Consider the following 135000-nt stretch of genomic DNA (forward strand, 5'->3'; position numbering starts at 1 on the left):
ATCAGGGCGGTGCTGCTTTGACATATAACGTGCGCCACACACAAGACAGAAGTCGCAGCACAGGCTTCATGTCTCACCCAGTCACATTATTCTGACACCGGACCAACCAGTCCTAGCACTAACCCCATAATGCCAGACGCCAGGCGGAGCAGCCACTAGATTGCCAATTTTAAAGTCTTAGGTATGACCCGGCCGGGGTTCGAACCCACGACCTCCCGATCACGGGGCGGACGCCTTACCACTAGGCCAACCGTGCCGGTCTATGTGCGTATAAGTGTGTGTTATGTGTGTATGAGATTTGTGTCAGTCAATCTGTGTGTGTGTGTGTGTGTGTGTGTATGTGTGTGTGTGTGTGTGTGTGCGTGCGTATGTACAGTGTGTGTGTGTGTGTGTGTGTGTGTGTGTGTGGGTGTTTGTTTGTTTGTTTGCTTAACGTCCAGCCGACCACGAAGGGCCATATCAGGGCGGTGCTGCTTTGACATATAACGTGCGCCACACACAAGACAGAAGTCGCAGCACAGGCTTCATGTCTCACCCAGTCACATTATTCTGACACCGGACCAACCGGAGTGTGTGTGTGTGTGTGTGTGTGAATGTGTGTGTGCATGAGTTTGTGTGTATGTTTGTGTGTGTATGAGTGTGTATATGTGTTTGTTTGTACAGGTGTGTGTGTCCGTCTGTCTATGTGCGTATTTGTTTGTTTGTTTCCATAATTATCAGGGCGGTGCTGCTTTGAGATATAACGTGCGCCACACAAAAGGCAGAAGTCGCAGCACAGGCTTCATGTCTCACCCAGTCACATTATTCTGACACCGGACCAACCAGTCCTAGCATGCACTAACCCCATAATGCCAGCCGCCAGGCGGAGCAGTCACTAGATTGCCAATTTTAAAGTCAAACAAACAAACCCGGCCTGTGTTCTAACCCACGACCTCCCGATCACGGGGCGGACGCCTTACCACTAGGCCAACCGTGTATGTGCGTATGTGTGTGTGTATTGTGTGTATGAGATTTGTGTGAGTCAATGTGTGTGTGTGTGTCTGTGTCTGTGGGTGTGTGCGTGCGTACATGCGTGCGTATGTACATGTGCGTGTGTGTGTGTTTGTGTGGGTGTGTGTCTGTTTGTATAAGAGATAAAGAGAGAGAGAGTGGGTGGCTTGGTTTGTGTGTTTGTTTGTAAAGGTGTGTATGTCCGTCTGTCTATATGTGCGTATGGGGGTGTGTTTTGTGTGTACAGTGAAGTGTGTGTGAGAGAGTGAGTGAGTGCGTGTGAGTGAGTGTGTATGTGTGTACGTGTGTACGTGTGTAATTTGGGTGTGTGTGTGTGTGTGTGTGTGTGTTTGAGAAAGAGATAGAGAGAGAGATAGAGAGAGAGACAGAGAGAGAGACTCAGAGAGAGAGAGACTGAGAGAGACTCTGAGAGAGAGAGAGAGAGAGAGAGAGATTTGTCTTTCGCTGGGGTATGCAGTGCCTTGGCGTTGCACATCTACTTAATTGTCAGATTGTCACAGTCGACGTTATCCCAGCGAAGCTGGAGGTATCCCGTGAACGCTATACTGTAATCGATTTGAGAAATGTGCACACCGAATAATACATGATAAAGAAGGATTCGTTGTGCCCGGCTACGTGCTACAGTTGGAGATGGAAGTTCACCAAAAATGGGGACCATACTAACAAAAATACGGTGGGTAAAATAGGCGCCCCCATTTTTTCAGCAAACGCCACCCCAGGCCGCTTTGGACGGGTAGAAATTCCGTAGTTTCCAAGTCTATGGATAAAGCTCGCGTAAGAAGAATACGTCACGGTCGAAAGTCTTTGACGTCAATTAATGCATCATGACGTCATGCCTCCCTGTAGTCTTTCTCTCTCGCGCAGTGTGTGTGTTTGTGTTCATTTTGTGCACATGTGTTAGTGTTACTGTGTGTGTGTGTGTGTGTGTGTGTGTGTGTGTGTGTGTGTGTGTGTGTGTGTGTGTGTGTGTGTGGAGTGTATGTGTGTGTGTGTGTGTGTGTGTGTGCGCGCGCACGCGTGCATGAGTCTGTACTCGTATGTGTGTGGTGTGTGTGTGTGTGTGTGTGTGTGTGTGTGTGTGTGCATGCGCACGCGTGCATGAGTCTGTACTCGTGTGTGTGTAAGTGTGTGTGTGGGCATAAGTTTATGTGTATGCGTGTATGTGTGTTTGTTTGTAAAGGTGTGCATGTCCGTCTGTCCATATGTGCGTATGGGTGTGTGTTTTGTGTGTATGAAGTTTTTTGTTAGAGAGTGAGTGAGTGCGTGTGAGTGAGTGTGTGACTTGGTGTGTGTGTGTGTGTGTGTGTGTGTGTGTGTTTGAGAGAGAGAGAGAGAGAGTGTGTGTGTGTAGGTGTGAATGTGTGTGTGCATGAGTTTGTGTGTATGTTTGTGTGTGTATGAGTGTGTATGTGTTTGTTTGTAAAGGTGTGTGTGTCCGACTGTCTATGTGCGTATTTGTTTGTTTGTTTGCTCAACGCCCAGCCGACCACGAAGGGCCATATCAGGGCGGTGCTGCTTTGACATAGCCTATAGCGTGCGCCACACACAAGACAGAAGTCGCAGCACAGGCTTCATGTCTCACCCAGTCACATTATTCTGACACCGGACCAACCAGTCCTAGCACTAACCCCATAATGCCAGACGCCAGGCGGAGCAGCCACTAGATTGCCAATTTTAAAGTCTTAGGTATGACCCGGCCGGGGTTCGAACCCACGACCTCCCGATCACGGGGCGGACGCCTTACCACTAGGCCAACCGTGCCGGTCTATGTGCGTATAAGTGTGTGTTATGTGTGTATGAGATTTGTGTCAGTCAATGTGTGTGTGTGTGTGTGTGTGTGCGTGTGCGTGCGTATGTACAGTGTGTGTGTGTGTGTGTGTGTGTGTGTGTGTGTGTGGGTGTTTGTTTGTTTGTTTGCTTAACGCCCAGCCGACCACGAAGGGCCATATCAGGGCGGTGCTGCTTTGACATATAACGTGCGCCACACACAAGACAGAAGTCGCAGCACAGGCTTCATGTCTCACCCAGTCACATTATTCTGACACCGGACCAACCGGAGTGTGTGTGTGTGTGTGTGAATGTGTGTGTGCATGAGTTTGTGTGTATGTTTGTGTGTGTATGAGTGTGCATATGTGTTTGTTTGTAAAGGTGTGTGTGTCCGTCTGTCTATGTGCGTATTTGTTTGTTTGTTTCCATAGATATCAGGGCGGTGCTGCTTTGAGATATAACGTGCGCCACACAAAAGGCAGAAGTCGCAGCACAGGCTTCATGTCTCACCCAGTCACATTATTCTGACACCGGACCAACCAGTCCTAGCATGCACTAACCCCATAATGCCAGCCGCCAGGCGGAGCACCCACTAGATTGCCAATTTTAAAGTCTTAGGTATGACCCGGCCTGGGTTCTAACCCACGACCTCCCGATCACAGGGCGGACGCCTTACCACTAGGCCAACCGTGTATGTGCGTATGAGTGTGTGTATTGTGTGTATGAGATTTGTGTGAGTCAATGTGTGTGTGTGTGTGTGTGTGTGTGTGTCTGTGGGTGTGTGCGTGCGTACATGCGTGCGTATGTACATGTGTGTGTGTGTGTGTGTGTGTTTGTGTGGGTGTGTGTCTGTTTGTATAAGAGATAAAGAGAGAGAGAGAGAGAGAGAGAGAGAGAGAGAGAGAGAGAGAGAGAGAGAGAGTGGGTGGGTGTGTTTGTGCGTGTGCGTAAGTGTATGTGTGTGTGTATGTGTGTTTGTTTGTAAAAGTGTGTATGTCCGTCTGTCTATATGTGCGTATGGGGGTGTGTTTTGTGTGTACAGTGAAGTGTGTGTGAGAGAGTGAGTGAGTGCGTGTGAGTGAGTGTGTACGTGTGTAACTTGGGTGTGTGTGTGTGTTCGTGTGTGTGTGTGTTTGAGAGAGAGAGAGAGAGAGAGAGAGAGAGAGAGAGAGAGAGAGAGAGAGAGAGAGAGAGAGAGAGAGAGAGAGAGAGAGAGGTTTGTCTTTCGCTGGGGTATGCAGTGCCTTGGCGTTGCACATCTACTTAATTGTCAGATTGTCACGTCATTGCCGAAGTGTCAATCTCGACTGGAGCAGCTGCTCTGTGTGGATGTGTTGGAATTAATACCATCTGACGTTCGCAGTGCATTTCGGTTGCGTTTCAAGTTTCAAACACACACACGCACGCACACACAAGCACGCACGCACACACGCAAACAAGAGAGAGAGAGGGGGGGGGGGGGAGAAGATAGTAATAGTCGGTGAGAAGGAACAAGCGGGACAAGCAGGAGAAGAGAGGATGGAACAAAAAATGAGAAGAAAAATGAAAGAAAAAAAGGAAGTAATAGTCGGTGTGCATGTAGCGTGGTGAAGGACTGATAAAGGAATAGGATGCAGAATAACAAACGTGTACACAGACGAATCAAAAACAGAAGAAACCGGCGAAAGCTGCGAAGAATGCTTTATTGATTATGCGCAGTACCAGAGACTGAGAGTTCACTGTACAACAGTTGAGCAAAAGACACACAGGTACATGTGCACCGAGATAAAGGCAAACAGTGATTCTGTACACAGTCAATGTGTCACAGAGACAACAATGTACACATACAAATTATCTGGTTTCAATACTGGAGTTTGCCATTTATTTTTTTATCAGCATTATGTCTGAACACAAATTAACGGCCCATGAATTCACGAGCTCGCATCTATCAGTTTACACACTCACACACACACACACACACACACACACATCCACCCACACACCCTCTATCTCTCTTACCAAAACTCTCCCTCTCACACACACACATATATATACAGAACACACTCTCTCTCACACACACACACACACACACACACACTCTCTCTCTCTCTCTCACACACACACACACACACACATACACACACACATACACACACACACACACACACTGCATGCATGCACACCCCACACCTTCACTCAAGCTCGTGCTTGGATATGGAACAATTATTGCGTAAAAGCACGATACATACGTATATATAACAACACGTTTTAAACTCTCCCTATTGAATGTAATATACACACCTGGAAAGTCACACAGAATGGATACTGTATCTTTCTAGACACTCATCAACCAACAAATAATGTTGTTAATATTCATACATACGCATGAAAAAAAAATACCATGAGGATTTTCAATGCACGAGCTGTTAACGAATAACAAAAGTACAGAGATGGTGGCTGACGTATCTCTATTTAATACACATGCAAAAATGCGTGTAAAGCAGGGTCTTTCACCAATGGTCACGAGACCAGTCTTAGTACAGGCACACAGTCATGTCTGTACGCTTGACTGGCCACAAACGAATGCTTTTCTGTCATCTTCCAACCCTGTTGGCAACATGTAACATTCACGATATACATCATATAATGGTAACTTTACAAGGGACGCGAGAGAAAGCTTTCAAATAGTTTAAAAAAGAAACATTAAAACAGGAGTACTCATAAATCTAAGATGCTTTTCGGTATAAAAAAAGAAAGAAAAAAGAACAGAACAGAAATCACAAAATGATCAACATAGATAAAGTAAGTATCTGAAACACAGTAGATAAAGTAAGTATCTGAAACACAGTAGATAAAGTAAGTATCTGAAACACAGTAGATAAAGCAAGCATCTGAAACGCATCAGCTTAAAATAAGCATTGAAACCAGATAACATTGGCGTCTTCCTGCAGTCAACATAGATTCAATACCACCAACGAATAATGATGAGCCCTTCACGACAAAACAAAAACTGCCATTATGCCGTATATACATCAAACAAGTCAGATAGTTTATTCAGTCAATACCGCCCATAATGCCAATAATGCAACAAGAACAAGATTTTCAAGTCGAGCCCTACAGAACGTAGCAAGGGGAAACCCAGGAAGTATTCACACATCTACATAATTACGTTCTCCTCTTGCCCTCGAGTCTCTTCCTCAACTGAGCAAATTCATTCGCCGATAGCTATGATCTGAGCATCTAAATCACATTGACCAAAAAGACAGCGGGTAAAATATGCATCTGCAATACAACAGAGATAAAGTAAGCATCCGAAACACAGTAGATAAAGCAAGAATCTGAAACGCAACAGATTAAATAAGCATTTGTAACCAGGTAATTAGCGTCTTCCTGCAGGAGGCTACGGTCTCTTGTTTTTAGTTTTCACTTAAAAGACACAAAGTTAGACAACAGACATCTTAAAGCTTTTAGTAGAGACAACATCGACCACAGGAGTAAGAGATTGTGTTTCCCGTGACTCGACGATCGTACACACGCGTCAACATGTGCATGTAAATTGTACACACACCGACATGCTTACACTTCTTCATTACGGTGTACCCATAACAATTAGCTATTGTGTGTGTATGTTATACAATTTATGCTGATTTTGTTTCTCAAATACTTCATAGGCACTGCATTAAATTTCCTGAGATGCCCATAGATAGACAGACGTGTGGACGCGCAAACACGAACACATACACATACACACGCACGCACGGTGCGTTTTTTTGGGGTTTTTTTTTTGCTTAACGCCCAGCCGACCACGAAGGGCCATATCAGGGCGGTGCTGCTTTGACATATAACGTGCGCCACACACAAGACAGAAGTCGCAGCACAGGCTTCATGTCTCACCCAGTCACATTATTCTGACACCGGACCAACCAGTCCTAGCACTAACCCCATAATGCCAGACGCCAGATGGAGCAGCCAAAAGATTGCCAATTTTAAAGTCTTAGGTATGACCCGGTCGGGGTTCGAACCCACGACCTCCCGATCACAAGGCGGACGCCTTACCACTTGGCCAACCTTGCCGGTTTCACGGTGCGTTGGCAAGACGATTCTAAATCTTGAAGCAGAATTCACTGTAGCTATCAATCTCAATCACTTACCAAACACTGTTAGAAACAGGCATAGGAGACGTTCAGCGTGACAAACGTCTTTGCAGCAAAAAAACAACAACATAAGTAATACCGAAGGGAAGCCAGAAAACAATACAATTATCAGGTATCAGCAATAAAGTATTAAGTAACACAATAAAACAAACATCAAGACCCGATAAGTATTTTACTGAAAACAAATAGCCTCAATAACTCCCCCACAAGCTTCAACTCTTTTGAAAAGATTCGAAACAACAGACACCTGCAAATTCGTAAGATATGAATAAAGACAGCTGCCAGGTTTAAAGGTACCATCCTCCATACACGTGTAAAACCATAATGCTAGCAATGATGACAGTAGTGTCAAGGCTTTTACACGCACTCAGCGCATCCTTCTACTTGAACAGTTTATCACTTCATCATCCCATCGCTGGCACATTGGGGTTGCTTCCTCCCAGTGGAAAGCTAACAGCAACAAGAGTCGCGCTACCCAGGTGTGTGCGAGTTAAGGTTTCATCAGCCATCTGCACTGTTGGTAGAATGACCGAAGTCTTTCCCGAGCCACACAGCGGTGACACGAGGGTGGAACATGGATGCTGTCTCTGAGTCTGCAAATAAAGTTGAGCCGTGACCGCCCCGGCCTATCGCCAGTCCAGTGCTCTACGCGTGTTTTTAATCCAAACATATCATATCTATATGTTTTTGGAATCAGGAACCGACAAGGAATAAGATGAAATTGTTTTTAAATCGATTTCGGAAATTTAATTTTGATCATAATTTTTATATTTTTAATTTTCAGAGCTTGTTTTTAATCCAAATATAACATACTAGATGATTACCCGCTTCGCCGGGTACCGGCTTCGCCGGGAAGAAGTAGAGCCGAATACCAGGCTGCGCCTGGGACAAAGCCGGGTGTACGCCGGCTTCGCCGGCGCACGAAGGAAAGGAGATAAACGCGCAAAACACTGGAGACCTTCTAAAAATAGTAACGTGCAGTGACCTTCTAAAAATAGTAACGTAGTAACGGGAATATGGATTGACGCCACACGGAGGAAGGGAGATAATCGCGGCTGAAAACACTGGAGAAGATAAGGAAGAGTTACTGGTAGTAGATCCAGACCAAAAAAACACAAAATCGGTTCAGCGCGCACAGCGCTGCGCGCTGAGAGCACGTGTTGAAATATCTCATCGATGAGGTTGTGTCCGGGGTGTAGCTGAATACGGTGTCCAAATTTGAAAAAAGATCCACCGAGAACTTTGGCCGTGCATCGCGAACAGACAGACAGACACTAGTCGTATATATATATAAGACTAGATGAATACCCGCTTCGCCGGGTACCGGCTTCGCCGGGAAGAAGTAGAGCCGAATACCAGGCTGCGCCTGGGACCCGGCTTTGCCGGGTGTACGCCGGCTTTGCCAGCGCACCGCACGGAGGAAGGGAGACAAACGCGGCTGAAAACACTGGAGAAGAAAAGGAAGAGTTACTGGGAATGGATCGAGAGAAAAACCAAAATCGGTTCAGCGCTGCGCGCGAAAAACCAAAATCGGTTCAGCGCTGCGCGCTGAGAGCACGTGTTGAAATATCTCATCGATGAGGTTGTGTCCGGGGTGTAGCTGAATACGGTGTCCAAATTTGAAAAAGATCCACCGAGAACTTTGGCCGTGCATCGCGAACAGACAGACAGACAGACACTAGTCGTATATATATATAGATGTATATGTTTTTGGAATCAGAAAATGACGAAGAATAAGATGAAATTGTTTTTGGATCGTTTAATAAAAAAACTTGACTAAATGTACAAAGACCAGGAATCTGCTAGGCTGTTGATTTTTGGTCTCTGTACTAATGGAAAGGTGCTCTTGTCCAACATTAAAGCTTGAAGGAAGGTATCTATAACCGAACAAGTCATGTCATTGTCAATGGAAAAGATCCCACAAGGCCTGATAAAACTGACACCAAACAGGAAACAAAGAACAATGTATCATTACTGGCTGTGAACAGGCAACAAAACAAAGTGACATTTACAGCCGGCCTAGCTAAAAAATGCAATAAGGACGAATTGAAGTCCAATATTGTTCCTGATTGACAAAATCACAAAATTAGCTCATTTACGACACATTATGAAGACTTCATAATGCCACAGACGTTCATAACATCATTCTCATGTCCTTAAAAAAATAAAATTGTAAATATAAAAACTCAAGCAAGCACCAAGCTTGCAGATATCCGTATGACTGCACCGTGACAAAAGACAACATCTGCAACATCTTTATGCCGTCTCTCAGTCACAGCAACCACCAAGCTTGCAGATATCCGTATTACTGCATCATAATAAAGACAAGGATACAATCTGGAGCATTATGGGTCTCTCAGTCAAAGCAACTATGTACAATTTACGATTTAAACGTGATCAAGATAGCAAGGATTAGGCCAAAAAAAAAATAGGTCTGTTTACGGTAACCCGACCGACCCTATTTTTTTCGCGCGACCCTAGACTTTTTTTTGGCATTTGGGGAAAAAAAAAAAAAAAAAAAAATCTAGTTTTTTTTGCAAAATAACGTAAAAATATGGTTTTTTGGAAAAAAAAAAAAAAATCCCGACCTACCGACCCTATTTTTTTGGCCTATGTTACCGTAAACAGACCTTTTTGACTCACATGCGAAGCAAAAGTGAGTCTATGTACTCACCCGAGTCGTCCGTCCGTCCGTCCGTCCGGACGTCCGGAAAACTTTAACGTTGGATATTTCTTGGACACTATTCAGTTTATCAGTACCAAATTTGGCAAGATGGTGTATGATGACAAGGCCCCAAAAAACATACATAGCATCTTGACCTTGCTTCAAAGTCAAGGTCGCAGGGGCCATAAATGTTGCCTAAAAAACAGCTATTTTTCACATTTTTCCCATTTTCTCTGAAGTTTTTGAGATTGAATACCTCACCTATATATGATATATAGGGCAAAGTAAGCCCCACCTTTTGATACCAGTTTGGTTTACCTTGCTTCAAGGTCAAGGTCACAGGAGCTCTTCAAAGTTGGATTGTATACATATTTTGAAGTGACCTTGACCCTGAACTATGGAAGATAACTGTTTCAAACTTAAAAATTATGTGGGGCACATGTTATGCTTTCATCATGAGACACATTTGGTCACATATGATCAAGGTCAAGGTCACTTTGACCCTTATGAAATGTGACCAAAATAAGGTAGTGAACCACTAAAAGTGACCATATCTCATGGTAGAAAGAGCCAATAAGCACCATTGTACTTCCTATGTCTTGAATTAACAGCTTTATGTTGCATGACCTTGGATGACCTTGACCTTGGGTCAAGGTCACATGTATTTTGGTAGGAAAAATGTGTAAAGCATGTGAGTCGTATGGGCTTTGCCCTTCTTTTTTTTTTTGGCCTTACCTTTGCACTGGCCTCTTTATTTATCTTGATATAAGACGAATTCCAGAAATAAGACTGTCGGGTTTGGATGGGTTGTGAAAGAGTTACTACTCTTGCTTTTAGTGAGGCAAGCTTTCTTTCTTTCTTTATTTGGTGTTTAACGTCGTTTTCAACCACGAAGGTTATATCGCGACGGGGAAAGGGGGGAGATGGGATAAAGCTACTTGTCAATTGTTTCTTGTTCACAAAAGCACTAATCAAAAATTTGCTCCAGGGGCTTGCAAGGTAGTACAATATATTACCTTACTGGGAGAATGCAAGTTTCCAGTACAAAGGACTTAACATTTCTTACATACTGCTTGACTAAATTTTTTACAAACATTGACTATATTCTATACAAGAAACACTTAACAAGGGTAAAAGGAGAAACAGAATCCGTTAGTCGCCTCTTACGACATGCTGGGGAGCATCGGGTAAATTCTTCCCCCTAACCCGCGGGGGGAGGCAAGCTTTCTACACGTGCTCATTGTTCACGTGATTCAGACATACTCCTCGCTAGTGACTAGCCTATACTGTCACGTGGGAAAGTTTGACTCACTAAAAGCAAGTGTATTCACTCTTTCATAATCCAAACAACATTTTTTTGAACATCGAAGACCAATCTTTGTACTTGTTCATACAAATAAGTAGGTAACAAGCACACAGAATGCTATACCATCAATCGAATCAAAATCACAACCCATAGCTTCTCAAAACCATTCACGTTCATAACTCTTAGGCGTATATTAAAAATGTCACATTATAAACCGTTCTGTGCTCTTCTATTTCTGTCAACACATGGTGGGGGTGGGGGTGGGGGGGTTGTGGTGGGGAGGGGGCAGTTTTGATGACATCACCAAACACTTTGTGTTGTTTCTTCGTTTCTCTATTGATTCATATTTTTGGACACCATTACTCAAGGAAACATCCAAGCTGATGGTTGCCATGTAGGACTGTCCAAACGAACTAAGCCAAACTAACTCAGTTTTGATCTCGGCACTGCCACGTGACCTACTTATGTGAGGATGAAACAATACTACTCTACGACAACCTAAACCAGCAAAATGGGGATGGAAGTAAAGATTTTGTTGGGGGTTGTTGCCTTTGTGAACGCGGAATATGGTTGGAGTGGAGCGGTAGTTTGTAGGCGGTTCAGTTTGTGGAAGTACTTTACCTCCGGTAATCAAGAAGATCGCGAAAGGCCTGGTAAAGAAATAAGTCAAACAGGAAATGAGGTCAAGGGCGCTTTAACCAACCAAAAGGCTGAACAAAACGTTACCGACATTCAAAAGTTGGCACGTGGCGCGGAAACAGTGGTTGCGCTTAGCTGCCTTTGAAGAAGGTGCCTACGCGGTTAGGCTCCCAGAAGGTTATATTTAAAATAATACCTATCACCACTGGCGTGGTAACATACCAGAACTAACTTCAATTCACGGGGGTGGGGGTGGGGGGTACTGGGAAGTAAGAAGCGCACGATGCTGGAACAGTGGATCCGCTTAGTACATAATGGGCCTTGGTTACAGCCTGATGAAGACGATTGAGTCTTTAAACGCATTGGCCCTAACGGTACATTCTCCCCTATTTCCTCCTCCTTTTTGAAAGCAGTCACTAATATTATCTTGCCTATATGATGTCAGATATTAATCCCCAATTCCTCACTACAAGCCCTAGGAAGAGTCAGACCAGAATGTGACATTGCCTGATATACAACATGTAGCTTGTGCAAGCTGTCTTCGAAGCGACTCGTTAAACACACTTAAACGTACACTCCAAAGACAACTTTCTTTCACTCAACATACTGCTGAACAAAACAAAACACAAACAAATGAAAAAACACAAGCAAATAAACAATATTTTAAAAACCAGTCAACTAACACACTTAAGTCGGTCTGTTCAGAAGACACCAAGAATGTAAGTTTTGGATCAACAACAGCACTGTACACCTATCTCACCACGTCACATTCATTCCAAACAAACCACCCTTTCTGGAATTATTGATTGCACTTATGCATGACATGAACACTGTACAACGCAAAGTAAACGGTTCCATCTGTGCTGACACAAATTCCCTTGGTACAAGTCCAAGTCTACAGCGCACAGCTTCGCCAGTAAATGCGACAGCGCACGTGAACCTTGCACTGGTATTTGTGTTAGACAAGCGGCCTAGTTGCAAAGTTCAAGGTCACTAATGTCTGGCAGCAGAGGGATTCCCTTCAACTTTGTTACACTGTTCAGCATTTCTTCCACCGACTTTCTGACCAAGTGTCTTCTTTCCCTCTCTCATCCAAGAAAAAAAAGAAGAAGAAAGACAAAAAGAAAGAGAAAGAATGAAATGAATGTCAGAGAACAAAAGTAAAGAAAAAAATCAAAAGTTAGAGAAGAGAGAATGAAATTATAGTCTCTTGTCAAAAATAGGGGCACATTCCAGTTCTTTGCGTATGGCCTTTCATACAAAGAAACCGCAGGCGAGCACAGCTAATAATTAATCCCTCCCAAAAAGAACGCCACAAGCACTTTTTTCTCCTGGTATCATTTGTTCCAATAGTTTTTTCCTCGATCTCTTCTCTGCTGCTGACAGTAAGCACAATGAATTCAACGGAGTCGGTTCCATTCGTCTCATCCTTGGGTGCCGTTTCCACCAACGAAGAATGTCTCATGTATTGTTCATGTCTTTCTTGATAGAACAAGAGACTTGGAGTACACACTCTATGTGTATTATACAGTCTCTGCTAGACTTTCTGTAATTATGCATAGCACTTTTCTGTTTACCATGCTTTCAGTTCGTGTGCTCGCTCCCGTTGTTATTCATGACACTCATATATATGCTAATCATTCTTTCATGCTTTGGCTCTGTGGTTACCCAAACTAGGGCAAACTTTGTCACACACTTCGAGTTCACGCACTTCATCTCGTCTGTGTATTGGATTTCAAGCACAAAATGCACACTTTCAAAACGCGAGTCCTCAGCTGTCCCGGGCTTCCGTTCTGTTGTAGAATGTTTCATATCTCCGTTTAGTTCTGCCTTTTACTCCGTGGCAGTACGGACACTCCAATTGTCTTTAAGTTTCTCTGTACAGAGCAGTATGTACACTTTTCTGGGCACTGTCCTGTTCTTTTTGCAGGCTTTCAGAGTTTCTTTCTTCGTACAGAGAAGTACGAAACCGTGTCTATGAAGTGTTCTTTTTCGTTATTCTTGCTTCGCACACCAATGTGAAACGTGTCCCAGTCACGCTTGTTTCATAACGACAGCACCTTTCTACACATTAATCATGTGCTTGCCATGCAAGCGCAAGACCCTATCGCTATATAATGACAAGTAGACAGTGTGCAGTTCACCACTGGTTCACTTACCCTGTTGTGCTAACCTAGCGTTCACAGACTGTCTGGTCTTGGTTCTAATTCTACAAACCTCGGTGTACGTAAAGTTGCATGCTATTCTTTCTTCACGGTTTATGCAGACTGTCTGGTCTTGGTTCTTGAAATCTCGGCGGACGTTCACAGTTGTGTAGAGAACAAGCAGTCGAGGCATTGATTAGAAGCAGCACAGAATTGTGCGAGTATGAACTGGCTAAGTGGAAGGGAAAAGAAAGCACAGTGTCTCACGTGCCAGCTTTATGGCCTGTGTCGCAGGAAAGAATCTGCCATTTTAATGTCCTCGTATCGTGTAAAAGGCCATCGTATCGTGTAAAAGGCCATCGTATCGTGTAAAAGGCCATCGTATCGTGTAAAAGGCCATCGTATCTGGTTAAAGGTCATCGTCTCGTGCTCAAGTCCATTGGTGTGGTGGACTCAACAATACAGATAGAAGCATTGAATTGTTCATCTGTGACAGCAGGCCCTCTCTGAGCACCCGAACAGTCTCTGCTGCTGGCAAGAACAGGAAAACACTGACTGCTTTTTCTCTCTCTCTCTAGAACTGGGCAACTTTCAGTACTGGAGAGCAAGCGAAAAGAAATCAGATAAAATAGTAAAGCCAGCGAGAAGCGCTTTCTTACAGAGCTGCGTGTCAAACGTTGAGCTGCACGATCTCCATTTCATCGTGTTTCTCCTTATCGTGCTCTATGGCGCTGTCCGATCCTGTGTCCAAGCTTTCCGCGGTCAGCGGAGCGTTGCTGGATGTGGAGGCGATCCTGGTGGCGTGACCGTTGGCATGACCGTTGGCCTTGGACGCCCCCTCCCCTCCCCCTCCCCGGCCAGCAGCTCGCCTGATCCTGCCCTGCGTGTAGGCGCGGTGGCACATGGTGCAATTGATGACCTCGTCGAAGGCCTCAGCCAGCTCCGGGGCGAGCTTGGAGTAGATGACGGGTCGCACAGCCTTGTCCGCCATCATCAGACACAGGAGGTAGTTCCGCGCGATGTAGAGCGACTCCAGCGTGTCTCCGTCCGGCAGGTTGCCCTCGGCCTCCATCTTCTGGGCCTCCGTCTCCTTGTAGAGCACGTGCAGGTCGAGCACGCGGAAGGGCAGCTGGCAGACCACGAAGACTGACACGATCACCGTCACCAGCTTCGATATCTGCTTCTCGCGGTACGTGTAGCTGTCCTGAACACACAATACAGAATATGGAATACAGAATATGGAATACGGAATATGGAATACAGAAAACGGAATGCAGAATACATCTACACAATAAAAGCAGAACATAAAATACAGAACACAGAATACACAACACAGAACACACAACACAGAATACCGCTACACAGAACACAGAAAACACAACACCGAATACACACCACAGGACACGGAATGCACAACAAAGAACACAGAACACAAAGTACACAACACATAACACAGACATGAATACACAACACAGAGTATACAACACAGAACACGGAACATAGAAAACATAACACAGAATACACACCTTAGAACACAGAACACAGAATGCACAACAAAGAACACAGAATACAGAACACAGAGTACACAACACAGAACACGGAATACACAACACAGGGTCTACAACACAAAACACGGAATACACAACACAGAAATGAAAACACAACACAGAACACAAGAATGAATACACAGCACACAACACAAAAATAAATACACCACACAGAACACAGAACTGAATACACAACACACAACACAGAAATGAATACACAACACACCGCACAGAAATGAATACACAACACACAACACAGAAATAAATACACAACACAGAAATGAATACACAACACAGAAATGAATACACAACACAGAATACACAACACACAACATAGAATGTTTCATTGCTCGTTGTCCTCCTGAAGCTTGCCTTCATGGTGCAGATAGAAATTAAAACACATACAAACCAAAAACAGACAAACAGACAGACGGCAAGAACATAATAACAAACAGCAATCTCTCAGACGGCAAGAACATAACAAACAGCAATCTCTCAGACGGCAAGAACATAATAACAAACAGCAATCTCTCAGACAGCAAGAACATAATAACAAACAGCAATCTCTCAGACGGCAAGAACATAATAACAAACAGCAATCTCTCAGACGGCAAGAACATAATAACAAACAGCAATCTCTCAGACGGCAAGAACATAATAACAAACAGCAATCTCTCAGTACAGATTGCGGTGTGATGCGGTTTGTCATCGCACTGAATTGATACCTTATTGTTGACTCTTCTTTCCGGAAGTGACGTCTATTGTGCTACTGCCTCGAATGATACAACTCACGCAGCCGAGGCACATATAAGTCGAGTGCTGTACCAACGGCTACCGAGTCGCTGACCAACCAAATTTTTTCTATTTTGGTTTTTTTGTTACAGTGGAACCCCCCTTTTAAGACCCCTCCCCCCTCCCTTTTAAGACCCCCCTCCCTGTTAAGACACACCCCCCTCCCTTTTAAGACACACCCCCCTCAGTCTCCGTTTTCTCAGACTTTCTGTTCATAACTTATGTAAATGTACCCTCATTCTAAGACTCCCTCCTTTTTAAGACCTGATTTTCTCAGATGTTTGGAGGTCATCACACGGGCTTTCCACTGTTTCCGGTTGTTCGGAGGTGATCGTACCTGGAAGTAGCGCTTGCCCATATAGTGCGCCAGGACGTAGACAGCGATGATGAGGGCGACGGGGACGAAGCAGGACAGCGAGTGTTGCAGCCACACGTCGCGCTCCACGTCCGTGTTCTGCACGTACTGACAGAACCCGAACACCTCCTCCGTGTTGAGCAGGAAGGGGATGGCCACGGGAAGGGCGATCGCCCACAGGCCCACCGCCAGGATCAGCGTCTGGGCGGGCGTGGGTGGGTTGCGTCCCCTGCTGGTGAGGAGGATGCCGCGCAGCACGGCCAGGAAGACCAGGTGGTAGGCTGCCACGAAGCCTGAACCCACCTCCAGGTACCTGTACAGGGCACAGAAACAAAGGTAGATGTAAAGGGTGCAGAGAATCAAAGCTACCTGTGAAGAGAATTATGGGAGAAACAAAGCTACCTGTGAAGAGATGGGAGAAACAAAGCTACCTGTGAAGAGATGGGAGAAACAAAGCTACATGTACCCGTAAAGAGAACAGAGAAACAAAGCTATGCGAAAGGAGAACAGAGGAACAAAGCTACATGTACCTGTAAAGAGTACAGAGGAAGAAAGCTACATGTACCTGTAAAGAGAACAGAGAAACAAAGCTACATGTACCTGTAAAGAGTACAGAGAAACAAAGATTGTACCCGTAAAGAGTACAGAGGAAGAAAGCTACATGTACCCGTAATGAATACAGAGAAACAAAGCTACATGTACCCGTAAAGAGTACAGAGAAACAAAGCTACATGTACCCGTAAAGAGTACAGAGGAACAAAGCTACATGTACCTGTAAAGAGTACAGAGGAACAAAGCTACATGTACCCGTAAAGAGTACAGAGGAACAAAGCTACATGTACCTGTAAAGAGTACAGAGGAACAAAGCTACATGTACCCGTAAAGAGTACAGAGGAACAAAGCTACATGTACCTGTAAAGAGTACAGAGGAACAAAGCTACATGTACCCGTAAAGAGTAGAGGAACAAAGCTACATGTACCTGTAAAGAGTACAGAGAAACAAAGCTACATGTACCTGTAAAGAGTACAGAGAAACAAAGATTGTACCCGTAAAGAGTACAGAGAAACAAAGCTACATGTACCCGTAATGAATACAGAGAAACAAAGCTACATGTACCCGTAAAGAGTACAGAGAAACAAAGCTACATGTACCCGTAAAGAGTACAGAGGAACAAAGCTACATGTACCTGTAAAGAGTACAGAGAAACAAAGCTACATGTACCCGTAAAGAGTACAGAGGAACAAAGCTACATGTACCTGTAAAGAGTACAGAGGAACAAAGCTACATGTACCCGTAAAGAGTACAGAGAAACAAAGCTATGCGAAAGGAGAACAGAGGAACAAAGCTACATGTACCTGTAAAGAGTACAGAGGAAGAAAGCTACATGTACCTGTAAAGAGAACAGAGAAACAAAGCTACATGTACCTGTAAAGAGTACAGAGAAACAAAGATTGTACCCGTAAAGAGTACAGAAAAACAAAGCTACATGTACCCGTAATGAATACAGAGAAACAAAGCTACATGTACCCGTGAAGAGTACAGAGAAACAAAGCTACATGTACCCGTAAAGAGTACAGAGGAACAAAGCTACATGTACCTGTAAAGAGTACAGAGGAACAAAGCTACATGTACCCGTAAAGAGTACAGAGAAACAAAGCTATGCGAAAGGAGAACAGAGGAACAAAGCTACATGTACCTGTAAAGAGTACAGAGGAAGAAAGCTACATGTACCTGTAAAGAGAACAGAGAAACAAAGATTGTACCCGTAAAGAGTACAGAGAAACAAAGCTACATGTACCCGTAATGAATACAGAGAAACAAAGCTACATGTACCCGTAATGAATACAGAGAAACAAAGCTACATGTACCCGTAAAGAGTACAGAGAAACAAAGCTACATGTACCCGTAAAGAGTACAGAGGAACAAAGCTACATGTACCCGTAAAGAGTACAGAGAAACAAAGCTATGCGAAAAGAGAACAGAGAAACAAAGCTACATGTACCCGTAAAGAGTACAGAGGAACAAAGCTACATGTACCCGTAAAGAGTACAGAGGAACAAAGCTACATGTACCCGTAAAGAGTACAGAGAAACAAAGCTACATGTACCCGTAAAGAGTACAGAGAAACAAAGCTACATGTACCCGTAAAGAGTACAGAGAAACAAAGCTACATGTACCCGTAAAGAGTACAGAGAAACAAAGCTACATGTACCCGTAAAGAGTACAGAGGAACAAAGCTACATGTACCCGTAAAGAGTACAGAGGAACAAAGCTACATGTACCCGTAAAGAGTACAGAGAAACAAAGCTACATGTACCCGTAAAGAGTACAGAGAAACAAAGCTACATGTACCCGTAAAGAGTACAGAGAAACAAAGCTACATGTACCCGTAAAGAGTACAGAGAAACAAAGCTACATGTACCCGTAAAGAGTACAGAGGAACAAAGCTACATGTACCCGTAAAGAGTACAGAGAAACAAAGCTATGCGAAAAAAGAACAGAGGAACAAAGCTACATGTACCCGTAAAGAGTACAGAGAAACAAAGCTATGCGAAAAGAGAACAGAGAAACAAAGCTAAATGTACCTGTAAATAATACAGAGAAACAAATCTATGCAAAAAGAACAGAAAAACAAAGCTACCTGTCAAAAGAACACACAAAAACAGCATTGGTCCAATCCCCAGACACCTGCAGACAACACGGACAACCACACGGACAACCACACACACACACACACACACACACACACACGCACACACACACAACCCCCCCTCCTCCCCACACACCACAGTACTCACTTGCTAGCCTTGCACCAGGTGTTAGTGATGGGGTCTGTGGCCCAGGTAAGGTAGATGATGTGACGCGGCACGGACACACACAGACACAGCATGTCCGACACCGCCGCGCTGCCCAGCAGGATGAAGAAGTCAATCCTCAGGTTTTTGTACAGCCAAAGCGCGCGCATCATCAGCAGGTTGCCTAGCAACCCGACCAGCGCCGTCAGGCTCAGCATGATGCAGGCCACCAGTACGTCCTGCGTCATCAAGTGGACCGTAGCAGTCGTCATCGTGAATGAGGTTGAGGTCGAGGTTGGTTTTAAAGAGGTGTTCAGACGCTGACGCGTTGAGGGATGGACGTGAGTATGTGATCTCACGGAAAGGTCTTAGAGTGGTAGATGCGTCCACTTCATCACAGTTGCACCACTAGCACCACTGGCACCACCAGCACCATTCTGGTGATGATGCCAGACCTCACCTCATCCCATCAGCACCACTCGCCTTTTTCCCACACCTCAGGAGCGACACTCACAAGTTCTCTAAGTCTCTGCTCGTCTGCTTCTGATGACCATCTGAGGTGGTCAGCTTGTCAGCGTGTGGACGATCTGGCCTGAGAATAACACTGGGCTTTGAGATGACAGTGCGGGATTGGAGACACAAAGTCTACCAAAAGGGATGCAGGGGCTTGAAGGTATGTGTGATGTAGCGTCAGTGAGGTCTTGGAAGTAATCTGCAAAGACAGAGAAAAAAGAGAAGTTGTCAAAAATAGAAATAAATAACCAAGAAACTCTTTCACAGCATAAACAAGTCACGTAAGGCGAAATTACTACATTTAGTCAAGCTGTGGAACTCACAGAATGAAACTGAACGCACTGCATTTTTTCACAATGACCGTAGTCAGTAGAAGGCAGTGAAATTGACGAGCCTGTTTAGCACAGCACACTTTTCTGTACCTCTCTTTTTTTTTTCTTCTTTTTTTTTTTTTTTTTCTTCTTTTTTTTTTGCCAAGCACATTATTGTGGGGCTTTTAATGAATAACATGCATCCGTCCACTCACAATATATTTTCTTTCATCCTTCAACATTTACCACTCAAAAAGTCTATAGTATTAACAATCATGAAACAAATGAAAGGCATCTACGGATGTATAGATACATAATTGACCACACTCATTTGGAATACATTCTGACAATTCATTATAATGACATCTTTCTGTACTGATAGAGCGACAGAGAGAAAGAGAGAAAGAGAGAGAGAGAGAGAGAGAGAGAGAGAGAGAGAGAGAGAGAGAGAGAGAGAGAGAGAGAGAGAGAGAGAGAGGGAAAGAGAGAGTGAAAGGGGGGGGGGTTAGCGGGTGGAGGTAACATTTACACTTGCTTTTATTTAAAAAAAAATGTACTAAATATTTGTCTTGGAACTTTTTAATCAGAAATAAATATTTCTGATCTGCAGTTGCCTTTCCAAGATAACAAAAAGAGGCATTGAAGCCTTGGTTTTCTTATAAATACTTATGCATATTTTAGCAACCAAAATTATGCAGTTTAGTTCTTTCAACAGAGTTGCATGCATTTTTCGATTTTTAACTCCAAACATGATTTCATGCACAGTTAACTTTATCTGTTTATCCAAGTGTATCCAAATATATAATTCAATTTGTTTCCAAAACTCAAGCACCACTGGGCAAAAGAAAAACAAGTGTTCTATATAGTCAATGCTATTACTACAGTGTGAACAAATATTGTCTTCCACAACTTTCATCTTACATAACATAATATTTGTGGGGTAAATATTGTGAAGTAATTTCCATTGTAATACTCGTAGCCTTGTCTCTTTAACCGATTCAAAACTCATCATCCAATCTTTCTTGTCAATTTCATAATTAAATTTCCTCCTCCAAAATCCAATTGCACACGGTTCAACAAGTTTCATGCTTACTAATTCTTTTCTGAACTGTTGTGCGTTGTGTACTTTCTTACCACGATAAGAGGGGATATCCATCAAATCAATTTCTTCCTTTCCGTGCATCATCTTATTAATAACATTTATAACAACAGCACGAACCATGTTATATTCCAAAATTCTCTGTGGGGATTTTCCTAAAACATCACTAATGAACTGATAGGAAACAAACTCTTTTCCATGTAAAACATCATATACGCTAACAATACCCTTTCTTGCCCAATCTTCAAAATACAGTACATTTCCAGCATAAACAAAATATTGGTTATTCCATAAAAGCGGCTTAAATAAGTTATCATCAATACATACATTGTTATCAAGCCAGGTTTTCAAGACAGTTTTCCAAAATTTGAATTTGACAAGTTCACTCCCTTTTAATCTTCGAAAATCAACATTTGAATAAAAACATTCACAATTTGAGCCGTACATTGATAACACTGACTTTGGCACATATTTCCACTTATCTGTGACTTCGCGGGATGTCAGTCTGACAGCCCATTGTAATAAAAAGGAAAGCTGCATGTGTTTCAAATCAATCCTATTTAAGCCACCATTTTCTATATCACTACACAATATTATCCTCTTAACCTTTTCAGATGCTTTTTTTTATTATTTTCTTTCTTTTTCCATAAAAATATAAACAACAATCTATTTACTTCTGCTAATACACTATCAGGGATTACAAATGCCGGCATATAATAAACAAATTGGGAAATCAAAAACGTTTTAATTACAATAATTTTACCCATAATACTCAAATTTCTTTTCTCCCATGCCGAAATCAAGCACTTAACAGACGTAATTCGCTCTGTCCAACTTTCCTCAACATCAGAGGCTGATCTGTCATTACAAAAATAAATTCCCAAAATCCTTAATTTTTTCTTCCATTTAAAATTATAAAAGGTGTCTTGACAATGTTTCTGACTTTCTAACCACATGGCTTCGCATTTCGAGAAATTCAACTTTAATCCGAAAACGTAATAAAAAGAATCAAAAATCTGTACCTCTCTTCGTTTTAACATTCTGAGCGTGTTTTTAATCCAAACATATCATATCTATATGTATTTGGAATCAGGAACCAACAAGGAATAAGATAAAATAGTTTTTAAATCGATTTCGGAAATTTTATTTTAATCATATTTTTTATATTTTTAATTTTCAGAGCTTGTTTTTAATCTGAATATAACATATTTATATGTTTTTGGAATCAGAAAATGATGAAGAATAATATGAAAGTAATTTTGGATCGTTTTATAAAAGAATAATTTTAATTACAATTTTCAGATTTTTCATTAATTTTTAAGCCTCCAAGCTGAAATGCAATACCAAAGTCCGGCCTTCGTCGAATTGAGATTGCTTGGCCAAAATTTCAATAAATTTAATTGAAAAATGAGGGTGTGACAGTGCCGTCTCAACTTTTACAAAAAGCCGGATATGACGTCATCAAAGACATTATTTTATCCAAAAAGAAGGGCAAAGCCCATACGACTCACATGCTTGACCTTGACCTTTACATGACCTTGACCTTCAGGGTCAAGGTCAAATAACTAAACCTAGCAATGACATCATACACTAAGAACTGCTTTACACATTTTTCCTACCAAAATACATGTGACCTTGACCCAAGGTCAAGGTCATCCAAGGTCATGCAACACAAAGCTGTTAATTCAAGACATAGGAAGTACAATGGTGCTTATTGGCTCTTTCTACCATGAGATATGGTCACTTTTAGTGGTTCACTACCTTATTTTGGTCACATTTCATAAGGGTCAAAGTGACCTTGACCTTGATCATATGTGACCAAATGTGTCTCATGATGAAAGCATAACATGTGCCCCACATAATTTTTAAGTTTGAAACAGTTATCGTCCATAGTTCAGGGTCAAGGTCACTTCAAAATATGTATACAATCCAACTTTGAAGAGCTCCTGTGACCTTGACCTTGAAGGTAAACCAAACTGGTATCAAAAGATAGGGCTTACTTTGCCCTATATATCATATATAGGTGAGGTATTCAATCTCAAAAACTTCAGAGAAAACGGGGAAAATGTGAAAAATAGCTGGTTTTTAGGCAACATTTATGGCCCCTGCGACCTTGACCTTGAAGCAAGGTCAAGATGCTATGTATGTTTTTGGGGGCCTTGTCATCATACACCATCTTGCCAAATTTGGTACTGATAGACTGAATAGTGTCCAAGAAATATCCAACGTTAAAGTTTTCCGGACGGACGGACGGACGTCCGGACGTCCGGACGGACGGACGGACGACTCGGGTGAGTACATAGACTCACTTTTGCTTCGCATGTGAGTCAAAAATGAAAAACGTCCGGGGATATCATAACCAGGAACTCTCATGTAAAATTTCATAAATATCGGTCCAGCAGTTTACTCTAAATCGCTCTGCACACACACACACACACACACACACACACACACACACACACACACACACACACACACACACACACACACACACACACACACACACACACACACACACACCACGATCATCGTCTCGATTCCCCCTCTATGTTAAAACATTTAGTCAAAACTTGACTAAATGTAAAAAGGGGAAAAAAGAAAAAAGCAGCAAAAAAGCAAGAAAAAAACAAAACAAAACCAATACACAATACACTCCACTAGCATATCGCGGGATGTATAGAAAAACTAAACAAAACCAATACACAATACACTCCACTAGCATATCGCGGGATGTATAGAAAAACTAAACAAAACCAATACACAATACACTCCACTAGCATATCGCGGGATGTATAAAAACAAAACAAAACCAATACACAATACACTCCACTAGCATATCGCGGGATGTATAAAAAAACAAAAACACAAAAAACGTTTTGCTAATGTAGTATACTATGTCATCATGCTTTAACATCCACACAAAGACCTAATCCTTTTTTTTTTGTGCAATGATTTACTTTGGTAACACAAAGTGTTTTGCCTCTAAGAACATCCGTTCTATACAGAGCCAACCATAACACGACAAGGAACCGAGTCGCTGCAATAACAAGCCATCGACAGGTTTTAAAAGCAGTGATCGACGCACAAGGTAATGACATCCAAAGGCACTGCCGTTCGTTCTGATAAAGAAGGCAACAGCAGGCGGCATTTTAGCAAAGTTACGAAACTGCTGGACACTTGAGAATATCGCAGTGTTAGCAGAAATCTTCTGGCACAAGTGTCTCCTGGAATAGAAGTGAGGGTTGTTACTGTGGCTTTTGTCGTCATTATCAGCTTGTCTCATCCATCTCTCTCTCTCTCCCTCTCTCTCTCCCTCCCTCCCTCTCTCTCCCCCTCTCCCTCCCTCTCCCCCTCTCCCTCCCTCTCTCTCTCTCCCTCTTCCCCACCCTTCCGTTTGGATAATATTTAAGTCCTTCCCTTCAATCCAACTGTTTTTCTGTCTCGGTCTCTGTCCCCTTCTCTAAACTCTCTTCTCCCCTCGAAATGACGTCACTCCTCGTGATAAATAAAACATACCCCCGTCGACAGACTGTCATCCAATTCAGGATCCAAAGCCTCTTATGGTGACGTGAGTTTGGGAAACGCACAGATCTAACTGTGCATTACTTCCAAAATTGTGCGTTAGTTTCAAAGTAGTGCAACGCGAGTTTGTGGAACGTGCCTTGAAAATGAAGAAGATGTATAATAACGAGTTTGTGGAACGTGCCTTGAACATGAAGAAGATGATGTATAATAAAGAGTTTGTGGAACGTGCCTTGAACATGAAGAAGATGATGTATAATAAAGAGTTTGTGGAACGTGCCTTGAACATGAAGAAGATGATGTATAATAAAGAGTTTGTGGAACGTGCCTTGAACATGAAGAAGATGATGTATAATAACGAGTTTGTGGAACGTGCCTTGAACATGAAGAAGATGATGTATAATAACGAGTTTGTGGAACGTGCCTTGAACATGAAGAAGATGATAGGCCCTATGTATAATGATGAGCGCGCGTCCGCTACAGATTTCTCTCTGAACGAGATGACTGTGTCTTTTTGTCCGCCGCCCACAAAGGAATATAGGGCATCTAATTCAAGCAACAAAAAACTGACAGACCTTCCGGCGTTAGAAAACTCTCATTCGTCAAATTGCGCAATTTTTGTGTCACTGCAAGCATTTGGCCAACAGGAGCGTTGATTCAGGACGACAATATTCTTTATAATAGCACAGGCCGTCCTGTGAGAACCGTCAACGATTCAGCTCACCCTATCAATACTGGCCAGGTTTTTACGTGGCATGAGACCATCCCTCCACTTGGTCATATACCAACAATCAATCTGTAACCTGGGTGTTTTCTATGCATTGCGGGATTTTCTCTGATGAATTAATTTCGAATTTGAATTATTTCATCAAAGATAATACTCTGCACAGAGAGCAACCAGAATGTTGATTCTTGGTATGCGTCCAAGCGGATCGAGGGATGACCTTGAGCCATATATATATAAGCCTGGGCAGAGCTGAGATTGTAAGCTGTCTCACATGCCCCTAATTGCTTTGCCGTGAGGGCGTAAAACTTAAATTTCTCTCCTGAGATAGTAAGCCAAACGTGTCCATTTATGTAATGTAAGGCTTCGTGCCAAACGTAAGTGTTATTTTGTTTGTGCCACAGATCAAAATTTCAGTCTCAGGTACAGTCAAACATACAGATACCAAGTGTTTTTTTAAAATATTTTGTTTTGTTTATATATAATCTTGTTGTTTTATTGATAAAAAGGGCATGCTACAGCGTCTTCCCAAACCTACAAAAGTAAGGCAAACTGCTTTCACGGGAAGAAGTGTGCCTTTAACATCCCCACTCTCTCTCCTCTTCCCTCGATCATTAGGAAGCAGGACTGCACGACACCCAGTCCCTACCCATGTCAAGCACCCTATGTCCGAACCGTTCCATCATCTCTATCACGCGCTGGCAGCGTGCATGGGGTGGACGTGTCCCTGAGCACTACTACCTGTGTCCACACACCCTGCGGTGAATGCCTGGCGATCAATGCGGAGATCAAAGTAAACACCTTGAGGGTCGTCCCAAGAGAATGAACTGTCAACCTACATTATCTCAACTCCTCGAACGGGGAAAAAACAAATTTAATATTTTTTTATTAAAATCCTCGAACTCTTGTACGTGCGCAACACGCAGTGTTCACGGTCGAAGTGAAGGCTTCGTTTCTGTCTACTATTTTCTTAACAGACAGACAGACACACACATACACACACACACACACACACCACCTGCAATTTGATACACGACTCAATGTGAATTCAATACATGTTTGTATTATTTCAGCACACCTTGATAGCTCTGTACACCAATTGTACTAAGTCAACAATAAGACTCATACAAAAAATATCGTTTTACAAAAAACGTTCTTATTTACGAGAATTCAACACCAACGCAGAATTCTCCCTTAAAAACTTACTCAACCGCACTCGTAGGCAATAGCGATATACAGCTGGTCGTTTGAAACGGAGACTTCCAATTTCCACCGGCACCACTTTGCTCAGAAAACCAGTAACGACAAACGACTAAACCTGATTGATCCAATCAGCAATAGTCTGGCCAGTTTGCGTTGCTGGAGAAGATTGGAGAAAATTGTCGCTAAAATAATGTTGCGGCAAATGGAACGCGCGCGCGCAGGGAAAACTCGGCCGTTTCCTGCTAATCAGACATAGTGCCGAAGAGCACGCAATCAGAAGAGGTTTTCTCCGTCCAACAGGTTAGGTCAATATGTTAGAGAGGAAATTAGGACAGGTTTTAGGATACCAGAACATGTTTATCAGTGCTACTTTTAACGCAACTTCTGCCGATCTGTCTCTTTCTCACACACGAACGTACGCGCGCGCACAAACATGCGCAGTCCGCACTGACACACACACATACACACACTTTCTTACCCCCCCCCCCCTTCTCTCGTTTGCCACGATCAAATTAAAAATAAAAACCTATGATACAGACAGAGAGACAGTCAGAGAGACATACAGACTAGCGTGCAGCCTAGTTCGGAGTTGCAACTCATTACAGCTGACGGAAGACACAAAATAGGTCATTTTGCGTTGGAGTGTACGCCCCCCCCCCCCCCCTGTTTTTCTGTGTCAAGCTGTCACAAAGAATATAGTGGCTTTGACTGACTGTATAATGGTACAGTGCAGACTGGGGTCGAGGTGACATCCACGCCAACCGCATTCTTCCCTGGCAGTTATGTGTGTGTGTGAGAGTGAGTGTGTGTGTGTCTCTCTCTCTGTCAGTGTATGTTTGTGTGTGTGTGTGTGTGTGTGTCTCTCTCTCTCTCTCTCTCTCTCTCTCTCTCTCTCTCTCTCTCTCTCTCTCTCATCTTTTACACGAACAGGCAGACAGACAATCGCTATGTCATTGTTTCTTTGGAACAGACGAAAAGCGAGCACACATAATTCAGCATGTCACGTGGGCAGGTTTACCGAGAGGCAAGCAGGGTTTGATGTAACGTATGACTGATAGCTGTCGCAAAGATGAAAGATAACAAGCCTATTGTTTGCAACAGCACTAAACTGCCGGCAGCCAAAGTTCACGTACGATAACAAACAAAAGCGCAATCTGATTTCATGTCACATGCACTATTTGAACGACGCGCGGTCGTTGGCCTTAAAAACTTGGGATGGCTGAACCAAAGAGCAAACAACAAAATATAAATTTCTTGAGTCACTTTAAAAGAAAAACGCGTTACTTATCAGAGGCAGACGACATTTAGAGACAAGTGGGTGGCGTCAGAATGTAGATTACACTCTACACTCTCTGTACTCAACAGTTTCTGGTTGCTATCGCAGTCTCTCATTTTAGCAAGTTCAAGGTCTTTTCGTTTTTAAAGCTGTCGCCGTCGATTTTTTTCATAGAAAAAATATTCCATTTAATTTTATGTATTGCTGAATTACTTTTTTGAGCAATGACAGTGAGTACAGTTTCTTGTCGATCTCTATGTCCAGACGAATATGAGTGTACTTGCTAAACACGTAAAGCCTATATCATTATATATATCATATATAAAAAAATATGAAAAAAAACCAACAATCCAGATTGATGAGGTTATCTGTCGTAAAGTAGACGAGAGGACAGTTTTCAATCACAGTTGGAGACAGACAGAAACACAGAAAACACACATTCAAACAAAACAAAAACATGCATGCACGCACGCACGCACACACACACACACACACACACACACACCGTCGCACGCACGCACGCACACACACACACCTGACTTCTCCTTGTAAGGGATAGAATCAAGCAGTTATAGGGTACTGCACACGGCGGGGGGTACACAAGACAAAAAGGGTGGGAGGGAGTTGGGGGAGCGGGGTTGTTTGGATGAGTGATTAAACTCGTTCCTTACTTGATGACACCCACACAATCCAATCCTGCGCTCAACTAAACTGAAAGCCACGCCCACAGTCCAATCACTGGACAACAGGGTTTTAAAAGAAGATTGGCCGATATGATAACACACTTTTGTTGGAGGGAAGTCAACAAGTTGTTTTCAACCGTTTTAGGTCTGTGCCATTGAGTCGCGGAAGGTGGGAGGAGGTGTGGGCGTGTGCGAAGGGGGTGTAACATAGGGGGTGGGGGTGGGGGTGTAACATAGGGGGTGGGGGGTGCTGTGAGAATTGAAAACAAAATATTAACGCAGCTAAATTAGAAGCTTATTGAACTGTCGTTTACCCGTACAGTTTTATTTACATGAGTGGCTTCGCATAATTAGAAGAAGAAAAAAAGTATACCTTATGCCACATAACGGGGAAGAAATCACGTGTTAGTTGTAAGTAATCCTCCGTGAAAAGGTCACACTGGATAGAGAAGTGTTTTCATTCTACTGACTGCGTACAGAACGAAACAAAGAAGACAATTGTAGTAAGCCTTGACATCACGAACAGTGGCATCCGAGGCCTAGTGCACCTCTCACGCAGGTATGAGAAGAGCGCAACGCTTAAAACTCAGTGTGAGAAGCAGCCGACGTGAGGCAAATAAAGCAAGTGCGCTGGTGACAGGGGTGTATAAATCGCAGCACGAGGTATCGGAGTCAGTGGGACAAACTGTATGGAAAGCCGTTTGGCTCATAACCATTACACGTGTAATAAATCATAAATACACGTGTAATAAATGATTAATACACGTGTATTTATTTCTTATTGCACGTGTAATTTATCTTTTTTCTTATGCTATGGAATAGCATAATGATTAAATACACGTGTAATAAATATTTCATACACGTGTAAGAAATGATTAAATACACGTGTAATACATATTTCATGCACGTGTAAGAAATGTTTATTACGCGTGTATTTAATCATTTCGTACACGTGTATGACATTTTTATTACACGTGTATTAATCATTAATTACACGTGTATTCATTATGTATTACACGTGTACTAATCATTTTTTACACGTGTAATGGTTATGAGCCAAACGGCTTTCCATAAAACTGGGTATCCGATGGCACTCGTTATGTGGTATGAATAATGTTGCCCAGAGATAGAGATAGAGAGAGAGAGAGAGGGAGAGAGAGAAAAGAGAAAAGAGAGAGAGACAGAGAGAGAGAGAAAGAGAGAGAGAGGGGACAAAGAGAGAGAGGGACAGAGAGAGACACAGAGATTGAGAGAGACAGACAGACAGAGACACCGAGAGAGACAGATACAGAGACAGAGAGAGAGGGGGGGGGGGGAGGCTATCAAAACACTTCAACAAAAGTTTCAAAGACTTCTCTGACGAGAAAGAATACAAATCAACTCAATCTTGCACAAATTGCAATAATCAAGACACAAATAGGCCTTGGACCCGCCATCGCTGGGGTCACCCTTTCCGTGTTAAACCCACAGCAAACAAGCGATGAAGCGATAAACAGGTCGGCCACACGAGGTCACAGGACAGAAAAAGCCTCAGCGACAGCAGATGTCACCAAAAAGGCAGTAGACGTAACGAGCACGCACGACCAGTGATCACTTTCTCACGTTACACCATTATTATGATGGGCCTTCACTCTCCCAAGAAAAGAAAAAAAAATCCCGGGTAATGTTTCTCAATCACGCGTGGATGGTGTGGGGTGTGGGATAGGGTCAATGCCACCAAGTTAAAGGGATAGATAATACCTAAAAATAAAAAAGTTACTTTTTGGTCTATAGACTTCTTCTTCTTCTTCTTGGCGTTCGCAATTTTGTCTATAGACACAGGGACCCGTGAGGACAGAATGCTCTGTGCCAAAGTTGGAACTTGATTTGGTTGAAACAAGTTTATTCAGTAAATTTCATTGGAATATTGCCGCATACATGAAATATGGAACATGGAGCACAACAAGCTAGGCTTATGAGCGTACTCTTAAAAGCAAATGAAATTTGGCGGACGATTGTAATATAACAAGTTTGAAATAATGTCAACTTGATTTAATTTTACTTTGTCTTTTACTTCCCTTTGTTTATCAGAGGGATAATACGTAATATAACAGGCCCTCAGCTCGCCTCCAAAGTTATAACTTCCCTTGCTTGTGTACGTGGTGCTTGTTACCGCCAACCGAGAACAGCAGCGCCCTGAAGCGCATTCACACACTTTGATTTGACATCATACTTGTGGTGCGTTTTCGAGCGTGCGTCTAGATGAAGGTACATTGGATTCCCCAATTTCTACAGATTCTTCAATTTCGTCAGAAACAGTCCCCAAATGGTCAGATCAATAGTATCCCTTTAAAGTGAGTGAATGCGCTTCAGGGCGCTGCTTTTCAATGTTCAAGATCGATGCCCCAATTTTAAGGAAGATGCTGCACGGTACCGTTCGACACAAAAACACTAAATGTCCCGGGTGACTGGCTGACATCACTGCCTGTCCCAGTGCGGTAAATTGTGACCTACAGCACTGTCATTTTCTTTGGACGTTATATCCATTTCCTGTCGCGTTTGACTCGAACTGCACGGTAAAAAAAGTAAATTTTAAGGGGCTTATTGTCCGTCAGGTCTTAATTGCCTATATTGGACATGAATTGGTTTATACGATTCGAGTTTTACGCCCTCACGGCTTTTTGATGTTTGCGTGTTTAGGTGGTATCAGCCATCTGCACTTATGGTAGAATGACCAAGATCTTTAACGTGCCATTGTGGTGACACGGGGGTGGGAGATGGATACCGTCTCTGGGTCTGCACATAAAGTTGACCCGTGTCCGTCCCGGCCCGGATTCGAACCAGCGACCTCTCGATCACAAGTCCAGTGCTCTACCACCTGAGCTACCCGGGCCCCCCAAACTGCACGGTTCGACACGAAAACTCTTAATTGCCAATGTGACTGGGTGATAGCGGAGACATCACTGTCTGTTCCACTGCGGTAAATCGTGACCTGCAGCACTCTCATTTTCTTTGCACGTTATATCCATTTCCTGTCGCGTTTGACTCGAAATACGAAATTACTGCATCATAACTGATGGCTTACCATTGTCATTATCTTTGCAGGTTATATCCATTTCCTCTCGCGTGTGATCCGAGAAACTGAAATACAATCATAACTCATTTCCCTTGGCCGTTTTACCAGTTTCTGTCGCGGTTTCCGCCGCGTGACACGAACATCGTAATTTTCTTGTAGAGTGTTTGTCGGTGCAACATTTTGATTTGATTTTCTCCAACAGCTGTCAATTTTCTTTCCTGCATAACCTGATTTCACCAGCAAAAGCGTAATTTTCATCCGTAGCGGGATTAATATAATAACACAAGAAACGTCTGACTCGCAAATCACTTCTTTGAGTGGTTTCTCTCGTCAAATGTTGTGTAAAAGTCGTGCTCGAGGCTAGAAGAAAACGTGTTACTTATCTGTGGAGATGTCGAGGTGTTGCATCAGAATATATCTGTCGTCTTATGCATGATGGGTTGTGCTATATCTCTGTGGTTGTGCTATATATATATCTGTGGTTGTGTATCATCCGCGTACAATGTGAAGCGAGTACAGCGAGTGCTAACGTGACGCAACACTTTATGTTTTGACTTACCAATCTATACACACGGTGTCACGATATATACTGCTCAACTATGTTGTGAATACACCCACACACAGAGAGAGAGAGAGAGAGAGAGAGAGAGAGAGAGAGAGAGAGAGAGAGAGAGAGAGAGAGAGAGAGAGAGAGAGAGAGAGAGAGAGAGAGAGAGAGAGAGAGAGAGAGAGAGAGAGAGAGAGAGAGAGAGAGAGAGAGAGAGAGAGAGAGAGAGAGAGAGAGAGAGAGAGAGAGAGAGAGAGAGAGAGAGAGAGAGAGAGAGAGAGAGAGAGAGAGAGAGAGAGAGAGAGAGAGAGAGAGAGAGAGAGAGAGAGAGAGAGAGAGAGAGAGAGAGAGAGAGAGAGAGAGAGAGAGAGAGAGAGAGAGAGAGAGAGAGAGAGAGAGAGAGAGAGAGAGAGAGAGAGAGAGAGAGAGAGAGAGAGAGAGAGAGAGAGAGAGAGAGAGAGAGAGAGAGAGAGGAGAGAGAGAGAGAGAGAGAGAGAGAGAGAGAGAGAGAGAGAGAGAGAGAGAGAGAGAGAGAGAGAGGAGAGAGAGAGAGAGAGAGAGAGAGAGAGAGAGAGAGAGAGAGAGAGAGGAGAGAGAGAGAGAGAGAGAGAGAGAGAGAGAGAGAGAGAGAGAGAGAGAGAGAGAGAGAGAGAGAGAGGAGAGAGAGAGAGAGAGAGAGAGAGAGAGAGAGAGAGAGAGAGAGAGGAGAGAGAGAGAGGAGAGAGAGAGAGAGAGAGAGAGAGAGAGAGAGAGAGGAGAGAGAGAGAGAGAGAGAGAGAGAGAGAGAGAGAGAGAGAGAGAGAGAGAGAGAGAGAGAGAGAGAGAGAGAGAGAGAGAGAGAGAGAGAGAGAGAGAGAGAGAGAGAGAGAGAGAGAGAGAGAGAGAGAGAGAGAGAGAGAGAGAGAGAGAGAGAGAGAGAGAGAGAGAGAGAGAGAGAGAGGAGAGAGAGAGAGAGAGAGAGAGAGAGAGAGAGAGAGAGAGACTGAAACTGAAACTGAACTTTATTACCAAAGGATAGAGGTTTTAGGCAAAGCCTAATCTTACAACCTGTCCCTTATACAAACACTTAATACAGACGCACATAATATAGATAGTAAAATTGACAAGGTTATTGTTACTTACAGACGTACATAATGTAAATAGGAATAAGAAAAGGGTTATGGTTTTGTATACACATTCAAAAATGGGAAAAACAATATAGTTTGGAAATTGCAGCATAGTTGCAATAATGCATTGCATATAAACATCCAAAACAACTAATAACAAAAGGGAGAAAACAAATGTGGGGAGGAATTGTCCCAATCATTCGCATGTATATCATTATCAATACATACACATAAAGAACAAATCAAAATACAAACATAACTTGACTAAATGTAAAAAGCACTAAAATATCAGACATGAAGTGTTCTATTTACCCATTAAGCGGGAATGAAACTGGCGCCTAAACGTTTTCACAGAAGAGGCATTTCGGAGGGGTAGGGGTATGGAATTCCATAGAGACGCTCCTGAGAAGGCTAAACTTGACTTATACAAGTCTAGACGAGGGATGGGGGGAATCAGGTTCTGGGACCCATATCTTTTGTGGCATGTCTGAAATGTGATTTTAAATATCCAGGAACATTATTGTTAATTACTTTGTACATGAAGACAGCCTTGTTTAGCGTCAACTGATCTTTCAAGGGAAGGAAATTAAGGAGCTTTAATTTATCATCTGTTGGCTTAATTGACTCATGCAGAATTAGTTTTGCAGCACGGCGATGAAGAGAATTGAGTCGTTTGAGATGAACATCACTGCAGTTATCCCAAAGTGTTGAAGCAAAGTTGATATGGGGCATTATGTGAGCGTAATAAAACAACTTGAGTGCTTCCACATCGGCATAATGTCTTAATTTAGACAATAAGTACAAATTTGTAGATATTAATTAATAGAGAGAAAGAGAGAGAGAGAGAGAGAGAGAGAGAGAGAGAGAGAGAGAGACAGAGAGAGAGAGAGAGAGAGAGAGTCCCTTCGTGTACACTACATTGGGGTGTGCACGTTAAAGATCCCACGATTGACAAAAGGGTCTTTCCTGGCAAAAATTGTATAGGCATAAATAAAAATGTCCAACAAAATACCCGTGTGACTTGGAATAATAGGCCGTGAAAAGTAGGATATGCGCCGAAATGGCTGCGATCTGCTGGCCGATGTGAATGCGTGATGTATTGTGTAAAAAAATTCCATCTCACACGGCATAAATAAATCCCTGCGCCTTGAATATGTGCGCGATATAAATTGCATAAAATAGAAATAAAAAATAAAAATAAAAAATAAATCCCTGCGCTTAGAACTGTACCCACGGAATACGCGCGATATAAGCCTCATATTGATTGATTGATTGATTGATTGATTAAACCCCCTACAATGATGACAGTGCAATGCACACGGAAGTGTTGAAAATAGCATGAAGCATCACGTGACCTCGTGCACAGCACGTGCGGTCTGTCACAGCTGACACCGACCTTGTCCAACGTCGACCTTCACCGACACCGACCTCAGTTCTGAGTCTAAGTATCTATTACCGCCTCCGTCCAATAATATTATTTTACTACATATCATAACGCCTCTGTACAAAAATACACCTCATTTCAAATAATAATGATGATGTCAAAACAAAACGAGCTCATAAATTAAACGTTCTATAAATTACTTACCATACTTTTTATTTTTTATTCTGAACTTTGGAATGTTAGCAGTCTGTCTGTTTAAAAAAAAATTCTATTAATGATGATGACGATGACTAAGACACATCCGCTAAACCAGCTGAAAGGTTGACCTTACACGGGTCACCAACCAGACACAAAGACCGGCACGGTTGGCCTAGTAGTAAGGCGTCCGCCCCGTGATCGGGAGGTCGTGGGTTCGAACCCCGGCCGGGTCATACCTAAGACTTTAAAATTGGCAATCTAGTGGCTGCTCCGCCTGGCGTCTGGCATTATGGGGTTAGTGCTAGGACTGGTTGGTCCGGTGTCAGAATAATGTGACTGGGTGAGACATGAAGCCTGTGCTGCGACTTCTGTCTTGTGTGTGGCGCACGTTATATGTCAAAGCAGCACCGCCCTGATATGGCCCTTCGTGGTCGGCTGGGCGTTAAGCAAACAAACAAACAAACAAACAAAAGACACAATCCACTGCTAAAGTAATGCATGTATCTCAACCAAAAAGCGATGTGTTTCGGTTGAAATAATAGCGCTATGATACATTTGATTAAGATTCCCATTCAAAGTGATCTGGTGGTTAGCGCCGCACAGTGACAGCTAGCTTTCCCGACGACAAGCAATCCGAGGTCACTCTCTCATCTGTGAGGATTAGCCCCTGGCCTGTTCTCAGTAAACAGCTTTAGACATACACTTTGAGCATAACAGCTAAAAGCGGTAGCGTGTTTACTTTTAACGAGGTCACTAACCGAACTGAGGCGGACATGTTTGTTGCGTCTCACACATAGATGACTTCGCTGGTTTACATACAATCCCCAGTAGACCCTCCCAGCTCACAGACCATCCGATAAAGGGTATGATACACCATTCAACTTTGTCGCATTCAACTCGCTGTGTGCATCACACGTACACCGCATTGTCGCACGCAAGTTTCATCGGCACATTTGTTTGTTTGTTTGTTTATTTGTTGCTTAACGTCCAGCCGACTACGCAGAGCCATATCAGGACGAGGAAGGGGGGGATGAAGGGGGCCACTTGTCAAGCGATTCCTGTTTACAAATGCACTAACCCATTACTTGTGTCCCAGCAGGCTTTAGTAAAACTAAATTAATACCTACTGGAAGATTACCAGTTTCCAGTATGTTAAAATAGGCTTAACCTATCTACTGCTGGACTTACATCAGAACACTAACAGATTAAACTATACATGAATCGCGAGACAAGCGGCAAGAGAAGAGATTTTTGGAAAAAATACAGGTGAATGAGCAAGAAGGCAGAAAAAAGAAAAGAATTCATGAAGAAAAAGAGAGCATGACAGGAAAGAGGAACCAAAAATCTACCTAACAACAAACTAGAAAGCTCCTGCGGTTCCAAAAACAGGAGGGGCCTTTAATTTCATAACCGCAGTGCCCCACTGCGGGAATCGGCACATTTGCTCAAACTCGAAGATCATATTTTAATAAAAGATCAAAGCAATGTAATGAGACTTTAACGTAGCATTTCACTTTGTGTGGTATTTGTTTCATCGTTAAGAAGGTAATGTCTTCATTTGCTGCCTTTTTTATTTTAACAAAGAGACTTTAGTATTTTCCGACAGAAGAGCGGGAAGTGCAGATAAGTAAAACATCGCAATGCGATGGAGTCCAAATGAAGGAGTGCATACCAAGCAACAGTTGATGTAGACAGACACTATAGCCACTCACAATTCAACTGATACAAACATGCTGTATTCTTTCTCTTTAGTGACCAACTTAATCCACACATACCTCGGAGCGGGGCGGGGATGTAGCTCAGTTGGTAGCGCGCTGGATTTGTATTCAGTTGGCCGCTGTCAGCGTGAGTTCGATCCCAGGTTTGGCGGAAATTTATTTCACAGAGTCAACTTTGTGTGCAGACTCTCTTCGGTGTCCGAACCTCCCCCCGTGTACACTACATTGGGTGTGCACGTTAAAGATCCCACGATTGACAAAAGGGTCTTTCCTGGCAAAATTGCTTAGGCACAGTTAATAATTGTCTACCTATACCCGTGTGACTTGGAATAATAGGCCGTGAAAGGTAAATATGCGCCGAAATGGCTGCAATCTACTGGCCGTATAAAATTTCATCTCACAGGGCATCACTGCAGAGCGCCTAGAACTGTACCCACGGAATATGCGCGATATAAGACTCATTGATTGATTGATTGAATTGTAAATGTAGACAGTCATACACTATCACCATTCCAAATTCGATAGACACAAACATGCCATTCTCTTTCTCTGCATTGGCCAACTCGATCAACTCACAACCACCACACACAACACCACGCTGTGCCTACAGACACGTGAATGTGCGTGAGGTGTCTATAGCTACATTGACAACTGCACCAACCCGCTACAGCGTAAATTATAATGTCATCCCTTCTACTTTGTATTTACTGTCTATTGACGGATTCCTGGAGTTGAACGATCTCACAGACATCTGCGCCTAGTAAGGCACATCACAGTGCTGGAACTCAGTGTGTGAGAGGGAGGGTAGGGCTTTCCAAATTGAGGCAGTGGTAGGGGATGGTCAGGTGAAAGGTCTGGGTGTGGGGGCTCGCCGCCCCCACCCCTCCCCTCTCATTTTCCCCCAAATTGTTTATACTTAATATAGAATTGATTGAATGACTTGGTTTTTAGAGATAGCAAATTATGCGTGGATGATGATATTTGCCCCCTCTACTACCCCCTCTTCCCGCCAGAGACAGAGACAGACGGACAGACTGTGTAAGATGACATTAATGCTCCTCTATCCACCATCATCATCACACCGCATACAGCTGTGAAAAGTGTGTTTTGATCGTGTGGTGTGTGTGTGCCGTGCATGGGAGAGGCGCTTAGATCAGCAAGTACAGTGTTGACATGTGTACGTATGATGTTCATCATCTGGAATTCCCCGGCTCTTATCTACGTGAGCTGATTGTAGACTGGAAAGTGTGTACTGTACTAGTACTCCATGATCCCAACGCGAAAAAGCCACTGTCGGCACTGCGTTTGCTGTAGCCTGAGTACGTTAACGGTTATGTAAGAACTAGGATGTGATTCTCTGTTCGCTTTTTACACCCCCGGTATAGGGGTGTGTGTAGGTTTCACTCGATGTGTTTGTTTGTTTGTTTGGGTGTTTGTGTTCGCATATAGATCTCAAGAATGAACGGACCGATCGTCACCAAACTTGGTGAACAGGTTCTATACATTCCTGAGACGGTCCTTACAAAAATTGGGACCAGTCAAACACACGGTTAGGGAGTTATTGCTGGATTAAGATTCTACAAGGATTTATACAGAAACATATTCATGGTCAAAGGGAAATAACCTTCTCAGTTGGTGGCAGTGAGAATGGGTGCAGTGAGAATGGGTATTTCCCTTTGACCAACGGGGGTGTTTTTCCTATCGGAGGAATTTCTTGTGTTACATCGGTTCTAGCTTGTTTTCTAACTATTTTGCATGACACAATCCCCTGTTACTCTCTCTCTCTCTCTCTTACGCACACACACACACACACACACACACACACACACACACACACACACACACACACGCACACACACACACACACACACACACACAGAACACACACACACACTTATGCTCATCCTCAGGTCCTCTTTGTTCACCCTGTTCCACTTGGTTTTGTATTTCATGTATGTTATGTTATATTGCTGTTTTTTCCTATACTTATGTATCTTGTATGTATCAATAGGCTCTGTGCTTTAATGACAATAAATTCTGATTCTGATTCTGATTCTGATTCACACACACGGCTTTTTCATTCCAGTTACAGATGATTTATCCAGAGGTGCCAAGACTCACGAAGAGGACCTAGATATTCCCCCCTCACACACTCACTCCGTGCTCGTGGTTCAAGTTGGGGGGTGGGGAAGGGGAATTGCGGACGCAGCTGTTTATGGCATGAATATCGCCACTCGTGAGTGCGGTCAATAAACGAGAGACTCCACGGCCTGACCACAAGGTCAAAACTGAGATAAGCTCTTACCCCACCATACCCCCTCTTGCCCTCTACCACATGATTTATGCAGTACCAGTAGGCCCACGTCTGAAACCTACCTGTCTGGTTTTTACCTGCTGTGTGAGGAGAAGGGTAGAGATAGAGAGGGGTAAAGGGAGGGGGGAGAGAGATTGTGGGGGGGGGGGACGGACGGAGGGAGCGATAGGGGGAGGAAGGCAAAGAGAAGTGGGGAGGGTGGGGGGTGGGGGGGAGGGGGTGAGAAAGGGAGAGACAGGCAGACAGAGAGAGACTCAGACAGAGAGGAGGGAGAAAGTTGACAAGAGGAGAGAAAGCCTGTACTCAGTCAACGTGACGGAGTCATTTCATGAAGCTGTCAAATTCGTGACCTAGGCGCAGTTTAAAACTTAATTCACATTTCAGCCTGCCAATTTGAGGCAGTCTTTACAAGGAGGCAGTCTTTACAAGGAGGCAGTCTTTACAAGGAGGCAGTCTTTACAAGGAGGCAGTCTTTACAAGGAGGCAATCTTTACAAGGAGGGAGTCTTTACAAGGAGGCAGTCTTTACAAGGAGGGAGTCTTTACAAGGAGGGAGTCTTTACAAGGAGGGAGTCTTTACAAGGAGGCAGTCTTTACAAGGAGGGGGTCTTTACAAGGAGGCAGTCTTTACAAGGAGGCAGTCTTTACAAGGAGGGAGTCTTTACAAGGAGGGAGTCTTTACAAGGAGGGAGTCTTTACAAGGAGGCGGTCTTTACAAGGAGGCAGTCTTTACAAGGAGGCAGTCTTTACAAGGAGGGAGTCTTTACAAGGAGGGAGTCTTTACAAGGAGGCAGTCTTTACAAGGAGGCAGGCAGTCTTTACAAGGAGGCAGTCTTTACAAGGAGGGAGTCTTTACAAGGAGGCAGTCTTTACAAGGAGGCAGTCTTTACAAGGAGGGAGTCTTTACAAGGAGGGAGTCTTTACAAGGAGGGAGTCTTTACAAGGAGGCAGTCTTTACAAGGAGGCAGTCTTTACAAGGAGGCAGTCTTTACAAGGAGGCAGTCTTTACAAGGAGGGAGTCTTTACAAGGAGGCGGTCTTTACAAGGAGGCAGTCTTTACAAGGAGGCAGTCTTTACAAGGAGGCGGTCTTTACAAGGAGGCGGTCTTTACAAGGAGGCAGTCTTTACAAGGAGGCAGTCTTTACAAGGAGGCGGTCTTTACAAGGAGGGAGTCTTAAAATTGGGGTAAATTCACAACAGATGAACAGAAAATCTGAGAGAAACAAGGTCTTGAAAGGGATCGTTAAATGGGGGTCTTAAGAGGCGGGTTCCACTGTATTAATTACTGGACGTTTGTTGCAGAAGCACGTGCCAAAGCACATATTTTTCTTCATGGAACAGAATTCTCACTCAGGCTGTCTCCATACGTCATTTCATTCCCTTTCCCATGAAAAAACCCCACCTGAACTGCAATACTGTTTCCTGTCCAACCAGCACTTTGCAAAAGCAATTACAAAACAAAAATGGAAATGCGCAAGATGTTGACGATAAAAGTGAAGTGTTGTGATTCAGTGCACGGAAAAAAGTTCACAAGTGAAAATGCATTTGGCTTCGTATGGCCAAAACCAAATAATTATAGCTTCCAGAAAAAAGGCAGGTTTATACAAGGGAAAACAGGCTTCTTAAGCAGGTTTATACAAGGAAAACAGCTTTCTCAAGGCAGATGTATACAAAGAAAAACACTTTAACAGGCTTCTCAGGGCAGGTTTATACAAGGAAAACAGGCTTCTCAAGGCAGATTTATACAAAGGAAAACAGGCTTCTCAAGGCAGATTTATACAAAGGAAAACAGGCTTCTCAGGGCAGGTTTATACAAGGAAAACAGGCTTCTCAGGGCAGGTTTATACAAGGAAAACAGGCTTCTCAGGGCAGGTTTATACTAGGAAAACAGGCTTCTCGGGGCAGGTTTATACAAGGGAAAACAGGCTTCTTAAGCAGGTTTATACAAGGAAAACAGCTTTCTCAATGCAGATGTATACAAAGAAAAACACTTTAACAGGCTTCTCAGGGCAGGTTTATACAAGGAAAACAGGCTTCTCAAGGCAGGTTTATACTAGGAAAACAGGCTTCTCAAGGCAGGTTTATACTAGGAAAACAGGCTTCTCAAGGCAGGTTTATACTAGGAAAACAGGCTTCTCAAGGCCGGTTTATACTCAATCAATCAATCAATCAATATGAGGCTTATATCGCGCGTATTCCGTGGGTACAGTTCTAAACAGGCTTCTCAAGGCAGGTTTATTCTAGGAAAACAGGCTTCTCAAGGCAGGTTTATACTAGGAAAACAGGTTTCTCAGGGCCGGTTTATATTAGGAAAACAGGCTTCTCAAGGCAGATTTATACAAGGAAAACAGGCTTCTCAGGGCAGGTTTATACAAGAAAAACAGGCTTCTCATAGCAGGTTTATACAAGGAAAACAGGCTTCTCAAGACAAGTTGATACAAGGAAAACAGGCTTCTCAGGGCAGGTTTATACAAGGAAAACAGGCTTCTCAAGGCAGATTTATACAAAGGAAAACAGGCTTCTCAAGGCAGGTTTATACAAGGGAAAACAGGCTTCCCAGGGCAGGTTTATACAAGGAAAACAGGCTTCTCAAGGCAGGTTTATACTAGGAAAACAGGCTTCTCAAGGCAGGTTTATACTAGGAAAACAGGCTTCTCAAGGCAGGTTTATACTAGGAAAACAGGCTTCTCAAGGCAGGTTTATACTAGGAAAACAGGCTTCTGAAGGCCGGTTTATACTAGGAAAACAGGCTTCTCAAGGCAGGTTTATACAAGGAAAACAGGCTTCTCAAGGCCGGTTTATACTAGGAAAACAGGCTTCTCAAGGCAGGTTTATACTAGGAAAACAGGCTTCTCAAGGCCGGTTTATACTAGGAAAACAGGCTTCTTAAGCAGGTTTATACAAGGAAAACAGGCTTCTCAAGACAAGTTGATACAAGGAAAACAGGCTTCTCAGGGCAGGTTTATACAAGGAAAACAGGCTTCTCAAGGCAGGTTTTTTTTCAAGGAAAACAGGCTTCTCAGGGCAGGTTTATACAAGGAAAACAGGCTTCTCAGGGCAGGTTTATACAAAGGAAAACAGGCTTCTCAGGGCAGGTTTATACAAGGAAAACAGGCTTCTCAAGGCAGGTTTATACAAGGAAAACAGGCTTCTCAAGGCAGGTTTATACTAGGAAAACAGGCTTCTCAAGGCCGGTTTATACTAGGAAAACAAGCTTCTCAAGGCAGATTTATACAAGGAAAACAAGCTTCTCAAGGCAGGTTTATACAAGGAAAACAGGCTTCTCAAGGCCGGTTTATACTAGGAAAACAAGCTTCTCAAGGCAGATTTATACAAGGAAAACAGGCTTCTCAAGGCAGATTTATACAAGGAAAACAGGCTTCTCAAGGCCGGTTTATACTAGGAAAACAAGCTTCTCAAGGCCGGTTTATACTAGGAAAACAGGCTTCTCAAGGCCGGTTTATACTAGGAAAACAGGCTTCTCAAGGCAGGTTTATACAAGGAAAACAGGCTTCTCAAGGCCGGTTTATACTAGGAAAACAAGCTTCTCAAGGCAGGTTTATACAAGGAAAACAGGCTTCTCAAGGCCGGTTTATACTAGGAAAACAAGCTTCTCAAGGCAGGTTTATACTAGGAAAACAAGCTTCTCAAGGCCGGTTTATACTAGGAAAACAGGCTTCTCAGAACATTGTCCATCACAAATCAAACCCAACGGCCTTCGATTAATTCGGGCACTGTTGCATGCTTAGGAATGGGAGGAAGAAGACTGAGAAAGGCGGAAGCATGGAAGGCGGCTACACCTATGGCCTCTCGATGGAGTGCATGCCGCGTCCGGTGTGGGCAAGCCTTACAAAATGTGCTCATCCGGGACAGTGACAGGCCACCCACTGCATCATCCCAATGAAACCCTACGACAGGCTGACCAAACAATTGTAACCCACAAAGATGCTAATAACTTCTACATTTGTTAACCGAATTACTTCATATTTGGAGTACATGAACCTCCGCCTTTGCATGCCCAGTCCAAAAAGATGCAAGTTCCTTGGTCAAACGATCTTACTTTTGTTTACTCTAAAAGAGTTATTCCGAATTTGCGGATCGAGGTTTGACATTGAGCGGTAGCCATACTTAGCTGATTTAAACCCTCCAGACTTTTACCTTTTGGGTAATCTGAATGTCCGAGGATACAAGAAAACAAAAAACAAACATACACTTTTCCCCAGATCATCGGTGACCTGAAGACAGCAGTTATACACATAATATAAATTAAATCGGTCAACAGATGTAGAAGTTGTTAGCATTTGTGTGGGTTGCATTTTGTGGGGGTCACCCTGTAGTTGATAACAGAGAAAACAAAACGGTCCGAAGCTGACGTCATCGATTGTTTTGAACCTTTCAGACAAAACAGTTCTCCTGCACTTTACCATCAGCAAAATACCTTTACTTGTGTCAATTAAGCTTCAAAAGAAAAGCAACTTGGTTAACCTCATTTGGGGAACTAACAATTTGTTTAAAGCACAATGGCGCCGGTAAAAATAAGACCGAAGCCACTTATTTCAACTTGAATAACGAAGCTCTTCAAACCAACCATGCCAAGGATATCAAAAGAACTTACATTTTCCATCAAACAGGACCTAAAATAAAAAGTAAGAATAAACACTCTGGTTGAAGGTTTCTCTTCAAATCAACTTTCGCAAAGAAACAAAAATAACAACTCTGTCTTCCCATCTCCATCCACCATGAGGGCCCCAAAGGGTTTAAAGTCGTGATCGTGATTGGCGTTTTTTGACCTTTCTGTGACCGTGATTGCCGAAATTTCCATTTCTGTGATCGTGATGGGACTTTGCCCGTGATCCGTGATGACAAAAAAAATCAAGTCTCGTGATCGTGATCGTCATTTGTTTTCGTGATCGTGATGGGCATTATTGCAAAGCATTTTATTTTCAACGTACATTTTTCACAGCTGTATCACTCTATGATCCTCTATTCGTCAAGGTGTTTGTGATCGTGAAAACAAAAATCAAGGTAACTGTGATCGTGAAAGCTAAAATTTCCCTTCCCGTGATCGTGATGATACCCCCCCTTTGGGGCCCTCCACCATGGCCTGAACTATAGGCACACAATGTTGCCAGCCTTAAAACGATTCTCTTGGACAAATTAATTAGAATTCGCTACAAAACAAAACTGGTGTGGAAACATGACACTGAGGCTAGGCGTGCTTTGCAAAATGGATCGTCGGTAGCTGAAGATAATGTTTTGAGGCCACATGAATTTTTCAACGAATGCCGGTAAGCACGTAGGCTTTTTTCCCCCGTTTACGAAGCAGAATGTTTTACTTCATTACTGTCCAACGGAAACGAAAAAATGTCTTTCACAAATCGAGAACATCGATTTCTAAGGACGCACGCTAATACAATTTTCTTCGCAGTGTTATTGAAATAAGATCACCGACAGAAATAGCTAAAGTTGCAAATGTCTTTTATTCGTGAAAGAGTCCTATTACATTAAAAAAAAATCATGGACCACCATGTGTGTGTGTGTGTGTGTGTGTGTGTGTATGTGTGTGTGTGTTAAGAACTGAGACAGAGACAGACAGAGGCAGAGAGACAAACAGACAGACAGAGGCAGAGAGACAAACAGACACACAGAGGCAGAGAGACAAACAGACACACAGAGCTGGAGGGAGAGAGGAAGATAAAAAGAAACCATTGCTAACGCTGAGGAATTACTACTGCAGCTGTAGTAAAATTATCTTTAAAAACAAAGAGCACAACCAATGTACCAATGCTTTTAAAAGCAGTCCACAAAAAGAGGGGGGGGGGTTGGTCATAATTAAACGTTCCAATAACATACCTTTATTGTTTTCTGATTCTCGAAAAAGGGGACCATACCATATTTCTAGTCGAAGATATATATATGCGTTAACTCACGGAAAACCCAGGCTGGAAAACAAATACTTTCAAACTGACAAATGTCTGCCGCTGACCAGGTGAACACCAGCGGCAGAAATAAACCTGGCGTAAGCATGACTAGATCATGGTTGGGATCAATCACTTGGCCTGTTAGTGACGGTGATAGCCGAACATTGATAGACGCATACACATTTCTACACTTGCTGGTGTCAACATTAGTCACACATGACTCGACGATGCCGGAAGATCGTACGATGTGTATGGGCAATCCCAAGCTTACAGTTCTGACGTTAGGAGAATACAATTATATTCTAGGAATGAAACAGTGCCTGGAATGATCTGTCTGACTAGTGTAATAATTGAATGTGCTGGGTATCAGTGATTATAGACAGACAGAAAAATACACATGCGCACATCGATTGGTTCAAGACACACACACACATATACATGAACACACAATAGCTAATGCATGGTTCAACACACATACACACACACGCACACGCACACACACAACACACATCAACACACAATAGCTAATGGTTCAACACACGCACACACACACACACACACACACACACACACACACACACACACACACACACACACACACACTTTCTTTCTTTCTTTATTTGGTGTTTAACGTCGTTTTCAACCACGAAGGTTATATCGCGACGGACACACACACACACAAACACATATACATGAACACACAATAGCTAATGCATGGTTCAACACACATACACACACACAAAAGCACACACATCAACACACAATAGCTAATGGTTCAACACACATACACACACACACACACACACACACACACACACACACACACACACACACACACACACACACACACAAAAGCACACACATCAACACACAATAGCTAATGGTTCAACACACACACACACACACACACACACACACACACACAAAAGCACACACATCAACACACAATAGCTAATGGTTCAACACACACACACGCACACACACATACACACACACACACACACACACAAAAGCACACACATCAACACACAATAGCTAATGGTTCAACACACATACACACACACGCACACACACATATCACTCAACATTCCTATTTGTGCGGGAGGTATACACGGTGTTTGATTCCCACTCTCGACGTGCTAATCATAACGCCAGCTTACCAATGCCTAGTTGTGTGACCACCAGTGCACTCAGCGTTCAGGGAAACAAATCAATCACGGACTCGACCCTGTGTATCAAGGCAAGTGCTATGTACTACAACTCGACACTGTATCAAGGCAAGTGATATGTACTACAACTCGACACTGTATCAGAGACTGTAGAGTATACATACTCTATAGTCTCTGACTGTATCAAGGCAAGTGATATGTACTACAACTCGACACTGTGTATCAAGGCAAGTGCTATGTACTACAACTCGACCTATCTGAGCGAGTACAGTAAAGTCCAGTCAGCACATTTTGTTGCTGGTGGTGGTGGTGGGGGGGGGGGGGGGTCGTAGTGGTTGAGGTGGTGGTGTTTCGTATTGACAAACTTGCTCTGCCCACATAGAAATCCTGACATTTGGCAGCAAAAAAAAGTACAATTAAACTTTCAGATCGTGTTTCAAAATTCTGATTACAATGTGCCACCTACTGGATGAAGAAAGATTGAGACGGAATGGGGTGTGGGTTGTGTGTGTGTGTGAGGGGGGGTGGGGGTGTTTGGGTAGGGAATGAAAAGGCAAAGGGGACATAAGCCATCAGTCATTCGTTGGAACGGGCAAGAGGCTCAACAATTGTCCTCTGCCTGAGCAGTTATTTGCCGACAAAAACGAGAGAAAAAACACACCAAAATACCATCAATCCGCTCCTTTACGAGGACGTTTTTCTCGTTTCTTGTTTGCTTGTCCTTTTCTTCTTTCTTTTATTAATGGCCTAATCTCAATAATATGGCTGTAAAGTTTAAAAATTCGCATTTAAAATGGCACGTCAAACAAAAAAACACATAAAAAACACACACACAAAAACAATAAACATGTGAGATGGGAAGGGGATTTGGAAGAGAAATTCTGACAGCAATCATTTATTTGATCGGCAAAGAGGCTTAACAATCGTCCACCGAAAAAGAGAACAAGTCGCGTAAGGCGAAATTACTACATTTAGTCAAGCTGTGGAACTCACAGAATGAAACTGAACGTAGTCCGCCGCTAGTGCAAAAGGCAGTGAAAGTGACGAGCCTGTTTGGCGCGGTAGCGGTTGCGCTGTGCTTCATAGCATGCTTTACTGTACCTCTCTTCGTTTTAACTTTCTGAGCGTGTTTTTAATCCAAACATATCATATCTATATGTTTTTGGAATCAGGAACCGACAAGGAATAAGATGAAAGTGTTTTTAAATTGATTTCGAAAATTTAATTTTGATCATAATTTTTAATTATTTTAATTTTCAGAGCTTGTTTTTAATCCAAATATAACATATTTATATGTTTTTGGAATCAGAAAATGATGAAGAATAAGATGAACGTAAATTTGGATCAATTTTTTTATATTTTTTTACAATTTTCAGATTTTTAATGACCAAAGTCATTAATTAATTTTTAAGCCACCAAGCTGAAATGCAATACCGAAGTCCGGCCTTCGTCGAAGATTGCTTGGCCAAAATGTCAATCAATTTGATTGAAAAATGAGGGTGTGACAGTGCCGCCTCAACTTTTACAAAAAGCCGGATATGACGTCATCAAAGACATTTATCGAAAAAAAAGCCCGGGGATATCATTCCCAGGAACTCTAATGCAAAACTTCATAAAGATCGGTCCAGTAGTTTAGTCTGAATCGCTCTACACACACACACGCGCACACACACACACACACACATACACCACGACCCTCGTCTCGATTCACCCTCTATGTCAAAACATTTAGTCAAAACTTGACTAAATGTAAAAAGAATGTGTTTGGTGTAAAAAATCCTAGAAAATCATTTATTCTTGCCATGTGAGCTCAGTTTTTTTTTTGTCTTTTATCCTTCGCTTTATTTGTGAGAAGAATTGTACACATAATGACCGAAATGTCAGCTGGAAATTCAAAAGGCCAACAACACACACGTCACACCGAACGGCTCAGGAAGAGAAAGGAAGGAAAGTGTTGCGACATGGAAAGGGCAAGGACAAGGGAGATAACCACGCCATTCATCATGCTATTCAACATCTTCCAGCACAGACTCGCATCGCACGGACCGCGTGCAAACCTTCCAATCAAACGATGAAAATGGACGATGGAAAAAGAAAAACCCACCGCAATTACCATCAGAAAAGCAGCTTGACGTATGTCAATAGAGGGTGTTCGTAAATAACTTCAGCCCTGAAAGTGGAGTAGAAACAATTAACTGCATGGCGAGTAAAAACGAAAATCAACTCGTCAAATGCGAGTAGAGACTAAGAACCCAATGTTACGTTGGCTTGTTAAATATTTCCTTTGGCTAATACAATTTCAGCATTAATATTTTGTGAGCTTTTCAGGGCTGAATTTGCTTTCACTGGCCAAGTCAAACTTTCCCTCGAGACAGTATAGGCCATGGCACCAGTCATTGGCGAGGGTGTGTCTAAAACACGTGAACAAAGTGCACGTGAAGAAAGCTTGCCTCCCTACTCTTGTTGCACAGATGTCTTTTCGTCAATAAAATAGTTAGAGCACATAGTTACGTCCCTTTGGCATTTTTTTCTCTTTTTTTTTCTTCTTCTTTATCATAACTGCTCTATTTCCTTTTGTTACAATAATCAAATAATCATGGCGTGAGTTTACTGGTCTCTTTACAAGCGCCTGTTCCAACACCCAGCGACTTTCCTGGCCTTTTCATAAGAAGTCATAAACGCCTCAGCCGCGAAATGTCAACACCCTCTGGCTTGTGAAGTGCAGTCGTCTGCACACCGGCAGGGCTCGTAAAACTTGAAATCGAGGGCATTGACTCCCTTTCTGCTTGTTTTCACGCACGAGCTGCTTTCAGCGACGCATCTGAGTGGTGAAATCAGCCATGCGTAAATTGAGATCTCGAGCCAAAAAATATAGGTTTATATGCACCAATGCCACGCTGAGTCAAAAAGGAGGTGCAAACCAAATACACGTACGTAACTAACCCACCTTGACCTAGATAGAGATTGTCGGGTCTACAACTGTTGCCACAGGTATATGTTCTACAAGTTTCTATCCCCTTCCTCGGCTCTGTCAACGCCCGTTTTAACCGCTTGCTTCCCTTTATAAAATAAGGGTCATAGACTACTTCTAATTATAATGTACTTCTGCTGTAGTGTATCCGGGAAATGACACAGGACCAGAGATTACACGCTCTGTTCTTCGTCCTTGACAGAGAAGGATTGGGGGGGGGGGGGCAAGGAGGGGGGGGGGGGCGACAAAGTAGAGAGAGAGTGAGGGGGGAGGGGGATATATATATATATATTGAGAGAGAGAGAGAGACAGACCGACAGAGAGACAGAGACAGAGAGAGAGACAGAGACAGACAGACAGACAGACAGACAGAGAGAGAGACAGATTAAAGTTAACACCGAGTGAAACACCGTCCTCGTGGTGATTGTGTAAAGAAAGACAAACACGATTTTGTCTCGCTCACCTGGGTTAACTATAAAACACTTCAGTTACATGCAGACATTGTTTGTTTTGATTAAGCAGTACTTAGGATTGGTCAAACTCTGAAACAACAACAAAAGTCAATTTCAACCAATCCGACGCAGCACAGAGCACTTGACTCGGTTCCCACCTAGTTTTGCACTTTCCCGTGCACACCATCCTTGATGTAGAAATGGAAAACTTTGAAAACAAATCCAAAGAGAACATTTATATAAAGGTAGAGATCTGCTGTAAAATACGGACACCTCAGCTGTGCTCAAGACGCGCACTCAATCAAGCCTGTTTATTTGTTTTTCCGATGTCAAATTGGCTGTCAACACTCCATAAAACAAGTGTCGCAACTCCCACACACATGCGCTGTAGACGCAGGTGACCATCGAAACGAACGGAGAAGGCAACAATTGACATTCTGCCCACAACCCGAAACCTGGAAGCAGCTGGCACCAACCAAACTAGCTCCAAATCCGTTCATTCAAAAGTTAAAATTGAAGTGTTTTTCTTACTCCACCAGACGGTTGACAAGCCCAGACCTTTGGATGATGTCATGGCGTGTGTGTGTGTACATCCGGGGACTTCCTGTTGTGAGTCTCATTTCCTGCAGCTGTTCTGTCTGGGTCAAGTTAAATTGGAACAAGACTGACTTACCTAGACTAACCGATAGTAACCGACTGGCGCCTGCTGGTACTGTCCAACTTGAAAACTGATCAGGAAACACAGACATCTACATATATATAGATCTGAACACGTAACAAAATACAAACTGAAAAGCAAATACCCCAAATATTTCTCCAAAATACTTCAAAACACAAAACTACTTTAACAACTATTAATCTATGAGACTAAAGAAGACGAAAGTTGAAAACAAAGACGCAGTAACGTGTACGTCAAACGGGGGTGGGGGAAGGGGGTGTCTGGAAAAAGCATAAAAAAAGACGGATCAACGATGAACGATGACCTACCAACACTGATTCAGAATAACAACCAGCTGCGGTGTTTGAAATCTGCCCACTTCCATTCATTTTTTTTAGTTTTTCTCTCCTTCATTTTATCATCACCCCCTATCTTGTAGTTGTGTCGGGTTTTTTGCATACAAGACAACTGACCTGTCCAAGTGTGTCTCATTGATATTTTAGCCACCCCTATTTTCAAGCAGAGCGAACATGGAAACGGCGGTGACTTGCTTCACAGACGAGGTTTGAAGTATCACATGAATGAGGTGAATTTTCATAGCGTATGAACAGAACCCCTGAGAAACTTAAGTATGGTCCTAGAGATAGGGATACGTCCTTCCCTTGAAAAACGATCTCAAATCTGCCATGGCTCTTACATGGGATCCTCAACCTGGACACATCAAACCTGCCATGGCTCTTACATGGGATCCTCAACCTGGACACATCAAACCTGCCATGGCTCTTACATGGGATCCTCAACCTGGACACATCAAACCAACAGCATGGCTGCTTCCCGAGCTGAATAAACAATTTTTTCCAGACTTCCTCCCTTTTAAGACCCTGTTTTCTCAGACTTTTTGTTCATAACCTCTGTAAATTTACCACCAATATAAGACTCCCCCCATTTAAGATTTGATTTGTGGAGGCCTTAAAAGGGTTCCACTGGACTACTTTTCCTTCCAAGAATAGTTACTAGGATTGACATGGATCGTGTCAGTAACGAATCTAATTCCGTTCAGGAAAACATTCCTTGTCTGCACAGCAAGCAGCCAGGCTGTCGAGTGTTGGTTGATGATAAAATCGTTTATTTAACGTCACTCTGTAAAAACATTGGCGATATTTGTCTTAGATTAAAAACACACACAGGCGCGCACACAAACTTTCCCTTTATGTACAGTGGTTCGCCACCCTCCCACCCCCCGCACACTCTCGCTGGTGGTACGTGGCCAAGTGGATGTGTGCAGGTACATTCTGTCAACACCTGGATAGATATGACATACTTGAACAGAAAGGGGAGACACTTTAAACGGGTAGTAAGAGGGGGGGGGGGAGTGGAGTCTTCGAATGGTATTTTCACTGTACACATGTTGTGACTGAACCATCAGATGGTGGTCAACCGGTTTGCTTGGCACCATCAACTTTGCCAAGATTTCTGAAGGTTGCTTACTCAGTTACTGCCAAGTTACTGAGATTTCATGAAGATTGCTTACTGCCAAGTCACTAAAGATTTCTCAAGATTGCTTACTGCTGAGTTACTGAGATTTTTGAAGGTTGTCGACTGCCAAGTTACGCGGCGTAACCACTTTGCATGAGACAAGAAAGTTGAAACCAAGCTTAGCCAGTCACGGTTTTATTTCCTTTTTCCTCCACCTCCCCTCCCGCCTAGCTTATCTCCTCTGATAACCGCCTGTCATTCCCTCCCTTCACTTCTTGTCATCGAAATAACTAAAAGTCCAAGGTCTAAAAATGATGAACACAGTGATGGCGCTAGTATTCTTTCAAACCGGTACGTAAACTTTTATTATGCAAACAGTCACACAAAAAAAACCCGGCAGGCTTGTCATTGGAACCAGTAAGAGTCCAGCTCAGAGAACTGTTTTTGTTTTGTTTTACCGGCGAAAAAAACCGGTAGTTCTAAAAGTCAACCGGCAGGTCATACCAGCAGCCAATTTTGTTCCGATATTTTCTCTCTCCAACCGGTAAAATACCGGTAATTGCCTGTTAACGCCAATACTGGAACAGTTAATTTATAGAAAAAGTCGCATATTTAGACGGACTTTTAGTTATTTCAAGTTCCTTATCATATTTACAACATAACAGCAACAACAAAACCAGCATGGGGTGCCGGGAGATTCTTGATTTGTCTCTCACCGAAGGCACAGAACCTTCAGCAGTTGTCCAGCTTCCAATATAAGGCAACCAGGAAGAAAGATGATTCAGATTTTCAACCCACAGAGGGCGCCACGGGCATCACACTGAAGGAAAGTGCACCAATTATCTCGCAGCTTCTTTCTTAGCTCTGTGTTGCGCCAGTTTGTGATCGATACTGACATCATGCCGGCAGAAAACACTGCTCTTTTAATGAGAGGCTACTATTATGAGTTGTTTCTAATATGCTGACTGTTAGCAAATGATATTACAGACATGTCGAGAAAAAAGATAACATGAGCCTTTTAGGCGAATGCTGATATCTGTGTGTGTGTGTGAGAGAGAGAGAGAGAGAGAGAGAGAGACAGAGACAGAGACAGAGACAGAGACAGAGAGACAGACAAAGAGAGAGAGAATGAGGAGAAGAAGTGAGACTGAGAGAGACAGATTAACATGATACAGACAGATACTGAGACACTCAGACAGCAGACAGACGGAGAGACATGACAAGTTAAAAACCCGCTGTAAGCCCAACTATGCGAACGTGTCTCCTGAACATGCAGTCGGAAAAGTAAGCCTGACTCACGTTGCTTATACCATTAATACAGCGCAGTCGTGCGTTACGACGAAAAACTCGGTCGCCAACCTTGTGTAACAAAAAAATTTGCCTGCAAGCAAGCTCCAAATTAACTCACACACACACGCTGATACACGCACGCACACAGAGAAAACAGACGCCCAGATGTTGCTAAATGTCCTGCATGTACCATGACGTTACATAACGACCCAAATCCGACCAAACAACAGCATACCAGCTAAAACCAGACGTTACATAACGACCCAAATCCGACCAAACAACAGCATACCAGCTAAAACCAGACGTTACATAACGACCCAAATCCGACCAAACAACAGCATACCAGCTAAAACCAGACGTTACATAACGACCCAAATCCGACCAAACAACAGCATACCAGCTAAACCAGACGTTACATAACGACCCAAATCCGACCAAACAACAGCATACCAGCTAAACCAGACGTTACATAACGACCCAAATCCGACCAAACAACAGCATACCAGCTAAAACCAGACGTTACATAACGACCCAAATCCGACCAAACAACAGCATACCAGCTAAACCAGACGTTACATAACGACCCAAATCCGACCAAACAACAGCATACCAGCTAAAACCAGACGTTACATAACGACCCAAATCCGACCAAACAACAGCATACCAGCTAAAACCAGACGTTACATAACGACCCAAATCCGACCAAACAACAGCATACCAGCTAAAACCAGACGTTACATAACGACCCAAATCCGACCAAACAACAGCATACCAGCTAAAACCAGACGTTACATAACGACCCAAATCCGACCAAACAACAGCATACCAGCTAAAACCAGACGTTACATAACGACCCAAATCCGACCAAACAACAGCATACCAGCTAAAACCAGACGTTACATAACGACCCAAATCCGACCAAACAACAGCATACCAGCTAAAACCAGACGTTACATAACGACCCAAATCCGACCAAACAACAGCATACCAGCTAAAACCAGACGTTACATAACGACCCAAATCCGACCAAACAACAGCATACCAGCTAAAACCAGACGTTACATAACGACCCAAATCCGACCAAACAACAGCATACCAGCTAAACCAGACGTTACATAACGACCCAAATCCGACCAAACAACAGCATACCAGCTAAAACCAGACGTTACATAACGACCCAAATCCGACCAAACAACAGCATACCAGCTAAAACCAGACGTTACATAACGACCCAAATCCGACCAAACAACAGCATACCAGCTAAAACCAGACGTTACATAACGACCCAAATCCGACCAAACAACAGCATACCAGCTAAACCAGACGTTACATAACGACCCAAATCCGACCAAACAACAGCATACCAGCTAAACCAGACGTTACATAACGACCCAAATCCGACCAAACAACAGCATACCAGCTAAACCAGACGTTACATAACGACCCAAATCCGACCAAACAACAGCATACCAGCTAAAACCAGACGTTACATAACGACCCAAATCCGACCAAACAACAGCATACCAGCTAAACCAGACGTTACATAACGACCCAAATCCGACCAAACAACAGCATACCAGCTAAAACCAGACGTTACATAACGACCCAAATCCGACCAAACAACAGCATACCAGCTAAACCAGACGCCGCGCTTTCACCCACTGCTAAGGCGATAATGACCATTTGACACCGTGTGCAGAGGGTTCCCCTTTGGATCCCGGTACTGCTGGTCTCTCACTGTCCCAGCAACTATATTCGCCACCTAAACGCCTCTATGCTTCCAATCTTGAACTGTGTTGGCCATAACGGAGACGGATAAAAAATATCATCAACGTTAATCCTTCTTTTTGGTAATTGTAAAACTTTTTTTTTAGGTAGCCGGTACTGTACCCTGCAGATGAGATGACTGAGTCATTCAATCGTCTACGGACTTTTTTTTCATAAATAATTCCTACACTTTTACGCTGGGGTAAAACAACTGAGTTGTATACACATTTATATATATATATAATGTGTAACTCAGTGGGTAAAACCCGCACTCACAATAATTATTGGTGTCAACACGATTTTAATCAGTTTAAACATGATACAATGATAAAATGGAAAACTATAGGGACACGAACTCAAGCGAACGCTTAATAGCCTTATATTACGTGCGCACTTGTGTTTGCGAGTGAAGATACGCGGACGGCAGAAAGGCCCTGCGCTCACATATGTAACTTCAACAGGACGTAACTTCAACAGGACAGACGACGCTCTGCAGCTTATCCCAGCCCGCTACACGTTGCGTGAAAGGAAAACAGGCCAAGTACTCGTCATAATCCCTATCGTAGCATCAATAATATGCAGTGCGTCGTCTGTGCCGCTAAAACTGCGCATGTATATAACACCGACAGAATGTGACAAGAGTGTGTCTAGGTAGTCGTGCTTATCGCCTTACTGGGCAAGGTCAGTCACCTTTGTTCCAGTGGGTGCACAACACTCTACACCCACATCCTTCCCTCTCTCAACTTTCCATTAACTGTTTAAGTTGATAGAAATAAATATATATGTAACGTAAAGGTCCCGTGACCAAGTTTGTTTTCCTGTGACCGACGTGATCAGTCGTAATTTAAGTGTTAATACGCTGATTATATTGAGAAGAGAGAGAGAGAGAGAGAGAGAGAGAGAGAGAGAGAGAGAGAGAGAGAGAGCGTTTGTGTGTATGTGTGTGTGAATGTGTGTGTGTGTTAGACCGGGCGATACAGACACAGAGAGACGGAGAAAGTGAGTGAGGATTTGGATGTAATAATGTAATAAAGATTATAAAAAAAAATGTAAGTTTATAAAATATTAAATTTTAGACACGCAACAATCACACGCTTTTGACTCTAAAGCCATCTTGAGGTCAAAATAAACGGATAATCCGATAAGTTTCCATAAGTTTTTATATTTGTCTGTATTTGTCCACTGCAAACACCTTCTTCTGCGTTCGTGGGCTGAAACTCCCACGTACACTCATGTTTTTGCACGAGAGGAATTTTACGTGTATGACCGTTTTTACCCTGCCATTAAGGCAGCCATACGCCGCTTTCGGAGGACTGCAAACACCATTGCGTTGACGTACTCGTGAACGTGTTGTTGTGTCTAAAATAAACGTTCTGTAAACTTACCTTTCTTGTTTTTTGATTCTGGATTTTGCAACGTCGGCAGTTTATCGGTTTAGGATTTGTGTATTGTGTAACGTAAAGCTTTTGCGATTATATGTATAAGAGGACCCACCCAGTCCCTACTTTAACATCAACACCTTTGTTGCCCGTGTCGTTACACCTTGACGTTTACCGGTCTCGAAAGACCACCTGCAGTGTAGGGGAGCATGTGACCAATCACAAGACTGGCACGTCAAAACATGCCTCTGTACTTTTAGTCTTGTGCCCTCACGATTCACTTTAATTTTGAAGATAAAACACAGTGTTTTGTCGCTCTCTCTCTCTCTCTCTCTCTCTCTCTCTCTCTCTCTCTCTCTCTCTCTCTCTCTCTCTCTCTCTCTCACACACACTTTCTCCTTCTCTCGATCTCCATCTCCCTCACACACACACTTTCTCCTTCTCTCGATCTCCACTGATCTCCCCCACACACACACTTTCTCCTTCTCTCGATCTCCAATGATCTCCCACACACACACACTTTCTCCTTCTCTCGATCTCCACTGATCTCCCACACACACACACTTTCTCCTTCTCTCAATCTCCATCTCCCACACACACACACTTTCTCCTTCTCTCAATGTTCCTCTCCCTCTATCCCTACACACACAAACAAAATCACACACACTTCCTGAACCTCCCCATATCTATCTAGCTACCTCTCTCTCTCTCTCTCTCTCTCTCTCTCTCTCTCTCTCTCCTCTCTCTCTCCCTCTCTCTTTTTATCTCTGTCTCTCTTTCTGTCTCTGTCTCTCTCTCTCTGTCTCTCTCTCTCTCTCTCTCTTTCTCTCTCTCCCTCCCCTCTCTATCTCTCTCTCTCTCTCTCTCTCTCTCTCTCTCTCTCTCTCTCTCTCTCTCTCTCTCTCTCTCTCTCTCTCTCTCTCTCTCTCTCTCTCTCTCTCTCTCTCTCTCTCTCTCTCTCTCTCCTCTCTCTCTCTCTCTCTCTCTCTCTCTCTCTCTCTCTCTCTCTCTCTCTCTCTCTCTCTCTCTCTCTCTCTCTCTCTCTCTCTCTCTCTCTCTCTCTCTCTCTCTCTCTCTCTCTCTCTCTCTCTCTCTCTCTCTCTCTCTCTCTCTCTCTCTCTCTCTCTCTCTCTCTCTCTCTCTCTCTCTCTCTCTCTCTCTCTCTCTCTCTCTCTCTCTCTCTCTCTCTCTCTCTCTCTCTCTCTCTCTCTCTCTCTCTCTCTCTCTCTCTCTCTCTCTCTCTCTCTCTCTCTCTCTCTCTCTCTCTCTCTCTCTCTCTCTGGAATGTTGTTGCATACTTTGTTTGCTCCTTTTCTTTTTCAAGTTACATGTCAGCCTATCAACAAAGCCGCCTAATAACTTAGTATCAGCTATTACGCGTGTCCCTATTTCCCCCATCACGTCTCTTACATCAGCATATGTTGCTATACAGGGATTGTAGAGAACAAATCTCTGGCAGAGATCAAGGATTTAAAGTTTTAACAGCTCGTCATTCCGCCTTCAGGGTGTTTTCAACAGTAGCTTTAAATAATTTGCTTTCCAGTGTGTAATCTTATAATTACATTTAGCCACATATTCGAGAGAGAGAAAAAACGCCTAATAAGGTACATAATTATTACGAAGTAGCTCTTGTTGATTAAACGGTGAGAGAGAGAGAGAGAGAGAGAGAGAGAGAGAGAGAGAGAGAGAGAGAGGGAGAGAGACAGACAGACAGACAGACAGACAGACACAGACAGACAGCGAATTAGAATCGAGAGACAGGGATTGGGGAGGTGAATAAAGAGAGATGATGGGATTGGGGGTGGGGGAGCTAAACTTTGGTTCTCTGGGATGCACCCAAAGTTGTGCCCCAGGTCGAACTGGTTCCCTCGCTCGGCCATGAGGGTACTGGCAGCATCCCTGTAAAAACAGGAAGCAGTGGGTACGTTACGCAACACAAGGCCTTGCCTGTTCACCAGCGCCTTGTATTCTGTTCTGCCAGTGCCAGAAAATCTCTCTAAAAACTTTAATCTTAAAGAATGACTGCACAATTGCACGGAAATTGTTAAAATCAGGTGGCAGTTTTCAGCTTGAAGAGTGCAAAGAATGTGCAGGGCCTGGACCTAGTGTATGAGAGGGAGGGGCTTGCAAAATGAGCCAAGCCGGGTACAAGGGCTGGCCTTGCGGTGGATGCAGAAGGCTTCGCCCACCAGCTCCTGTTGAAAGTAAGTTTAAAAAGGGGAAATTATTTTGGTTCTGAAAGTGTTGATTTTCAGGATAGATACAGTATTGAACTGAGTAAAATGAGAGCTTCTTGTTCGAGTTAAGCCCGTGACTTGTGAATTAGCTGCATCACGAACTGAGTTAAATGAGAGCTTCTTGTCGGAGTCAAGCCCGTGACTTGGGAATTAGTCGCATCACGAACTGATGCTTCGTTTCGTCTCAAACAGATCGATCACTCCGCCCAGCCTAAAATCAATTGTTATCTCCCTTTGTACCGATGCTCCACACGCATATGCACCCCCCTCCCCACCCACCTTCTCCTAACCACTAAACGTGCCCAAATGCTATAGCTCACAAGATGGCATGGCATGGTAAAACTCGTGTATGTGGTCTATTACACATTTGAAAGATTTAATTTTGTCAAAGTTTCTTAGTTAGTTTTGAAAGACTTTCTTTTGAAACTCTGAAAGAATGCAGAAATCAATGTTAAAATGTGTCCTCTGTAAAACAAGACTGAAATCAAAAACTGCTGGCTGGTGGGAAAAAATGGGTAGGAGATTCAGAGAAAGATGGAGGTAAAATCAATTTCCTGTCAGTGTTAGTATTGTCACCCAAAACTGTCCGCAAGCCTCCAACCTCACAACAGTGGAAGGACGTGCAACTGCTTCTTATCAGTTGTTCAGTGAACCCGCCTTTCAAGCCCCCACCCCCTCCCCCCACCCCATTTAAAACTGTCTCCCTTTGAAGACTTTGCTGTTTTAGATGTTCCGTTCATAACTTCTGCAATTGAAACTTAACCTCAATTTTTAAGACCCGATTTTCTCCTGTTGTGGATACCTTAAAAGAGGAGTTCCACGGTATAAAATGCACCAAACCTGAGGTAAAAACCACGCACTACACACACAAACACAAGACATCACTCAAAGACGTTCATCTTGAGCTGCAGCACACACCAGAGAAGAAAACTTCCACACATGACAGCCAGACAGAAAAAGATTGACTGTTGGAAGTTTGTTGTGTGGAATGGGTTGAGCAAAATGTAGTGTCTACTGTGTGACTGACAGGAGCTCAAATTCGCCCCTCACTTCCACCAAGTGAATCTGGAGTGGAAAGAATGTGAACTGTAGTGGGCATGCTGCACTAAGGATCCGCACGACATATTTCTGTCAAGCCAACATCAAAGTGACCAGCTTAGGAGAGGTCTTTTCTTTCTTTATTTGGTGTTTAACGTCGTTTTCAACCACGAAGGTTATATCGCGACGGGGAAAGGGGGGAGATGGGATAGAGCCACTTGTCAATTGTTTCTTGTTCACAAAAGCACTAATCAAAAATTTGCTCCAGGGGCTTGCAACGAAGTACAATATATTACCTTACTGGGAGAATGCAAGTTTCCAGTACAAAGGACATAACATTTCTTACATACTGCTTGACTAAAATCTTTACAAAAATTGACTATATTCTATACAGGAAACACTTAACAAGGGTAAAAGGAGAAACAGAATCCGTTAGTCGCCTCTTACGACATGCTAGGGAGCATCGGGTAAATTCTTCCCCCTAACCCGCGGGGGGTTTAGGAGAGGTCAGTGGATATCATTGACACCTACTCTGAGTCACAACTTGGATGGGGAGCTTGGACTGATGGAATCAGATCGAAAAAAACAGCTGTGTCTGTCATTTTAGTGTGTGCATCCAGTGTCAGAACAATAATGAATGCAAAGGTTTTAGTCATCCAAGGGATGAATACCAAATGAATACAAACAAGTCGCGTAAGGCGAAAATACAATATTTAGTCAAGTAGCTGTCGAACTCACAGAATGAAACTGAACGCAATGCAATTTTTCAGCAAGACCGTATACTCGTAGCATCGTCAGTCCACCGCTCATGGCAAAGGCAGTGAAATTGACAAGAAGAGCGGGGTAGTAGTTGCGCTAAGAAGGATAGCACGCTTTTCTGTACCTCTCTTTGTTTTAACTTTCTGAGCGTGTTTTTAATCCAAACATATCATATCTATATGTTTTTGGAATCAGGAAGCGACAAGGAATAAGATGAAAGTGTTTTTAAATTGATTTGGACAATTTAATTTTGATAATAATTTTTATATATTTAATTTTCAGAGCTTGTTTTTAATCCGAATATAACATATTTATATGTTTTTGGAATCAGCAAATGATGGAGAATAAGATAAACGTAAATTTGGATCGTTTTATAAATTTTTATTTTTTTTTACAATTTTTAATGACCAAAGTCATTAATTAATTTTTAAGCCACCAAGCTGAAATGCAATACCGAAGTCCGGGCTTCGTCGAAGATTACTTGACCAAAATTTCAACCAATTTGGTTGAAAAATGAGGGCGTGACAGTGCCGCCTCAACTTTCACGAAAAGCCGGATATGACGTCATCAAAGACATTTATCAAAAAAATGAAAAAAACGTTCGGGGATTTCATACCCAGGAACTCTCATGTCAAATTTCATAAAGATCGGTCCAGTAGTTTAGTCTGAATCGCTCTACACACACACACACACAGACAGACACACACACACACGCACATACACCACGACCCTCGTTTCGATTCCCCCTCGATGTTAAAATATTTAGTCAAAACTTGACTAAATATAAAAAGAACCACACACATGCAGGTAGTTCTTCTTCATTGTTAACAGACTCTTGATTTAACAGTTTTAATATGAATAAGAATCACGCTCTCGTTTGAGTGTGGGTGTGTGGAATGAAACACATTACAAATGTTACCAGAAGAAAATAAAAATACAAGGAGAACAGCAACATTGTCTAACTTTTGTTTTTTTTATATCTAGTAAAGTGTATTTACAGTTACATCAACTCTTTGTGCATGTGTGTGTGTGGAATTCAGGAGCAGACTAGAAATGATGGATGCAATATCCTAGCGGTTAAGACATAAGCCTTGCATGCGTAAGGTTAAAGGTTCGAATCCCTTCTTCCCCCTGTTTGAATCTTTAATAAGAGAGATTTTTCTGATCTCCCAGGGTAACTTGCAACTTGTATGCAGACCAGTTCGTGGTTCGTATCCCCTTCCGTGTGTACACTCAAGCACAAGACCAAGTACACACGGAAAAGATCCTGTCATCCATGTCAGAATTTGGTTGGTCACAGAAACACAATAAATAATGCCCAGCGTGCATCCCCCAAAATGGAGGATGGCTGCCTGAATGAGGGGGGCAATAGTAATACAGTGGAACCCCCCTCTCACGCTAAACACAAGTTTGCTTGGAAGGAGAAGAGGTCATAGAAATAAAACACATACAGTGAACCCCCCACTCACGCTAAACACAAGTTTCTTTGGAAGGAGAAGAGGTCATAGAAATAAAACACATACAGTGAACCCCCCACTCTTTCTTTCTTTCTTTATTTGGTGTTTAACGTCGTTTTCAACCGTTCAAGGTTATATCGCGACGGAGGGAAGAGGGGTGATGGGATAGAGCCACTTGTCAATTGTTTCTTCTTCACAAAAGCACTAATCAAAAATTTGCTCCAGGGGCTTGCAACGTAGTACAATACCTTACAACCCCCCACTCACGCTAAACACAAGTTTGCTTGGAAGGAGAAGAGGTCATAGAAATAAAACACATACAGTGGAACCCCCCTCTTAAGGCCTCCATAAACCTGAGTAAATCAGGTCTTAAACAAGTCGCGTAAGGCGAAAATACAACATTTAGTCAAGTAGCTGTCGAACTCACAGAATGAAACTGAACGCAATGCCATTTTTCAGCAAGACCGTATACTCGTAGCATCGTCAGTCCACCGCTCATGGCAAAGGCAGTGAAATTGACAAGAAGAGCGGGGTAGTAGTTGCGCTAAGAAGGATAGCACGCTTTTCTGTACCTCTCTTTGTTTTAACTTTCTGAGCGTGTTTTAATCCAAACATATCATATCTATATGTTTTTGGAATCAGGAACCGACAAGGAATAAGATGAAAGTGTTTTTAAATTGATTTCGAAAATTTAATTTTGATAATAATTTTTATATTTTTAATTTTCAGAGCTTGTTTTTAATCCAAATATAATATATTTATATGTTTTTGGAATCAGAAAATGATGGAGAATAAAATAAACGTAAATTTGGATCGTTTTTTTTAAAATTTATTTTTTTACAATTTTCAGATTTTTAATGACCAAAGTCATCAATTAATTTTTAAGCCACCACGCTGAAATGCAATACCGATGTCCGGGCTTCGTCGAAGACTACTTGACCAAAAATGAGAGCGTGACAGTGCCGCCTCAACTTTCACGAAAAGCCGAATATGACGTCATCAAAGACATTTATCGAAAAAAAGAAAAAAACGTTCGGGGATATCAATCCCAGGAACTCTCATGTAAAATTTCATAAAGATCGGTCCAGTAGTTTAGTCTGAATCGCTCTACACGCACGCATGCACGCACGCACACACATACACACACACACATACACCACGACCCTCGTTTCGATTCCCCCTCTATGTTAAAACATTTAGTCAAAACTTGACTAAATGTAAAAAGAGGGAGTCTTAAAGTGGGGAGAAATTGACAAAAGAAATGAACAGAAAATCAGTAAATGGGCAACTCCCTGTCAGATAACATTTAAAATAGCCACACATAGTTTATTTGTGAGAAAATACAAATAAAGCTGCTTTCATTGTATTGTGAAATGTGTGAATGAGATGATATCAAAGGTTTGTAGCAAATTCTAATGTACATATATTACTATCTTTTATTGAATTTCAAACATAAATTTACCCCCAATTTTTGCTGTTTTCCCCCACTTTTGTTTTCTAACGGCGAGAACGACATTTACATTAACCGCATAGTAGTCTGTGCCGAACAACGACATCCGGGAAGACGAGCGAAATGGCAGCCAGGCGTCAAGTTCAATGTAGTGATCACATCACACCAAAATTACATGTCACAAGAAACAGCACATTCTTGTAAATCCATTACTTTATCTAATTTACTGCTTCTTTTGATCTAAAATGATTCTGATCAAGAAGTTAAACAAAATGAAAGCACACGACTGCGTGTAATAATGGCTCTGGATAATTTCAGATGTTTCTCGTTACAAGTCACAGCACGTGACGTACGCTATTGTCACAAGAAACATTTACATATGCTTTTTTTCTCCAACAAAGGGGTTTATGATTGGAAATTATTTGTTTCTTATTAAGGTTCTTCACATTGCTTAATTTGGTGCTGCTTCGACTCCCTATGTTTGTGGATAAAGGATTTTGGTTTTTAAAAAAAAAAGATGTTTAGCCAATTTTGAGATCAAAGTTCACTCAAGCCTTTGTATCTTTTGCAGACAAATATGTTAATTTGAACAAAGTGGGATATTAAAAAGTTTGATCAGGAAGAAGTTATTTTTTGTGGAATGCATTGTTGCATAAGTGAAAAACTTATGACGTGACACTGACATATATGGCCACGGCTCAGAAATGGCGTCGAACGCTATTTTCACCCGCTTCGTTTATTTGATCACTAATATCTTTAAACAGAGCTGCAATTAGAAAACGGAAGCACATTAGTTGCATCGGACACATGTTTACGTTTCTGTTCCTTCCGAAAATGGAATGCCGTTTGACGTTTTGTGATCATGACGATGCATTTAGTGCAGAACACGGGCTGTGTTTTAGTGATTTTCTTGTGACATATTAACAGAGGTTGCATACGAATCATGTTTATGTTTAACTGTGAGAGGGACACATGCGAAAACTGACGTTTCCAAACTCCGAAAAGCCTGCAGATTACGTCGCATAGGTTTTTTTCAAAAAACGGTCTTCGCGGAGCCGAGCAGTTGGCCGGAAACACCCGAAGCGTTGGTCATAACGAATTGTCGCAAGAATGCTAGCGGAAGAATCTCTGTGTTTTATCAGCTATCGAACAACTTTTACCGTCTGACTGTATTCATATATATAATCACAACACTATCAAGTATTATTTGCCAGAAGAAAAAATTAGATTTGCGCGACGGTTTTCTAGTAATCAGAGCCAAACTAGTGAACTTGCGAAATTGTCGCAAGAGGACAGCGTTATGCACTACATTTTTGATCGGACTTTTTCGGTCCCAGAACTCTTTTATCAGTCATGTGACCGTTGTTCGCGCCATTAGCAACGGTTGACCTGGAGTGATCAGCTGGGAAGGTGCGAGATGAAAGAAGAAAGCGGAGAAAAAAGAGGTAAATGTTTTGTCGTAATTTTTTTCGATAGCGTTATGCACTACGTTCCCTCTGGTTTTTGCAGAGTATTTTGTGGATTGTGTCACAATGCATTAGTCTACGACTTGTGGTGTTTGAAATGTATGTCGGATTGATTCTTCCCATGTATGTTGCCAGAACAGACATTTTGAATTTTCACTTTGGAAGTGAAAAAACAAGGTTTTTGTCATCGATTGTTGTACGATTTGTCGTAGTGTTATGCACATACATTTGTGTAGGTCTTATCGAAGGAACCATTCAAGGAATAGTAGCAAAATTCATATTTGTAACAACGATTTGGAATAACTTGACAGTTTGACTTATCTTCACTTCGATCAATTTCGGCAAAGCCGTATGTTCCCGTTGTTCATAACTTTGCAACACAAAATGTGTATTCGAGGCATGCGGGTTCTGAATTAACAGATTTCTTTGTTTAAAATATGTTTTGAAAAGAAATAAATGGCTCAGTGTTACTAATGCTGTGTCAGCTTTGATATGGTTTTCGATGGAACAAAAAAATGCCCTTAATAATTAAAACCGGTGCAGTTCATAACTTTGCACCAGAGGTCTATTGTCTGATTTGTGTAAAGTTATGAACAGTAACCATATTCTTCTTGTTGATAATTATTTGGTACATTCTTGCAGGAAGACACTGCAGCTGATATTGTTGTTTGCTTCATTTTATTTCAGGCTGCGAGAAAACTTGAATTTGTGTTTTGTATGTATGTTCATAACTTTACAGAGCATGCTGTTTCCTGGGTGTGGTGAGGATGTCGCAAAGTTATGAACTGCAGTTAACACTGGCTTTTCTATGTTTTTGAAGTGAGATGTGATAGAGTTTTACAGAAGTGAGCCTCAAAGACAGAGATATGCTAGAAAAAACACAGACTTTGTTGTTTCTGGATAGTGATGTAGTGTTGCTGCTGTTCATAACTTTACGCCGGATTTTTGATGTAAAGTTATGCACTGTCAGGAAACAGGTTGTTCACACAAAAACTAAATTATTTTGTTTTTATGCAGGAAGCTAAAGTGATGTTGGTTGGTGGATTCTGTTTCAGACACCTGGTTTGAATCTGTTTTAAGTTTCATGGTTCTTTCAGCTGTTCATAACTTTGCAAATCCCTAGCCTGCTTTGTGGTTGCTGTTTGTCGCAAAGTTATGAACTGCATTTGATACTGATTCTTCTATGGTTTTGAAGTGAGCTGTGATATTGTTTTGCAGAAATAAGCCTCAGAGACAAAGATATGCTTGACAAATCACAGACTTAGTTGTTTCTGGATAGTGATGTGGTGTTGGTGCTGTTCATAACTTTACGCCGGATTTTTGATGTAAAGTTATGCACTGTCAGGAAATGTGTTGTTCGCACAAAAACTGAATTGTATTGTTATTATGCAGGAAGCCAAAGTGATGTTAGTTGGTGGATTCTGTTTCAGACACCTGGTTTGAATCTGTTTTACGTTTCATGGTTTTTACAGCTGTTGCAAATCCCAAGCCTACTTCATGGTTACTGTTTGTCGCAAAGTTATGAACTGCATTTAATACTGATTCTTCTATGGTTTTGAGGGTAGCTGTTAGGTTTTTGCTGTTGCAGAAACTAGCTTTAGAGAGGGAATGATGGTTGAAGCAACACTGTCTTGGTAGTTTCTCAACAAAGCTTTGGTTTTGTTGCTGTTCATAACTTTGCAACACAAATCTGATGTTGAGTTGTATGCCTTTTTTATTGCTTTCTGTTTTTAAGAAAAGGTCTTAAAGAAAGACAGGTCTTTAAAACGAGGGCCTCGTGATGTGGAGATTAAATGACATGCTATGGAGAAGAAAAAAATGTGAAAAAGCAAGGTCTTAAAAAGGGGCAAGTCTTTATATTAAGGTCTGAAGGGAAGGGATCTGTAATGAACAGGAAGTTGAAATTACTGGAGCAGCTGACTTAGTGGCCTGATAATGTATTTGCCTAGCTATTTATTGTTAGCATAAAACATTTCTCTGATTGCCATTGCTTCTGTTGCAGGTGACAAAGATTACAGATGAGGGGTGCTGGGGCAGGTACCTGGAGAAGATCCGTGATGCCTGATGGCTGGAAATGGCCAGCTGGACCAGTGTCAGAATGTTTTATTCAGTCGACCGATGTCGTGGCAGTCCTCCACAACTACTCCACTAAAACTTACAAGCGAGCACTTGTTTTCACCTTCAACTAAAAGTCAAACATTATGAATTCCTCCTAACAGGTCTTTCTGTGTGTAATAGTGTGTATCAACAAGCTTTTCTGCTATGCGTGTTCGCATTTTTCTCACGGATTTATGTACAGTGCGTTTTCTGTGTCTGTGCAGTAATGTTATGAACATGTGTCAGTATCTGTAAGCGGGCAGAATCCAATCTTTAGCATAGTACCAGCGGAACTGGAGAGAGCACTTATTTATTAAATAAGGCAGCGCGAACTGTCTGTTTTCTTGACTGTCTCTTCTTCCAGATTGTTCCAATCAGCTATTGTTCTTGGAAAGTAGGAGAACTCATACTGGGGGGTCTGAGTGATTGTTTGAATATTACTCAGGCTGTTGTTTTGTGCCAGTTAAGTCACAATGTTCTTGGTCTGGTATTCTTGGTTTGATTCGTCTTTTTCCAGTAGCCTCCTTGGTTATGAAATTTGTTGCAGGTAGTGCTGGCATCAGGCCTGTTGACACTTTGTAGAAGAAAGATCAGTCGCTGCTGCCGCCTTCTTTGCTGGAAGGGTTGGGAAACAAAGGTCGCTCAGCATCTTGGTAACACAGCCGGAGGGGCGGTCCCTATAGTTTTGGGTGATAAAACGGGCCGCCCGCCTCTGGACCATCTCTAGTTTGTTGATGTCCCCTTTAAGATGGCGGTCCCAGGCGACCGAGCTGTATTCCAGCGTGGATCTCACTAGGGAGATGAATGCTGTGCGCCTACACTCTTTGAGGCAGCATCGTAGGTTGCGACGTAGGAATCCAGTTGTGGAGTTGGCTTTACTTGTGATGTTGGCAACGTGTCTCGTCCATGATAGATCCTCTGACATGGTACGCCTAGGTACGGATTACATGGTACTTGTTGCAGCATGTGTTGTCCAAGTTCGTAGGAGGGGGATGACAGGTCTTAGTCCAGATTTTGGGCTTGTCTGTATAATCTCTTCTTCCTTTTTAAGTTTTTAGCAGTTTCTTCAGATGATTGTTCAACCATGGTGGGCGGCTTCTTGGTGAGCATGTGTTGGATGGGATGTGTCGGTCAGTAGCAGTGAGGAGTTTGCCTTTGAATGTAGACCATAGCGAGTGGATGTCACAGCCCTCAGCGTTCATTGCTTGCAGCCACTGGGATGCTCGAGCCGCATCGGCTTTGAGATGTTCCCAGTTAGCCTTCCCATACTTGTAGCGTTTGCTAGGTTTCTGGCGTGTTTTGTGATCAGGAGTATATTATAGGAGGCAGTATTTCTCTCCAAATTGTGCAACTTGCTTTTGACTAACAGGAGTTTTGTTCTGTAACCTTAATATTAAGCTGTTGTGTGATCTTTCAGCCAAAATATTCATATTTGTTCAAAAGTCCATTCAGTTTGTCGTAAAGTTATGAACTCCATCTCTTTATTCGATTAATGGCTAAGTTGCAAGATTGTGCATAGCACCAGTGTTCTTCTTTGAGCATGTATGTATTATCATCATATGTAGTGTGTTAATGTTCTGCAAGGTTTGGCTGCTGTGTTGAAAAAAATAAATTGTCACGATGTAAAGTTATGAACAACAAATAGCAACCACAGATTTCTCTGCCTGTGGGTCTATTAAATCATTGACGTTTGCCTGGTTGTTAGTGAATGTATGTTCTGTAACCTTAATAAGCTGTTTTGTGTAAGCACGGGGTGATCTTTTAGCAAAAATGTTCATGTTTGCTTACAATTCCATACAGTTTGTCGTAAAGTTATGAACTCCACCTCTTTTTTTCGATTTATGTCTAAGTACTTTTAGTTGCAAGATTTTGCTTAGCATGAGTGTTCTACTTTGTACATGTATGTATTATCACTATATGTAGTGTGCCAAAGTTCTGCAAGGTTTGACTGCCGTGTTCGAAAAAGTAAATTGTCACAGTGTAAAGTTATGAACAACAAATAGCAATGACAGATTTCTCTGCCTGTGGGTCTATTTTGAGCTTCATTTTGGGCTAGTTGTTAATGCATTGATAGGTTTTGTCACTTTACTAAATCTCTCACTTGACTTGATACTTGTAGTCTAACTTAAATCAGATTTTCTGATTTTTTTCTTCTTGAAATTCACTGTGAAAGTTATACAAGGGTTTATGGCATTATAGGAGCTAGATTTCGAATGTGAAACCGCTCAGATATTTGCTTGTGATGTTTGTAGGTTGGTTAATGCATAATTCATCTTAATTTTGCTGAAGAAAAGGTATGATTGGATCTTAATAGTCGTAGCACGCTCACATTGGTGTAATGTTATGAACAGCATGAGCAGGCATTGTTTCTATAAGGTTTTTGGCTCACACTCAATCCTGTTTTTGTACATACATGTTTATTCAGGAGTTTCGAATCAGTTGCAATGTTTGTTTTACATGGAATGTGGTATAATTTGACTGAATCATTGTTTTATTCTTGTGACATGTTGTTAGAGTTATGAACAGCACATGAGTACTATTCTGTGTACTACGGATGAAATAAATGACCAATTTCTTCGGGACTTGTTGTGTTGGATTTGTTACATCGTTCTCCTCAAACTTAACGATATAAATGACACATTCTAACAAAATCACCTTTTGTCACAACTTTAGACTCCATTTCTGAGCCATGGCCATATATCCATGATGAGAATTTTCAAGGAACATGATCTGTGAGCACTTTATTTGGCTATGAATGCAAAGAGTCCATCAAATGTTTATATAAAACATGTTTTTTATTCTTGGTTTTTAATTTATGAACTAAATTCTAGCACTGAAATGTTATGCGTCACGAGAAACAGTTTTACAAGCAACTCATCAAACACAAATTTCTAATTATGTCGACAACCTGCAGTCTTTGAAATGAAAAATTTGAACAGTTCAATCATATAACATAACAAACATACAAAAGACATATTGAGAAACCCAAAATGAAAATTTTTCATTGGGAGTTGCCCAAATACTAAAATCAGTAAAAAGCATGATCTCAACAACAAAAACAAAAAGTTTTGGGGGGAGGCTAAACTCTGGCCGTCTTGAAAGGGAAGATCCACTGTAGCATAATGCAAATCTCTCATTTATATTCAGGTGGAACGTCCCTCTCCCCTGTGACACTGACCAGCAGGCTCCATAAAGCCAGCATTAGCTGGAAACATCTCTCTGCCCTCTGAATACCGCCCCTGAGACTCATCAATCTGGACATGGTGCAGAGACTGCAGTGGCCACACTGGTCTGGGCACTCTGCCATGGTGAGACATTCACAGCATATATATATATCAGGCATGGGAATTGAACATTGTAAAAAAGGCTGAACATTTATAACTGAAGACGCAACGGCGCGAAGCGCCTAGCCTTACTAGGGGGGTCCGGGGGCATGCCCCCCCCCCCCCCCAAAAAAATTCTCCAAAGAACCCAGATGGTGCAATCTGGTGTCATCTGAGCTCCAAGTTTGCCATTGAATTCTGTTTTTAGAATCAGAGTTTTTAGTACCACTTTTTTCCTTTTTGAAGAAAAAAAATATATACATGTATTATATATGGTTTAAATGTGTTTATAAAAATTGATCTGTTGAGACAAACAGGAAAATGTAACTCGTAACACAATATGTGCAATCTGGTTTACTTTCAAACATTAAAGTTCAAGTATCTGAGGCAGTGCGTGAACAAAGTACGGAAAGTTTTCGCGGACTTTTGCGCAAAAGCAAAAGTAACCGGTGCTTTTTTTGTGTGCCTCCCCCCTTTATTTTTTCGGCGGACACTTTTGCTTTTTCGGAGGAACAAAAAAAAATTTCGACGGAAATCCGCCGTTCGGCGGACAATTCCCATGCCTGATATATATATCTTGTTGTCTTCTTTCAGTTTCACACAAACAAAGGAAATGGTAAGTTTGGGATTGAGAGATATATCTATAGGATGCCTGAATGACGGGGTAAAAACGGCCATACACGTAAAAATCCACTCGTGCAAAATCACGAGTGTACATGGGAGTTTCAGCCCACGAACGCAGAAGAGATATAGGACCCACCCCCCCCCCCCCCCCCCCATGGAAGACCTCCTCCTTTTTACATTTAGTCAAGTTTTGACTAAATGTTTTAACATAAAGGGGGAATCGAGACGAGGGTTGTGGTGTATGTGTGTCTGTGTGTGTGTGTAGAGCGATTCAGACTAAACTACTGGACCGATCTTTATGAAATTTTACATGAGAGTTCCTGGGAATGATATCCCCGGACGTTTTTTTCTTTTTTTCGATAAATGTCTTTGATGACGTCATATCCGGTTTTGTAAAAGTTGAGGCGGCACTGTCACACCCTCATTTTTCAATCAAATTGATTGAAATTTTGGCCAAGCAATCTTCGACGAAGGCCAGGCTTCGGTGTTGCATTTCAGCTTGGTGGCTTAAAAATTAATTAATGACTTTGGTCATTAAAAATCTGAAAATTGTAAAAAAAAAAAGATTTATAAAACGATCCAAATTAATTTACATTCATCTTATTCTTCATCATTTTCTGATTCCAAAAACATATAAATATGTTAATATTTATATTTGGATTAAAAACAAGCTCTGAAAATTAAAAATATAAAAATCATGATCAAAATTAAATTTTCGAAATCAATTTAAAAACACTTTCATCTTATTCCTTGTCGGTTCCTGATTCCAAAAACATATACGTGTACATATATATGATATGTTTGGATTAAAAACACGCTCAGAAAGTTAAAACGAAGAGAGGTACAGAAAAGCGTGCTATCCTTCTCAGCGCAACTACTACCCCGCTCTTCTTGTCAATTTCACTGCCTTTGCCACGAGCGGTGGACTGACGATGCTACGAGTATACGGTCTTGCTGAAAAATTGCAGTGCGTTCAGTTTCATTCTGTGAGTTCGACAGCTTGACTAAATGTTGTATTTTCGCCTCACGCAACTTGTTAAGACTGTTGTCTTAGATTTTCAGGGTTTTTTTTATTTCAATTTTCACAAAAAAAGTAATTTTAATCACTGTTCCAACAAAAATCGTGCATATCATGCACACATTTTCTGTTCATATCACAATGTCCATAAGTTTACCTCCATTTTAAGACCTGATTTTCGCTGATTTTTTTGTTATAAAAGGGTTTCACTGCATTGGACTTTCCCTCTCGGCTGCCAACAAAAGGCTGATAAGGCCAACAAAAAAAAATTGTCTGTTTCTGGTAACATGGCTAAAAAAAATAGGGTAGGTAGGTAGGGATTTTTTTTTTTCCCCCAAATGTAGACCAATAAAACTAACTTTAAAAATCACGCAAAGAGACTGGATTCACTATACATAGAGACAAGACACTCAACACATTTACAAATCTGTGACAAAGACTGAAAGAGTATGACATGTTTTTCTTTGTTTACCTGGTCTGATATTTCCATGATGAAACAGAAAAGAAGACTTGAGACATCTTACATCTTGAGCTTGGACAAATGGGAAAATTTTTGAGTTTGGAAAAAAAAAAGTTTAGGGTCTGCGCCGAAATTTAGGGTCGGTCGGGTGACCAGAAACAGACAATTTTTTTGGGGGGCCTAAGCTATGCAAGGTTATAAATCAAGGGAAAGGAGACTGATTATATCATAACATTTACATTTGATGTGTGTGTGCATGCATGTGTGCGCATGAGTGTGTGAAATAGGCACCAGAAAGTATCTTGATTTTAGGGTACTTCTAACTGGTAACTCTTAGCAGTATGTGCCACTGTTGAACTTTGCCCCCGCACACCTGTGTAAGCCAATGCATCTAAAACCGGCAAGGTGTTTATTTCCAAGATGATAAGATAAGGAAACACAAACATAATGTCAGACAGCATGATTTTGGGTTGCCAAGAGAAACAGCGCAAGCACCCGAGAAACGGGAACCAAGCTCCTCAGTCTTAACTAATAATTATAATGTGCTCTTTGTCTTAAAAACATTCTAAAAGTACAATCAAATCTTCACCAGCCACAGCAGATTCTTCAAAATACGAATGTATATAATGATACTCCCTCTCATCGTGTCGGCATTAACACGCAATACACATTTATTATGATGTGTGTTCAACAAACTCTGACAGAAAGATAACAGCCGCTGAAATAACAGCAAAACATAATGACCCTGACCCTTATGCCAGTCAACGTGCGTAAAGCAGTAGGCCTACTGCTACTCACTACCACACTTCACTGCCCGAGTTCTGCGGTTTTCTGTGTCGACAGTTTGTGGGGACTAAAAAATCACTTCATCTCAATATTACACTACCCTTACAGCAAATTCATCGTACAGTCAATCTACTTGATCGTTACTCTGTTCAGGCAAAGATGCCAAAAGAAGGAACTGAGTCTCACACGACACGGGTCAGAAGTTCGCAGTCGTAACAGCTGATCTAAACTTACCGAGCTTGGCAGGCTACCCAAATACCGTTTCTCGCAGTAACAAGAACTGCTAGTGATACCCAAAATGTTCGTGCATTGGGGAATTTGCAGGTGCGCTTTATTATGAACACTTGCAGATTAAAACATGCAGGCTGATGATTAAGTTTGTGATGAGCGAGAAAAAAAAGAGGTGAGTTAACCTACTTCTGCCAAGTGTGAAACTTACTGCACGCGTTTTGAGGCTTCGCCGAGCAGTAGCAAAACTCAAGTACATAAACTTCTCACTTACCTCATAGAAACCGTTCCTTGTGCATTCAGTCAGCTCCGGTATGTTCTCCTCAATCTGTGATCGTTTGAACTCCTTTCTTTTGTCTTTCGCCTTTTACACTGGAAGATCCGGTGAGAAAGAACTCGCTTTTCGTCAACTACTTGCTCTCGGTTCGGCCCGGCAGTGGTGACCTCATTTGCATTTTGACCGACATGCGCAGAAGCGCTGTTGCTCAGCTGCTATCGTCTCGGCTGGTGCCTCGCACACAAGACAAGACGAAAGCGCATGGCATGAACTCGAAATAAACATTGTGCTGACTGTGCCCTTGCTAAAAATATGGCATGGAATATCGACCCACTTGCATGGTTAATCATTGAACACAGAGTGAAGTGCATGAAGAAAATATGTGACCTCTCTTTGTCTACAGATTTATTAGTGATTCACGCACGGCTACGTCTGACCAAACACAGGCGCAAGAACCCGAGCAATTTTCTTCAGATTTCTTGATCTTTGTACTGTCTGACGCGTACTTTCAACGAACTGCGTAATGGGCCGGCGTCCCAAGAACTTGAGTCTGAAACTCAATTCATAGTACACACAACAAGACAAAGGTGAACACAAACGGAACATTACTACTGCGCACCTCATTTGACAGTGTGAGACTGCCGGCCGTCACGCAGTGTGGATGTATGAACTCATCTCAGCCATTGCAAACAAACACGACTTGAAAAGTGTCATTTTATCTGTCTCATTCCGTAAACATGTCCTGTTAAAAGCAGTTGCCGGTATAGATGATTATTTTGTTTTTATTAGAATACGCCCTTGTTAACAATTTCAGTAGCTGTGTACTCAGTGAAATTAAACAGTTCGGGACATCCTCCGGCCTAGTCTGACACTGAGTTTAAACTGAACTGATCGTTTCCATTTGTTTCAGTTGTCGGAACACACAAACTGATCAGCGAGAGTCCCACAATAAAATCATAAAACAATTTGAAGTGAGGGGCCCAGTAATTTGAATAAACGTGGATAATTTCAGTCACTTTTGGCCACTCAGTGCCTTACGCCGGGCAGAGTTCAAGACTGACATAACCGGGCCACTCATGCCATGAGAGAGAGAGAAAGAGAGAACTCGAACTCGAACTCGAACTCGAAAACTTTATTACCGAGGGATGATAGCATAAGGTCCATATGGTCCTTTCTTACAGCTAGTCCCTACTATAGTCCCTAGAGAGAGAGAGAGAGAGAGAGAGAGAGAGAGAGAGAGAGAGAGAGAGAGAGAGAGAGAGAGAGAGAGAGAGAGAGAGAGAGAGAGAGAGAAACTGACTGACTGACTGACTATAGCTATGTACCTATAGTTTTTAACGTTCTCTTTGGACCAATTGGCCTCTCCGGCTTGGGACAGGTAGAGTTAATATGGGGGGACAAAACACTGGACAGACATGCACACAGAGAACACATATAATTGTGTCAAGTTATAGTTCTGGAAGTCTGTTGTTGCGCACGGTATTTCAAAATGGGGATGGAAGTACAGATTTAGTTGGGGGTTGTTGCCTTAGTGTACGCGGAATATGGTTGGAGTGGAGCGGTTTTTAATGCTTATTTGCTTTTTATTTATGTGGAATATTTTTAGACTTTTGTATAATGCCAAAATAATTAAATAAATAACTGACTGAATAGGTAAATACTGAAATACATAACTGGAAAAGTAATACAATAATTATTATTTGAATTTTTATCTAGACAAAGGAAAATATTGGAACAACTAGCTAACCGGCTAAATATATCAGAATTGGGAACTTTGGTTCAGGTAGGTTGGCAGTTTGTGCGTTAGCCTTGTTTAACGAATCGAGCTATGCTTTGCGTGTTAGGCGCTTTTGTTGTAGGGTGTGTGTGTGTGTGGGGGGGGGGGGGGGGGGGATGGGGGGTGGTGGGAGAGACAGAGACAGATAGTGACAATGACCGCGAAAAGTAAATTTATAATTAACGGAAGGACATATAAGTTGATGTTCAAGAAGCGCATTATATAGAAATATTGTACTTCGTGAGGAAGTGGTGCAAAGCAACTTGATACAGAGCAAAATAAACACAATATCAGTGTACTTTGCAACAATACATCAGCTCAGCAAAACATGATCGTGATTCTTTCAAATATAAACGATAAGTTCAGAAAATGAGCAACTGTATCCGAAGAGAACATTCCAATCAGGGTCACAAGTTATTTTCATTTTCATTTCAATAAATGGGGTAGCGTGTATATTTGCTTCCAAAAGAATCCCGGCGTGCTGGTTGATTGCCGCAGTACGTCACAAATTCGGAAGTGCGTTTCGGCAGAGGCAGTAAACTGTTATAGACCTGACTTACATAGGTCTATCCTAGCACTAAGAAGAGGAGTGTTTAATTTCATAACTTGAAGCGGTGTGAATCTTTCAAAGAGAACTTTGAACAGATGGGTTTGGGTAAATTTCAAGTCCAGAGATAATTTGATGCATCACGATTCCTTTGTTTTAATCCATCCTTGACTTAAAGGCACAGTACTAGTAAGCCTCCCGTAAACCATCACAGAGCTCCCCGAGCGTCTACATACAGTACACCGAGCATATACTTCCATTTGAACGCTCACCGAACGGGAACATCCTGGCTGCTTTCTGTCGAGCGTGAGAAATTTTCAAAGAATTTATTTTCGTGGACTTGGTCCTCTACAACAATGGCGCCTCGTTTTGGTGCTGGACGGCTGTTATGAATATTCAATACCGGAAATCACGCCCGGACAGTAAGCCTCCCGTAAACCATCACAGATACTGTCAGGCTTTTACACACAGTACAAACACCCTTCCATTTGAACGCTCACCAAACGGGAACATCCTAGGTGCCCTACGTAAAGAGCGAGCAATTTTTAAAGAATTAATTTTGCAGATTGTCTCGAACACTTTTTGGACCCATCCTGAACTCAGGTCAAAAATGAGTTACTTCCCTTCGGGTCTCATTCTATTGATGTAAACTGGCGATAGCCGTGGATCGATGATTATCAGAATGTTTTTGGACCGTGGTGCGTTTTTGCGCTAGACCTAACTTTTAAAATCTAAATAATAAATTGACAGCTTGTTACACAAACATTCTTTAATCATAAAAGAATTCTTTTTTCATCAAGACAAGATCAGAAGTTGTGAAAGTTTGAAAAAAGAAAAGCCCGGAAGCAAGGTCACGGTTTATGCATATCGCCGTTCCTCTCAACAGTCAAAAGCCATCGCTGGAGTTCTTATATCTTGTGAACCACATCCGTTTGTTTCGAGCATAAAAACGTGCTATTGTAAATAAGCTCACATCGAGTCGCATTCAAATGACTAACTGACGACTACATTGTGAAAAAGGGAAACTGGATCACACGGGTTCACGATGGCTCAGGGGTAAGATTAACCACGCAAATATAAATTCTTTGAAAATTGCTCGCTCTTTACGGAGGGCACCTAGGATGTTCTCAATCGGTGAGCCAGTGTTTAAATGAAAGGGTGTTTGTACTGTGTGTAAAAGCCTGACCGTATCTGTGATGGTTTACGGGAGGCTTACTGTGCCTTTAAGACGTAGGATCCCTTATAGCTATTATTAGTTTTTTCATGTAATCTAACTCGATGAGTGTAGTCTGATTAAGTAGGCGTATTACTTCTTTTAGAGCTCTTTTTGTAATGTGAGAGAGAGAGAGAGAAAGAGAGAGAGATAGAAAGAGAGAGAGAGAGAGCAGAGAGAGAGATTGAGCGGAGAGAGAGAGCAGAGAGAGTGACTGAGCGGAGAGAGAGAAAGAGAGAGAGAGAGAGAGAGAGAAAGAGAGAGAGAGAGAGAGAGAGAGAGAGAGAGAGAGAGAGAGAGAGAGAGAGAGAGAGAGAGAGAGAGAGAGAGAACTCAGAACTCAGAACTTTCTTACGTACTAGATGATTACCCGCTTCGCCGGGTACCGGCTTCGCCGGGAAGAACTTGAGTAGAGCCGAATACCAGGCTGCGCCTGGGACCCGGCTTCGCCGGCTTTGCCGGCGCACGAAGGAAAGAAGATAAACGCGCAAAACACTGGAAACCTTCTAAAAATAGTAACGTGCAGTGACCTTCTAAAAATAGTAACGTAGTAACGGGAATATGGATTGACGCCACACGGAGGAAGGGAGATAATCGCGGCTGAAAACACTGGAGAAGATAAGGAAGAGTTACTGGTAGTGAATCCCGACAACAACAAACAAACAAACAAAATCGGTTCAGCGCGCACAGCGCTGCGCGCTGAGAGCACGTGTTGAAATATCGCATCGATGAGGTTGTGTCCGGGGTGTAGCTGAATACGGTGTCCAAATTTGAAAAAGATCCACCGAGAACTTTGGCCGTGCATCGCGAACAGACAGACAGACAGACAGACAGACACTAGTCGTATATATATATAGAAGGATAAAGGTTTTAGGCTCAGAGAGAGAGAGAGAGAGAGAGAGAGAGAGAGAGACAGAGACAGAGACAGAGACAGAGAGACAGAGACAGAGAGACAGACAGAGAGACAGAACGACAGGCTGACGGCACTGAGACAGACATAGACAGGGAGAAAGAGAGTAAGACAGACAGGCAGAATGAGAACAAAGACACTGAGACAGACAGGCAGGCAGACAGACAGAGACAGACAGACAGAGCCGGACTAGACTGACACTGAGACAGACATAGACAGGGAGAAAGAGAGTAAGATAGACAGACATAATGAGAACAAAGACACTGAGACAGACAGACAGACAGACAGACAGACAGACAGGCAAACAGAAAATTAGATAGAGACAGACAGACAAAAAGAGAGAGAGAGAGAGAGAGAGAGAGAGAGAGAGAGAGAGAGAGAGAGAGAGAGAGAGAGAGAGAGAGAGAGAGAGAGAGAGAGAGAGAGAGAGAGAGAGAGAGAGAGATATTCGCAAATCAAATCAAATCAAATTTTATTTTACGAGGGTTGTGGCATAAGCAATATTATACAAATTAGCTTCTTTTCAACCAGCCCTCGCCCAGAGAGGGACTACTCTAATCGTATATACATATATATATATATATATATGTATGGGGGAGACCGGGGCAGGTCGGGACTTAATTATTCTGTTCTTCTCTCACACACTCATTAATGATGACAGACCGCTTAAAGGCAGAGTAAGCCTCCCGTAAACCATCACAGATACGGTCAGGCTTTTACACACAGTACAAACACCATTTCATTTAAACACTCACCAATTGAGAACATCCTAGGTGCCCTCCGTAAAGAGCGAACAATTTTCAAAGAATTTATTTTTGCGTGGTTTATCTTACCCCTGAGCCATCGTGAACCCGTGTGATCCAGTTTTCCCTTTTCACAATGCAGTCGTCATAGTTAGTCATTTGAATGCGACTCGACGTGAGCTTATCTACAATAGCACGTTTTTTTTATGCACGAAACAACGGCTGTGGTTCACAAGAACTCTAGCGATGGCTTTTGACTGTTGAGAGGAACGGCGATTTGCACTGATAAACCGGCCGTCGTCTGCTACGACCCTTGCGTGACCCTGCTTCCGGGCTTTTCTTTTTTTAAACTTTCACAACTTCGAATTGTTCTAATCTTGTCTTGATGAAAAACGAATTCTTTTATGATTAAAGAATGTTTGTGTAACAAGCTGTCAATTTATTATTTAGATTTTAAAAGTTAGGTCTAGCGCAAAAACGAGGCGCCGTTGTTGTTAACGGAACAAGTCTACGAAAATAAATTCTTTGAAAATGTCTCACGCTCGACAGAAAGCAGCCAGGATGTTCCCGTTCGGTGAGCGTTCAAATGGATGTATGCTTGTACTGTATTTAGACGCTCGGGGAGCTCTGTGATGGTTTACGGGAGGCTTACTGTGCCTTTAAATAAAACGCAACTGAAAGTTTATTCTCTCTTTTACAAACGGAAGCATGAAAAACTCGAATTTTTCAGATGCACTGCTCTCAAAATGCAATCAAACAAGGTCACTCAAAATGTCCCGACCTGCCCCAAGCTGGGGTACTTCGGGACAAGCCATGGGGCAGCTCGAGACATGTCGTCCTGACCTGCCCCAAGCTGGGGGTACTTCGGGACAAGCCATGGAGAAGCTCGGGGCGGCATGTTATTACTCTGTGTGAATGTTCAACTTTCCAACAACAAAAAGTAAGATATTGTATTAAAAGGAAACAACACCAAAATCTCAACGTAACATTACAGTTTGGTCAAAAACGGTGTCTGTCTTTGTGGCCAATGGGGTGTTAATAACGTGTTGTTCTTTTACTGAGTTTGTCAACGGCAAAAGTCACACCGATAGTAGGCAGTGGTGCCAATATCTGCACAGTCTTCATGACACCATCGTCTGCATGTATTACATTGGATCCAGACTTCGTCTGCACGAGAGTATTCAAAGTCTTCACAACATAATTATGATGCACAGATCTGAAGTTGCAGTGGTTGATGACCCAAAGCCTGCTGCGGTTGATGACCCGAGGCCTGCAGTGGTTGATGACCCGAGGCCTGCAGTGGTTGATGACTCGAAGTCTGCAGGTGAACAGTCTGCTATGTTCACTCCAGCAACTTCAAAGATGAGGAGGTCTTTTGAGAGCTCTGCAGAAAGGCGGTTGAGGTAGGCTACAAGCTCAGCAAAATCAGTGAATGTGGTGAGGATGCTTTTGCCTCTGGCTGACGGCATTCCCTTCATGTTTCTGGCGTGGGAGTCAAACAGAAACCATCTGCCATGTTGATCTTGATGAATCATAACTGATGACTGTTTAAGAACGACTAGAGCTGTTCCATAGTCTTGGAGGGCCTTCCTGAGCGCAGCATCGAATCCAACAGCTGCTTCTGATAACTGACGGTCACTGACAACACCACAAAGAGACTTTTTGTTTGTTTGTTTGTTTGCTTAACGCCCAGCCGACCACGAAGGGCCATATCAGGGCGGTGCTGCTTTGACATATAACGTGCGCCACACACAAGACAGAAGTCCCAGCACTGGCTTCATGTCTCACCCAGTCACATTATTCTGACACCGGACCAACCAGTCCTAGCACTAACCCCATAATGCCAGACGCCAGGCGGAGCAGCCACTAGATTGCCAATTTTAAAGTCTTAGGTTTGACCCGGCCGGGGTTCGAACCCACGACCTCCCGATCACGGGGCGGACGCCTTACCACTAGGCCAACCGTGCCGGTCACAAAGAGACTGCCCCCGGTTGAAGGTAAACTTCTTGTTGAACAAATCTATGTTGTCTGGTATGTCCGAGATCAAAAGATAGCCAAATTCATTCGTAGGTCGAGCTTCCATTATTGTTTTGTACAGGAGGTCACCAAAAAGCATGATGAGAGTCAGGTCTGGCTTTTCCCAAGTGGCAATGTCCTTTACCTTGATGAAGGCTGCAGCTGAGGTCGCCATGGCAGTGCACTGCCTGCCTCTTGTGTCGGGAGAAAAAATATCTTCTCCTTGGTGGTGGGATCCCATCATAACAACCGTCATTGCAGCAGATGTTGCTTGGGGATTCAAGCATCTTCTACTCTTGGTTGCTGGTGGTTTTGCTTTACGCTTGAATGTTGTTGATTCTTTCTCTTTTGGTTTGCACTTTTTAGCCTGAAGCTCTGCTTTTTCTGGGGTGTCAGTCAAAATTCTACTTTTTCCTAGACGCCTGTTTGCCTTCTGCGCTTTGTCCTTGGGGGCAGCCTGTGGGTGGGGGCGTATCATTTCAGGGGTCACAGAAAGACGAGTTGCTTGTGTCTGATTCTGTGTTGATGAGAATTGGACGATTGACACAAGAGGAACTCGGTGAGACGACTGCAGTGTGGGGGAGCCTGTGTCTACAGGAGCATGGTCAGACGTCTGCAGTGTGGGGGAGCCTGTGTCTGCAGGAGCATGGTCAGACGTCTGCAGTGTGGGGGAGCCTGTGTCTGCAGGAGCATGGTCAGACGGCTGCAGTGTGGGGGAGCCTGTGTCTGCAGGAGCATGGTCAGACGTCTGCAGTGTGGGGGAGCCTGTGTCTGCAGGAGCATGGTCAGACGTCTGCAGTGTGGGGGAGCCTGTGTCTGCAGGACCATGGTCAGACGGCTGCAGTGTGGGGGAGCCTGTGTCTCAGTGCAGGAGCATGGTCAGACGGCTGCAGTGTGGGGGAGCCTGTGTCTGCAGGAGCATGGTCAGACGGCTGCAGTGTGGGGGAGCCTGTGTCTGCAGGAGCATGGTCAGACGGCTGCAGTGTGGGGGAGCCTGTGTCTGCAGGAGCATTGTCAGACGGCTGCAGTGTGGGGGAGCCTGTGTCTGCAGGAGCATGGTCAGACGACTGCAGTGTGGGGGAGCCTGTGTCTGCAGGAGCATGGTCAGACGGCTGCAGTGTGGGGGAGCCTGTGTCTGCAGGAGCATGGTCAGACGACTGCAGTGTGGGGGAGCCTGTGTCTGCAGGAGCATGGTCAGACGACTGCAGTGTGGGGGAGCCTGTGTCTGCAGGAGCATGGTCAGACGACTGCAGTGTGGGGGAGCCTGTGTCTGCAGGAGCATGGTCAGACGACTGCAGTGTGGGGGAGCCTGTGTCTGCAGGAGCATGGTCAGACGACTGCAGTGTGGGGGAGCCTGTGTCTGCAGGAGCATGGTCAGACGACTGCAGTGTGGGGGAGCCTGTGTCTGCAGGAGCATGGTCAGACGACTGCAGTGTGGGGGAGCCTGTGTCTGCAGGAGCATGGTCAGACGTCTGCAGTGTGAGGGAGCCTGTGTCTGCAGGAGCATGGTCAGACGGCTGCAGTGTGGGGGAGCCTGTGTCTGCAGGAGCATGGTCAGACGGCTGCAGTGTGGGGGAGCCTGTGTCTGCAGGAGCATGGTCAGACGGCTGCAGTGTGGGGGAGCCTGTGTCTGTAGGAGCATGGTCAGACGACTGCAGTGTGGGGGAGCCTGTGTCTGTAGGAGCATGGTCAGACGGCTGCAGTGTGTGGGAGCCTGTGTCTGCAGGAGCATGGTCAGACGACTGCAGTGTGGGGGAGCCTGTGTCTGCAGGAGCATGGTCAGACGACTGCAGTGTGGGGGAGCCTGTGTCTGCAGGACCATGGTCAGACGGCTGCAGTGTGGGGGAGCCTGTGTCTGCAGGAGCATGGTCAGACGGCTGCAGTGTGGGGGAGCCTGTGTCTGCAGGAGCATGGTCAGACGGCTGCAGTGTGGGGGAGCCTGTGTCTGCAGGAGCATGGTCAGACGGCTGCAGTGTGGGGGAGCCTGTGTCTACAGGAGCATGGTCAGACGGCGATATGCGACTTCCGACGACAAGAGACTGGACAAACGCATTATCAGGGAAAATGTTCACATCAATTGGGCATATCGTCATATTCCTGTGCATTTGAAGCCGCTGATTATGTTTCCCATTGTGAATGCCCGTGCAACAGCTGTTCCGGCAAGACCTGCAACATCGTAAACTGATGGTCATTCTTTGACCAGGGTGATTATAAATCCAGTTCTTGCCAGCCACCCCAAAGGCCGTTTTGAAAGGTCCGTAAATGGCCACATCCAGAGGCTGCAACCTGTGGCTGCACATGTAAATCATTTACAAACGATATAGACTAGCACTTGAACCCACCACCTAGGTTAGGTAAAGCACGTGGTACACGACCGGCCGACTGGGATTTTGTGAAGGAGTACGCCTTTATTTAATTTAAATCTTTCTTTTAAGGGCAAAATGTTGAGTTTTTTTTATAATCGTCAAAAACGAGACTGGCTTGTTTCAATATATTTACACCCCCGGTATAGGGGTGTGTATAGGATTCGCTTGATGTGTTTGTGTGTTTGTGTTCGCATATAGATCTCAAGAATGAACGGACCGATCGTCACCAAACTTGGTGAACAGGTTCTATACATTCCTGAGACGGTCCTTACAAAAATTGGGACCAGTCAAACACACGGTTAGGGAGTTATTGGTGGATTAAGATTCTACAAGGACTTATAGAGGGACATATTAATGGTCAAAGGGAAATAACCTTCTCAGTTGGTGGCAGTGAGAATGGTTATTTCCCTTTGACCAACGGGGGTGTTTTTCCTACCTCGGAGGAATTTCTTGTTAATTTTAGTGCTCGTCTGTGTAGACTATACAGTGGTTTTAAAATATTTGCACTGACAGAGCCCCAGATGGTCGAACTGAATAATACGTGATGGTTTGTATGTATGCGTTAAAAAATAATGACCTTGAGTGTGGATCAAGAAAGTGTTTTATTCTGTTCAACAGATATATTTTCCTCGACATTGTTTTACACAACGAGAGAGAGAGAGAGAGAGAGAGAGAGAGAGAGAGAGAGAGAGAGAGAGAGAGAGAGAGAGAGAGAGAGAGAGAGAGAGAGATAGACAGACAGACACTGAGACAGACAGACTGGCAGAGATAGACAGACAGACAAATAGAGAGAGAGAGAGAGAGAGAGAGAGACACATAGACAGACAAACACTGAGACAGACAGACTGGCAGAGATAGACAGACAGACAAATAGAGAGAGAGAGAGAGAGAGAGAGAGAGAGAGAGAGAGAGAGAGAGAGAGAGAGAGAGAGAGAGAGAGAGAGAGAACAAGAACAAGAACAAGAACAATTCTTTATTTTACGAGGGTAATAGAGTAAGCAGTGATCTGCTTTTTTACATCTGGCCCTCGCCCTAAAGAGGGACTAGTCTAAAATTGCTAAAGAATAAGCAAGTAAAGAAGAGAGAGAGAGAGAGAGAGAGAGAGAGAGAGAGAGAGAGAGAGAGAGAGAGAGAGAGAGAGAGAGAGACAGACAGACAGACAGACATTGACAGAGAGAAAGAGAGCGATACAAACAGACAACATGATTGAGAGCAAAACGTCGTGCGCCAGCGCGCAGCATGCAGAGCGGTAGTACGGTAGGACTGAATAGGGGCGTCGGCAGCGCAGTGGCTTTTGGTTGGCTGAAATCGGGCGTGTATCTGCAGCGTTCTGACAGCATGACCTTGACCTAATTGAGCCAGCTGCACAAGGGTCGCGTCGCGTGCAGTATGGTATGACACCGTATGGTGCGCAGCTGAAGCGATGTACCGGCGGTGCATGTTATGACGGCTAACTAGTGCCAAAACCTCATAATTGTAATTATCAAGGGAAAGTAATTTTCCCTTGATAAATACCATTTTCACGTGTTTATTACTAATTTTCCCGGGAAAATGACTAATTTTCCCGGAATAATTACTAACTTTCACCTGTTAATTACTAATTTTTAGTTTTGGCTCACTTCCTGACGGATTGCTAGTGCCAAAACTAAAAATTAGTAATTTTCCCGTGAAAATGAGTAACTAACAGGTGAAAACAGTAACTGACAGCGTTAATTAGTAATTATCACGTGATAATGTGTAACCCCAGGTTTTGGCACTAGTAGGCCGTCATAGGGCTTACTTGTGCCAAAACCTCATAATTGTAATTATCAAGGGAAAATTAGTAATTTTTCCTTGATAATTACCATTTTCACGTGTTAATTACTAATTTTCCCGGGAAAATTACTAACTTTCACCTGTTAATGACTAATTTTTAGTTTTGGCTCACTTCCTGACGGATTGCCAAAACTAAAAATTAGTCATTTTCCCATGAAAATTACTAATTATCCCGTGAAAATGAGTAACTAACGAGTGAAAACAGTAACTGACAGCGTTAATTAGTAATTATCACGTGATAATGGGTAACCCCATGTTTTGGCACTAGTAAGCCGTCATATATGTCAGCCTTTCACAGCATGGTTGGTCACTGACGTTATCGCAGAACGCGCGCACAAGCGATGTGTTCCGCTAAAGACATGATATGACGGCTTACTAGTGCCAAAACATGGTGACTTGGAATAATAGGCCGTGAAAAGTAGGATATGCGCCGAAAAGGCTGCGATCTGCTGGTCGATGTGAATGCGTGATGTATTGTGTAAAAAATTCCATCTCACACGGCATAAATAGGTCCCTGCGCCTTGAGTCCGAGTCTGGAGATACGCGCGCGATATACGACTTCATATAACATATAACATAATTACAATTATGAGGTTTTGGCACTAGTAAGCCCTATGTCTGGTGTCTAGTTTACATGGGTTTTGTACTGAGGGGTCAGAAATCGTCTTTTGTCACCTTTTTTGTTGCATTTTTGTGATATGATGTGACGGTTATGTACACAATGCTCTAGTCGGGTGTAATAATGTTAGATTTTTGTTTTTGGTGTTGTTTTGATATTAAAGTCATTTAATGTGGGTTTTTGCTTGGGTTATGTTCATTTTCTGCCATAGAGCACTTGTACGGTTAAATAAAGTTTGTGACGTTGTGACAAGTTATGTACATATGCCGGGATTTAAATTTACTAGTTTGTTAAAAATAAACTTTTTTTTGAACTTATAGTGTGTTTATGAGCTTATAAGTGTGACTGGATTTGTCTAGCCTTTCTTTGTGTGTCTCCTTTTTAGGCTAAAAGTTTTCCTGAGCATGTCACAGTTTTAGACTCCTTTTCATGCCTGTGTACATATACACTGGCTGAGTCCTGTAGGCTCTCTACACCGTCATAGACAGTCCGTTGAATAAGGGATATAGTCACATTCACCAAATGGGCACCACACAGTTCCACTGATCACGGTCACACAACCGCAAAATAACACTTCGTCGATATTACGAGATAATCACTAAGATGAAATAACGTAGGTAACACTTCGGAATCAGGAAACAGCACACGGGTAAACAAACAGGAATCGCCGATCGAAGACAGCAAACAGGACAGGATCTGCTTGAGTGTAGACCTAGGAACAGACAGGAACCGCCGATGCAAATCAGGTTGAAGACAGGCATGGTCCGCAGGAACAGGTAGAAGCAGAATATGTTGACCATGGTTGAATATCTTCCAGGCAGACGTCAGGATTCTGGTGTCGGTCGCACCAGCAAGATTTACCGTACCCCATGATGGAATACGAGTCACAAGAAAAGTCCATTCTGTGCAAAACGCGATCTTTGCTCGCAGCGCCAATTGCGATGGGGTGGAAGGTAGTAGATAATATTGGTTGTTGACTCTTGATGTAGTAGTTGGGTAAATGTAGTCACCTAGTAGAAGTAAACCCCGAAGTTCAGGAGTACACCATGTGGATGCCTCTTTAGTGTCTTGCACTGAACGAACATCACTTGCTCTCGTAATGGACTTTCACTCACATGTAGAGAATGATAGACAAGAGTTCACTGGCACAGACCGACGAGTCACTTGATGCAACATGAAACTCTGGAAAACCATGTCTGTTGATTCACATTTCTCTTTATTGACGAGCCGCAGGAGCGGCGAGTCAGATGGTCTCTGCTCGGGAGCTGTCTGTGGAGGCTGCGTGCTATAATTAGCTGACCTGCTGCGCGAGCAGTCACTGCAGAGTTTTGAGATAACTTTGTAACACGTTTTATTTTATGCTCCTCAAGAATACAACTTTGGGCAACGTGCCGCGTAAAACTACACGCAACAGGGATTCAGTAGGTACCAAACATGCCTTGGTCAGAAGTAGAATGTAAATGAATCTTTATAAAGAAGTAGGCTGCTTCAAACGTCGGACAGCCACAGCTACGGTTGGGTTCACGGCATCGAACCGATGCGACTCTCCGTCATATCATACACGTAATCAATCACATGGATGACTAATAAACATGTAAACTACATGTATACGTCTATGATCGGACATAAGAAAGGAGAGCTTCCCCCGGGCCTGTGCATGTGTTGTTCGTTGTGCGTGTGTAAATGTACACAACAAACTGACCACAAAACTGAGACAGACCTCTTTCGCTTCAGTCTTGCAGAATTTAAAGACAAATACAGGTAGAGCGTGCATTATACTAACTGTTTGGTGAAAGTATCAAACGTTTCTTTTTATAAATAAGTGGCAGGGTAATACTTTTTTTAGTTTCAAAATAACTTGGAACCCATTCAAGACTTCATATTGTTCCCGGTGTCCATTCACATTCTCATCTTGATGATTTTTCACTGTATACCAGTTTGGTTCTTCATGTACATGTTGCATTATGATGTTTTTTTCATATTAAAATGTACAGTTGTCATGTCATGTTTTGCACTATTTTCCACTTATCAAATGCAATCGTTGTTATTATCAATAGATATATAACACATTGTGTTCACTTCATATTGAACTTTTCAAGACATTGTGTGACATTTCACTTTCTCTGGTGCAAGTGGTTAAGCCAAGATGGTTACCCAAAAAATTTGTCATTAATTATATGACTGAACAATCAATCTTTTGTTAAATATCTTTTTGTTAGTCCTCGACAGCAATTACTTCGTTTACTATTTTAACCATTGATCGCAATACAATGGTGTGCACGGGTGCTACATTATTTGTGTAGGCGTTTTTTCTTGTACATTTAATGCGTACATTTTTTTTCCACAATACGTAACTGTTTGTCCTTTATGACTTTGTTGTAAGAGACATTTCGAAATAACATTATTTTCACATTTATTCCTGTTTTGTTTTTTTCTTCTTTCCCATCATTCCTTTGCTCTTAAAATAATACATCTGGAGCGAGTTTTGGCGTCAACTAAGGTGACTCGAGTCGAACCGGAGGTCGCAAAAACTCGGTCCGGTACGACTGGAGTGACGTCACCGGTTAACCAACTTTCAACCTTGCTTCCTGCGTAGGGTCTCTCCAGTTCCAAGATGGCTGCCAAGGCGAGGTGAGAAACTTCTGCAAATATTTTTTGACAAAGTTACGGATTGTGAGAAGACATTTGTTGTAAATCACTTAGCCTTTCAAAAATTAAGGATACTGGGTTGGATACTGTCTTGGTTTTAATGCATTTTATTTTAGCAGTGATGTTTATTTTGGGAAGAAATGAGGTCAACAGGAGTTTGGGTGCGATTTCGGCTCAAATGTACTTTAGCGCCCTGAACTTTTACCCGGCTGTTTTGCGCTCGATTTTCACGCTCACTTCTTCATTGACGTTCGAATCGATAGTTCGATGTTTTGGCATTACATTCACATCAACAATAAAACAGTACTGCTTGTTCATCATCGTCGTCCATCAACTCTCCACAATGAATAATTTGATTGATGCATTTTTGTTGCAAAATAAATGTTTAGGTGATTCTTTAAAATGGGAATTATTAAAAATTCAAATGCGGGAATTTTGCACAGCCTATGCAGCAGGAAGAAAGCGAAAACAAAATAATTCCCAGCTTTCTTTTCAGAAGGTTTTGGATGAAACGGACATTCTTTTAGCAAATAATCCAGAAGATCTGAATCTGTTAATGAAAAGAGAAAAAATTAAAATAGAGCTTGAGGTATTTTCATTGGAAGAAGCCCAGAGTGCCCAAGTTCGCTCTCGCGTTCAGTTCATAGAAGAAGGTGAGAAGAACACAAAGTATTTTTTGAATTTGGAAAAAAGTAAAGCTAACATGAAAATTATGGATCGTTTGCAGACAGAGGACGGGAGGGTATTTAATACACAGAAAGAGATTATGAAAGAACAAGTACGATTTTTTAAAGACTCATATGAAAAAAGCGCGGAATTTAACCAGATGAGCGCAAACGAATTTGTACAAGATTTAAATATACCATTTCTCTCCAATGACCAAAAAGGTGAATTGGACTCGGAGATTACCGCGAAGGAATTAACTATTGCCCTTAAATTATTAAATAACGATTCAGCCCCAGGTCTTGATGGCCTCACTACCTGTTTTTATAAAGTATTTTGGTTGAAGATAAGGGATGTAGTTCATGCCTCATTTGTAGCATCATTTGTTAATGGCGAATTATCGCCCACTCAAAAACAAGCAGTCCTGACCTTAATTCATAAAGGTAAAGATTTACCTAGGGACGATCTCGGCAATTGGAGACCAATATCTCTGACAAATACAGATTACAAGATAATTGCGAAATGTTTAGCAATGCGACTTTCCACTGTAATAGGTGATATTATACATGAAAATCAAGTTGGCTTTATGAAAGGAAGAAAAATAAGTAACATGATTAGACTCATTGATGATACCATAGATATTATGAACACAATGGATAAACCTGGAGTTTTATTAGCAGTTGACTTTCGACGTGCATTTGATTCCATATCCAAAGATTATATTTTGTTTGCATTTGATAAATTTGGTTTTGGTGATAATTTTAAAAAATGGGCTTCTGTCCTGATGAACAATAGTCAAAGTTGTATTAATTATACAGGGTGGATATCCGAACCTTTTCCTGTGGAAACTGGCATTCGCCAAGGATGTCCATTCTCTCCAATGGCTTTTGTTATTGCCCTTGAAATGTTGGCGATCAAGATTCGTTCTGATGAAGCTATTAAGGGTATCCATCTGCCTATGTCACCCTTTGAGGTATCACCCATCACGGTCCTAAAACTGTTATTATATGCTGATGACGTCACTCTTTTTTTTGCATGATAGAATAGATCTAGAAAGGGCGTTATACATTTTGAATATATTTAAACGTTTTTCAAACTTGGAAGTGAATGTTAACAAAACGGAAGCCATGTGGATAGGGTCCAAAAAGTTGTGTACAGATCAGTATTTTGGTCTTAAATGGAAATGTAAAGTAAAAATTGTTGGAATTATTTTTTCAAACAATATACCCGCATCGTCTTTAGAGGAAAACTGGTCAAAGAAAATTCAACGAATACAACAAATAATCGCCAATTGGTCAAAGAGAAATTTAAGTATACAAGGTAAAATTTGTATTGTTAAAACCTTTCTTATATCTCAATTCGTTTATATTTTCCAGTCTCTGGCAGTACCTCATCATGTTCTACATCGTATTAATTCCATTTTGTTTAGGTTTATTTGGAAGAAAAAGTATTCAAATACGCGCGCATTTGAAAAAGTAAGACGAACAGTTATGTGTAAAGAAAAAGATTATGGTGGTTTGAATATGATAAACGTAGTAGATATGCACAACTCATTTATGATTTCCTGGCTTGTTAATTTGCAAAACTCCACACAAAAGTATTGGTCTGTTATTCCAAGATATTGTCTGTCATGTCTGGGCATTGGTTTATCGTGCTTTGACTCAAATGCATCTTCGAAAACGATGAATGGCCTCAATATTTGCAGATCATTGTTTTGGAAACAAGTGTTATTGACTTGGCTTGACAATAAAAGTGTTTTCTGTGAAAAGTATGATTTTACACCAGTAATATTAAAGGACCAATGCATTTGGAACAATATGAATATTCAATTTAAACATAAATGCCTATTTTTTAAAGATTTTATAAAACATAATATCTCATTTGTAAAGGATGTTATGAATGAAAATGGTATTATTATTTCTTTTGAAGATTTATGTCAAAAAGTGGGTTATAAACCATCCAGACAGTTTGAATACAATGCATTATGCACAGCACTTAAATCCAGACGTACAGACACATTACCATATCAATATTTTACATTGCAGGATTTCATTGTTAACGGTGGTAATATAACAGCAAAGTTTATTAGAAAATGTTTAGTTGATCTTGATGTCCAGATTCCGAGTGCCTGTGATTTTTGGAAACGAAAACATAATGTAGATTTGGATAAGAGAAACTGGTTACTGGCCGTTAACAGCACAAAAGAAGAAAGATTACGTCTGCTGCACTGGAAACTATTACATAGAATATATCCAACCAATATTTTATTAAACAAAATGGGATTACGAACATCGAATAAGTGTGAAGTTTGTAATGAATTAGACACCCTTGAACATTTCTTTTTTAGTTGCCAAGAGGTGATGAAGGGTTGGAAAATATGTAAAGATTTTGTGTATAAGAAAATACATGTTGCCATCATTTTGAATGAAGAAAATGTATTTTTGGGTTATTTTAGGGAAAGTTTGAAAAGTGATTATATTTACTTTGTGAATTATTGTATTTTAATTACCAAAATGACCATTGGAAAATTTAGATATGGGAAAAAGTTAGATTTGGGTGTATTATTGGAAACTGAGCTGAACATTAGGAATAAATTTATGTTATGATTACTTTTATGTATTTATTTATTTAAACATATTAGTTTACTGATAAGGTTTATTGATATAAAAATGTACACATTTGACAGAGAAAAGAAAAGACCTATGAAGAAGGTTTGCTCCAAGCCACACACACACACACAAAAAAAACAAAAAAATAAGGCAAAAAAATAATTGTAGTAGCAAACCTGAATGCAACTGAGGTTTAAAAAAAGAAAAAAAAAATGCCCTTGTTTTCTGACTTTCTGTTGACAACCTCTGTAAAGTTACTCTCATTTTAAGACTCCTTACTTTTTAAGACCCGATTTTCTCAGATTGTTTGAGGTCTTAAAAGGGGGGTTCCACTGTACTTTTATTTGGACAGACCCTAGCTCGTGTACGCACAACGACCAACACACGTTAACTTTGAGCCAGGATGACGTAGGAACTATTTATCATCAGGCTTGAAGGGGACATTCAGTGATTAGTTATAAAAGGTCGCAGAGAACGATCGATTTTGCTTAAAAAATAAAAATAAAAAAAAATAAAAAAAAATAAAAAAAACTCTCCACAACAGTAAATCCGTAACGCGCTTGTCGCCATTTTGTTGCAAGGGACGCGACTGGACACAACCCAACAGCGTTTCCGCGAAGAACAAAACCAGACATGCGCAGTGACCCTACCGTAGCTCAACCCTGTTCCTCGCGAAAACTCGCTCAACAACTACCACAATTTTCAACAAAAACAGATTACAACACCATTCCTATTTTAAGCTCAGCCACACGCCGACATGGAAGTTCAATGGTACTTTCAAACTTGTTCTTCTCTTCGTCGTATTTGATTTCTTTCTATTTTCATAAGTCGAGTGCATATGATTTCGGCTCGTGTTCATCGTGAGATGGACTTAGTTTCTTGTTTTCTATTCTTCTCTTCTCCTCACCAACCCAGCTCCCAGCCCGAAGGCCGGGCGGCCACACCAATAGTACAATGCCATGGGTGCAGCTGCTGGAAATTGAAAAAACTGAAAAGGTCGTGGTCCAGGGACAGGGGCCGTGAAGGCCCCGGCGGGGTGCAGGGGCAGTGCCCTTGCTGGGGGATCCAGGGGGGCAGCGCCCACCACCCAAAAACGAATTTTTGCATTTCAGGGAGGATTTGAATGGCCTCTTTTGACTCTAAATCTATTTAACAACAAACAGGCTTTGCGGATGATATGCATAATATGAACAATCTTGTAAACCTGAAGGTACTTGTAACCACCCAGCCGAAAATGAATTTTAGCATTTTAAGAGGGGCTATTTGAGCCTCTCCTGGTTTTAACAGCAACAACAACAACACAACATTTTTGGGGGGAGGAGGATGCACAACATGAAAAACCTCTATACTTGAAGGTGTTTGGTTGCATCACTCTTGCTAGAGGGTCTACAAAAAACAAGGTCAACACATTTGAAGAAGGGTTTTAGAAGCCTCTCCTTGCTAACACACTTAAAATTGGAGATGCCCAAATTAAAAATCTTGTAAACTTGAAGGTGATTGATTTTATCACCTAGTTTTGTCTTTGATTAAAAAAATGTTTACTGAATTAAAGGAAAATCACCATGCTAACAAAAAGTTTTCACAAACACAGGAAATTACAGTCACCTCCCTTGTATTACAACTTCTTTACTTGAAGCTTATGAATTTATCATTGCAGGAGGTAAATTCTCAAATAATTGTTGAACCATAGCTTCAACCAAATGAGAAACAAGTTTCAAGTCACTGAGTTTGTTTCAATTGAATACTTTCAAAAGTGCTAACCGCTCAGGTTAAAAAGAAGAAGGTTAGACAAAAACAGAAACCTCCAGAGTTATATCCCTTGCCATGCACATGCAATCTTCTGATGCTGCTTTTTCATTTTAAGAGTTAAATTCGCAAATGATTGTTGAATCATAGCTTGAATTAAAAGAAAAATAAGTTTCAAGCAAGCTTGTTTCAGTTGCCAACTTTCTAAAGGACTCAATGTATCTGAAGCAAAATACCACTGGTTCGTAGATCAGGAATGCAAATGTTCTCTACCACTGATATTAGTGTGTAAGTGGGCGTCGTTGTGTTTCTGACTGTCGTTTGCGTGTGCGAATGTGTGTGTGTATATGTGTGTGTGTTTGTATGTCTGTCTGCTTGTCTGTCTGTCTGTGTAAATGGGCGACGCCATGTGTGTGCGAGTGTGTGTGTGTGTGTCTGTGCTTGTGGGTGTGCATGTGTGCGTGCGTACGTGCATGCCTTTATGTGTGTACCCAAACCTAGCCTTCAATTCAAATGAATTGGACGGAACATTACTTTATGGTCGTTTACAAAGTCTTTATGAAACAAAACATTCTTGCTAGGCAGTTTTACTAACCAAACTAAACAACACCCCCCCCCAACCACACACACATGATACACGTGTGCATTGGGTTACCTAGCAGACTTGATCTGTTCCTGGGAAAAGGTTACTGTTATGCTGAATTTTCAGTCTTTTTAAACATACGCTTCCTCGCGCAAGGTACTTGCTTCCTGGGAGTATTTTGGTCGAGATGACATTTCTAAATTTAGCTTGGGTCGTCCTTGCGTGCTTCATGGTTTGCTGTGATATCGCAGTGCCGTTGGAACGGGTCACCCGATTTATTTAATTTAAGTCAAGCAACCACACAACTAAACAAGTCGCGTAAGGCGAAAATACAACATTTAGTCAAGTAGCTGTCTAACTCACAGAATGAAACGGAACGCAATGCAATTTTTCAGCAAGACCGTATACTCGTAGCATGGTCAGTCCACCGCTCATGGCAAAGGCAGTGAAATTGACAAGAAGAGCGAGGTAGTACTTGCGCTGAGAAGGATAGCACACTTTTCTGTACCTCTCTTCGTTTTAACTTTCTGAGCGTGTTTTTAATCCAAACATATCATATCTATATGTTTTTGGAATCAGGAACCGACAAGAAATAAGATGAAGGTCTTTTTAAATTGATTTCGACAATTAAATTTTGATAACAATTTTTATATTTTTAATTTTCAGAGCTTGTTTTTAATCCAAATATAACATATTTATATGTTTTTGTAATCAGAAAATGATGGAGAATAAGATGAACGTAAATTTGGATCGTTTTATAAAAACAATAATTTTTTTACAATTTTCAGATTTTTAATGACCAAAGTCATTAATTAATTTTTAAGCCACCAAGCTGAAATGCAATACCGAAGTCCGGGCTTCGTCGAAGATTACTTGACCAAAATTTCAACCAATTTGGTTGAAAAATGAGAGCGTGACAGTGCCGCCTCAATTTTCACGAAAAGCCGGATATGACGTCATCAAAGACATTTATCAAAAAAACGAAAACAACGTTCGGGGATATCAATCCCAGGAACTCTCATGAAAAATTTCATAAAGATCGGTCCAGTAGTTTGGTCTGAATCGCTCTACACACACGCACACACACACACACACATACACCACGACCCTCGTTTCGATTCCCCCTCTATGTTAATACATTTAGTCAAAACTTGACTAAATGTAAAAATGTGGTTTATGTGCCAGGATATAGGAAAATGCCGTAAGGGGAGGTCTCGTACTTTATTTGTGTAGGCAAGTGCTAAACTGGCTACTAATTCGTTATAATGTTTTTATGTCATTCCTGTCTTGTGTAAGTTTTGCCCATCGCTTTATGTTTTGTGTAATGTCATTATCTGTTCTAAGTTAAATTTTGATATGCTCAAGACACCTGGAGGTCGTAAACTCGCTCTTCTTCGACACACCAGCATTGGGTTTGTCTCGTCAAAGTATCGAATCGGCCTTCCGTGGACTTCTAATGTACTGGGGAGGTTTCGTGTATCTTTTAGTGTTAATCAAATGCAGTGCGCGTGAAGTAGGTACAAAAATATGCAGATACGAGGAATTGACCTTAAGTCATGGGCTGTTTTCTTGTGTATACGAGGTTTTGCATTCACAAACTCAACAATAATGACAAGACAAAATTGTTTAAAACGTTTAGTTTTGCATAAACAAGCAGAACAAAAATGATTAATGCAATTCCTCACATGCGAGATCGTAGGTTCAAAGAGAGAGAGAGAGAGAGAGAGAGAGAGAGAGAGAGAGAGAGAGAGAGAGAGAGAGAGAGAGAGAGAGAGAGACACACACACACACACACACACACACACACACACACACACACACAGAATTGAATTGAACTTTATTTAACAAGGATATATATATATATCTATATCTATATACGGCTTGTGTGTGTCTGTCTGTCTGTCTGTGTGTTCACGATTCACGGCCAAAGTTCTCGATGGATCTGCTTCAAATTTGGTGGGCATATTCAGGTAGACCCCGGACACAATCGTGGACAATTTTGAACACGTACGTGCTCTCAGCGCACAGCGCTGAACCGATTTTGGTTTTTCTGTACATTCATTCCCAGTAACTCTTCCTTATCTTCTCCAGTGTTTTGCGCGTTTATCTCCCTTCCTTCGTACTGTATTCGGCTCTACTTCTTCCCGGCGAAGCGGGTATTCATCTAGTATTTAATAATATTTAGGCTTTTTCAAATTTCCCTTGTTTTAACCTAATTTCTTGGTTAAAACTTGTCTAAATTTCTAAATTCTTTCTCAATAAATATCAATTCCACACTTTGGCCTTAAATCAAAGTGTTTCCCTTCACAGATATCCCCTTGGGGTTGTCAGATGAGGGTAGTCTCCCATGCCAACAAAAGCTACCATTCAGAGAGTGGTTTGCTTCTTAGTTGGATACCTTGGGTTGACAACTCTCGCCATCAGTACCACCTGACCACTGATGAGACACAATAGTGTCGAAACACGTGTCTGGTCTAGGTACAAAAACAATGGTCCTCCTCAGGACTAGATTACCTTGTGATACGTCCCCCACAAAGGGACTTTGCTCTGTAAATCTCGGTCCCCCTTGAGGAGGGTCTGATGCTCCCAAGAGGCTGTCTGTGAAGGGATACTTACTTCTCTCTCTTTCTCTGTCAAGAGATTTTAACAAAATTATCTCGGAAGAAAGTCTCTGCTGACTTTCAATTGTTTCTTTCACAATTTCTGATGTTTTATATCTATCTATCTTCTATCTATATATATATACGACTTGTGTCTGTCTGTCTGTCTGTCTGTCTGTTCGCGATGCACGGCCAAAGTTCTTGGTGGATCTTTTTCAAATTTGGACACCGTATTTGACAGCTACATCCCGGACACAACCTTATCGATGAGATATTTCAACACGTGCTCTCAGCGCGCAGCGCTGTGCGCGCTGAACCGATTTTGTTGTTGTTGTTGTTGTTGTTGTTGTCGGGATCCACTACCAGTAACTCTTTCTTATCTTCTCCAGTGTTTTCAGCCGCGATTATCTCCCTTCCTCCGTGTGGCGTCAATCCATATTCCCGTTACTACGTTACTATTTTTAGAAGGTCACTGCACGTTACTATTTTTAGAAGGTCTCCAGTGTTTTGAGCGTTTATCTCCTTTCCTTCGTGCGCCCCGGCGTACACCCGGCAAAGCCGGGTCCCAGGCGCAGCCTGGTATTCGGCTCTACTTCTTCCCGGCGAAGCACGGAGGAAGGGAGATAATCGCGGCTGAAAACACTGGAGAAGATAAGGAAGAGTTACTGGTAGTGGATCCCGACACACACAACAACAAAAAAACAAAAAATCGGTTCAGCGCGCACAGCGCTGCGCGCTGAGAGCACGTGTTGAAATATCTCGTCGATGAGGTTGTGTCCGGGGTGTAGCTGAATACGGTGTCCAAATTTGAAAAAGATCCACCAAGAACTTTGGCCGTGCATCGCGAACAGACAGACAGACAGACAGACAGACGGACACTAGTCGTATATCTATATATATATACGACTAGTGTCTGTCTGTCTGTGTGTCTGTCTGTCTGTGCGCGATGCGCGGCCAAGGTTCTCGATGGATCTGTTTCAAATTTGGTGATCATATTCAGGTACACCCTGGACACAACCTGGTCGATGAGATATTTCAACACGTGCTCTCAGCGCGCAGCGCGGAACCGATTTTGGTTCCACCTCAGCTATTTTGGTTCCACCTCAGCTTACCCGGGCCCCCATACCGACACACCATAGCCGCTACACCACATCACAACGCCAAAGTTCTCGGTGGTTCTTTTTCAAATTTGGACACCGTATTCAGCTACACCCCGGACACAATATCATCGATGAGATATTTCAACACGTGCTCTCAGCGCGCAGCGCTAAACTCATGTTCGTTTTTGTGTTCATTTCACCATTATAAGTAACTCTTCCTTATCTTCTCCAGTGTTTGGCGTTTATCTCCCTTCCTTCGTGTGGCTTTCCCGTTCAGTTGTAAGTTACTATTTATTTTTAGAATGTCACTGCGCTGTCCAGAACGCTTCCCTTGCACCCGTAAGTTGTTCTTACTGTCAAAGTGAAAAGGTCGAATCAATTTATAGCCACGCGAAAAATACACTCTCACCTATCTCTATATATTTATAGACTAGAGGAATACCCGGCTTCGCCGGGGTGAATCGCGAGACAGAGACAGACAGCGTGGCGGTTCATCACAATCACCTCTGCAGGCGAAGTCCTGTCAAACAGGATTGAGAATTTTAGAGCTTATTTCTTAGCCCTATATTATCTGTTGTGGCTTCTCAAATGCCAGAATATACAGACAGACAAAAGCCGCTAGACCCCATCACAAACAGAACTCTACAATCAACAGGTTTTTTCCCCCACACACACACACAAACACACACACAGAGAAGCCGTATATATATACTAGAGGAATACCCGGCTTCGCCGGGGTGAATCGCGAGACAGAGACAGACAGCGTGGCGGTTCATCACAATCACCTCTGCAAGCGAAGTCCTGTCAAACGGGATTGAGAATTTTAGAGCTTATTTCTTAGCCCTATATTATCTGTTGTGGCTTCTCAAATGCCAGAACATACAGACAGACAAAAGCCGCTAGACCCCATCACAAACAGAACTCTACAATCAACAGGTTTTTTCCCCCACACACACACACACAAACACACACACAGAGAAGCCGTATATATATATGCATATCTGTATCTATAAATATATAGAGATAGGTGAGAGTGTATTTTTCGCGTGGCTATAAATTGATTCGACCTTTTCACTTTGACAGTAAGAACAACTTACGGGTGCAAGGGAAGCGTTCTGGACAGCGCAGTGACATTCTAAAAATAGTCACTCTCAGAAACGGGAATTTGGGGTGAGACAGACAGCGTGGCGGTTCACCACAATCACCTTTGAAAGGCGAAGTCCTGTCAAACGGGATTGAGAATTTTAGAGCTTATTTCTTAGCCCTATATTATCTACTGTGGCTTCTCACATGCCAGAACATACATACAGACAAAAGCCGCTAGACCCCATCACAAACAGAACTCTATAATACATAGGTTTTTGCCTACACACACACACAAACACACACACACACACAGAGAAGCCGTATATATATATGCATATCTGTATCTATAAATATATAGAGATAGGTGAGAGTGTATTTTTCGCGTGGCTATAAATTGATTCGACCTTTTCACTTTGACAGTAAGAACAACTTACGGGTGCAAGGGAAGCGTTCTGGACAGCGCAGTGACATTCTAAAAATAAATAGTAACTTACAACTGAACGGGAAAGCCACACGAAGGAAGGGAGATAAACGCCAAACACTGGAGAAGATAAGGAAGAGTTACTTATAATGGTGAAATGAACACAAAAACGAACATGAGTTTAGCGCTGCGCGCTGAGAGCACGTGTTGAAATATCTCATCGATGATATTGTGTCCGGGGTGTAGCTGAATACGGTGTCCAAATTTGAAAAAGAACCACCGAGAACTTTGGCGTTGTGATGTGGTGTAGCGGCTATGGTGTGTCGGTATGGGGGCCCGGGTAAGCTGAGGTGGAACCAAAATAGCTGAGGTGGAACCAAAATCGGTTCCGCGCTGCGCGCTGAGAGCACGTGTTGAAATATCTCATCGACCAGGTTGTGTCCAGGGTGTACCTGAATATGATCACCAAATTTGAAACAGATCCATCGAGAACCTTGGCCGCGCATCGCGCACAGACAGACAGACACACAGACAGACAGACACTAGTCGTATATATATATAGATGCATATCTGTATCTATAAATATATAGAGATAGGTGAGAGTGTATTTTTCGCGTGGCTATAAATTGATTCGACCTTTTCACTTTGACAGTAAGAACAACTTACGGGTGCAAGGGAAGCGTTCTGGACAGCGCAGTGACATTCTAAAAATAGTCACTCTCAGAAACGGGAATTTGGGGTGAGACAGACAGCGTGGCGGTTCACCTCAATCACCTTTGAAAGGCGAAGTCCTGTCAAACGGGATTGAGAATTTTAGAGCTTATTTCTTAGCCCTATATTATCTACTGTGGCTTCTCACATGCCAGAACATACAGACAGACAAAAGCCGCTAGACCCCATCACAAACAGAACTCTATAATACATAGGTTTTTGCCTACACACACACACAAACACACACACACACACAGAAGCCGTATATATATATGCATATCTGTATCTATAAATATATAGAGATAGGTGAGAGTGTATTTTTCGCGTGGCTATAAATTGATTCGACCTTTTCACTTTGACAGTAAGAACAACTTACGGGTGCAAGGGAAGCGTTCTGGACAGCGCAGTGACATTCTAAAAATAAATAGTAACTTACAACTGAACGGGAAAGCCACACGAAGGAAGGGAGATAAACGCCAAACACTGGAGAAGATAAGGAAGAGTTACTTATAATGGTGAAATGAACACAAAAACGAACATGAGTTTAGCGCTGCGCGCTGAGAGCACGTGTTGAAATATCTCATCGATGATATTGTGTCCGGGGTGTAGCTGAATACGGTGTCCAAATTTGAAAAAGAACCACCGAGAACTTTGGCGTTGTGATGTGGTGTAGCGGCTATGGTGTGTCGGTATGGGGGCCCGGGTAAGCTGAGGTGGAACCAAAATAGCTGAGGTGGAACCAAAATCGGTTCCGCGCTGCGCGCTGAGAGCACGTGTTGAAATATCTCATCGACCAGGTTGTGTCCAGGGTGTACCTGAATATGATCACCAAATTTGAAACAGATCCATCGAGAACCTTGGCCGCGCATCGCGCACAGACAGACAGACACACAGACAGACAGACACTAGTCGTATATATATATAGATACAGATATGCATATATATACGGCTTCTCTGTGTGTGTGTGTGTTTGTGTGTGTGTGTAGGCAAAAACCTATGTATTATAGAGTTCTGTTTGTGATGGGGTCTAGCGGCTTTTGTCTGTCTGTATGTTCTGGCATGTGAGAAGCCACAGTAGATAATATAGGGCTAAGAAATAAGCTCTAAAATTCTCAATCCCGTTTGACAGGACTTCGCCTTTCAAAGGTGATTGTGGTGAACCGCCACGCTGTCTGTCTCACCCCAAATTCCCGTTTCTGAGAGTGACTATTTTTAGAATGTCACTGCGCTGTCCAGAACGCTTCCCTTGCACCCGTAAGTTGTTCTTACTGTCAAAGTGAAAAGGTCGAATCAATTTATAGCCACGCGAAAAATACACTCTCACCTATCTCTATATATTTATAGATACAGATATGCATATATATATACGGCTTCTCTGTGTGTGTGTTTGTGTGTGTGTGTGGGGGAAAAAACCTGTTGATTGTAGAGTTCTGTTTGTGATGGGGTCTAGCGGCTTTTGTCTGTCTGTATGTTCTGGCATTTGAGAAGCCACAACAGATAATATAGGGCTAAGGAATAAGCTCTAAAATTCTCAATCCCGTTTGACAGGACTTCGCTTGCAGAGGTGATTGTGATGAACCGCCACGCTGTCTGTCTCTGTCTCGCGATTCACCCCGGCGAAGCCGGGTATTCCTCTAGTATATATATATATAGAGAGAGAGAGAGAGAGAGAGAGAGAGAGAGAGAGAGAGAGAGACACACACAGAGAATTGAATTGAACTTTATTTAACAAGGATATATATATTTAGAGAGAGAGAGAGAGAGAGAGAGAGAGAGAGAGAGAGAGAGACAGACAGACAGACAGACAGACAGACAGACAGACAGACAGACAGACAGACAGACAGACAGACAGACAAAAAAGTGAGAGAGAAAGAGAGTTAGACACAAGATAAGATTAAACAAGTCGCGTAAGGCGAAAATACAATATTTAGTCAAGTAGCTGTCGAACTCACAGAATGAAACTGAACGCAATGCCATTTTTCAGCAAGACCGTATACTCGTAGCATCGTCAGTCCACCGCTCATGGCAAAGGCAGTGAAATTGACAAGAAGAGCGGGGTAGTAGTTGCGCTAAGAAGGATAGCACGCTTTTGTGTACCTCTCTTTGTTTTAACTTTCTGAGCGTGTTTTTAATCCAAACATATCATATCTATATGTTTTTGGAATCAGGAACCGACAAGGAATAAGATGAAAGTGTATTTAAATTGATTTGGACAATTTAATTTTGATAATAATTTTTATATATTTAATTTTCAGAGCTTGTTTTTAATCCGAATATAACATATTTATATGTTTTTGGAATCAGCAAATAATGGAGAATAAGATAAACGTAAATTTGGATCGTTTCATAAATGTTTATTTTTTTTTTACAATTTTCAGATTTTTAATGACCAAAGTCATTAATTAGTTTTTAAGCCACCAAGCTGAAATGCAATACCAAAGTCCGGGCTTCGTCGAAGATTACTTGACCAAAATTTCAACCGATTTGGTTGAAAAATGAGGGCGTGACAGTGCCGCCTCAACTTTCACAAAAAAGCCGGATATGACGTCATCAAAGACATTTATCAAAAAAATGAAAAAAACGTATGGGGATTTTATACCCAGGAACTGTCATGTCAAATTTCATAAAGATCGGTCCAGTAGTTTAGTCTGAATCGCTCTACACACACACACAGACACACACACACACACACGCACACACACACGCACATACGCCACGACCCTCGTTTCGATCCCCCCTCGATGTTAAAATATTTAGTCAAAACTTGACTAAATATAAAAACAATAGTACAACCATTTACCAGACATTATGTAATTAGAGAGTACAATATAGTATTCAGCAATAGCATCTAATTTAATGGTCATAGAGAAAGCTGTGTTAGTTTCACACTGGATTCTCTACAGGCTTGACGCGTCTCATCCAATGGCGGCCGCCGAGCACGTAAGGCTTGAACCTCGCCCTAGTCATCCCTGCACAAAGAGCACAGAGTTCGTAATAACGAGGTCTTTAAACGACGCATCTTCTTCTAAGACCAAAAAAAAAAAAATTCTGTTTACGGTAACCCGACCGACCCTATTTTTTTTCGCGCGACCCTAGACTTTTTTTTGGCATTTGGGGGAAAAAAAAAAAACCCTTGTTTTTTTTGCAAAATAACGTAAAAATATGGGTTTTTTGAAAAAAAAAAAAAAAAAAAAACCCGACCTACCGACCCTATTTTTTTGGCCTATGTTACCGTAAACAGACCTTTTTTTTTTTGGCCTAACTATTCCCCTAAAACAGTAACGCTTGACCTCCGGAGCTTGCGTAATGGAAGCGTCAACATAGACCTGGATGGAAGCCAACAGTCCATGAACAATGATCACGCACAGAATGAGCGCTGTGAACAGTACTGGCTGAGCGAACGAGGTCACAAGTAATGTTGGAACATACGTATGACGTCACGACACAATACACGTACGTCAGCAAAATGTAAACGACAACAGCCTTATTAATCAAATAAACAAATAAACAAACACACATTGATGACATTATGAATTTCTGTTTTGATCAAAGAATCTTTAAAAATAAAAAATAAACACACACAAAGGGACGTATAAGTGCCCAAACATACACGTCATGACTATTTTGGGATATATTTTGAAATTCTACTGTCTTTTTTGTCTATACCTACAATATTAAAATCACACGAAAAAAAGCATGGGTCTGGCCTCAGCATTGTAAGCCCTGCCCTTGCCACATGATAGTTACACGTACCTGTGTGTGTGTGCCCGGAGCCTGAAGACCACGTGGTAAGGCTTCAACTCCAGCACGATCCCATTCTTCCACGAGCTGCGCGTGACCGGAAGTAGCTCGTGCTGTGTCGGCGGGAGGACGTCAAAGTGCTGTAAGAGCGTGGTGACGTAGAGAAAGACACGTGACCTGGCGAAACTCTCTCCGACGCAGCTCCTCTTTCCCACACCGAAAGCGATCATACTGCAGACAGACAGACAGACAGACAGAGAGACTAAAGGGGGGAGTTAACGTCCTCTCAGAAAATGTTTCTATTTGGGACAAGAATTGGTGATAGGCCTACGCTAAGGAGCTGGTAAGGATGAGCGAAGAGGGGAGGATGACGGGGTGGGCAGGGGTGGTGATGATAAAAGACAGACAGACAGACAGACAGACGCACACACAATTTTATGGCATAATTTAGTAATACTGCAAAAACACCCACCCACACACCTACACACACACACACACACACACACCAACACACGAAGACTTCCACTTTTTGTACACAAAACTACACCGATAGATAGATGTAAACAAGTATGTGTATGTGAAACTGCCTATACGTAAAACAATTATGGTCAATTATGCAAGGGCGGATCAATTCACTTTGGAGGGGGGGGTTACAAAATGACTGCGAAGATACAAGTTGACGGCGCCGAAGGCGCCTAAGCCTCTAGGGGGGTCCGGGGGCATGCCCCCCCCGGAAAAGTTTTTATATCCAAAGAAGCAAAATAGAGCTATCTGGTGCATCCTGAGCCAATAAATTACCTCTGAAACCTCTTACCAAAATGCCATTCAGGAAGTTCTTTTGTTGATGTATGTTTTTTGTTGATGTATGTTTGAACTTTTTTTGGGGGTGGGGGGGTTACGTAACCCGTGTAACCCCCCCCCCCCAGATCCGCCCTTGATTATGGTTATGTTGGAATGTTAGCATGTTAAAGTTCTGCCACTGCACTGCTGTTAGCAATTATCATAGACCAAATAGCCTGGACCGCCAACTCGTCACGTGACCCTTCGAGGTTACGACGCTCGACTTTCAGGGGCGCTTAGCGTCCGGTTTGAAAGGCCAGCGATTCGAAGACAGTGAAAAGAAAGCACGCTCCAGTTATTTGTGACAATGGGAGGTGACAATGAACTGGATTTTCCAAAACTCCAAACAAAACTTAACGAAAATCATCGAAAAACATGTTCCATATGCACTTTAGCTGAGTTTATTTTAGCATTTTCAGAACTTACCTCGGCAACTTCGTCCATGTTTACAATCGACACCGGATATGACATCCCCCTGATTTCTGAAAGGCCATGTAAGCGTAGGTTCCTAAATGCGAGAGGCCGCTACCTCGTAATAGAGAGAAAGAGCGGAGAGAGAGCTAGTTGGCGGTCCAGGATAAATAGTCTATGCAATTATCAATTGATACAGAGAAAAAAATAACGGCTGACCTCTGTCTTAAGGGATGATTGGCAGGCAGTAGTTGACCTGCGTCGTCAAGGAAACGTTCGGGTTTGAATGCTTCCGGGTCAGGATAAATTTCAGGGTCATGATGGAAAACCAGAGTATTTGCAAACACCTAAAACAACCAAACAAAAAATAAAATCGATAAAGGTCGCGCGTAAGGTATCACACACACACACACACACACACACACACACACACACACACACACACACACACACACACACACACACACACACACTCTCCCTCCCTCCCTCCCTCCCTCCCTCCCTCCCTCCCTCCCTCCCTCCCTCCCTCTCTCTCTCTCTCTCTCCCTCTCCCTCTCCCTCTCCCTATCTCCCTCTCTCCCTCTCTCTCTCTCTCTCTGAGTCTGAGTTTGAGTCTCTCGCATGCTCTGTTGCTAGTACCGTGGCTCCCTTGGGTATGGTGTAGCCGTCCAATGTGACGTCATCAGTGGTCAGATGGGGCAGTCCCATGGACACAGGGGAAGCAAGACGCAGCGTTTCCAGGACAACCGCCTCCACGTAAGGGAGATCACCCCTGTCTTGTATCCGCGGAGTTCGCTCCCCGAGTTTGGTGTCAAGGTCCTTCTGGATCCTGCGGACGACTTCCGGGTTATGGGTCAGGTAGAGGAACAGCGCTTTCAGCGTCTGTGTGGAGGTGAGGGAGGCTGGAATAGGACACACCAGTTTACAGTTAGAAAAGTCGAAGATTATAAAAACAACAGGAATGACAGAAGCTTTTCTTCTTGGTTTAAAGATGGCCAAGAGTGTGTGTCTTCAACTGTCAAGTAAAGACATAGGGGCAGGTTGCAGAATATTGACCACTTTTTGTTTCTTGCTGATAACTAGGTGGTTTTCCTGCGAAGAAGTTTCATTTTGTGTTTTTTGTGGCACGTCCTTCTCTTTTTAGTTAACCGTCAGGCATAATTAGAGCGAATAACCTTTGATAGACATTCAGCAAAAATTAAATAATTTTTTTTTCCAAAAATGGTCCATATTAGGAGCCTGGGCGCCTAATATGGACCAGTGGAGAGGCCTTCACATATCACTGTAAAAAGCCCCCTATACTTTAAAATAACATGATACAAATTAGTGTGAAAGTCAGACAAATTCAAATATACTTTAGATTTATCTGTTACAGTTTGATGAAAACATTATTTGAAGCACAACATGAACCTAAAACAAGTCGCGTAAGGCGAAAATACAACATTTAGTCAAGTAGCTGTCGAACTCACAGAATGAAACTGAACGCAATGCAACGCAGCAAGACCGTATATTCGTAGCATCGTCAGTCCACCGCTCATGGCAAAGACAGTGAAATTGACAAGAAGAGCGGGGTAGTAGTTGCGCTAAGAAGGATAGCACGCTTTTCTGTACCTCTCTTCGTTTTAACTTTCTGAGCGTGTTTTCAATCCAAACATATCATATCTATATGTTTTTGGAATCAGGAACCGACAAGGAATAAGATGAAAGTGTTTTTAAATTGATTTCGAAAATTTAATTTTGATCATAATTTTTATATTTTTAATTTTCAGAGCTTGTTTTTAATCCAAATATAACATATTTATATGTTTTTGGAATCAGAAAATGATGGAGAATAAGATGAACGTAAATTTGGATCGTTTTATAAAATGTTTTTTTTTTTTACAATTTTCAGATTTTTAATGACCAAAGTCATTAATTAATTTTTAAGCCACCAAGCTGAAATGCAATACCGAAGTCCGGGCTTCGTCGGAGATTACTTGACCAAAATTTCAACCAATTTGGTTGAAAAATGAGGGCGTTACAGTGCCGCCTCAACTTTCACGAAAAGCCGGATATGACGTCATCAAAGACATTTATCAAAAAAATGAAAAAAACGTCTGAGGATATCATACCCAGGAACTCTCAGGTCAAATTTCATAAAGATCGGTCCAGTAGTTTAGTCTGAATCGCTCTACACACACACACACACACACACACAGACAGACACACATACATACGACCCTCGTCTCGATTCCCCCCTCTATGTTAAAACATTTAGTCAAAACTTGACTAAATGTAAAAACTTATTAAAAAATAAGAGAAAATAAATGAAATTATCAACTTCCACGAAATGAAAACTATTTCTTATATTTTGTTGAAAGCTCGAGGGCTACTTTTAGGTTATTTTCAGCAAGCTTTAAAAAAAAAGATGAACCCAGCCTTTAGCTTTCATTTTTACATTTAGTCAAGTTTTGACTAAATGTTTTAACATCGAGGGGGTGTTACACGACACTTGAGATTGCCACAAGTTCTCAAATGTCGTATAGTTGTGTTCTTTTATTCTACGTCGCCCGTCTTCGCAGCAGCAGAAAACAACTCGTCAAATTGAGTTCGAGGATTTATTCAGCATTCAATACATACAACTGCACAACGTAGCAGAACTCAAATAGAAGCTCTTTTACATACAAATCGCGCTGGCATATATAGTAAATACTCAATCTCGAGAATATTCCAGACCGAACATGATACAACTACATTATACGAGCCGTGCATGGACTAAACTAGCGACATTCTCTATGACGTACATCAAAAGCGCCGACGCACTTAATCCGAACGAACGCCACGAACTCACGACTAAAACAGCATGGTAAACAACTTGTTTTGACAGGACTAGAAAGTTCACCTGCATTCTCGTCCAAGCATAAATATTGTGTTTACAAAATATAATATCGGTACTTTCCCACAAAGTACAAATAAGTCAACTACATGCAACACACAAAACTGAACCAAAGCTCAGCAACGGTAGCGTTTCCTAACATTACCCCCAACACCAGAAGAAATTTACCTAATTTCTTTCAATCATTGAAACGCTACTTGTACACATATTATGTATACATAACAGATTGAAATCCAGGTATGTACATTAGTCTGTTGGAGAATGAACACAGTTTCACTCACATACTCGGCTGAGAAAATCTGCTCCAACATTGTCTGAACCTTTGATCGATTCCACTCGCATATCAAAGTTCTGCAAGTACATCACCCACCTCATGATACGATTATTCACAAACTTCGCAGAATTCAGGTAGGTGAGGGGTTTGTGATCAGTCTGAAGCACGAATTTCACCCCTTGGAGGTAGAGTTCAAATTTCTTGATTCCCCACACGATGGCTAAACACTCTTTCTCCATGGTCGAGTAGTTCTTCTCGGCTCCTGACAGCTTCTTGCTGGCATAGCTGACCGGAAACGGTTTACCTCCATGTTCTTGCATCAGCATGGCGCCGATCCCTTCGTCCGATGCGTCTGTACGCAAGATGAACTCTTTGGCAGTATCAGGAAGGCGTAGCACCGGGTCTCGTGACATCAGGTCGCGCACGGTCTGGTATGCCTTCTCCTGAGCTGGTCCCCAGAGTATTCGGTTGGGGCATCCTTTCCGGGTCATGTCCGACAAAGGCGCCGTTATGGCGGCGAAGTTTGGAATGAACTCTCTGTAGTACCCAGCCAATCCAAGGAAGGATCGCACCTGCTTCTTGGTTTCAGGACGTGGCGCATTGAGGATCTTGGTGACGTTTTCCAACAAAAGCCCCTTTTGACCTTCCTTCAGTGAATGACCTATGAAGTCAACGTTGTCGGTCCCCAAAATGCACTTGCTGGGTCTCACGGTCAGATTGGCTTTTGTCAGGCGGGAAAACAGTTCCCTCAAAGTCTCCAGATGCTCCGCAAAGGTCTCCGTGTGGACTAGCAGATCATCCCAGTAGTACACAACATTCTTCATTCCTTTGAGCATTTTTCGCATTCCCCTCTTCAGGGTAGCACCACTGTTCACCATGCCAAAAGGCATCCGCAGGCACTCATATGTTCCGTCTGGAGTTGCAAAGGCGGTCTTTGGTATGTCCTCTTCGAGCACAGGAATCTGCCAATATCCCTTGCCGAGATCGATCTTTGAGAAGATCTTACTGCCGGTTAACTGTCGGAATAGATCAGTTGCCGTCGGCATTGGTTCAGGGTCAAACACGGTGATCTTATTGACTTTCCTAAAGTCAATGCATACCCTGTTTGTGCCGTCTTTCTTCTTGACAACAACAACGGGAGATGAGTAAGGGGATGATGACTCACGGATGACCCCCATCTTCAACATGTTGTCGATGTCCTTCTTCAAGGATTCCCGAGCCTGAAACGGGATAGGGTATGGTTTTGAGCGAACAGGAACGTCAGATGTGAGGTGGACTTCATGTTCGACCAAGGACGTAGAGCCTGGAACATCAGAGAACCTATGGGTGAAGTCGCCCATAAAATCATGCAGCTCCTTCTGCTGGTCTTCTGTCAGGTCAGGTCCTAACTTGACGTCATCCACTCCCTCTTTCTTGTGGAGGTCTCCCAACTCCAGTAGTTCCTCACCGTCGAACTCGTCTAGTTCGGCTGGTTCTTCCACCATTGCTGCGACCTGTACTGCTTCCGGAGGTCTCTCCACATACCGTTTCAGGAGGTTAGCGTGGTAGATCTTGGACTTCTTGCCGACATTCACCTTGTAATCGTTGATCCCTACCACGGCCTCAACCTTGTATGGGCCTTTCCACTGCATCAGTAGTTTGTTGTGATCAGTGGGAAGCAGTATCAGCACTTTGTTACCTGGTGTAAACTTCCTGTTTACGGCTTTGCGGTCGTAGTAGTGCTTTCCACTATCCTGAGACTTTCTCAAGTTTTCTCGAGCAATCTCGAGAGTCTCCTCCAGTTTCTCTCGCAACTCAAACACGTACTGGTAACTGTTCTTCACTTCAGGTGTGTCCACATCTTTCGTCCACAATTCCTTTAGTATCTGCATCGGGCCTCTCACGGTCCGCCCGTACATCAGCTCGAACGGGGAGAATCCAGTGGACTCTTGTGGCACCTCCCTGTATGCAAACAGCAAGGCATTGATGTAGCGATGCCACTGCCTTGGCTGCTCACTGCATAGTTTCTTCAGCGTGGACTTCAGCGTCGCATTGAATTTTTCTACCAGCCCATTGCACATCGGGTGATAGGGTGTCGTAGTCAAGTGACGAATGCTCAGCAGCCTGTTGACCTCTTCCATGCATTCAGAGACAAACTGTGTCCCCAGGTCTGTGAGGATCTCTTCAGGAACCCCAATTCTGCTGAAAATGTCCACAAGTGCCTCGGCAACAGTCTCGGTGTCAATTTTCTTCAGAGGCACGGCTTCTGGGTACCTGGTTGCATAGTCTACCAGGGTCAGTACCCAACGATGACCCGCTTCACTTGGCGGTTTGATCTCGCCGATGAGGTCAATGGCCACCCTCTTGATAGGTCGGTCGATCAAAGGCATCTTCTGCAACGGCACTTTCGGGACCCTTCCTCGAGGTATGGTTTTCTGGCAAATATCGCACGATTGGCAGAATCGAGTCACATCTGCATGCAGTCCTGGCCAGTAAAACGCAGCCTGGATTCTGTCCGATGTCTTCTTGACACCCAGGTGACCTCCCATAATAGAGTCGTGGGCCACCTCCATCACCTGGCGCCTAAGTGGTTGAGGCACCAGAACTTGACGTAATGGCTTCCCACCGTTGACTCTCGCGTGCTGGAACACTCTGTACAGGATCTTGGCCTTCACCTCAAAGTGCACAGTGCCGTCGCCCTTAGTCATCACCTTGACAGGACGACTCCTGTACTTTGTCAAGGTCAAATCAGCTTCCTGTAGCTGAATCAGCCGATCCCTGTCCACGACAGCAGTTGCAGAACTGTTGGTGACCCTGAGTGGCGTAGTTGTTTTGTCCTTCTTCGCCTGGGCTCTGGTCGTCACAGCGCTTACAACCTGCGGCTGGTCGCGGCGATGCACAGTTGCTCTGTCATCTCGTAACAGTTCGCTGATATCTTCATTCGCGAATGGCAGTGGGTCTTCCTCCTCAGCAGCAGGCTGAGCTGAGCCCATTCTCCATTCGAAATCAGGGTCATCAGGACGTCTCGCACCCCCAATATTCCCAATTAGTAGATCGTACAAGGGCTTCTTCAGGCAGACGGCCTCAACTTCTCCGGTGAAGTATGGAGTATCGATCTGGTCTTTCCCTTCAGTAAATGCGGGAAGTTTCGATGCCCTGTGTAGCATTTGCTGCTGGTTATCTCTTAGGCGTGGTGCCTCGTGCTCATTTTGAACACGCACCATTTCTGTCTGAAGCTCTAAGCGCTTCATCTCCATTTTTATTTGGAGCTCTAAGCGTTTCAGCTCAATTTTCCTTTCTTCACGCTGTGCTTCTCTTTCTCTTTCTTCACGCTGCGCTTGTCTTTCTTCACGCTCACGCTGCGCTTGTCTTTCTTCACGCTCACGCTGCGCTTGTCTTTCTTCACGCTGCGCCAGCAGTCGTGTCTGGGACTCGACGAACTCCGTCAGCTGCTTGCCTTTCAGTCCCAGTTCAACTCCTTTTGCCCAGAACTCAGCCATTCTGGTCTTTTCCGGTGCGTTCGTCTGTATTCTTTCACAGCCCCGAACGTAGACGAATGTAGTCTTCTAAAAGAACACAGTCTCTACTGCACCTCCGATGCTTCTCTCGTCGCTGTTCACCTTCGTAGACGCAGGCTGCCACCCTCCTCGTCTAACGTGACGGCGCACTCTGCTCACGATACGTACACGACGTACCCCAGTCGTATTTCGTAGTATTAATGCACTAGCTCCGCGACGAAGTCCGTCTCGTCCAAACGGCAGCTAACCTCTGTAATCCCGATACACTCCGGCGTCGCTCACCGTACCGAGCTGCGGCGATTACCAAACTCTTCACCAGTCACACCGAATCCACGGTTCCGTAGTCTCAATACTGATCCCTCAGGATACACCCGATTGATGGCTACCTCCTGTGACTGTCTTGACGCTGGTCCTTGTTGCTGGAAAACCCTTGGCGTTAAACGTAGATCCTTGGCTTGGCCCCCAATTGTTACACGACACTTGAGATTGCCACAAGTTCTCAAATGTCGTATAGTTGTGTTCTTTTATTCTACGTCGCCCGTCTTCGCAGCAGCAGAAAACAACTCGTCAAATTGAGTTCGAGGATTTATTCAGCATTCAATTAATACAACTGCACAACGTAGCAGAACTCAAATAGAAGCTCTTTTACATACAAATCGCGCTGGCATATATAGTAAATACTCAATCTCGAGAATATTCCAGACCGAACATGATACAACTACATTATACGAGCCGTGCATGGACTAAACTAGCGACATTCTCTATGACGTACATCAAAAGCGCCGACGCACTTAATCCGAACGAACGCCACGAACTCACGACTAAAACAGCATGGTAAACAACTTGTTTTGACAGGACTAGAAAGTTCACCTGCATTCTCGTCCAAGCATAAATATTGTGTTTACAAAATATAATATCGGTACTTTCCCACAAAGTACAAATAAGTCAACTACATGCAACACACAAAACTGAACCAAAGCTCAGCAACGGTAGCGTTTCCTAACAGGGTGAATCGAGATAGGGCCGTAGTGTATGTGTGTGTGTGCGTGTGTGCGTGCGTGTGTGCGTGCGTGTGTGCGTGCGTGCGTGTAGAGCGATTCAGACCAAACTACTGGATCGATCTTCATGAAATTTGACATGAGAGTTTCTGGGTAAGATATCCTTAGATGGTTTTTTTCATTTTTTTGATAAATGTCTTTGATGACGTCATATCCGGCTTTTCGTGAAAGTTGAGGCGGCACTGTCACGCTCTCATTATTCAACCAAATTGGTTGAAATTTTGGTCAAGTAGTCTTCGACGAAGCCCGGACTTCGGTATTGCATTTCAGCTTGGTGGCTTAAAAATTAATTAATGACTTTGGTCATTAAAAATCTGAAAATTGTAAAAAAAATTATTTTTTTCTAAAACGATCCAAATTGACGTTCATCTTATTCTCCATCATTTGCTGATTCCAAAAACATATAAATATGTTATATTTGGATTAAAAACAAGCTCTGAAAATTAAATATATAAAAATTATGATCAAAATTAAATTTTTGAAATCACTTTAAAAACACTTTCATCTTATTCCTTGTCGGTTCCTGATTCCAAAAACATATAGACATGATATGTTTGGATTAAAAACACGCTCACAAAGTTAAAACGAAGAGAGGTACAGAAAAGCGTGCTATCCTTCTCAATGCAACGAATACCCCGCTCTTCTTGTCAATTCCACTGGCACTGCCTTTGCCACGGGCGGTGGAGTGACGATACTACGAGTATACGGAGCACGTTGCGTTCAGTTTCATTTTGTGAGTTCGACAGCTACTTGACTAAATGTTGTATTTTCGCCTTACGCGACTTGTTTACATTTAGTCAAGTTTTGACTAAATGTTTTAACATAGAGGGGGGAATCGAGACGAGGGTCGTGGTGTATGTGTGTCTGTGTGTCTGTGTGTGTGTGTAGAGCGATTCAGACTAAACTACTGGACCGATCTTTATGAAATTTGACATGAGAGTTCCTGGGTATGATATCCTTAGATGGTTTTTTTCATTTTTTTGATAAATGTCTTTGATGACGTCATATCCGGCTTTTCGTGAAAGTTGAGGCGGCACTGTCACGCTCTCATTTTTCAACCAAATTGGTTGAAATTTTGGTCAAGTAATCTCCGACGGATGTATTTACTGTGCAAACTAAATATAGCAAAAGTGTCACGTGATAATCAACTTTGTCACGTGATCATAACAAAATGGCTACGGAGCGGGCGGAACTTTTTCTGTAACCAGTTGGGAGTGATGCAACAATATCACGGTCTCCTTCCCATAGCAGTCTCAAAATTTCGACTTGTTTTGACCTTAGAACAATGTCTTTATCATAACTGTGAAGAACAGAACGGAGATCACAGTCGAAGTCGGCCATTCTTCAATCACGTTCGTCTTTCGTCTTTTGATCAGAAACATTAGCGAAAAACATAAATTATGGGAGATAACTCTGTATTCCTGTTTTGATAGATTTCGGCTTTTAGACACTTCCTTTCCCTGTACTCCGCGTAGCAATCATCCATCCTGTTAGAGAGACATGACCGATGATTATGAAAATGACACACACACCTGCTGCAACGGTGTTTGTGAGAAGACCGCGGACGTGGTCGTCAGTCATCCACTGGTTGTCTCCCTTGTCCTGCTCGTCCAGCAGAATGTCCGCAATGCCCCGCGGTTCGCCTCTCACTCGGCTAGCCTGAAAATGGGTCAGAGGTCGTCATCTCAGTCTATAAGATGCTTGATGAAACAAATGAAACAGAAGGGAATAAGCTACGGACAAAAAAGCTAGTCTGTCAAAAAGACATCAACAAAAGTTTGTGTCATTCTATTTGTGCAAAAGCAAGTGCAAAATAATGGTCAGAGAGCCCTGGTGACTGAGCAAACAAACTTTACGCTGACCTTGACCTTCACGACACCAGTGACTTCATGCTCCCTGGCTGACGACTTTAATACGTTGACACAGTTCACAGGCCAGATTTATTTCTCGGAGTCAGCTTTGTGACCCTCTATGGTGTCCGAACACCCCCGTGTGCACACACGCGCACGATAGAGATCCCAAGCTCACAGCCAAAGTCTCAGGTTTCGCACAACACGAAGACATGGCACATGCATGCAACATCTCTCGCCTATATCCCCATGATCGTATCTCGATACTTGGACGAGACAAGTCCAATGCTGGCATGTCGAAGAAGACAGCCGGTAGTGGGCTTATTCGAGTCAAAATATCTCACCATTATTATCCTCATCGTATTAGCAATACCTATCCCAATATAGGGCAACTGGTCTGAGAGGACGTTAACCTCAAAACGTCAGTCAGTCAGTTCACATGCACTACCTCACTACTGATACCCATCCGATACAACTGACTGACACCAATACTGATACCCATCCGATACAACTGACTGACACCAATACTAATACCCATCTGATACAACTGACTGACACCAATACTGATACCCATCCGATACACCTGACTTACACCAATACTGATACCCATCCCATACAACTGACTTACACCAATACTGATACCCATCCCATACAACTGACTGACACCAATACTGATACTGATCCCATTCAACTGACTGACACCAATACTGATACCCATCCCATACAACTGACTTACACCAATACTGATACCCATCCCATACAACTGACTTACACCAATACTGATACCCATCCCATACAACTGACTTACACCAATACTGATACCCATCCCATACAACTGACTTACACCAATACTGATACCCATCACATACAACTGACTTACACCAATACTGATACCCATCCCATACAACTGACTGACACCAATACTGATACTCATCCCATTCAACTGACTGACACCAATACTGATACCCATCCCATACAACTGACTTACACCAATACTGATACCCATCCCATACAACTGACTTACACCAATACTGATACCCATCCCATTCAACTGACTTACACCAATACTGATACCCATCTGACACAACTGACTTACACCAATACTGATACCCATCCGATACAACTGACTGACACCAATACTGATACCCATCCGATACAACTGACTCACACCAATAATGATACCCATCCCATACAACTGACTTACACCAATACTGATACCCATCCCATACAACTGACTTACACCAATACTGATACCCATCCCATACAACTGACTTACACCAATACTGATACCCATCCCATACAACTGACTTACACCAATACTGATACCCATCCCATACAACTGACTTACACCAATACTGATACCCATCTGACACAACTGACTTACACCAATACTGATACCCATCCCATACAACTGACTGACACCAATACTGATACCCATCCCATACAACTGACTTACACCAATACTGATACCCATCCCATACAACTGACTTACACCAATACTGATACCCATCCCATTCAACTGACTTAAACCAATACTGATACCCATCTGACACAACTGACTTACACCAATACTGATACCCATCTGACACAACTGACTTAGACCAATACTGATACCCATCCCATACAACTGACTCACACCAATACTGATACCCATCCCATACAACTGACTTACACCAATACTGATACCCATCCCATACAACTGACTTACACCAATACTGATACCCATCTGACACAACTGACTTACACCAATACTGATACCCATCTGACACAACTGACTTAGACCAATACTGATACCCATCCCATACAACTGACTCACACCAATACTGATACCCATCCCATACAACTGACTTACACCAATACTGATACCCATCCCATACAACTGACTGACACCAATACTGATACCCATCCCATTCAACTGACTGACACCAATACTGATACCCATCCCATACAACTGACTTACACCAATACTGATACCCATCCCATACAACTGACTTACACCAATACTGATACCCATCCCATTCAACTGACTTACACCAATACTGATACCCATCTGACACAACTGACTTACACCAATACTGATACCCATCCGATACAACTGACTGACACCAATACTGATACCCATCCGATACAACTGACTCACACCAATAATGATACCCATCCCATACAACTGACTTACACCAATACTGATACCCATCCCATACAACTGACTTACACCAATACTGATACCCATCCCATACAACTGACTTACACCAATACTGATACCCATCCCACACAACTGACTTACACCAATACTGATACCCATCCCATACAACTGACTTACACCAATACTGATACCCATCCGATACAACTGACTCACACCAATAATGATACCCATCCCATACAACTGACTTACACCAATACTGATACCCATCCCATACAACTGACTTACACCAATACTGATACCCATCCCATACAACTGACTTACACCAATACTGTTACCCATCCCATACAACTGACTTACACCAATACTGATACCCATCCCATACAACTGACTTACACCAATACTGATACCCATCTGACACAACTGACTTACACCAATACTGATACCCATCCCATACAACTGACTGACACCAATACTGATACCCATCCCATACAACTGACTTACACCAATACTGATACCCATCTGACACAACTGACTTACACCAATACTGATACCCATCCCATACAACTGACTTACACCAATACTGATACCCATCCCATACAACTGACTTACACCAATACTGATACCCATCCCATACAACTGACTTACACCAATACTGATACCCATCCCATACAACTGACTTACACCAATACTGATACCCATCCCATACAACTGACTGACACGAATACTGATACCCATCCCATACAACTGACTTACACCAATACTGATACCCATCCCATACAACTGACTTACACCAATACTGATACCCATCTGACACAACTGACTTACACCAATACTGATACCCATCTGACACAACTGACTTACACCAATACTGATACCCATCCCATACAACTGACTCACACCAATACTGATACCCATCCCATACAACTGACTTACACCAATACTGATACCCATCCCATACAACTGACTTACACCAATACTGATACCCATCCCATACAACTGACTGACACCAATACTGATACCCATCCGATACAACTGACTTAGACCAATACTGATACCCATCCCATACAACTGACTTACACCAATACTCATACCCATCCCATACAACTGACTTACACCAATACTGATACCCATCCCATACAACTGACTTACACCAATACTGATACCCATCTGACACAACTGACTTACACCAATACTGATACCCATCTGACACAACTGACTTACACCAATACTGATACCCATCCCATACAACTGACTCACACCAATACTGATACCCATCCCATACAACTGACTTACACCAATACTGATACCCATCCCATACAACTGACTGACACCAATACTGATACCCATCCCATTCAACTGACTGACACCAATACTGATACCCATCCCATACAACTGACTTACACCAATACTGATACCCATCCCATACAACTGACTTACACCAATACTGATACCCATCCCATTCAACTGACTTACACCAATACTGATACCCATCTGACACAACTGACTTACACCAATACTGATACCCATCCGATACAACTGACTGACACCAATACTGATACCCATCCGTTACAACTGACTCACACCAATAATGATACCCATCCCATACAACTGACTTACACCAATACTTATACCCATCCCATACAACTGACTTACACCAATGCTGATACCCATCCCATACAACTGACTTACACCAATACTGATACCCATCCCACACAACTGACTTACACCAATACTGATACCCATCCCATACAACTGACTTACACCAATACTGATACCCATCCGATACAACTGACTCACACCAATAATGATACCCATCCCATACAACTGACTTACACCAATACTGATACCCATCCCATACAACTGACTTACACCAATACTGATACCCATCCCATACAACTGACTTACACCAATACTGATACCCATCCCATACAACTGACTTACACCAATACTGATACCCATCCCATACAACTGACTTACACCAATACTGATACCCATCTGACACAACTGACTTACACCAATACTGATACCCATCCCATACAACTGACTGACACCAATACTGATACCCATCCCATACAACTGACTTACACCAATACTGATACCCATCCCATACAACTGACTTACACCAATACTGATACCCATCCCATTCAACTGACTTAAACCAATACTGATACCCATCTGACACAACTGACTTACACCAATACTGATACCCATCTGACACAACTGACTTAGACCAATACTGATACCCATCCCATACAACTGACTTACACCAATACCGATACCCATCCCATACAACTGACTTACACCAATACTGATACCCATCCCATACAACTGACTTACACCAATACTGATACCCATCTGACACAACTGACTTACACCAATACTGATACCCATCTGACACAACTGACTTACACCAATACTGATACCCATCCCATACAACTGACTCACACCAATACTGATACCCATCCCATACAACTGACTTACACCAATACTGATACCCATCCCATACAACTGACTTACACCAATACTGATACCCATCCCATACAACTGACTGACACCAATACTGATACCCATCCCATACAACTGACTTACACCAATACTGATACCCATCTGACACAACTGACTTACACCAATACTGATACCCATCTGACACAACTGACTTACACCAATACTGATACCCATCCCATACAACTGTCTTACACCAATACTGATACCCATCCCATACAACTGACTTACACCAATACTGATACCCATCTGATACAACTGACTTACACCAATACTGATACCCATCCCATACAACTGACTCACACCAATACTGATACCCATCCCATACAACTGACTTACACCAATACTGATACCCATCCCATACAACTGACTTACACCAATACTGATACCCATCTGATACAACTGACTGACACCAATACTGATACCCATCCCATACAACTGACTTACACCAATACTGATACTCATCCCATACAACTGACTGACACCAATACTGATACACATCTGATACAACTGACTTACACCAATACTGATACCCATCCCATACAACTGACTTACACCAATACTGATACCCATCCCATACAACTGACTGACACCAATACTGATACCCATCTGACACAACTGACTTACACCAATACTGATACCCATCCCATACAACTGACTTACACCAATACTGATACCCATCCCATACAACTGACTTACACCAATACTGATACCCATCCCATACAACTGACTGACACGAATACTGATACCCATCCCATACAACTGACTGACACCAATACTGATACCCATCCGATACAACTGACTGACACCAATGAATACTGATACCCATCCTATACAACTGACTTACACCAATACTGATACCCATTTGATACAACTGACTTACACCAATGAATACTCATACCCATCCCATACAACTGACTTACACCAATACTGATACCCATCCCATACAACTGACTTACATCAATACTGATACCCATCGGATACAACTGACTTACACCAATACTGATACCCATCCCATACAACTGACTGACACCAATACTGATACCCATCCCATACAACTGACTTACACCAATACTGATACCCATCCCATACAACTGACTGACACCAATACTGATACCCATCACATTCAACTGACTGACACCAATACTGATACCCATCCCATACAACTGACTTACACCAATACTGATACCCATCCCATTCAACTGACTTACACCAATACTGATACCCATCCCATTCAACTGACTTACACCAATACTGATACCCATCTGACACAACTGACTTACACCAATACTGATACCCATCCGATACAACTGACTGACACCAATACTGATACCCATCCGATACAACTGACTCACACCAATACTGATACCCATCCCATACAACTGACTTACACCAATACTGATACCCATCCCATACAACTGACTTACACCAATACTGATACCCATCCCATACAACTGACTTACACCAATACTGATACCCATCCCACACAACTGACTTACACCAATACTGATACCCATCCCATACAACTGACTTACACCAATACTGATACCCATCCGATACAACTGACTCACACCAATAATGATACCCATCCCATACAACTGACTTACACCAATACTGATACCCATCCCATACAACTGACTTACACCAATACTGATACCCATCCCATACAACTGACTTACACCAATACTGTTACCCATCCCATACAACTGACTGACACCAATACTGATACCCATCCCATACAACTGACTTACACCAATACTGATACCCATCTGACACAACTGACTTACACCAATACTGATACCCATCCCATACAACTGACTGACACCAATACTGATACCCATTTGATACAACTGACTTACACCAATACTGATACCCATCCCATACAACTGACTTACACCAATACTGATACTCATCCCATACAACTGACTTACACCAATACTGATACCCATCCCATACAACTGACTTACACCAATACTGATACCCATCCCATACAACTGACTTACACCAATACTGATACTCATCCCATACAACTGACTGACACGAATACTGATACCCATCCCATACAACTGACTTACACCAATACTGATACCCATCTGACACAACTGACTTACACCAATACTGATACCCATCCCATACAACTGACTGACACCAATACTGATACCCATTTGATACAACTGACTTACACCAATACTGATACCCATCTGACACAACTGACTTACACCAATACTGATACTCATCCCATACAACTGACTTACACCAATACTGATACCCATCCCATACAACTGACTTACACCAATACTGATACCCATCCCATACAACTGACTTACACCAATACTGATACCCATCCCATACAACTGACTGACACCAATACTGATACCCATCCCATACAACTGACTTACACCAATACTGATACCCATCCCATACAACTGACTTACACCAATACTGATACCCATCTGACACAACTGACTTACACCAATACTGATACCCATCTGACACAACTGACTTACACCAATACTGATACCCATCCCATACAACTGACTCACACCAATACTGATACCCATCCCATACAACTGACTTACACCAATACTGATACCCATCCCATACAACTGACTTACACCAATACTGATACCCATCCCATACAACTGAACTGACACCAATACTGATACCCATCCGATACAACTGACTTAGACCAATACTGATACCCATCCCATACAACTGACTTACACCAATACTGATACCCATCCCATGCAACTGACTCACACCAATACTGATACCCATCCCATACAACTGACTTACACCAATACTGATACCCATCTGACACAACTGACTTACACCAATACTGATACCCATCTGACACAACTGACTTACACCAATACTGATACCCATCCCATGCAACTGACTCACACCAATACTGATACCCATCCCATACAACTGACTTACACCAATACTGATGCCCATCCCATACAACTGACTGACACCAATACTGATACCCATCCCATTCAACTGACTGACACCAATACTGATACCCATCCCATACAACTGACTTACACCAATACTGATACCCATCCCATACAACTGACTTACACCAATACTGATACCCATCCCACACAACTGACTTACACCAATACTGATACCCATCCCATACAACTGACTTACACCAATACTGATACCCATCCGATACAACTGACTTACACCAATACTGATACCCATCCCATACAACTGACTTACACCAATACTGATACCCATCCCATACAACTGACTTACACCAATACTGATACCCATCCCATACAACTGACTTACACCAATACTGATACCCATCCCATACAACTGACTGACACCAATACTGATACCCATCCCATTTAACTGACTTACACCAATACTGATACCCATCTGACACAACTGACTTACACCAATACTGATACCCATCCCATACAACTGACTTACACCAATACTGATACCCATCCCATACAACTGACTTACACCAATACTGATACCCATCCCATACAACTGACTTACACCAATACTGATACTCATCCCATACAACTGACTTACACCAATACTGATACCCATCCCATACAACTGACTTACACCAATACTGATACGCATCCCATACAACTGACTTACACCAATACTGATACTCATCCCATACAACTGACTGACACGAATACTGATACCCATCCCATACAACTGACTTACACCAATACTGATACCCATCTGACACAACTGACTTACACCAATACTGATACCCATCCCATACAACTGACTGACACCAATACTGATACCCATTTGATACAACTGACTTACACCAATACTGATACCCATCTGACACAACTGACTTTCACCAATACTGATACACATCCCATACAACTGACTTAGACCAATACTGATACCCATCCCATACAACTGACTTACACCAATACTGATACCCATCCCATACAACTGACTTACACCAATACTGATACTCATCCCATACAACTGACTGACACCAATACTGATACCCATCCCATACAACTGACTTACACCAATACTGATACCCATCCCATACAACTGACTTACACCAATACTGATACCCATCTGACACAACTGACTTACACCAATACTGATACCCATCTGACACAACTGACTTACACCAATACTGATACCCATCCCATACAACTGACTCACACCAATACTGATACCCATCCCATACAACTGACTTACACCAATACTGATACCCATCCCATACAACTGACTGACACCAATACTGATACCCATCCCATTCAACTGACTGACACCAATACTGATACCCATCCCATACAACTGACTTACACCAATACTGATACCCATCCCATACAACTGACTTACACCAATACTGATACCCATCCCATTCAACTGACTTACACCAAAACTGATACCCATCTGACACAACTGACTTACACCAATACTGATACCCATCCGATACAACTGACTGACACCAATACTGATACCCATCCGATACAACTGACTCACACCAATAATGATACCCATCCCATACAACTGACTTACACCAATACTGATACCCATCCCATACAACTGACTTACACCAATACTGATACCCATCCCATACAACTGACTTACACCAATACTGATACCCATCCCACACAACTGACTTACACCAATACTGATACCCATCCCATACAACTGACTTACACCAATACTGATACCCATCCGATACAACTGACTCACACCAATAATGATACCCATCCCATACAACTGACTTACACCAATACTGATACCCATCCCATACAACTGACTTACACCAATACTGATACCCATCCCATACAACTGACTTACACCAATACTGTTACCCATCCCATACAACTGACTGACACCAATACTGATACCCATCCCATACAACTGACTTACACCAATACTGATACCCATCTGACACAACTGACTTACACCAATACTGATACCCATCCCATACAACTGACTGACACCAATACTGATACCCATTTGATACAACTGACTTACACCAATACTGATACCCATCCCATACAACTGACTTACACCAATACTGATACTCATCCCATACAACTGACTTACACCAATACTGATACCCATCCCATACAACTGACTTACACCAATACTGATACCCATCCCATACAACTGACTTACACCAATACTGATACTCATCCCATACAACTGACTGACACGAATACTGATACCCATCCCATACAACTGACTTACACCAATACTGATACCCATCCCATACAACTGACTGACACCAATACTGATACCCATTTGATACAACTGACTTACACCAATACTGATACCCATCTGACACAACTGACTTACACCAATACTGATACTCATCCCATACAACTGACTTACACCAATACTGATACCCATCCCATACAACTGACTTACACCAATACTGATACCCATCCCATACAACTGACTTACACCAATACTGATACTCATCCCATACAACTGACTGACACGAATACTGATACCCATCCCATACAACTGACTTACACCAATACTGATACCCATCCCATACAACTGACTTACACCAATACTGATACCCATCTGACACAACTGACTTACACCAATACTGATACCCATCTGACACAACTGACTTACACCAATACTGATACCCATCCCATACAACTGACTGACACCAATACTGATACCCATCCCATACAACTGACTGACACCAATACTGATACCCATCCCATACAACTGACTTACACCAATACTGATACCCATCCCATACAACTGACTGACACCAATACTGATACCCATCCGATACAACTGACTTAGACCAATACTGATACCCATCCCATACAACTGACTTACACCAATACTCATACCCATCCCATACAACTGACTTACACCAATACTGATACCCATCCCATACAACTGACTTACACCAATACTGATACCCATCTGACACAACTGACTTACACCAATACTGATACCCATCTGACACAACTGACTTACACCAATACTGATACCCATCCCATACAACTGACTCACACCAATACTGATACCCATCCCATACAACTGACTTACACCAATACTGATACCCATCCCATACAACTGACTGACACCAATATTGATACCCATCCCATTCAACTGACTGACACCAATACTGATACCCATCCCATACAACTGACTTACACCAATACTGATACCCATCCCATACAACTGACTTACACCAATACTGATACCCATCCCACACAACTGACTTACACCAATACTGATACCCATCCCATACAACTGACTTACACCAATACTGATACCCATCCGATACAACTGACTCACACCAATAATGATACCCATCCCATACAACTGACTTACACCAATACTGATACCCATCCCATACAACTGACTTACACCAATACTGATACCCATCCCATACAACTGACTTACACCAATACTGTTACCCATCCCATACAACTGACTGACACCAATACTGATACCCATCCCATACAACTGACTTACACCAATACTGATACCCATCTGACACAACTGACTTACACCAATACTGATACCCATCCCATACAACTGACTGACACCAATACTGATACCCATTTGATACAACTGACTTACACCAATACTGATACCCATCCCATACAACTGACTTACACCAATACTGATACTCATCCCATACAACTGACTTACACCAATACTGATACCCATCCCATACAACTGACTTACACCAATACTGATACCCATCCCATACAACTGACTTACACCAATACTGATACTCATCCCATACAACTGACTGACACGAATACTGATACCCATCCCATACAACTGACTTACACCAATACTGATACCCATCTGACACAACTGACTTACACCAATACTGATACCCATCCCATACAACTGACTGACACCAATACTGATACCCATTTGATACAACTGACTTACACCAATACTGATACCCATCTGACACAACTGACTTACACCAATACTGATACTCATCCCATACAACTGACTTACACCAATACTGATACCCATCCCATACAACTGACTTACACCAATACTGATACCCATCCCATACAACTGACTTACACCAATACTGATACTCATCCCATACAACTGACTGACACGAATACTGATACCCATCCCATACAACTGACTTACACCAATACTGATACCCATCCCATACAACTGACTTACACCAATACTGATACCCATCTGACACAACTGACTTACACCAATACTGATACCCATCTGACACAACTGACTTACACCAATACTGATACCCATCCCATACAACTGACTCACACCAATAATGATACCCATCCCATACAACTGACTTACACCAATACTGATACCCATCCCATACAACTGACTTACACCAATACTGATACCCATCCCATACAACTGACTGACACCAATACTGATACCCATCCGATACAACTGACTTAGACCAATACTGATACCCATCCCATACAACTGACTTACACCAATACTCATACCCATCCCATACAACTGACTTACACCAATACTGATACCCATCCCATACAACTGACTTACACCAATACTGATACCCATCTGACACAACTGACTTACACCAATACTGATACCCATCTGACACAACTGACTTACACCAATACTGATACCCATCCGATACAACTGACTCACACCAATAATGATACCCATCCCATACAACTGACTTACACCAATACTGATACCCATCCCATACAACTGACTGACACCAATATTGATACCCATCCCATTCAACTGACTGACACCAATACTGATACCCATCCCATACAACTGACTTACACCAATACTGATACCCATCCCATACAACTGACTTACACCAATACTGATACCCATCCCATTCAACTGACTTACACCAATACTGATACCCATCTGACACAACTGACTTACACCAATACTGATACCCATCCGATACAACTGACTGACACCAATACTGATACCCATCCGATACAACTGACTCACACCAATAATGATACCCATCCCATACAACTGACTTACACCAATACTTATACCCATCCCATACAACTGACTTACACCAATGCTGATACCCATCCCATACAACTGACTTACACCAATACTGATACCCATCCCACACAACTGACTTACACCAATACTGATACCCATCCCATACAACTGACTTACACCAATACTGATACCCATCCGATACAACTGACTCACACCAATAATGATACCCATCCCATACAACTGACTTACACCAATACTGATACCCATCCCATACAACTGACTTACACCAATACTGATACCCATCCCATACAACTGACTTACACCAATACTGATACCCATCCCATACAACTGACTTACACCAATACTGATACCCATCCCATACAACTGACTTACACCAATACTGATACCCATCTGACACAACTGACTTACACCAATACTGATACCCATCCCATACAACTGACTGACACCAATACTGATACCCATCCCATACAACTGACTTACACCAATACTGATACCCATCCCATACAACTGACTTACACCAATACTAATACCCATCCCATTCAACTGACTTAAACCAATACTGATACCCATCTGACACAACTGACTTACACCAATACTGATACCCATCTGACACAACTGACTTAGACCAATACTGATACCCATCCCATACAACTGACTTACACCAATACCGATTCCCATCCCATACAACTGACTTACACCAATACTGATACCCATCCCATACAACTGACTTACACCAATACTGATACCCATCTGACACAACTGACTTACACCAATACTGATACCCATCTGACACAACTGACTTACACCAATACTGATACCCATCCCATACAACTGACTCACACCAATACTGATACCCATCCCATACAACTGACTTACACCAATACTGATACCCATCCCATACAACTGACTTACACCAATACTGATACCCATCCCATACAACTGACTGACACCAGTACTGATACCCATCCCATACAACTGACTTACACCAATACTGATACCCATCTGACACAACTGACTTACACCAATACTGATACCCATCTGACACAACTGACTTACACCAATACTGATACCAGACCTGTTTACCCCTAAAACATTGCATGTGTATTTTCCGGGAGCAAAATGAGGCAAATGTGTAGTTTTGTAATTGAATGTGTAGAATTTCTCGTCGACCTATCACAACAACAAGAACAATGATTGCTACTTTTTACCACATGTATTGATTGACTGACGGAAAAATGGGAATTGCAGACAGTGCAATGAGCATGATGTTTTCCTTTCCGCGAAGACAAGGCATGGGTAGTCCTGATATTTTGGCAGAAAGACTTGGTTCGGCGCATTGCTCGTCTTTTTCTTTTTGGTCGGTGGCCTTTCGGAGTCATTTTCTTCACAGTTCTCATCTTCACTTTCGTGTGCTCTGCGTTCAGCCATTGTGTCGAAACGCCCGCATGGTTTGGCAGTAACGCTTTCAGTTGTGCCCGGCATTTGCTTGGAGAAGCCTATTCGGCATTAACAAGCTACAACGCAACGCCCGTGGGCGCTTTACGCGCTGCACGCAGCAAACGACTGCTGGCCGAAAACATGGATTGGAAAATGGATCGGTCAAGGGAGATGAAGAAAATTACGGATTGTGATATGCGTAGCCGAAACAATACCGTTTGCGTGCAGGGACGGGGCGGTGTGAGAGCACAACGGGACAAGGAACAGGTGTAAAGACGAAAAAGAAAAAAAAAAAATTTTTTTTTTTTTTTTATTTTTTTAATTTTTATTTTTTTTAAATACCGTTTGCGTAGAAAACGACAGACTTGCGTAGTTGCGTAGTATATTATTCAAATTCGTAGTTTACTACGCTCAATGTGTAGTGTAAACAGGTCTGTGATACCCATCCCATACAACTGACTTACACCAATACTGATACCCATCCCATACAACTGACTTACACCAATACTGATAATCATCTGATACAACTGACTTACACCAATACTGATACCCATCCCATACACCTGACTTACACCAATACTGATACCCATCCCATACAACTGACTTACACCAATACTGATACCCATCCCATACAACTGACTTACACCAATACTGATACCCATCTGATACAACTGACTGACACCAATACTGATACCCATCCCATACAACTGACTTACACCAATACTGATACCCATCCCATACAACTGACTCACACCAATACTGATATCCATCTGATACAACTGACTTACACCAATACTGATACCCATCTGATACAACTGACTTACACCAATACTGATACCCATCCCATACAACTGACTGACACCAATACTGATACCCATCTGACACAACTGACTTACACCAATACTGATACCCATCCCATACAACTGACTTACACCAATACTGATACCCATCCCAATACAACTGACTTACACCAATACTGATACCCATCCCATACAACTGACTGACACGAATACTGATACCCATCCCATACAACTGACTGACACCAATACTGATACTCATCCGATACAACTGACTGACACCAATGAATACTGATACCCATCCTATACAACTGACTTACACCAATACTGATACCCATTTGATACAACTGACTTACACCAATGAATACTCATACCCATCCCATACAACTGACTTACACCAATACTGATACCCATCCCATACAACTGACTTACACCAATACTGATACCCATCCCATACAACTGACTTACACCAATACTGATACCCATCCCATACAACTGACTGACACGAATACTGATACCCATCCCATACAACTGTCTTACACCAATACTGATACCCATCCGATACAACTGACTTAGACCAATACTGATACCCATCCCATACAACTGACTTACACCAATACTGATACCCATCCCATACAACTGACTGACACCAATACTGATACCCATCCGATACAACTGACTTAGACCAATACTGATACCCATCCCATACAACTGACTTACACCAATACTGATACCCATCCGACACAACTGACTGACACCAATACTGATACCCATCCCATACAACTGACTGACACCAATACTGATACCCATCTGATACAACTGACTGACACCAATACTGATACCCATCCCATACAACTGACTGACACCAATACTGATACCCATCCCATACAACTGACTTACACCAATACTGATACCCATCTGATACAACTGACTTACACCAATACTGATACCCATCCCATACAACTGACTTACACCAATACTGATACCCATCCGATACAACTGACTTACACCAATACTGATACCCATCCGATACAACTGACTTACACCAATACTGATACCCATCCCATACAACTGACTTACACCAATACTGATACCCATCCGATACAACTGACTTACACCAATACTGATACCCATCTGACACAACTGACTTACACCAATACTGATAGCCATCCTATACAACTGACTTACACCAATACTGATACCCATCTGACACAACTGACTTACACCAATACTGATACCCATCCTATACAACTGACTTACACCAATACTGATACCCATCTGACACAACTGACTTACACCAATACTGATACCCATCCTATACAACTGACTTACACCAATACTGATACCCATCCTATACAACTGACTTACACCAATACTGATACCCATCCCATACAACTGACTTACACCAATACTGATACCCATCCCATACAACTGACTTACACCAATACTGATACCCATCCCATACAACTGACTTACACCAATACTGATACCCATCCCATACAACTGACTTACACCAATACTGATACCCATCCCATACAACTGACTGACACCAATACTGATACCCATCCCATACAACTGACTTACACCAATACTGATACCCATCTGACACAACTGACTTACACCAATACTGATACCCATCCCATACAACTGACTGACACCAATACTGATACCCATTTGATACAACTGACTTACACCAATACTGATACCCATCTGACACAACTGACTTACACCAATACTGATACTCATCCCATACAACTGACTTACACCAATACTGATACCCATCCCATACAACTGACTTACACCAATACTGATACCCATCCCATACAACTGACTTACACCAATACTGATACCCATCCCATACAACTGACTGACACCAATACTGATACCCATCCCATACAACTGACTTACACCAATACTGATACCCATCCCATACAACTGACTTACACCAATACTGATACCCATCTGACACAACTGACTTACACCAATACTGATACCCATCTGACACAACTGACTTACACCAATACTGATACCCATCCCATACAACTGACTCACACCAATACTGATACCCATCCCATACAACTGACTTACACCAATACTGATACCCATCCCATACAACTGACTGACACCAATACTGATACCCATCCCATTCAACTGACTGACACCAATACTGATACCCATCCCATACAACTGACTTACACCAATACTGATACCCATCCCATACAACTGACTTACACCAATACTGATACCCATCCCATTCAACTGACTTACACCAATACTGATACCCATCTGACACAACTGACTTACACCAATACTGATACCCATCCGATACAACTGACTGACACCAATACTGATACCCATCCGATACAACTGACTCACACCAATAATGATACCCATCCCATACAACTGACTTACACCAATACTGATACCCATCCCATACAACTGACTTACACCAATACTGATACCCATCCCATACAACTGACTTACACCAATACTGATACCCATCCCACACAACTGACTTACACCAATACTGATACCCATCCCATACAACTGACTTACACCAATACTGATACCCATCCGATACAACTGACTCACACCAATAATGATACCCATCCCATACAACTGACTTACACCAATACTGATACCCATCCCATACAACTGACTTACACCAATACTGATACCCATCCCATACAACTGACTTACACCAATACTGTTACCCATCCCATACAACTGACTGACACCAATACTGATACCCATCCCATACAACTGACTTACACCAATACTGATACCCATCTGACACAACTGACTTACACCAATACTGATACCCATCCCATACAACTGACTGACACCAATACTGATACCCATTTGATACAACTGACTTACACCAATACTGATACCCATCCCATACAACTGACTTACACCAATACTGATACTCATCCCATACAACTGACTTACACCAATACTGATACCCATCCCATACAACTGACTTACACCAATACTGATACCCATCCCATACAACTGACTTACACCAATACTGATACTCATCCCATACAACTGACTGACACGAATACTGATACCCATCCCATACAACTGACTTACACCAATACTGATACCCATCCCATACAACTGACTGACACCAATACTGATACCCATTTGATACAACTGACTTACACCAATACTGATACCCATCTGACACAACTGACTTACACCAATACTGATACTCATCCCATACAACTGACTTACACCAATACTGATACCCATCCCATACAACTGACTTACACCAATACTGATACCCATCCCATACAACTGACTTACACCAATACTGATACTCATCCCATACAACTGACTGACACGAATACTGATACCCATCCCATACAACTGACTTACACCAATACTGATACCCATCCCATACAACTGACTTACACCAATACTGATACCCATCTGACACAACTGACTTACACCAATACTGATACCCATCTGACACAACTGACTTACACCAATACTGATACCCATCCCATACAACTGACTCACACCAATACTGATACCCATCCCATACAACTGACTTACACCAATACTGATACCCATCCGATACAACTGACTTCCACCAATACTGATACCCATCCCATACAACTGACTGACACCAATACTGATACCCATCCGATACAACTGACTTAGACCAATACTGATACCCATCCCATACAACTGACTTACACCAATACTCATACCCATCCCATACAACTGACTTACACCAATACTGATACCCATCCCATACAACTGACTTACACCAATACTGATACCCATCTGACACAACTGACTTACACCAATACTGATACCCATCTGACACAACTGACTTACACCAATACTGATACCCATCCCATACAACTGACTCACACCAATACTGATACCCATCCCATACAACTGACTTACACCAATACTGATACCCATCCCATACAACTGACTGACACCAATATTGATACCCATCCCATTCAACTGACTGACACCAATACTGATACCCATCCCATACAACTGACTTACACCAATACTGATACCCATCCCATACAACTGACTTACACCAATACTGATACCCATCCCACACAACTGACTTACACCAATACTGATACCCATCCCATACAACTGACTTACACCAATACTGATACCCATCCGATACAACTGACTCACACCAATAATGATACCCATCCCATACAACTGACTTACACCAAAACTGATACCCATCCCATACAACTGACTTACACCAATACTGATACCCATCCCATACAACTGACTTACACCAATACTGTTACCCATCCCATACAACTGACTGACACCAATACTGATACCCATCCCATACAACTGACTTACACCAATACTGATACCCATCTGACACAACTGACTTACACCAATACTGATACCCATCCCATACAACTGACTGACACCAATACTGATACCCATTTGATACAACTGACTTACACCAATACTGATACCCATCCCATACAACTGACTTACACCAATACTGATACTCATCCCATACAACTGACTTACACCAATACTGATACCCATCCCATACAACTGACTTACACCAATACTGATACCCATCCCATACAACTGACTTACACCAATACTGATACTCATCCCATACAACTGACTGACACGAATACTGATACCCATCCCATACAACTGACTTACACCAATACTGATACCCATCTGACACAACTGACTTACACCAATACTGATACCCATCCCATACAACTGACTGACACCAATACTGATACCCATTTGATACAACTGACTTACACCAATACTGATACCCATCTGACACAACTGACTTACACCAATACTGCATACTCATCCCATACAACTGACTTACACCAATACTGATACCCATCCCATACAACTGACTTACACCAATACTGATACCCATCCCATACAACTGACTTACACCAATACTGATACTCATCCCATACAACTGACTGACACGAATACTGATACCCATCCCATACAACTGACTTACACCAATACTGATACCCATCCCATACAACTGACTTACACCAATACTGATACCCATCTGACACAACTGACTTACACCAATACTGATACCCATCTGACACAACTGACTTACACCAATACTGATACCCATCCCATACAACTGACTCACACCAATACTGATACCCATCCCATACAACTGACTTACACCAATACTGATACCCATCCGATACAACTGACTTACACCAATACTGATACCCATCCCATACAACTGACTGACACCAATACTGATACCCATCCGATACAACTGACTTAGACCAATACTGATACCCATCCCATACAACTGACTTACACCAATACTCATACCCATCCCATACAACTGACTTACACCAATACTGATACCCATCCCATACAACTGACTTACACCAATACTGATACCCATCTGACACAACTGACTTACACCAATACTGATACCCATCTGACACAACTGACTTACACCAATACTGATACCCATCCCATACAACTGACTCACACCAATACTGATACCCATCCCATACAACTGACTTACACCAATACTGATACCCATCCCATACAACTGACTGACACCAATATTGATACCCATCCCATTCAACTGACTGACACCAATACTGATACCCATCCCATACAACTGACTTACACCAATACTGATACCCATCCCATACAACTGACTGACACCAATACTGATACCCATCCCATTCAACTGACTTACACCAATACTGATACCCATCTGACACAACTGACTTACACCAATACTGATACCCATCCGATACAACTGACTGACACCAATACTGATACCCATCCGATACAACTGACTCACACCAATAATGATACCCATCCCATACAACTGACTTACACCAATACTTATACCCATCCCATACAACTGACTTACACCAATGCTGATACCCATCCCATACAACTGACTTACACCAATACTGATACCCATCCCACACAACTGACTTACACCAATACTGATACCCATCCCATACAACTGACTTACACCAATACTGATACCCATCCGATACAACTGACTCACACCAATAATGATACCCATCCCATACAACTGACTTACACCAATACTGATACCCATCCCATACAACTGACTTACACCAATACTGATACCCATCCCATACAACTGACTTACACCAATACTGATACCCATCCCATACAACTGACTTACACCAATACTGATACCCATCCCATACAACTGACTTACACCAATACTGATACCCATCTGACACAACTGACTTACACCAATACTGATACCCATCCCATACAACTGACTGACACCAATACTGATACCCATCCCA

General features: G+C 42.5%; 3 protein-coding genes and 1 long non-coding RNA gene across 4 annotated transcripts in view; 1 reads left to right on the forward strand and 3 right to left on the reverse strand.

The window, feature by feature from the left end:
- Positions 1 to 13684: 13684 nt before the first annotated feature.
- Positions 13685 to 73260, reverse strand: LOC138946806 (allatostatin-A receptor-like). The gene is made up of 4 exons (XM_070318211.1): positions 73108 to 73260; positions 19159 to 19867; positions 16342 to 16672; positions 13685 to 14869 (listed from the first exon to the last, which is right to left on the reverse strand). Exons 2-4 carry the CDS (start codon positions 19425 to 19427, stop codon positions 14336 to 14338), a joined length of 1134 nt encoding a protein of 377 aa, XP_070174312.1. The 5' UTR covers positions 19428 to 19867; positions 73108 to 73260; the 3' UTR covers positions 13685 to 14335.
- On the forward strand, positions 63522 to 68971 carry LOC138946715 (uncharacterized). Its single transcript, XR_011449425.1, has 2 exons — positions 63522 to 64276; positions 66300 to 68971. It is a non-coding gene; the product is annotated as an uncharacterized lncRNA (long non-coding RNA).
- Positions 73261 to 81146: 7886 nt separating the features above from the next.
- LOC138955250 (uncharacterized) lies at positions 81147 to 82409 on the reverse strand. The gene has a single exon (XM_070326914.1). It carries the CDS (start codon positions 82407 to 82409, stop codon positions 81147 to 81149), a length of 1263 nt encoding a protein of 420 aa, XP_070183015.1.
- Positions 82410 to 101690: 19281 nt separating this feature from the next.
- LOC138946723 (steroid 17-alpha-hydroxylase/17,20 lyase-like) overlaps positions 101691 to 135000 on the reverse strand; it is a 51048-nt gene continuing 17738 nt past the window's right edge. Inside the window, exons 4-8 of the mRNA XM_070318129.1 lie at positions 113513 to 113639; positions 104916 to 105178; positions 104496 to 104623; positions 103038 to 103256; positions 101691 to 102253 (exon numbers count right to left, since the gene is read on the reverse strand). Coding sequence (XP_070174230.1) covers positions 102244 to 102253; positions 103038 to 103256; positions 104496 to 104623; positions 104916 to 105178; positions 113513 to 113639 — 747 coding nt within the window. The 3' untranslated portion in view covers positions 101691 to 102243. The remainder of the gene's footprint in view (positions 102254 to 103037; positions 103257 to 104495; positions 104624 to 104915; positions 105179 to 113512; positions 113640 to 135000) is intronic.

The sequence above is a fragment of the Littorina saxatilis genome, linkage group LG1 (genome assembly GCF_037325665.1).
Source record: "Littorina saxatilis isolate snail1 linkage group LG1, US_GU_Lsax_2.0, whole genome shotgun sequence".
NCBI classification, from domain to species: domain Eukaryota; kingdom Metazoa; phylum Mollusca; class Gastropoda; order Littorinimorpha; family Littorinidae; genus Littorina; species Littorina saxatilis.

Excerpts from the sequence above, each read along its gene's own strand:
- LOC138946806 (XM_070318211.1), bottom strand. The coding sequence starts at position 19,427 with ATGACGACTGCTACGGTCCACTTGATGACGCAGGACGTACTGGTGGCC. Across the intron at positions 16,673-19,158 it reads ACCTGGTGCAAGGCTAGCAA|GTACCTGGAGGTGGGTTCAG; the intron begins GTGAGTACTGTG and ends TGCCCTGTACAG. Across the intron at positions 14,870-16,341 it reads TGGGCAAGCGCTACTTCCAG|GACAGCTACACGTACCGCGA; the intron begins GTACGATCACCT and ends TTGTGTGTTCAG.
- LOC138955250 (XM_070326914.1), bottom strand. The coding sequence starts at position 82,409 with ATGACGATATGCCCAATTGATGTGAACATTTTCCCTGATAATGCGTTT.